Here is a 124,013-nt window from a genome sequence, read left to right on the forward strand (position 1 = left end):
AGGCAAAGTCTTTCACCATCTTTTTTACTCTCCACTCAACTTCAACTTTCTTTCTTAGAGTATAAGAAAATATAAATTAAAATGACCAATAATGTGGACTGGACATACGCATTTTTGGAAAAAATCTAAAATGTAAGCGGTGGGTTGTTTTTTGGGGTTTTGTTTTATTGGCCGCACTGTGCGGCTTGTGGGATCTTAGTTTCCCGACCAGGGATCGAACCCGCGCCCCCTGCAGTGGAAGCACAGAGTCCTAACCACTGGACCTCCAGGGAAGTCCCCTAAAATGTAAGTGGTTTCTCAACAACAGATTTTAACAAAGCACTTAACCTCTCCAGGCCTCAGTTTCCTCCGCTGTAGATTGGAGAGCAGTTTGGGAGCTTGAACTTGGTCATCTCTAAGCTGGTTTCCACTCTAACATTTAACAAATTTAACAATAAAAGAGGTCAAGACCATTCTTGGTGGCATGCTGGGCTTAAAGCAAGTCACTTAGAGTAATTACCACGTCTGTCTTGCTTGCTGCTATATTCCAAGCACAAAGCACTGTGAGCTACACATAGTAGATAATCAGCTAGATAAAGAGTTCTACTCAATTTCCAGTAAACTCATTAAGCACCACACCTGTAAATGTATCAAAGACTCCCAAATGTATCTCTAACGGGGATTCTTTCTGATGTATCCATTTGGTGATTCAACACTTCTGTCTTCAGGCCTAACAGTCATCACAATACTAATGCCTCAAAAATACAACTCTTGGGCTTCCCTGGTGGCGCAGTGGTTGAGAATCCGCCTGCCGATGCAGGAGACACGGGTTCGTGCCCTGGTCCGGGAAGATCCCACATGCCGCGGAGCACCTAAGCCCGTGAGCCATGGCCGCTGGGCCTGCGCGTCCGGAGCCTGTGCTCCGCAACGGGAGAGGCCACAGCAGTGAGAGGCCCGCATACAGCAAAAAAAAAAAAAAAAAAAAAAAAAAAATACAACTCTTGATTCTCCACACCTCCCTAGATTTGCTCCCTGACCCCCTGCCCCATACCAGGCTTCCTCATTTCAGTAAATGGTACCATCTCCAACGAGATGCTTAGGCAAAAACCCAGGAGTCATTCTTAAGTGCTCTTCTTCCCCCTTAAGGGTTATCCAATTCATCAAAAAGCCTTATCAGTTCTACCTTCAAAACATACTCCTGGGCTTCCCTGGTGGCGCAGTGGTTGAGAATCCGCCTGCCGATGCAGGAGACACGGGTTCGTGCCCTGGTCCGGGAAGATCCCACATGCCGCGGAGCAACTGAGCCCGTGAGCCATGGCCGCTGGGCCTGCGCGTCCGGAGCCTGTGCTCCGCAACGGGAGAGGCCACAACAGTGAGAGGCCCGCATACCGCAAAAAAAAAAAAAAAAACATACTCCTAATCAGACCACTCTTACCCTCTCCCCAGCTTACCACTCTGGGCCAAGCCTCTATCTTGTCTTCCCAGGATTCCTACAGTGGCCTTCTAACTGATGTCCTTGAATCTACTCTACCCTGCCTTCAATCTTCCTTCCTATAGGAGGCTGGATGATTCTCTAAAAATTTAAGCCATGTCATACCACTCCCGTGTTCAAAATGCTCCAATGACTTCCTATCACACTTGGAATCCATCCAAAATGGCCTAGAAAGCTCAAGTGACCAGGGCCTGTCTTCTGTCTGATCTGACATCCACATCTCCCTGCCTCGCTGCCTCCAGTCCAGCCTTGCTGACCTCCATGTGCTCCTTAGACATACTCAGCATGCTCCACCTCAGGGTCTTTGCACCTGCTGATGTCTCCCCGGTTCACCTGAGATTGCAGCATGGCTCACTCTCTCACCTCGTTCAGGTCTCTGCTTGAACATCACCACCTCAGGGAGGCCTTATCCAACACCCTTTCTAAAGAAGCCCCTTCTGGGACTTCCCTGGAGGTCCAATGGTTCAGACTTTGCCTTCCACTGCAGGGGGCGCGGGTTCCATCCCAGGTTGGGGAGCTAAGATCCCACATGCCTTGCGGCCAAAAAACCAAAAAACATAAAACAGAAGCAATATTGTCACAAATTCAATAAAGACTTTAAAAATGGTCCAGGGCTTCCCTGGTGGCGCAGTGGTTGAGAGTCCGCCTGCCGATGCAGGGGATGCGGGTTCGTGCCCCGGTCCGGGAGGATCCCACATGCCGCGGAGCGGCTGGGCCCGTGAGCCATGGCCGCTGAGCCTGCACGTCCGGAGCCTGTGCTCCGCAACGGGAGAGGCCACAGCGGTGAGAGGCCCGCGTACCGCAAAAAAAAAAAAAAAAAAAAAAAAAGTCCACATCAAAAAAAAAAAAGAAGCCCCTTTTGCAACTCACAGTCCCCTTATTCTGCTTTACATTCATTCACAGTACTTAACGTCCTCTAAGTTACAGTATCTGTGCGTTTACTTCTTAATCGTCTCCCCAACTAAAAGGTAAGCTCTACGACGGCAAATATCTCCTCTTTGTTTATTGCTTTGTTCACTGCTGTATTTCTGGTGCTGGGTACCATTTCCAGCACATTACAGACATTCAATAAATATTGTTGACTAAATAAGTAAATCATTGGTATCACAGTTTACCATCTGAGAGCAAGCCCTGGGTTTGTGCCCCAACTCTCCACCCGACAACTGAACGGCTTGGGCCAGTTGTCTAACTTCTCTAGGTCTCAGTTTTCTCATGTGTAAAAATGAGCTAGTGATACCTATTGTGAAGGATGTTGTGGAGCTTAGAGATAAGGGATGAAAGTGCCTGGTATTAGGCACTCACTGCATAGACCTACAATTACTCATAAAAATAAACATCCTTCTTCATGCATTGCTTCGTTCAGGGACAAAGGTGATCATCAAACTTGCTCGCTTAGAACCACAACTTATTGATGGAACAATAAGTGATGGTACATTACAGGCTGAGGAAGGAAAGGGATCCACTGCAGTGCAGAAGACTCAGAGAGCTGGGCTTATCCACTAGCCAGAGTAGCCAGGCTTAGAGATACTACTTCCAAATTCAAGTCAAAGCACTGCTTTGTCCTGCGGACAGCAGCAGGGCTGGAGACAATGATTCAAAACGACCTCAGCCTTTGTCTCATCTGGTCCTGTGGTCTGGGCACAAGACCAGAGCAAGCAGTTTCCTTTGCTGCTGTCTGCTAAGGGGCCCATCGACACGGTGAAATACTGCGAGCCGCTGCAATGGAGAAGGCACTCTACGTGTGCTGACACGCAAAGGCCTTCAACATACGGTGCCGAGTGAAAATCTCAAGTTGCAGATGAGATGCGTGTGTACAAACACACACCAGCAACACTCTACCAGACTTGTATACAGGTTTCTATATACGTATGGAAGCACGTAGAAACCATTACCCTCATTTTCACAGAGAAGTGGGCAGGCGACTAAAACTGGAAGTAGGTGTCAGAGGAGACGTCAGCTTTATCTAAAATAAATTTCTACAAAGATACGATTACTTCTGTGATTACCAATTAATTTTTAAAACTTCCCAAACAAGCTGATGCTAAAATACCACATTTGAGGTCAAATGAAGCAATTTACTTTCCCCAGCTAGCAGTTCTCAAATGGGTCAGTCTTACCCCCCAGCGGGTGCTTGGAAGTACCTGGTGGCACTTTTTTGACATCCAGGGTATTGTCATTTAGTTCCCCAGGGACGAGGGATATTAAATGTCCTAGTGGGTGAGAAAGTCCCATACCACAAAGTAGGATCCCGGCCCAAATGCCAACAGCGGTCTTGGTGAGAGACACTACGGAAGCTTGCATTGGTTGTACTTATAAATTCATCTGTGACTCCTCATTAGGAATTTTCTGTCTTTGATTTGAGCTACCGCGATACCCAGCCCACGATCCATCTGGATATATAAAACAGTAAATTTTATACCTGACGGGCTAGGGAAGGAAGTTGAAAAGCATGCCAGTTGCTCTGGCTGGGAAGCCCAAATGGCTTGGGTTTTATGCCTCCACGTAGAGTATGTGAATATTTCTGAGAATAAGGGTTGTCTAAGGGACCAGCCAGTGCCGCTGTACCTAACTGGGGCCTGAAGACAAATGTCCCACCGGTCTGCAGTCAGGCCAGGGCTGACAGCCTTCCAGGGAAAGTTGGCAGGGGTCCTTTTCCAGTGGTTAAGTGTTCCCATACAGGATGGACTGCCCTCAGATGCCCAGCCCTTGGGAAGCAGCTCCCAGCTCACGGTAATGAACGCTAGAAAGATAACGATAGGCAAAAAAGAACCAATGTGTTATATTTTCCCCTTCAATTCCTACTCTCTGACACTGTTGTGGTACATGCATTCATAAATATTAACTGGGCATCTACTAGGTGTCAAGCATTGCGCTAGGCACAGGATATAGCAGAGAATGAGACAGCTATCCTTACGTTCTAGCAGAGAAGACATCATAACTAAACAGATATACGTAAATCAGATCATTTAAAACAGTGATGACTGTTAGGGTGAAATAACATGGGGTAATGTGATTGACAGAGACTAGGGGTGGTGTCGACATATGACAGAGGCCAGCAGAGACCCCTGTGGGGAGGCCGCCTGAGGAGGTGAGCTGGGCCCTGGGAAGGATAAGTGTGCTGGTTTTGGCAGCCGTGGAAGGCCTGTGTCTGCAGGAGCTGTTCTTCCAACCCAGCCGCCTAGGACAGCGGATGTGGACCACACCTTTACGTGCTCCATGGCAAGGAAAACTATGATGAGTAATATTCACACTTCTTATTTTGTTTCCTAGCTGTCTCCACCCAGGATTTCATCTGCATCTGAGAAGTTGATTTCATTTGTTTAGGAGGTGTAGAGGTAGAGTGTACTGGCAGACAACTAGCGTGGGAGTTTACAAGTTACTGTTAACTAAAAACACTTGTATGGCACTTACTTTGTGTCAGGCGCTGCTCCGAGTGCTTCACAAATGTTAAGCCATTTTGTCCTCACAACAAACCTATATACCAGGCCCTGGGGAAGAGTATTATCCTCAGTTCGTGCGTGAGGATGTGGGGCTGTTTCTCCCATCACCGCCCCTTCCGTGACGGTGCGGTGTGGTCCTGCATCAGCACTGGGCTGGGGGACATGGCGGCAGCGGCCATGGTATCAGAAATGCAGATTCTTGACCTGCCCAGGCTACTGAATCAGAATCTTTCCTCTCCAGTGATTCTTACGGATGGCCAAGTTGAAGACCACCGATCCAGCACATCTGTTCATTTTTAGGGAAATGACCTGAAGGGTGAGCCTTCCATTGTTAGCTAACTGTTCAAAATCAGCTACGTGTTTTGTGTTAAGGTACCTTTTCCCTTCCTTAGTTAACGTTCACTTCTCAGGTAGAGGAACCAAGCATGGGTGGAATCAACCAGTTAACCAAGGCACGTCTAAGCAGGACACGGTACTTGCAGATGGCTGGGGTTGCTGGTGCCTGGGTTGGGGAAGGTACAGGGGAGATGCTGCAAACTACAAGATACTGTTCCTGCCTCAGAGAGCACCTTGTGCCCGTGTGGAGGAAAAGAGAACAGGCTCCAAACGGGGAACAAACAGAGGTACTGTACTTTTACAGCGACATCCCATCCCAGGAACAAATAACTGAGGTCAGTGTAACCATAATATATCCTTGGAGGAAAGAAATGAGGCAGGGGGAGGGAGGGGGAAAGGGAGGGAAAGAAGGAAAGAAAGAGAGAGAGGGAGGGAGGGAGGGAGGGAGGAAGAAAGAAAGACAGGAGGGAGGGACGGGCAGGCAGGGGAGAGGAGGTTGGGGAAGAGAAGGGCAGGACCAGGTTATGATCTTAGGTGTTGAGCTATTCCCCCCACATTCCTATGAGGAGATGCCTCAGAGAGAACATGAGCTTGCCCATGGAGCTCTCTAGCTGAGAATGGATCTAACATTTAAAGATTTTTTTTTCATAACACATGGCTCTCTGAACGCACAGTAATCACATCCCCTGGTTGTCAGCCAAAAAACACAGTCTGCTCTGGTGCTAAAGGAAAAACCGGCTGTGTCGGGTTTGCTGAGAGACGTATGGGTCCCATACCTTATGGGTGATTAAAAGGATTTTCCAGAGACGTTTTGATGACATGTATTTTCATCTTATGTGCTGGCTTCAGACCCTGCCCTGTACGTAAGATACCGCACTGTGTAGGAAGGCCTCCTGTGTTCTGACTTCCTCTATTGCCAAAGCTGAGAAACCTGTTAACCAGACCCTGTCCCACACTGCAAAGTCCACCCTGGGGGAGAGGAAACGAGGCTGCAGCCTGCGGAGGAAGCAAGAGCCTCACAGTTGCTGATGGATTCTGACAGCGCAATTCCCCCCACCCCCCGTGACACCCCTGTGCTCGCACAATGTACATGTGGGCTCAGAACCCCTGCAAACTACAGCGCAGGGTCTGCTGGCCGCTTGCCCTGTTGGGCCTCCTGTGGCCAGCCTGACCCCCTGGCGACCCCTCGCCTCCACTCAGCGCCGGCTGGACCCAGTCAGCCCCAGGGTCTCCCTCTTACAACGTGACCTGCGGGGTAGTGGGTCAGAAGGCCGCAGGCTCTGGCGCCAGGAGGACCCAAGGACTCTGTGCTGGTGGCCACCTTGAGCACAAGGGGGTGCTGACAAGCAGAGGCCGGCAGAGAGAAGCTGGGGTTGAGGGAGGCTGAGCTGAGCAACCAAGCGGGTGGGTGGCTGTCCCAGCCTTCCTCCCCGGAGCCTCACGCCACCTGCCCCTCTCATTGGACCCGTCCTCTCCGTTCTGTCTCCTGCATCCACCCACGGCTTCACTGGCCCTGGCTTCACGCCGACCCCTGGGGGCCTCAGAGGCCTGCACGGAGGAGACAGGTGTCACCACGTGGACGATTCATGTCAGAGCTTCCATCACTTGCGACCTCTGGTGACCCAAAATGCAAACTTCTAGAATTTAGATGGTCTCAGAAAGTTCATTTGTCTCTTTCTTACAAGTCAGATTTTTTTCCCTGGTTCTGTGTAAATGCCCACTCTGTGCCAAACCCTTCCTTTTCTGATGGTTTCTCAGTGTTACAGGTGCACTGTTCAGCGGTGGGCATGAACTTTTTTCCTACTGTTTATCACATGAGCCATGGAAATAATAACAGCAGGATGAAACGGTTTTCAAAGTTTCCGCACAGATATTTTTTTTAAATGTTACTTGAAACTTCTATACAGAAGAGCTATAAACCTAGTTAGCTCTGGGTTCCTCCTCTCTGAGCCCCTCCCCTACTCTCAGCTGCAGGCTCCCCTAAAACCCAAGGGCCCTGGGAACAAACATTAGGTGCAGCGCGCAGGGCGGCAGCTTGTTTCATCCTTATCTCAGGCAAACATCAAGGAGCACCCGTTACATATTATAGACCTACTAGAGCCTGCCCCAAGCTCTGGAAATGCTCTGGAAACACAGCAAAGTGAAAGACCTGTCCCCAGCACAAAGGGGAGGCAGGGCAGATAAGATGCCAGCAGCCATCAACCCGGCCCAGTACAAGGGTGTCACGAGTACACTTAAGGCTACGGGCTCAGAGATGGGAGGAGAGACCAGGTGGGGCTTGGGTAGAGTTTCTGTGTATTTACATAAGAAGAGAAAGTAAAATCTGAGGGGTGGGAGTGATGCGTACATCCAGACAAGAGGCTCAGGCAAGGGTGGAAATGTCTGTGAGGTGTCCAGGGAATGGTTAGCTGATGAATTTGGTTGGAGAACAGGGCGTTTGGAATGGGAAAATGGGAAGGAGGCAGAATTCGAATGAAAGGCCAGGAAAATACAGCTCATTTCAGAGGCCATGAAGAGCTGTGAATGATTCAACGTAGGAGGAAAAAAACATTAGGAAAAAGAAAAACAAGATAAGAGCAAGAATCAGACGTCGAGCTGCTCAGATGTGCTGTTTGACACAGTCTGCAGGAAAAGAGAGTGGTCAGCAACGGAAAACGATGACACATTTCCCGCTGCTGACCCTCCCCCAAAAGGGTCACACGCCTTGAGATCAGTGAAGGCAAATGCATTATCTCCACTTACTCATCAGACATCAAGCAGCGCGGTGACTCATGTGAAGTCACCCAGCTGAGGACTCCAGGGGTCTTGACTCACAGGCCTTCCCAGAAGAATCCGCTCCAGTAAGAACACATGATCTCCAGACACTTGTGCAGCGGCCAGTGAGAACAGTTTCCCACAAGATCTGTGCTTCTCAGACCTTCCTCTTTCTGCCCAAATCCAGGAATGGGGAACACCCAAAGTCTCTCCCAGCTCGACCTCAGCTTATAGCCTCAGCTTACGACACACAGCCAAAGGAATTCAGAGAAGAACAGCCTTGGGTTGAAACCTCTCCAAGGTCATCACAGTGAAACACCCACACATGACATGCACACACAGGCATTCTTGGAGCAGACACGAGCAACAGTGATGAATGGGTCCTGGAAAGGTGCAGGCTGCACTCGGCCTGCCCTAAGGGAAGGGCCCTGATGCTACAAACTTCCCTGGGGATGACGGTTTAAGATGCTCCCTCACCAGACACAGTTTGATGGTAAAACGTTTGGTCTGGCCAGCTCTCTCTGCCTCTGTGTCCCCTACGTAATCAAGAATCCACAGATGTGGGGAAGATGGGAGGGAAATGAGGTATAGAGTTGAGTATCCTGCACAAGGTTCCCGGACAAGGTGGTACGTGGCCCCCCCACTCATCCCGGTCTTCCAGGCGCAGAGGCTGTGTGCTGTGTCCAACAGCTCCACAGGATGGATAAGAATGACATCATCAGAAAAGAGGACAAAGAGGAAGGAGGACGGCACCGTACATCCCCCATCAGGTGGAGGAAGGCTTTCCAGAAGGTTGTGCTAGACTTCCCAGCACCTCTGCTGAATTCCTAGGAGTCTGTTTCCTGAGGCTCTGGGGGCCGAGGGGAGGCCACCGTGGTGGCCTTACAGTCAGGACAGCATGTCAGCCTTAGTTTAGCCAGTGACTCAGCACTGATGGGAAGGCCAAAGCTCCCTGAGGTCACCGGCTGCAGTCAACACTGAGCCTCGCCCACCTCCCAACACACGTCCCCGCAAGGAGGGGACACAAACCACCCTCCTGGTGACTGCACGCCACACACACAGTATACATGCCTCTTCCACAATATGCATGACATCCCTTCACGGGTTTGCTAATCCAACTAGCTTCCTAAATTTACAAATATAATAGTGTGCACCTAATTAAAAAAAAAAAAAAAAGGTCTCGAACAGTACCACAGGCTATCCAAAAAAAAAGAAGCAAGAGAGGTTTAGGGATAATTTTCTAGTTGACACATCGGCACAAGGCAGCTTCACGACCCTTCTGCACTTCCATTTTTGTAGCCGAGGAAACAAACCCACTTTGCCTGTCCTTCCACTTATGCTCTCTTCCACCCCATCCCTAAGCTCCGGCCCCCAGACTATCATGGTTCCATGGCAACAAAGTCTTTGTTCTGTTCTAGAAGTAGAATTGTTTGTGCTTCATCTAGAGCTTGATTCTTAAAATTAAAACCAACCAGCATTTATGATATTCTGATTGTGTAGGAATTGTTCCCTCCAGAGGCAAGCGGACACCCTCAGAGGAGAACATGCAGACGCGCCACTAAACTGCTGCTGCTCCAAGGGAAATGAAATGAACTCATTGGGAGGACTGGGGAAAGGATGGAGTGAGGCATTCAAGTTGTTTTTCCGCGGCACGATGAAGGCATTCCTCTGACTCCTATCCTTGAGTTGGCATGAAGGATGGGAGGGACAAAATCACGGGCCTTCATTCGTGGACTATTCATCTGTGTTTTTTGAGCACCAATTATGTGCTGCGTACTATGCTAAGTATTTAAGATGCATATAAGAGCAGTTCTCGCCTTCAGAATCTCCCTAGGGAGAAGGAAAATCAGAGGCAGTGTGCAGAGTGAACACTCCAAGAAGACAGGCTCTTTTGTTTTGTTTTCTGTTCTGTTCACTGCTGTATTTTCAGTCTTTAGACTCGCCAATTACTGAATTAATGACTGAGCTCGATGCCTGAGTTATGCACAGTGCGGGTGGAGTTGCGGGGGGGGGGGATAGGGACTGGATTGGTAGGGGGGCACTTAGAACACTAAGGAGGAGCCCTTAAGGCGCCTGCCTCAGGCTTGAAGTCTCAGAGAACGTTGCCAAAGAGAATTTGGGTCGGATATTGAAGCCCAAGTAGGAGGAGGGCACGGAAAGAAATTGGGCAAGAGAATCCCGGTCATATGGTAGAAGCAGAAGGTGAGTTTGGGAACATGGCATGGGATGAGGGGGGAATGACAAGAGGAGGCTTGTCATTCACAAAGGGACTTGTGTGCCGGGCTGATGAACCTGGCCTTTCTTCCAGGGGTGACAGGTAATCCTGGAGGGCGTCTGCGGGGCAATGGCGCAGTCAGGTCTGTGTGTTAGACACGCCCCTGTGTGGGCAGGGTGAGGGGTAGATGGGCTGGAGGTGGAAGTCTGGCTAGGGGACGGAGGCTGTCTCTGGGATGAGACATGGTAAGAAGCCGAGCTAAGGCTCTGAGGTTGGAGAGAAGGGCTCAGCTCTGAGAAACATTTAGGAGGTAAAATCTGCACAATTCGGTAGCTGAGGGGCTTTGTGGGATAGCTCAGCACAGCGTGAGCTCCTGATTGGGGTGCCTGAGGGGTTGGTGGCGTCAGTCACAAAAAGAGGGATTAAAAGAGCACAGGCTCAGCAAGTTTTGAGGAGCCCTGAGCACCACTGCGTGTTGTGCATGTGGGGCCGTTTTAGACAGGTGGATCTATTTACAGGTGAGAGAATTATGGCAAGTAAGTGGTAGATGAAGCCGAGGACAGAAAGATGTAGGGCAGTAGGTACATGAAAGTGTATGAGAAATACCACCTGTAAGGATGGATAGACACAGAGAAGTCCATGGAGACTTGGGAGAGTTGACCGGGAAAGAGAGTGTCACTGTTTCATTGCAGGGGTGTGTGTGTGAATGAATGAATGAATGAATGTATATATTAAATGATTTATCCCTGCCTTTCTTCCTGGCTCCTCCCTCTTGAGGTAACTTCAAGCACTAGACTGTACAACGAGAATCTGTCCCTATGAATCTTGGGGTAACAGCCACCAGAGGCAGCACCTAATTCTTGATGTGGTTACAAAGTTTCTCTTGGGTTTTCAGGGAATATTGGAAGTCACAAAGAGTCTCAGTAGTTTTCCAACCTGTGGTTCTCTGGAAGTTAGTTAGCTTTTTTTTTTTTTTTTAATAAACTTTTAATTTTAGAATAGTTTTAGGTCTAGAGAAAAGTTGATACGATAGCAGAGAGAATTCCCATGTACCCAACACCCAAGTTTCCCCTACTGTTAACGCCTTACCTTAGTGTGGTACATTTGTCATAACAAATGAACCAATACTGATACATTATTATTAACAAAAGTCCATATTTCATTCAGAATTCCTTAGTTTGTAGGTAATCTCCTTTTTTTGGTTCTAGGGAAGCATTCAGGATACCATATGACATTTAGTTGTCATGTCTCCATAGGCTCCTCTGGACTGTGATAGTTTCTCACACTTTTTTTTTTTAATGACCTTGACAGTTTTGAGGACTACTAGTCAGATATTTATAGAATTTCCTTCAGTTTGGGTGTGTCTGATGTTTTTCTCATTATTAGACTGGGGTCATTTGTTTTGGAGAGGATGACCATAGAGGCAAAGTGCCATTTTCATCACCTCACTTCAAGGTGCATGCTATCGACATGAGTTATCACTGCTGATGCTGACCTTGGTCACCTGGCCTAGGTTGTGTCTGTCAGGTCTCTCCACTGTAAAGTCACTCCCTGCCCGCTTCCATACTGCGCTCTTTGGAAGGAAGTCATGCTGTGCAGCCCACACTTAAGGAGTGCAGAGTTATGTTCCCTGTCTTTGAAGGACGAGACAGTTAGCTCTTGAAATCTCATCCTGCATTTCATTTGAAGAAAATCTCTTCAGCTTCCTTTCCTCTCTTTCAGATACTCTTTTAGGAGCACATAGACCTGTCAATTATGGAGTCCAACTTTAAAGGGACCTTTTCCAGGACTTGATATTTCTACGTACGAGGCTAGAATAAGTGAAAATCCCCCACAAGAGGGAAGAATCAGAAAGGAAGTACTTGAAAAGAATAATGCTGTTTCATAACATTATATAGAAAATGTCCTACTTTGTTACAATAACAGCACTCACATCTATAAACAAAGAGTATCACAGTAAAGACACATAACATGGTCAGAGATTGCATCATACAAAGGAGGTAAGGTAAAGAATTTTACACCAAGACTGTAGGAAAGAAGATTATTATTTAAAGACATAGTGAAACTCCAACAAGAATAAGTGCCACGTGAGTCAGGAAACACAGTGCTTGTATCTTAGCATAATAAATTTTGATAATTTAATTGAAAAGTACTGTACTCTGGTAAGACAAGACCCCATCCCCCTGCTTTGGTTCTCTCCAGTGTCTGTGTTCTGCTGCCCCCTGGGGCCTTGCCACAGGGTAAGGAAAAACAAGAAGTGACAAGCCAACTGTTTTTCTCTCTCTCTCTGTTTTCCTCCTTATGGCCTGGACTTTGAAGTTCAGTGTCATATAAACATTAACTTGCTTCTTAAATAAAGTCACAAAAAGCAAACTGTAATCTGAGCATATGGTTTATCCAAACTCTTTCCGATGAGTTCTAAGGATTCTAATTTCTTCTCTACCAGTATGTCTCTATCTCATAGAGTTAGTTTTGAAATAGTCTTAAATGATTATTATTATTAATTATTATTATTATTATTTTGTTATTGAAGAGTTTCCCAAAGAATGCCTATCACAGATGACATTAGGTGGTACCATCCACTAAGTTTCTTTTTAAATATATTTGAGTTAAAAAATAATTTAATTTAAAGGAAAAAAGCCATGCTAAATGGCAGTACGAGTGGCAAAAAAAACAGGACAAAAATGATCACTGACTGAAGTTTGGGACCCACTGAACTCTTGCACTAATCAGTTTCACAGGTGAAATTTATTGACACAAGAGCCTGAATCATCTTATTATAACTTTGGGAACACCCCACAGCAGCTAAGATAGTAGATTTCTTTTTCCTTTTTTTTTTTTTGGCAGTCACCAGTCATCATCTACCTACATTACCAACAGTTTTCTTTGATAATACAGTTGTGCTGATCATAATAGTCTAAATCACTCTGGCAAATCCTTCAAAACAAAGTACATGCCTCATTAATACAGTCTTTGCAAGACTGGTATCAGAAAGGATGTTTCTCTGAATTTGTTTTGGAAATGTCTTTAGATTTTTCTCCTATGTTACATTTTCTTTTCCCCCAATTAAAATGATATAAAATTATAGTGACTTTTCCTAACATTTAGAACTTTAATATACGTCACTATCTGAATTGCTGAAGAAACAATCCCTTCTGAGATCTTTATTTTATAAAAACGATATAGCTTAATTATTCCCCTTCTACCTCCATCACGGTGGTGTGTGCTTTTGCCATGTATGTGTCATTTAGAGTTATTTTGCTGGACCTGAACTTTGTAGCCTGTATGATCTTAAATAAATGAAAGATTGATACTAAAAAAATGCTAATTTCCATAATCTTTTTCTTTCTCTGCACTGAGATGTTTTCCCTTGACACATTAGAAAATACTTTTGAGTGGTTAATCCCTCTCAATAGCAGGAAGTCTAGATATTTGTAAATTTATTTAATGCACATTAGTTTCTGATTAGTTGACCTTTTCTAAATTAGTTGACCTTTCTGATTAGTTTCTGATTAGTTGACCTTTTCTAAATACCATACTGACCAGTTACAGTCAACTCTCTCACCTCCATGATTGGCTTGCATTTATCCATAAATAAAGTCCTTGATTGTTTTAATTTGCTTTGGAGAATTGGGCATAAACAGAACAAATGGCTATTACATTACAGAGTTTTGAATTTATCTTAAAATATGAGCAGTGCTGTTTATGCTTAAGTTCCAAAGAGCACTTTTTTGTTGATGCTATTCTGGTTGTTTTCTATTTATTTTATCTTTATAAATACATCCTTCAATTTGTAAAGCGATTTAATTTGTTTTATTGATTCTAAAATCAATAAAATGCAAGGTGTGTCAGTGATAATGCAACTAATTAGCTTTGAAAACACAACTATGTTATCACCATATTATTTCTCAATAATAAATTAGCATTCTTTTCATTCATGGCAATCTCCAATCCTTTCCTTTTTCTCTCCTTCCCTCCTATCTTTCTCTCCTTCCCTCCTATCTTTCTCTCCTTCCTTCACCAAACACTTATTAAGTATCTGCCTGTCTGGCACTATGCTAGATGTTGAGAATCAATGATGGATGAACTCTCAGTCCCCCATAAAGCTTATTCTGTTGATTTAAAATTTTTTCCTTCTTGTTTATTCCAAAGGTCATCTGGACAAAACACACTAATGAAATGCATGGGAAAGAAAGCAAACATGGACAGCTTTCACTGAGCTGGAGGAAAAGTATGTCACCAACCTTTAGCTGTTGCAGAGAAATCTTTCTTCTTTGGGGGCTCGGGCTATATCAAGAATTCTTCTTTTCCCCAAGAACTGGCTCGGGGGCAGGCACTCTTCCTCCTCTAGCATAAATAACCTTGGCTGGGAATATCTGGATGGACACCAATTGGATGAGACCCAGAGCAGCAGAAGAAGCCTCCTGGAAACCTTAGGTGTCCACACTCGTTTGGTGTGGCCGCATGAGGCCTCTGGTACAGAGCTCCTGTAGAAAACCACAAATGCACAGGAAATTGGGGAAAATCAGATAAAGGCAAACCATTAAATGACACATGAACAGAAAGGAAACAGTTAAGAATTAACCCAAATTAATTTAAGGCTATAAGAGTGAGTGGTGCAACGGTTTAGTTAATAAGTAGCTGGTCTCCAAAGCTAGGGCATTTGAGCCAAATGACTAAGGGCTTTTAGAGCCATCAGGGGGCAGGTGGAAGGAGAAATAAACCCACCACAAAGAGAATCACAAATTGCTGTGGGAAGTAGGAGCAGGTACTGCATCTTAGACCCAGATAGATTCATACACACACTCGTCTACCCATACATACATCTATTGATCCATTCAGCAAATACTTGTTGAGTACCACTGTTCTAGATGATGGTGCTGAGGGTATAGCAGTGAGCACAAGCCTGAAATTCTGAAGCCTGCTGGAATTTGGGTAGGGATTATACAAAGAAAAAGGGCAATGCTGAAACTCGAGAATGGGAGCAAATATTTGCAAAAGCCGACAAAGGCTTAATTTCCAAAATGTAGAAACAGCTCATACAACTCGGCAACAAAAAAACGAACAAACCAATCAAAAAATGGGCAGAAGACCTAAACAGACATTTCTCCAAAGAAGACATACTGATGGCCAAGAGGCCCATGAAAAAATGCTCAGCATCACTACTTATTAGAGAAATGCAAATCAAAACTACAATGAGGTACCACTTCACAACAGTGAGAATGGCCATCATTAAAAAGTCTACAAATAACAAATGTTGGAGAGGGTGTGGGAAAAAGGGAACCCTCCTACACTGTTGGTGGGAATGTAAGTTAGTGCAGCCACTGTGGAAAACAGTATGAAAGTTCCTCAGAAAACTAAAAATAGAATTACCATATGATCTAGCAATCCCACTCCTGGGCATATATCCAGAGAAAAACATGGTTCAAAAGGATACATGCACCTCAGTGTTCACTGCAGCACTGTTTACAATAGCCAAGACATGGAAACAACCTAAATATCCATCAACAGATGAATGGATATAGAAGATGTGGTACATATATATAATGGAATACTACTCAGCCACAAAAAAGAACAAAATAATACCATTTGCAGCAAATGGATGCAACTAGAGATTACCATACTAAGTAAAGTAAGTCAGAAAGAAAAATACTATATGATATCACTTATATGTAGAATCTAAAATATGACACCTGTGAACCTATCTATAAACAGAAACAAAATCAGGAACATAGAGAATAGACTGGTGGTTGCCAAGGGGGAGGTGGGTGGGAGAAGGTAGCAGTGGGAGGTTGGGGTTAGCAGATGCAAACTGGTATATATAGAATGGATAAGCAACAAGGTCCTACTGTATAGCACAGGAGACTATATTGAATATCCTGTGATGAACATAATGGAAAAGAATATGAAAAAGAATGTGTATATATGTATAACTGAGTCACTGCTGTACATTAGTAATTAACACAACATTGTAATTCAACTTTACTTCAATGAAAAACAAAAACAAAACCAAACAAAACCTTGAATCTGCTGAGTTTGGCTAGTTTCTCTGGAATACCAGGGTTCAAAGAACCTTCTAGTGGAACAAGCTGTCACCTACTCCTTCATCCTTTCCCTAGTCTGTTGTCTCCCCCTTTTTTCATTCTCTCAGCCTTGCAAGGCCATATCACTATCCACATCTTTAGGCTCAGGATAATCTATACTCAGGCCTCCAGATGGGTAGCTTCTTGCTGTGTCCTTTGCTCTGTCTGTGCACATACCTGGTGTGTCTTTTGTGTGTCCAAATTCACTCTTCTTATATAATAAAACCAGTCAGATTGGATTAGGACCCACTCTAATGGGCTCATTTAACTTAATCACCTTTTTAAAGGCCCCATCTCCAAATATAGTCACATTATGAAGTTAACAGGTGTTAGGGTTTTAACATATGAAATTTGGGAGGATATGATTCAGCCCATAACCCCACACCTCCACCCCCTGAAGATTCTTGCTGTTTGGTTGCCCTGTGATTCACTGTGTGGAAAATAGCATGAACCACCGAGAAAGCCAGTGACCATAGGGCCCTCTACTTGTTAAAAAAATGCATGACTCAAACCAAGAGAGAAGAGAAAGAGATCTGCACATCCTTATGCATACCTACACTCTATTGCAGAGAGAGCCTTCATTCATGCCCTCCCAGGATCTGAAGCAACTTCCCAAGTTTTAAGAGTGACAGAGGAAGTTTCAAATAGAGGCAGCTGAGATGTCTATTTTGTACCTAGGATCACGTGGGAAAGAGTCACACCTTCGAGGGTCAGACAACGGAGTCTTCAAAGATAGCTGATTTAGAGGCAAACTACAATGTAATGACAGAGCTCAGACAAGAGGAAGTAAAAGAACTCTGCAAGGCACAGTTGGTAGAATTCTGAAAATTAGTGTTTCCTGTTTGCGTCAAACCTCCTTCTTCCACAGGAGCCTTGCTCAGTGTTAACAGGTCCTGTTTGCCAGTGGCTCTGGGTCAATTCACGGAAAGCCAGTTGTTTCCATTTTACCTTCCTAGTTAGTCCCTGTCAGTTCCAGCCGTTCCCCTGAAGAAACTAAAGATGCTTCAGTTGTTTCTAATCCGTCTCAGTCCTCCCACTGCCATAGGTTCTCACTTCCCTCAGTCCTTTCAAGCACCTTTTGGTTCCTCCAAACCCTCGACCCTTTCCCCCTCACCCATCAATCCCAGTCTGGCCAAATCACTCCCAGTCCCACAGATCCCTCCCCTTAAACTCCAGTCCTTTAGCCCCTCCTACTATGTCATTCCTTAGCCTCGCCCACTCTGTCCTAGCTCCCCCTACTACCTCAAAGGAAACACACGTGTTTTAATGGTGATTTCTTAAGGTTTTTTAAAAAAATTTTATTTTATACTGCAGTATCGTTGATTAACAATGTTGTGTTAGTTTCAGGTGTACAGCAAAGTGATTCAGTTATACATAAACATGTATCTATTCCTTTTCAAATTCTTTTCCCATTTAGGTTATTACTGAATATTGAGCAGAGTTCCCTGTGCTATGCAGTAGGTCCCTGTTGGCTATCTATTTTAAACACAGCAATGTGTACATGTCAATGCCAAACTCCCTAACTATCCCTCTCCCCCATCCTTTCCCCTAGTAACCATACATTCGTTCTCTAAGTCTGTGAGTCTCTTTCTGTTTCATAACTTCATTTGTATCATTTTGCTTTTTAGATTCCACATATAAGCGATATCATATGATATTTGTCCTTCTCTGTCTGACTTACTTCACTTAGTATGATAATCTCCAGGTCCATCCATGTTGCTGCAAATAGTATTATTTCATTCTTTGTAATGGCTGAGTAATATTCCATTGTATATATGTGCTACATCTTCTTTATCCATTCATCTGTCAGTGGACGTTTAGGCTGCTTCCATGTCTCTGCTATTGTAAACAGTGCTGCCATGAACACTGGGGTGCATGTATCCTTTTGAACCATGTTTTTCTCCAGATATATGCCCAGGAATGGGATTGCTGCATCATATGGTAGTTCTATTTGTAGTTTTTTAAGGAACCTCCATACTGTTCTCCACAGTGGCTGTACCAATTTACATTCCAACCAACAGTGCAAGAGGGTTCCCTTTTCTCCACACTCTCTCCAGCCTTTATTGTTTATAGATTTTTTTGATGATGGCCATTCTGACTGGTGTGAGGTGATATTCCACTGTAGTTTTGATTTGCATTTCTCTAATGATTAGCGATGTTGAGCAGCTTTTCATGTGCCTCTTGGCCATCGGTATGTCTTCTTTGGAGAAATGTCTATTTAGGTCTTCTGCCCATTTTTTGATTAGGTTGTTTGTTTGTTTGTTTTTTGATATTGAGCTGCATGAGCTGTTAGTAAATTTTGGAGACTAATCCCTTGTCGGTCACATCATTTGAAAATATTTTCTCCCATTCTGTGGGTTGTCTTTTCATTTTGTTTATGGTTTCCTTTGCTGTGCAAAAGATTTTGAGTTTAATCAGATCCCACTTGTTTATTTTTGTTTTTATTTCCATTACTCTAGGAGAGGGCTCAAAAAAGTTATTGCTACAATTTATATCAGTGTTCTGCCCATGTTTTCCTCTAAGAGTTTTATAGTATCCAGTCTTATATTAGGGTCTTTAATCAATTCTGAGTTTGTGTATGGTGTTAAAGAATGTTCTAATTTCATTTTTTTACATGCAGCTGTCCAGTTTTCCCAACACCATTTATTGAAGAGATTGTCTTTCCTTCACTGTATAGTCTTGCCTCCTTTGATGTATATTAATTGACCATAGCTGCGTGGGTTTATTTCTGGGCTTTCTATCCTGTTCCATTGATCTATATTTCTGTTTTTGTGCCAGTACCATACTGTTTTGATTACAGCCAAATTGCCTACCAAAAATTCTGTACCAATTTACACTCACATCAACATTGAACTCTGTGAAAATTCTTGATGTCAGAAACACCTTCACCAACCCTATTACTCTTTTTAAATGGTAATATGTTGTAAAAATAAGCATATTCCTGCTGTTTTACCTTGTATTTATCTTGTATTTTCTACTACTAATGTTGAAAACCTTGTCAAATGTATTTCAGTCAACTGTATTTCTGAATCTGTGAACTGCCCGTTTATATTCTTTGTCCATTTTTTAACTAGGTTGCCTTTTTCTTATTGATTTACATATGTGGGCTATGGCTTTTATCTTTTATATGTCTCATGAATATTTTCTCCTAGACATCTCTTCTCTTCTAACTGGGCTGTGACAGACTGAAGAGCCCTTAAAGTGCTGTTATGCAGATATAATGGAATACTGGCCTACTTCGATTTTGGCCAGTATTCCAAAACCTTAGAAATGTTCAACGGTTGTTTGTAAAATTCCATCCAGTATGAATTGCTGTAAATTGTATAAACAGGCAAAAGCAGCTAGTAAATATGGTGCATTGATCAGTAAATTGCGTTTCAGCAAATGGGTCTGCTTCCTCTAAGCATATCTATCTCAATACCTCAAAATGTGGCTGCATTTCTTTGTTTTATTTGTCTATTTCCCCTTCATATTCATTACCTTTCTTCATTTTCTCTTTTAGTCACACAGCAATACACTTTATTGTGGAAAGATTTAAAATATACATATATATGTAGACAATTGTAGCAGACATGTTTTGTACCTGGCCAATAGGCATTCCCCCTTCACCCATGATAGCCAAGCCCAGATTTCGTACAGGTATCCACTCAAACCTAATTGGAGTGTTTAATTCTCTAATTTACTACTTGATTCATGAATTTCTGAGAAAGTTACATTAAGAAGAGGGGTAGGAAAAACCCAGAAACCATGGTTTCATAGCTCTAGGTCCTTCAGGGTGACTGTGGGTTGCTGGAACCACATGGGTGACCACACCGGGAGAGGGTCCACTCACTCAACAACGGTGTAGTGAGCCTGCCTTTGTACCTGTTGTGGGTTCCATTTAGAAGGTGCTCATACACATTCTAAAAGGGGTCTAAAGTGGATTCAGTGCGTGGTAGTTTGCAGAACTGGTGAGCTGGCAAGCCCGGTTGATATCTACTCTTGTAAGGGCCTTAGGTGAGAGAACTTGGCAAAGATGTGACGCATGACACACCTTGGTATCCTGCTTGACCTTAGGGGAGAAGGGACTAAACCAGAGCAGGGAAGGCCTTTTTATAAGGGACTTTGTACAACTTGAACTGACAGCCTTGTGAATGTGGTGAGACTGCGTATGTGGCGAGAGGTCTGGGGACTCTCAGGTTACAAGTCAAATATCACAAATATGTTGTCGATACAGGCTCAGAGAGCCATGAAACACACACAAAATTCTTCAGAGCCCAACAGTGCACACTTGGGCCCAATATACCAGATGAATAAGCTGCAAAACAGACACAATGCTTACATAGAGGAAGAGGAATCTTCTCTTACATGTGTTCTTTTAATTTTTTTGTTATAAAATATTTCACATACAAAATAATATGTAAGAGATAAAGAAGGTGAATAAATATCACATATCAATCATCTAGCATAAGAACCAGAATATTACCAATCCCTTTGAAGACCCTAGGTATGTTTCCATTTAACACCCTGAACTGAAAACTGAACACAAAGCCTACACCTCACTTCATATGTCATCGGCCAGAACTGCACTGCATGCCCATACTTAAACATGTCATTTCAAGGGTGACAGGACCATCATGATTGCTTAGACAGTGGTTTTCAAACTTTTTGGTCTCAGAGCCCCTTTACACTCTAAAAATGATCGGGGATGCCAAAAGGCTTTGGTTTATAAGGATTTTTTAAAACTATTTTTTTTGATGTGGACCATTTTTAAAGTCTTTATTGAATTTGTTACAATACTGCTTCTTTTTTATGTTTTGTTTTTCGGCTGCAAGGCATGTGGGATCTTAGCTCCCTGACCAGGGATCAAAGCCACACCCTCTGCATTGGAAGGCAAGTCTTAACCACTGGACCACCAGGGAAGTCCCCTGTTTATATGGATTATATCTATCCATAATGACCATATTAGAAATTGAAACTGAGGAGATTTTTAAATATTTAATTCATTTAAAAATTACAATAATAAATCCAGTACTTGTTAATGCAAACACACACACACACTTTTTAAGAAAAAAACAAAAATTAATTACTGAGAAGGGCTGCACTGCTTTACATTTTTGCAAATCTGTCTGGCCTAATAGAAGACAGCTGAATTCTCATACTTGCTTCTGCATTCCAGTCTGTTCTAATATTGTTTTGGGTGAAGTATATGAAGAAAATTTGGTCTCACAGAGATAAGTAGTTGGAAATGAAGGGAGTATTTTAATAACCTTTTCAGATAATTTTGGATATTCTTATTTGATAACTATACCAAAACTCAACAAATGACAGCTTCTTAAAGCTTAGTAGCAATGTGGAATCTAACACTACATCAATGAACTTTTCCTACTCTGTTACATTAAAAACCAGTTGGGCTATCTTGCAATTGAAATAGATTTCTTTTACCTATGCATCATGGTTTTGTAACATCATGCATTGGACATTTGGAAAACATTGGTTCACTGAACGTAGTGCTATTAAAATATGTCCACATATTCTTTGGTCCTCCTCCTTTTAGGAGGTGGAGATTAATTTCCCTCTTCTTGAGTATGGGCTTTACACATGACTCACTCCTAATGAATAGAATGTGGTAGAAATTACGGAGTGTGACTTACAAGGGTAGATCATAAAAGACATCAATGCCTCTGTCTTGCTCCCTCTCTTCTGGGTCACTTGCTCTGGGGGAAGCTAGCTGCCATGTTGCGAGGATACTCAAAGCCCTATGGAAAGGTCCACATGGTGAAATACTGAGTCTCCTGCCAACAGCCATGTTGAGTGTGCCACCCTGGCAGCAGACAGTCTAGCTCCAGTCACACCTTCGAAAATGTGAAAAGGTGAAATAGGCAGCGGGGCCCAGACAGGCGTTGCTGAGGTCTGAGGGATGAGGCTGGGACTGGAGGGTCTGAAGAAGGAGGCTGACTTCCTCCAGAATCCGAGCAATTAAGGACATGTGCTGGGCGGATCCTATACAGCCATAAGGCTGAGGCCACAGGAAAGTTTTCCTCTTGGGGACCGGGACAGCAGGTCAGGAACCACACATTTCCACCCTCCCTGCTACTGTCCACACCCGTCCCCACTGCCCACAGCTTTGACTCCTGCAGCTACTGCTGGAAGAAGCAAAAGAGCTATGGGACCCACAGGGGGAGCCCTGTGGGTTATGCCCTTAAGGCCAAGGTCTTCACTTCTTCCCAGTGGAAGACAGGCAATGCAGGATTGGGAATAAGGGGTACCTGAGACCATCTAGCCATCGGCCTCTATCACCAGAGACGCCCAGAGGTGGGAAGAGAGCACGCAGCGGCGGGAGGGCGACAAAGCCGCAGCGGGCAGAGCGCAAGGCTGCAGCGGGCCTGATCGTGCGCGCCAGAGAGAACGGAACAATGCACTCAGGGATCTCGCCGGGTCCTTCTGAAGTCCCGGTTTCTCTGACTCACGAACGACCCCTGGAGGTAGACAATACTCAAAACCTCGCACCGTTCTACTCCCTCCGAAACCAACTCCACTGCCAGACTCACCTTAACTTCCGCTTTCAGGAAAAGAGCGCAGTTCCGGGGTGGGCCCCGCGAGGCTTTGTGGGAAATGGAGTGTTGGTCTGGAGGATTCTGGGGGTCGTAGTGCCCGCTGGTCCTTATGCGCACGCGCATTTCCGTCTGCACGTCGCAGCTTCCAATGCTCCGCGGCGCGGGACAGAGACGTGTGCGCTTGTGCGTGGGCTTCTGACCTACGGCGGCTTAGGCTTTGTCCTGTGGGTAGGGGTCCCGAGGTGGGACGTGACAGACGTCCTCTGTCAATTACAGTTGCCAGTTGTAACTGGGCAGTTACAGCAGTAAGTGATAATCTCCGTGATGGGAGGAGGGTTAGGAGCAGCGCCTAAGGGCCAAAGCTCGGGGTGTGGCATAGGACCAGGCCCAGGGGCGACGCATCTAAAGCCCGGGGCCTGAGAGCGCAGAGTTCCCAGTGAGCAGGGCTACGGCCATGCAGGGATCCTCGAGTCACACGGAGGAGATGGGCGTTATCCCCTGACAGTGTAAATCTGTTGTCTGTTTCGGGTGGGGCGCACTGCCGTCCTAACTTCATTTTTTAAGATCACTGTGGCTGCGGTTCAGAGGGGTGGCGAGGGGAGGGCATTGAAGACCGAATAGTAGTCCAGGGAGAGGTGATGGGAGCCGATGGTGACAGTGAACTGAGGGGATGACAGGGGGTTCAAGGAGGGGGGGGAGTAGAGGATTCCCAGATTTCTGGTGTGGGCTACCTCCCCCAGAGACTTGAGGGGGTCCACAAGTGAGCACACATGTGTAGATAGTCACAAAACTATTCAGATGTACACTGACCCAAAGGATATTGACGCACATAGCAACACGGCTCTGTTATGCCCACCCTCATGAGCACACTGGTGTGTAAAAATACACACAGCCACATAGCTCTTCGTAATCACACGCTGCCACATACTCCCTACCCCAGACAAAGGCCCTGGTAAATGTATCCTTTGTCTCGGCTCAAAGAGTCTCTGCCCAGAGCGGAGGGTGCCCAGCATCTTGGGCTAAGGGTAGCCTACAAACCAGAAGGACACACATTGATATCCTTGGGCCTCTCTCTGGAAAATGCACACACAGCTCAGCCTTTATTCTTCCACCCGGCTACATCCATGTCCACTGTAACCCTCGCAGTCTTCCTAGTTACCTTCTTGCCACCCTGGCCCGATGTGAGAGAGAAATGGGGCTTGAATTTAGGTAAGGGCTTTGCCTATCTGAATGTGTTTGCTGAGGATCTTCCCCGAGCAGTAGTTCTGAAGACATTTGCGTATCCTGGATTCTTTTGAGAATCCTGTGAAAGCTGTGAACCCTCTTCCGAGGTAGCACACATCTTTGTAGCCACACTATTTGGAAAACAGAATTGAAACCCATCTGTGGAGCCCTGGTTAAGAACCTCACTAGAGGTAGATCAGAAGGTCCGTTTCCTGGTTGCCCCCTCTGCTGTCTTCAGGTGGCTCTGGAGGGGAGAAGAGTAGGCCCCCAAGCCCGAAGAGGAATCAGGGTATGAGGAAGGGGCAGCCTCTCCTCCCATCCAAGTGTTAGCCCTAGTTAGAGCCAGGCTGTCAGTCTTGCCAGTCCTCTGCTGGTTAGTGGGTGAGTCAGCCAGGCAGGCAGTGCAAGCTTATCAGGGGTAGGGAATTCTCTGGCAGTCCAGTGGTTAGGACTCTGTGCTTCCACTGCAGGGGGCCCGGGTTTGATCCCTGGTCCGGGAACTAAGATCCCACAAGCTGTGTGGCCTAAAAAAAAAAAAAAAAAAAAAAGCTTATCAGGTGGTGTTGAGTTATTTAGGCTTAGTAGGTCAGTTAGACTGTAGGTCAATCAAATGATTTGTCATTTAGAAACTTAATCAGCCAACCAGCCACTCAGTTAGGATTAATTTTTCAGATGGACAGTAGTCCATCAGGATCCATCAGTGCAGGGAGCCAGTTATGAGACTGCTCAACAGCTGGTTCATCAGTTAGACAAAAGGGCAGTTGGGCTGAGACCATATAGAGTGTGTCTCTACTGACATCTTGAAGACAGCGGACACAGGTGGAGAGAAGAGTGGACTCCTAGGCCACCAGAGGGAGCTTCAGTTTGCTGGGAAAGAGGGAAAACTGCAGAACAGGGCCACACGGAGTTGCCACTAGAGGGCGGTGTGGCGCCCCTTCACGGGCACAGGGTGCCCCCTGACCATTTGTGGAAGACCCCGTCTCTGGCCAGCTTCTGAAGAAAGGCTCCTGAAAGGACTCCTCATGTGGGGAGTGCCTAGCCAAGACACACTTGGCTCCATGCTGGGAGGAAGCAGCCAGCTGCCCACCAGGAAAAGGACTTGCCGTTCCTGAGCACTAGGGAGGAGGGAGGATGGAGGAGGAGTGCCTCACTGGTGGGCCCAGAAGCAGGGAGGGGTGCAGCTTCCTACAGCGGAGCCCCCCAGGGCAGGATCTGTCTTCTGTCGAGGTGCACATCACTTCCTGGGCTGCTTCTCCTTCAGTTCCTCGAGGGGCCATGGAGGGGGCCTGACCAATGGCCTAAAGTCTCCAGACTCCCATTCCTTTGCTGAACGCTGCGCTCAGCTGCTGCTTCTGCAACGGACAGCCACTCTAATTAAAGCAGGAAGCTGGAGGTTAGACATAGATGATGACAGAAACGTGAGGAAAGGACGAGCCATGAGCTTCCTTTCCCTTGAGAAATAATGGAGATGTTTATATAAGGTGCCAAATACGACACTGTCACAAAGGCAGGACTCAGAAGATTCAAGTTCTTTCCTCTCCCAAAGAGAAGTGCACGAGCTCAGGGAGTTGTATCTCCCAGTTATGCCTAGAGCGTGATGCTGTGCCTCCAGGTGGGCTTCCTGGCTTTAAAAAATGCGCAGGGACAATATTCTGGTTCTAGCTGGTTTCGGTGAGTCTGCACAGTTAAAAAGGAAGCGTAAGTGGGGGCAGTAATGGAGGCTCCATCGTGGAGGTGACCCACGTGCACGGGGCTTTACCTGCGCTCTCTCGTGGGAGGTGCCATCCTGGTTTACAGGTGAGGCACCTGAGGCCTAGAGAGACTAGATACCTTGCCTGAGCCCTCATAGCTGGGAAGTGATACAGAACTGGGTTTGAACTCAGTCTGTGTGGTTCCAAAGTGCTTTCCTTTTCTGGGATCGGGGGAAGGGGACACAGGCGGGGAAGGGGAGGAGGGTGAAGGACTGGGGGTGGCTAGACCCTGAGGGAGAGTTGCTGGGGGTGGCTCTGGACAGGACTGTGCCTTTCAGAGACTCTGCAAACCTGACATCCCACATGGTGATACAAAGACCCTTTTTCTCTCTCCCAGGTGTGCAAAAAACCACACCACAACTACCATCTGTGAACAAGCCCTTCAGCCATGTAACACTGCAAGTAATAAAGCTGAAGTGGTAGGCGGGAGCCAGAGCATGAAGGGCCTGGTGAGTCACCTGAGGGAGCTTGGATGCTCTCTAGAAGGCAGTGGAGGGTTTTTAACAAGGAGTGGCATGATTTGATTTTGCACTGACGCAAAGGTACAATCCATATATGGCAGAAATACTGAGTATGTATTTAGTGCATATTAGAAAGCGCTCACACATACTTCACGTGGGGCTCCGGGAGGAATGTTTAACGTAATGGTACAGTGATCCTGAGCAAGGGCTCCGGGGTCAGGCTGGTTTGACTCCGTTTCTGTCACTTCCTGCCTGTGAGGCTTTGGCAAATGACCTCTTCTGTTTCTTTCCTCCTCTTACAAATGAGAGATGAGAACGACGATTGCCAAGCCACAGGGTTGCTGTGAGGATGAAACAAGGTTATGCTTATGAAACACAGCACAGCGCCTGGCATGTTAAAGTGCTCGGCGAACGCTGGCTTTTCCTCACCCCGTGCCTCGCCTGCTCCGGTTCCAATCCTGTCGGCCTCGTGTCTTTTCCCAGCCACTGGGTGACCACCAGGCCCTGCAGGCTTTGGTCTGCAGCATCTCCTCTTGCGTCCTGCCCGAGGGCTTCTCACATGCTCAGGTGGACCCACTCATGCATGTTCCACCCAGAAGCGAGGGAGACACAGCTGTGGACAGAGCTGAGGGATAAATGTACCCCCCCTTCCCCCAGGTGACCAGTGAGGAGGTGCATTTCACAAGGCTTCTGGGAGGCCCCTCGGCTGGACGGCCTCTCACCGTGGTCAGCTCAGTGTGCCTCCTCACGCTGGCTTTCCCCTCCCTTTCCCCCTCTCTGTCCTTCACCTCTGCTCCTGGGGACCACATTTCCTACTGAATACCTACACTTAAGGTTTTTTTTTCTCAGACTCTGCTTTTCAAAGGAACCCAGGCTAAGATAACCAGTATAAGATGATCCTAATTTCTTTGAAATGCTGCATTAGAAACTGCTAGAAACATGATCATCTGGAACAGCGATCATTCCCCGGGGTTGGGTGAACTCTTGCCTGCACCCCAAGTTCCCAGTTTTACTTATTCACTTGTGTGAGGGTAGAGGAAGGGGTGAGCTAAGGAAGCTGGGAGAGCTCTGTAGTCCAGCCCAGCCCTGAGTCTGCTACTCACTAGTGACTATGCCATCCTAGGCAGGCGTCTGCCTCTGAGCCTCTGTGCCTTTCCTGTAAAACAGAGATCATGGGGTCCTACTCATACTCTGAGACAGAGACTCTGTCAGTTGAGTGCTTGGCCCAGGGTCCAGCCCCTAATATGTGTTCAATAAACGGTGAGTTTTACTGTAACAGCCCTGTGTCTCCTGTCGCTTCCCGTGTGCTTACTTAGCTTCCGCAGTGACATAGTAAGCCTCTCATAGGCAGGGATAGAAGAACTTTGTGATCAACAGCTACGTTGTCTCTTTCAAACAAATGACTCCAGCTTTACTGCCCAGACTAGCAGAGGCCTTAGTCCTAGGGTTTGCTTGCCTTCCACTGCAGCTCAGTTCCCAGAAAGCAGACTCCGAGACAGATGTGGATGTAGGAAGGTTACTGGGGAGTGTTCTTGGGGTCGACACTGTGACGGAGGGGAAGGAAGCAGGATGGGGCAGAAGAAATGGGCTGCAGTGCAGTCACAAGGCCTCAACAGACCCCGTGGGGAGCATCAAAGCCGAGACGGCCCTTCAGGTTTCTCCCCACGTCTCTCAATCCCTGCCCCGCCCAGTCAGTGGATGTGGCTGCCTGGGAAAGAGGCACTGCCTGCCAGCCTGCACACTCCCAGCCACTGGGGAAAGAAGTCCTGAAGTGGGGAATCTGGGTTGGGTAGCATCCACCACACTTCAGTTCTAAGGGGTGGCTTTGGAGAATGTGACAGTCACTGCTGGTTCTCTAACCAGTATCCACTTTCCCCTTCTTCCTTATTAAGAAGGCCTGATTTGCTTGAGACAACAATGTGCCCAATAAAAATACTCCCTTTCCTAGACTGCTCTGCAGTGGCAGTGGCTTACAGGACCCCATTCTGGCCAGTAAGATGTAGATAGCAGCCTGGGTTCCTGATGACATGGTGGAACCACTGGAGAAACTGGAAGGCTTTATTTGCTTAATAACTGTAGACAGTTTTCTGTTGCATGTGACCAAACACTCCTGGATGGTTCAGAGATGCGTAATCATATTCTGCTTCAGAACGTGGGCCTTTGCGTTAATGGACGACAGCTTTGAGCCTCAGCTCTGCTGCATACTAGCTAGTTATGTGAAACTTCAGAGAAGTCACTCCATCACACTTCCCTTTTTCTATAAATTGGAAATCGACAGTACCACCTCATGCATGTCTCGTGCAACACTAGGGTAACCAACTTGTCCCTGTTTGCCTGGAACTTGCCCACTTTTAGCACTGAAAGTCCCGCATCCTGGGAAACTCCTCAGTCCCGGGCCAACCAGGACAGCTGGTCACCCTATTAAAACACTTCCCGAAATACCTACCTCCTTTACAAATGGAAGACTGGGTCCCGAAGGCTAACAATTATATTTGATGCTGCCCCCTAGTGGCTGAGTATAATATAACATCACTGCAAAAACGCGTTTGTAAAATTTTTCATGTAAGTAGTTTTTTCTTAACAAAAACTGTAACCAGTTTTTGGTCAGAGGCAGAGTTGGAATATTCTCCTAACCATTTAGATTTAAATTTATAGCTGTTGTAATCCCACTATATTTTAGTACTCACTGATACTCGCCAGCAAATACGGTATAGTGTAGGGTTATTGGGAGGACTAAAGGAGTGTAGGAAAGCCTCTGACACGGTGTGTCGCAGTCCGTGTGCTGTAAGTTTCACTGATGTCATGTAAACGTGGGTTAGACTCTGCACTTTGACTCCTCCTTTGAAAAGTGACTTCACCCTGATGAGACTGTCTCCTCGTTGAATTAGGAGTAATAGGACGTCCCTTGGAGCGTTAGATTGATAGAGATGTTTGTGCGGTGCCCCCCCCCCGAGGGAAGCAGGACCCCCAAAATACTGCCTTTACTACTGAGTTCCCCAGAAGCCAGGCCTCAGGCCACCCCTCTGTGAGGGGCTCTGCAGCCCTGGGAGGAGCTGTCCCGGGGATACCTCCTCCTCGTCAAGGCCACTCTCAGCTGGCAGTAGGGCTTCACAGGCCCGCAAGGCCTGACCGGACACTCTGATGAAGTCAGCTGGTTCCTCTTACGCCTGAGCTGGCCACTGGGCAGGCACTCTCCAGGGCGCGACCCAGCGCTCAGTTCAGGGGCCTCGAGCAATGGGAGCTAACTGGTGCCCGGGCCAGAGCTCTGAGCGAGCCCCGATCAACGCCACACCCGCAACGTAAACCCCAGCTGCCTTCCGCTTTCTTCGTATGTTGTGCTTAAACACGCTTAGACTGCTCTATGTGTCCAGAAGGCTTTCTAAAGATTCAGAGAAACGGAAGCATCCCTGCCTATCCCGCGTCAGCCTCTGTGAGTTCTAGAAAAAGGAATCACTCAAATCTTTCAAACATCTGATTCTGCTATAGCTACAAAGACCCTCAAATAGGCTTAACAGCAACATTGGATTAAGTTCTTCAATTCTATTTCTAAGTGAATTTAGAGAAAGAATATGTACTCCATTCACATTAATCAACACATACAGTTGCTGGTCTCTCTACTTTGTTCTGTGTACCTCAAAAGCCTTGTAGTCCTATTTTAGTACCTTGGCGTTACATTTTAATTTCATTCATTTTTAATGAAAATTTTAAAATGTCTCATCTATATCATGAAATCATGAATTATGCCTATAGCTATAAAAGAGCTGCCCAGAGCTGCCCGCCTTTCTTTCTTTCTCCTTCCTTCCTTTCTTTCCCTTTCTTTCTTTTCTTTCTTTCCTTTTTCTTTTTCTTTCTTTCTTTTCTTTCTTCCTTCCTTCTCTCTCCTCTCTTTCTCTCTCCCCACTCCTCTTTCTCCCTCTCTCCCTCTCGCTCTCTCCTCCCTCTCCACTCCCTCTCCCCCTCCCCATCCCCCCTCCCCACCTCCCGCCCTCTCTCCCTCTCTCCCTCCTCCCCCCTCCATCTCTCTCTCCCCCCTCCCCCTCTCTCCCCCCTCTCTCCCTCTCTCTGTACCCCCTCTCCCTTTCTCTCTCTCTCTCTCTCCCCCACCTCCACCCCCTCTCTCCCCCCCACACCCCATCTCTCTCTCTCCCTCTCCTTTTCTCTCTCTCTCTCTCTCCCACCCCACCACCCTCTCTCAATGTGGAACTCTCCAAGATATACTGTTATGGGAAGCAACTTAATGAGAAATATATCCAAGACATTTGTTAAAGGAGACCTCAGCTGGGTGCTCAGTGTTTTGTTTATGGAAATGAAATGTCTCAGAAGTTGACACTAAGGAGGAGACTTTAATGCCATGCATACCCAACGCCTTGGGAGGCAAAACCTCTATCTACACTTTTAATGTTGGCTCTTATGCAAAATATCCACCTTTACCAACAGATGTTGCGAATTGATTTTTAAAACATCTTCTGATTCACCTTTATTTTTAAGTCTTCAAGCTGTGTTTAGCAGTTCTGATTCAGAGAGATTGTGAGTGGGAACAACAACAACAACAAAAACCTGCTTATTTAGGCTTTAAATACTCGAGAGATAACACACAATTTTCAGCAATAAAAGAAGCTCTGGGGATAAATTTTCACCCAGTCCGAGGCCACCAGCTGTGACACATCCTCTCGGCCACGGAGCCCTGATGCTGCTGTCAGAGAAGGAAGCTGCAGCCCCTCTGCGGCCCAGTGCAGGACCGCCGTCCCTTCCCATCACCCCTGAGGGCCCGGCTTGGCCTGTGGCTGGCCACACTAGGCTGAGGCCTGGCCCTCCCTTACCCACATGTACTGTAGAGCAGTGGCCCCCAACCTTTTCGGCACCAGGGACTGGTTTCGTGGAAGACAGTTGTTTTTCCACGGACAGGGTGGGGGGGGGATGGGGGATGGTTCAGGCGGTAACGCGAGCGAGCGCTCCCCCCCCCCCCCCCCCCCCCCGCCGCTCACCTCCTGCTGTGCCGCCCCGTTCCTAACAGGCTGTGGTCTGTGGCCTGGGGGTTGGAGACCCCTGCCGTAGAGCTTTCTGATTTAAAATGTTTTTATTTGTTTTTTTAAAAGGTAAATGAAAAAAACATATGAACTCACGTGAAAGGAACTAGAGTGACTTACAGGTACAAACCGTGAGCTGCGTGAACGAGTAATCTTCAAAAATTTATTAATAGAAACGGATGTACTCAAATGCAACACTGGACGAAAAACAAAGAGAAAAGGCTGGAATATACCAGCGACACTGGGGGATCTCACTTTATATTTCTTCGCACAGAACTAGCACCATTTTAGTCAGAAGTCACAGGTTTAACTGTAATCGCTTCTAATATATAAAATACCTTACAAAGATTATTGAACAATCTAGTAACAAAGTTCTTCCCAAAACTTACTTAAAACTCAATTCGAATTTACCATTTGAAACACGAAAATGGTTTAAAAATCGATCCAATTCTACTGCTTTTCGAAGGCAATGAGCCATGATTAGTTTCATTGGAAGAAAGTGCCTGAATTCAGCTTCTGGCTCCCTTCTAACCCCCAAGCAGATAGAGTAAATTGAATATTTCATAGGAATCAGAGCACATCTAAAAGTGGCCTTAGAAAATATTTTCCTAGACTATAAAAATACTAAATGGAATACAAAAATTTCAGCATGTACAGCAAATAGACTACAGCAGACAAGTACTTAAGACAGACTCAGCACTATCTTATACCAGAGTCACCATGAACATCAAGTATTATTCTAATAAATTGTCTATGATTCATTTTGATTCAATGTTTATTTCCCCTCAAGTTTTGTTACGATGTCGGATACAGACCAGATCCTGTGTTTCTAGCAGAAGTTCCTGGAGGCACCACTGAGTAATTCCGGGCATTCAACTGGTTCTCTCGCAAAGTGCTGAAAGTGCAATCGTAGTAGTGCCTAGCTTTTAGAACAGGGGTCAGCAAACCACAGCCCTCGGGCCACACCTGGCCCACTGCCCGTCGTGTGCGGCCTCTGAACACAGCCATGCTTGTTCATTCACGTGCTGTCCGTGGCTGCTTTCAAGTTACAAGAGCAGCATCGAGTAGCCGTGACAGACGCTATATGTGGCCTTAAACGTCGACAATATTTACTAGTTGGCCCTTTACGGAAAAAGTTTGCCTACCCCTACTTTAGATAAATCACTTCAGGAAATTGTTCACTGAACAAGGACAAGGTAAGACTGTCCCAGATTAAGAAACTTTTGGCTGAGGTTGGCTGGTTCCATCATACAGTACCAAGGCGGATCAAAAGAACACATATGTGGATTGGCAGCTTTGGGTACTGAAGCATTATTCTGGCATCCTAAGCAAAGTCTGCCTATGATAAAGTACCTTCCTTTCTCTGTGAACTGGCCATCGTGTACCAAGTGACTCAAGTACCCAATTACAGCCACATATCCGCTGTTCAACCCTAAATCTACGTGGCCCCCAAGCATGATTTCCGGCCTTTAAAAATCACCTTGTACCCTTAGCAACCAAAAGAGCTGGAAGCGGACCTTTCCCATCCCTCCGTATGGGCATAGATTCTGTCAGCGCCGCACCACGTACCTTTTAGGGTCCTTCCCTGTGACACGCATCATAATAATTAGTGCTACCACTACCCAGGGCCACGAACATGTCCCTTTTGACAAAGCGGACGAAGTTTTCGAGGGGGCACATGGGCTTGGGAGACCGCTTGTGGTGATCCTGGCAGAACGAGGTGTGGAACGTGACATCGACACCGTCGTAGAGAATCCGGACGGAGTGCTCGCCGGGCTTCTCTCTGTCTTGCCAGAGCTCAAAGATCAACCTGGCCGCGAACCTCGGGAACCTGGCTTCTGTAAGGCCCAAGGCACTGAGAATCGGGGCCAGGGTGACGTCGTGCGCAGAGGAGAGAGCAAAGAGCTCTTCCTTCCGGCCCTCCGCCGCACGCCGCATGCGGCCCACGGTCTGGTTCAGGATGGGGTGGGCGCCCAGGAGCGCGTACCCCAGATACAGTTTCTTCTCCTGCCTCTCTCTCTCGTCCTCTATCTGATGCCTCTTGATCACCTTGAAGTGCTCCATGTTAACACAGCCGTTCCTGGTGCAGGGGAAGCTGACGTTGTGGCAGAGGAGGCAGAGCATGGCGTCTATGGGGTTGGCGGCCCGGAGCTGCTTGCTGGAGGTGTCCACGAGCCTGGCCATCTCCTCGTAGGTCCTCTCCAGCTGCGTGTTTTTCAAACGCAACAGGTACTGCCGACGCTGCTCCTTTTCCAGGTACTGGTTCCTCAGCGGGCAATAGCAGTTCCCCGAGCAGAACAGGGCGCTGGGCTGGTGCCGGAAATAAATCTTCTTCCAGTCAAAATCCGGGAGAAAGCCATACAGCAGAGCCAGCCCACTCTGCAGCGTCCGGCTTTTGCCAGTGGTCTCCAAGCGAAGCTGCTTTGTGGACCAGTCACTGGGCAGGAGTTTGTGTCTCTTCAGATAGATGTCCCTCAGCAGCTGGCCATTTTGCAGATGCTGCACAACCCCTGAAACACAAGAGTGCCACACGCTTGCCGCCTGACTACCAGCTTAGCAAAAGGAACAGCACGAGGAGTCGAGGCCCGTCCAGCTCTGGCATATGCTTTAGACGGCGGACGATGACACCCTCGAGCCTGGCCCCTAGCGCGTGGGAGCCCCGAGAACGGGCTTGGGGGTGCAAAGGGAGCCCCTCAGGCTCATCCACAAAGGGACGAGCAGGGTGGGGCCCTGTCCTCTGGACCCACGCCTTTCTGGGAAGCACAAGGACCATTTATCTGCCTTGATCCCTTCCTTTTGACTGGTCCCTCCCCTGGAGGAGGGTTGCGACTGGAGGGGCTCAGAGGGTAGGAACCATCGCACTGGTGGACGTCTAGGAGGTAACTGGCAGGGGCCTAAGGAGAGCTTTCTCCCTCCTGCCCTGGGACAAATCATGCCTCAGTGTGCCCGGGGAGTTCATGGAAATCTGTCAGGCAAGGAGAACAAGTCCCTTGCTGGCTGCCTGGTCCCCTCACTTTGGGGACGTTCCCTCCTTCACACCATCCTCCCTACTCTCCCAGCTGAAGGCTCTCTGCTCACCTTCTGGGTACATTCTGCCCAATCCTGCTAGGGCTTTACCTGCTCATCAGCAAGGACACTGTCTCTGTATGGATCTGGAATGATCTCCCAGATACTCAGAATATTTGGGGGGAAAAAAAGCAAACTGCAGAACAGTATGTTTATTATGCTGCTTTTAAATAAAAATGAGGGGAAAATAAGAACGCGTATTGGCAGCTGCCTGTGTTTCGCATAGAAAAATTTTGCAAGGATGCACAATGGTTACCTGGGGATGATGTGGGCACAGAAATGGGGGGGGGAGGTGGAACGTGGGTAGGAGCATGAATTTTAAGTTTACCCTTTAGTTGTTATAGTTTCAAACTACACACAGGAACTATACCACAGTATAGTATCTTGAAAAAAAAAAAAAAAAAAAAGGAAAAAACTGCAAAAGTCTTATCTTCAAGCAGGAGAAGGTAGTCCAAGATAAAAGCAAGCTCACCCTGCAGCCAACGGGATGGAATTTCAGTGCAAGATCTGCATTCTCTGAGAGCGTCAACCACAGGAAGGCCCTACAACCAGTAAGGCCACTTATTCGGATGCCCAAATGATTTGAAAAGCCCCACCACCAAGATGAGACAACTTCAGGCTGAAATGCGTGAGACAGAGGGAACGGTGTTGGCCCAGGAAAACAAAAAAAGGATGTCTAGGTCCTACTTTGAATGACGAGTACTGACAGCAGAATTCCCTGAGAGATCTGGGCTGGGGCAGGTCTTCGCATTTCCAAATGGCCCGCATAAGGGGACCAGCCATGAGTGACAAACATCCAGAATCTGAGTCTGCCCCCGTTCCCCTCTGGGCCTACCCTGTATTCTGAGGCTATACGTGGGCCAACCTTTCTCCTTTAATCCTCACAAAAACCCAGCAAAGAAGGCATATTAGTATGATCCCCCTTTGCCTTATTTTACAGATGAGGAAACCGAGGCCCAAGCCATTCACAGTTGAATCATGGACGAGCAGAACTCCAGCCCCTGTCCCGGCCCAACCTTGTACTCTCAGTCCCTGCTCACATCACCTCCTCCCTACATGTTCCTGCAGAAACACTACCCATTCGGGGCTTCTCCTTCTCTCCAAACGCAACCTGCATCTTCGTGACTCTGTTCACGCCCTTCCCTTTCTCTTCCCAGTGAAATCCTCATCCTGGCTCCAGTACCACCTTCTCTGTCTCCCTCCTCCCCCACCGCTCCCCAGAGGTCCAAGTAATCATTCCCTCCTGTTTGCACAGGCCGCTGGGCCGCTAAGGCATCAGCTGCACACGTGGAGCCTAGCATATGCTAGCCCTGTGCTGGGCGCTTTACACATGCTGCCTACTGCAGCTTGCCTCCAGCGCTGTCGGGAAGACGTTATGAGCCCCGTTTCACAGGTCTGTCTACGCCCAAACCCGTGTCTATTCTGTAAGAGCCTGCGACCCTCAGGGGTCTCCATGCGCTGCACCACTGCAGCTGCAGGTTCCTTTTGGACAGCATCTCAGTCACCCAGCCACCCCCGCTCCCCTCCGTGCGGCAGCTGCCAAAGCCCCTGGGACAGAGTGGGCACTGATGATCAGCCGCACCTTACACAGCCCCTGTGGGGTGCCCAAGTGTGCCACTTACAAATGGTGGTTCTAACAGCGACGTGTGACATTTCAAAGAGAAGGTAAAAGTGACCACTAAAAGAGAACGAGGGAATAGGAGCAAACAACCGCAAAAATGATTTCCAGGGTGATACTAATTTAGGAGACGACGATGATCATAGGTCACTGGAGAAGAAAGGTTAGAATGAATAGGGGCTCGATGCAATTACCCTGACTTCCTAGCCAGCTGACAGACACTGACCCCTCAAGGACCCCATGAGATTCCCTCAGGAACTTGAACATGTAAATGCATCTCTACATGTGGCTAGGACTGTCTCTGTTGACAGACACACAGCAAAACCACAGAGGGAGGGACAGACAGCTTCTTTATTGCTGGTACCAGTCTCTGGAGGTCCGGTCATAATCTTGCCCTTAAGAGTCTGTGAGTCACCCTGAATCTTTATAATAAATGTCCTTTTTCCACTTGAGTTGGTTTCTATTACTTGCAATGACGTTGTTGATGAACGTTTATTGATAGGGAAAGATGATCTCAATATATTGTTAAATGAAAAAGTAGGTTACAAAACAGTGTTTAGGAAATACCACCTGTGAGAATGAGAGTGTGTGTGTGTGTGTGTGTGTGTGTGTGTGTGCGTGCGCGCACCCACAAGTGCGTGCAGATATAAACACTGGAAGAAAGATTATTAATTTCTTTGGTGGGATTATGAGTGCTTTAGATTTTCTTCCTTTTGCTTAACTGCCTTTCCTGCTTTCTCTTCCATGAACATATATGGTTTTAGTAATAAGAAAAAAGGTTATTTTTAATATTTAGAAATCACCTGTTTGAGTCAGATACCTCGCTGGACACACAGCTGCTTGAGGTGCTGGTCCTACTCACCCCTGCGCCCACAGCATCTTTGCCAGGAGGCCCCGGTACACCCGTCCCCCAAATACAGGAGCAGGTGGGGGAGACTGAGGAGGGGAGGGGCAGCGCCACATACCTGTCTGCGTGAGCTCTCCCATCTCACACAGCTGGTGACTGGGGTACAGAGGCAGGGAGTGCAAGGGGCTTTCGAAAGAGGCTCCGGATCCTTTGGACATGTGACTCACGAAAGCCTCCAGTTTAGGGTGATACGGTTTCCTAAAGAGGCAACACAGAGAGAGTTCGTGGTTAGCGTGCTCCAAAACCGTCCGTGACGATTTCAGCCTCAGCAAGCAGGATCCCAAGTGAGCCAAGCCCCTTCTCACCCACAATAATAGTACATTCCAGTTTCACGATTACCGATTACCTGCCCGCTGCCACCTACCCATAAAATCCCCACTCCATGAGGCCAGCCCGAGCCCCCGCCCTCCACCGAAGCGCCCATCAATGTCAGCACCGTGGGAGTCAGTGCTGACCTCATCTACCCGGTTCCCCAGGCCACCCCACTCCCACCTCCCCCTCCAGGAGGCCACCAACCACCCCGACCTGAGGCAGCCAAGCCAAGGCTGCAGGTCCTCTTCGATTTCTCCCTCCCCTGCGCCCTGCACATGTGCCCTCCTGGGCTTCTCTGCCCCTCTCTCCTGTATCCCTGCATCCCTGAGCAGGGTCTGCCTCAGTCAGCTGTTGTCTGGATGGCATGGGCTCCTCCTTGGCCTGCCTGCAGTCTCATCTTGCCTCCTCCACAGCCAGTGAGGTCGACGTAGAAGGCAACCCCGACTGTCACTGCTCTTCCACGGTGCCACCTTCCCAAGAAGCCACGCACAGCCGTCAGTCTACTCTGGCCCTGCCTCACTTTGGGGCGCAGGGCTCCCTAATGCTGTGCTCTGGCCACGCACAGCATCTGCCTTCTGTGGGCCCTGCACACCTGTTCTTTCATGCTTCCAAGACTTTCCACGTGCTGCCTCTTCCTCATAGAAAATGCATCCTGACCTTCACTGGGGTAACCCTTAATCCTTAACTTATGTGACCTCCGGAAAATCTCCTGTGAAGAAAATTAACTGATTAAGATAACCCAGATCTCTACAGCTCACTATGCATTTTGCACATATGGTACCTCATTGCATGTGGGGTGGGGTTGAATACTGAAAAAAAAAAAAACCACACCAGGTCATTTATGAGATCTGACATTATATTTCTGCCGTGAAGTACACACGGTAAATCAAGATTTATTGTTCTAGTCACTAATACACAATTTTCCTGAATAATGAAATGACCCATGAATATATACACATTTTCTCTGAATAATGAGATGACCTATGAGTATACACACCTTTTCTTTAAATAATGAAATGGCCTATGAACGTTTCTACATTTCCAGCTGAACAGAGGTGGACAGATAGAGTAGTTCCCAACTAAACTAAATCAGCACGAAAAGAAGCAAAGATAAATTGTTTAATGGCAGACCCCCGCTGTCTGAAAGCCTAATTAACTTTGGCAACCCTTTTACAATGGCTGCCAAAATGGGTTTACCTTTCAAAGACAAAAAGCTAAAAAAAAAATCCATTCCAGAAATATGTTTTAAAATTAGAGAATGCTAATCCTGACATACAGTATATAGTCTAATAAATCACCCTGGATTGCTATAGGGCATTATGTCTTTCCATAAAAACAGAGAATGTGTTATTTTCCCTGAGGCTAAAACACATAAATATTTGCAAACTGTGAAATAAAATGTCCGGACTGATAATGAGGCTGCCAAAACAAATCCACATGAACAAAGGCTATTTGTCAACAGGAGTCAAATATTCTGCTCCAGGCCATTATTTCAGGCTGGTGATGTTTGAGAATCTAAGAAAAGCTTTGCTACCAGTTTTAGAAATGAAATTTCACTACTGAAAGTTTTCAGAGAATCTGACTCCTTAATGATGCTTTAATATCTAACTGTATTCATGGAAACTTGTTTTTGATATGGAAAGATGACGATTCGTGGAAGAAAAACTTCACCTACGGAAGAAAATAACAGAAGACTTTTAATCAGGAAGAGGACCAGGTAACCTGAGTCCCTGGGCCTGTCCTGGATCTGAATGACCAGATCCTGAGGCAGGAGATAGATGGGCTCCAGCCTGAGCGGCTAGAATCTGTCCCCTGTGGACAGATACTCCAAGATAAAGATAATGGCGGGAGCAAGGAGGAGCTGAGTCCTGCTTGGATAAAAGATAAAGAGACCACATATTTCTCATTCTTGAGGTCAAGGAGACCCCCAAGCTACTCATGCGCAGAAAGGATCCTCAGGGGAGGGGGTGCTAGACCATAATATGTTCTGTCAACTTCTCAGGGAACCTAGCGCCTGAGTCCATCTTGGCTAAAAGATGCACGTGCACTCAGGGTAGGGCCCTGAGCCAGACCAGATATGGACTCAATGCCAGACAAAGCAAGATGATTGGGAACCCAGAACTGCCTCCATATAAGTGACTTAACCCACCCCAAAAGCCCACGGCTCTCTCTCTCTCTCTGAGCGCACCCATGCTTTCTCTGCACGTCTCTTCTCTCCTAATAAACACTTTACTTGCCTCACTACTTTTTGTCTCTTTGCTGAATTCTTTCTTCAAAGCAGACAAGAGCCAGGGCAGCACTGTGGCCTGGGTTCGATCCCTGGTCAGGCAACTGAGATTCCCACTTCAAGCTGCCACAGCCAAAGCCACCCGAGATTAGTGCCTGCGTAACCGCGTCTACTGCTCCATCCCTGCAGCGGAGAGGGCACCCAGCACATGGTAAATACCTCAGAAGCACACGGAAATGATTTCAACTGGGAAGTGCCCCAACCTTCCATGCTTCAAGAAAAGTCCAAGCCTTCTTTTTTTTTTGCGGTACGCGGGCCTCTCCCTGTTGTGGCCTCTCCCGTTGCGGAGCACAGGCTCCGGACGCGCAGGCTCAGCGGCCATGGCTCACGGGCCCGGCCGCTCCACGGCATGTGGGATCTTCCCGGACCGGGGCACGAACCCGCGTCCCCTGCATGGGCAGGCGGACTCTCAACCACTGCGCCACCAGGGAAGCCCCCCAAGCCTTCTTAATCTGTAGCAACGAATATGGCAAGTTCCCATAGTGTTTATTAAAGTATCCAGATTTTGATGGAAATATTAAAAATAAAGGCTGTTGTGAGTGAGACTGTTACTTGTAACGGACTCTCTTTGACCAAATTTTAGTCTCCTCCGAACCCTCTTCCCAACCAAGCCTTGACCTCTGGACTTTCGTGGTCTTTGGATTTATATCTGTCTTTGCATTGCACATTTTCAGCAAAAATCCTGCTAAGTCTGCTTAGCCAGAATCTCCCACTTTTGATATCTGATCACCCTTGATACATGATCCTTGATACATGATCCAATTCCTCACCCCCGGTGGTATCTGATCAGCCTGGTCTGCCTTCAGCAAGAATCCTGTGGAGTGAGTTTAGCCTTAGAACCCCCTGAGCCCTGATGTCTCCTCAGAGTAATTCCCCATCCACTGACCCACACCCTGCTCCTTGGCTATAAAACCCCACTCGTCCGTGCTGTGTTTGGAACTGAGTCCAGTTCTACCCTTCTGCATTAACTCCTGAATAAGATCTGTTTTTACTACTTTATCTGTTCTCTGGCTCTGGTTTTTCTTGAACAACTATATACTAAAATCTATATGCTAAAATCTAGTCCCCTCTTCTTGGGAACTTGGTTAGAGCCCATTTCTGAAGTCTTAGTGGTCAGGTAGAGCCACGCGACTAAGTATTCTCCAGTGGAATGGAAGGAGGTATGCCAATCTGCGTTTAGGCTTTCAGATCACGGGCATGCCCCCTTCACACTCTCCTCCTTCCTTCTGGCCGTTATTCAGGCACTGCAGCAACCCAGGTTCAGTCACGTAGGCATGCCTAGGCCACGGTGGGAGCAATAAACTGGAAGGAACCTAGGGCGCTGAATGACCAGGTAAAGCCAAGTTATACAACCTGGAACACTCATCTCAGAGCTTCATGCAAGAGATAAACTTCTATTATCTAAGGCAACGCATTCTTGGTTCTCTTTTTTATTTTTTGGGCGCACCACGTGGCTTATGGTTCACGGACCAGGGATTGAATCCAGGCCCACGGCAGTGAAAACGCCGAGTCCTAACCACTGGACCACCAGGGAATTCCCCCTTGGTTCTCTTTATTATAACAGCATTGCAGCCTAGCCTTACCCTGACCAACACAGAAATGATTGTATCTGTGATGATGAATTTTTCTTCAGGAAAAACCCTGTATGTGTTACTGCATTCTCATTGGGAATCTATTTTCATATTGAAAATGGAAAGAACCAGCAGTGCTACCATCTTAAGCCTTCAAACCATTCACTTCTGAGGCCTTGTTTATATTTTTATATGCATTTTCACACCTATTTATGCCACAAAGCATACATGGAACCCCAAGGCTCATCTACACACCTGTAAGAAGTTATTGTGTGTTAGCTGAGTTCTGTACAGATCATTAAGACAAACAGAGAAGAGGTATAAGACCAGTGACACTGTTACCAGAAAACACAATTCAAAAAAGCTTATATGGCTAGAAACCATAATAAGTTCATAGCACGGATTTTTACAATTTATGCTAATTAAAGAATTTATTATTTTATATTATTAATGAAATGAAATTCTAAAAAGATAAACTTAGTATACTTTTCTCAGTCTTTAGCTTTCTGGACCTTTTTGCTCTGTTTGATGTGATTATCACCCACCCCCTCTTCCTGAAACTCTGCTTCCTCAGCTCTCATAACATCACTCTCCTGCCTCCTTCCTGTTGCAACTTCTGCATCTCCTCGTGGGACCCTCCTTTCTCTCTGTGCTGTAACTGGCTGGCGCTCTCACAGGGCTCTGGTTTTGGCCCTTACCTCATTCCACAGGCTCTGTATGTGATACCGTTCAAGTCCACAGCTTCGGCTGCCATCCACATGCTAAACGCTCAAGTCAACCTCTACCTCCCAGCCAGACAATGTTCTTGAGCCCCACGACTACTCACGAAGAGGCAGCTTCCACTACAGAGACCCTGAGAGCCGTGGAAGGTGTCCTTGTGGAGGGAAACACTGGGGTGTCCGGCTCCTGCTGATTCAGCTGCCTGCCCGCCGCCGGCCCAGACCGTGTCCTTCACCAGGCGGGAGTAATGGGCACAGCTCAGGACGCCCCGCCTTTGAGGAGGCCATAAAAATTAATAATTGGTGAAGCCCAACTGGCACCTGGGAAGGCAGCGGGCACAGCTGGGGACCCAGATCCCACAGTCCCAGGGGATTCAGAGGCCCAGAGTGGGTCCCCTTAGCCGGGAGCCCTGCTCACTCTTACACTGAATGTGTGTTTATAATGACGAGTCAACTTTTGTTGTTATAAAAGATGAAATTCATTAAATGCCATTAACTGATTAAACAGGCATACTCCACCCACTTGCTATAAAGGACTGAAAATAGCTCCTAAAAATACAGAATGCATTTGTATGAAATAGAACGAGACCAAAAGACCAAGGCCAGGGGAGATGAGGCAGAGGCAGCTGGGGCAGCTGGTCCCCAGGAACTGCACCTCTCAGGTGGCAGCTCCAGGAGTGGCCCCGTCAGGGCTGTGGCAGGACGAGGGACCCTGGGACCCGACCTGGCCCCGTGACCATGACCTCTCAGAGGGGAAAAGAGGCCGGGCCTGGGAGATTCCAGGCTGCTTTGGTAAACGAAACACCATTTCTCAAGCTCTCAGTGGGGACCAGGCTGAGCACTTTACTCCATCACCTTAGTAGACTTCACGAGGATGTTTTAGGGAGGCACGGTAAGTCCCCTACATACGCACCTTCAAAGCTTGCAAAGATGCGAACGTACGTTCGCATGTCCGATCACGTAAAGTTAGTTCACGTGTCTGGTGTCATCTGTGAAAGTCGGGTACCTCGGCTAACTGTCGGACTTTTACGAACAACGCACTCTCAGAACGGAACTTGTCTGTATGCAGGGGACTTACCGTATTACTATCCGCGTGCTCTCGGACAGAATACCGAGGGGCTCAGAGAGGCGAAGGGATATGCCCTACATCAAACCGGTGACACTGGTCTCAGAGGGTTCCATGGTCAAGACTCAAATCTCCTACCATAGATACATGACAGGCAATGATGACCTATGACTCTCACTGGGCTCCTGAATTCATTCTGCAACCAACCCAGTCCAACAACTATTACATGCCAGGCTCGGGCAGGGCACCACGATACGGAAGGAGTAAGACCCAGTGCCCTGAGGGGCCGGTGGTGCGGGCAGAGCGCAGACAGCGATGCTGGGAGGACAAGTCGCGGAGAGCGCCAGCACACCCACTGCAGGCCTGCACGCCGCCCGGCGGCCCTGCCCACCGGCCCCTTCCCTGCGGACAGCCAGGCGGCCCTCAGAGGCCTCGCGGCGCTCGGGGACCTCTCCAGCAACAGCTGACTGGCCTGGGGGCAGACCCATTCTCACGCCTGGGAACCTGGAGCCCAGCCAGGGAAAGGGGAGGGCAGAAGCCGCGAGCTGCCGGCTGAAGCGTGGTTCCTCCCACAAAGCCCCTGAGGCTGCTCTGGGTCCGGCCAGCTCAGCGGCCTAGTGGCCCGCCTGTCCCTGGGCTGTTCAGAGTCCTGTTCGACGGCAGGACTGTGCCAGTTATTAACACACTGACACTCTGCTGCGCCCGAAGGAGCAAAGCCACTCCCCCAAGCTGCCCTCCCTGTGTCCTCCCGCTACCCTGGATGCTCTAGCCCAGAAACTAAAGGGCTGATACCCAGCACACCAAGTGGCCTCCACCCTTGCCTAGTCCGGAGCCAGGTAAGGTCTGGTCGTTAAGTATTTTGTTCTGCGATTCTTCCCTACGTCCCCCTTTTGCAGGTTGAGTGAGGCAGTGGCGGTGCCTGACACAAGCAGAGAATCCCTGCTGACGCACTGGGGGAGGTCTCCTAGAAGGCGTACCATCTCAGGGGGCCTTGAAGGAGCTTTGGAAGGGGGCCAGCAAGCCAGACGGCAGGTGCAAAGGCCTAAAGGGTGAGGGGCTGGCAGGCAGTGGTTGGCAGGGGCCGAGGGTCCCAGCAGAAAGGCCAGCAGCACAGGGGACTAGAGACGAGGAAGAGAGCCAGGGACTGCCCGGTGCTCTGACACGGGCTGGACTCCATCCAGGGTGTTTCCCAGCCCATGGGACATAAGGACATGCATCCGTACTTGCTGAACACAGGAAAGGAGACATAAACCCCGTAGGCTGCGAGGTTCGGGGCCTCCAGCAGGAACTGAAAGCCTGGAGTCACATGGTATTTTATGATGTTTTTACATAAAATGGTTCACTTAACCTCCCCCTGGATATTAGACAATAAGAAGGCTGAGATGCGAAGGGTGAACCTGGAATCACGGGTCCACCCTGCAGTCCACTGCGGAGGGACAGCCCTGGCTGCAGGGAGGCAATCCACGGTTCCACCAGGCTGGCGCTGCCCGGCGCAGGCTGGCCCCCAAGGCATTCCATCAAAAGAACGTCATCCCCGCCGGGCACTTCCCCCGCCTCCTCTCCTCGTTCGGTAAATTCTGCTTGCGAGGTTACGTGTCCCTTGACACATTTGCTGAGGCCTGGCCCATCCCTTTATTGCTAACTGTGCCTCTCATTTTAGAGCCATGCCATGTCCACATGCACAGTTTCCACTCTCTTTTCAAGTATTTTTCATCGTAAGGGCTCTCAACCAAGGGCAGGCTGTCTCTACGGCTGTGAAGAAAGGAAAGGTTGAAGTAAACGTCTTCCGGTTGTGGCTTTGCAACTGGCGACGTGCATCCTCCTCCTCATGACCCCATCCCTGTCCGGTCAGCAGCGTCACCCCCATTTTAGAGACAGAAGGCTGAGGCTCAGAGAGCCTAAGGGACTTACCTGCTCCCCTCAATGGAACGGCCACGCCAGGGTCCGAGGACTCCTAACCCAGTGCTCACTGCACCCCGTCCCATTTGTTTCTCAAACTGAAGAATAGCAGGTGGGAGACTGCAGAGAGCAGGCTGGCCTGGGCTCAAATCTCAAGTTTATCCGCTGTGTGTCCTTACACAGGTGTTCTCACCTCTCTGGGCCTCTGTCCTCTCAACTGTGAAATGGGATTCACCTGCCGGACTGTTCTGAAGGTCAGACTCCTGGCAAACAGTACTCACGGGACAAGTGTAGGCCACTCCCCGATTCTGTAATTCTCCAGTCAGCCTTTTGATTTCAACAGAGGCAACAGACTCTTGAAAATGAATTTTAGGAAAACTGCAATTTACCTGTTAGCCACCAGAGTGCAGTCAATTTCTGGGCGCTTCGTTTTGGGAATGACATACAGTGGGTACCTGTCCCCGTGTCGAATGAACACATGCACTGAGACCAGCTTAAAATGATGCGGAGCGTGACCTGCGAGAGAGAAGCACACTGTCTGGTTATCACCCAGGAGACGTCCATCCCTTTGACCTCACGGAAGAGGGGAGGGGTGACCCTGGTGGAAGGGTGCTGTGCTGGGTGGGAGGCCTCTGACTAGCCTCACAGGGCAGAGGAACGTGAGAGGGCTGGTTACGCCCCAGCCCCCTGGAAGTCACGGGGAGGCTCTGGGGTGTGGCGGGGGCCACCTGACCTCCAGTGAAACGTGGGCCAGACTATTCATGTAATGGATAAAGAAGACGTGGCACGTATATACAATGGAATACTACTCAGCCATAAAAAGGAACGAAACTGAGCTATTTGTAGTGAGGTGGATGGACCTGGAGTCTGTCATACAGAGTGAAGTAAGTCAGAAGGAAAAACAAATACCTTATGCTAACACATATATATGGAATCTAAAAAAAAAAAAATGGTCATGAAGAACGTAGGGGCAGGACAGGAATAAAGATGCAGACGTAGAGAATGGACTTGAGGACATGGGGAGGGGGAAGGGTAAGCTGGGACGAAGTGAGAGAGCGGCATGGACATATATACGCTACCAAATGTAAAACAGATAGCTAGTGGGAAGCAGCCGCATAGCACAGGGAGATCAGCTCGGTGCTTTGTGACCACCTAGAGGGGTGGGATAGGGAGGCGGGGAGGGAGACACAAGAGGGAGGGGATATGGGGATATGTGTATACATATAGCGGATTCACTTTGTTATGCAGCAGAAACTAACACAACATTGTAAAGCAAAAAAAAAGACTATTCGTGTAGCCTCACGCACATCCACAGACTAGGGGAGGCCCACAGAAGTATCGGAGACAATGACTTCTGCTTTAAATCTCCCTCTCGTAAAACACAGCAGGGCACAAACCGATAAATATTCAACATCATTCTTGGACACACTTTCAAAAAAGCAAAACTCAACATAGAAATCATATTTTCCTACACTTTCACTTCAAGACACCAGCAGGGCATGCTGTGGAGGCCCTAAGCCCAGAGAGAGCCCGCCCGGGAAAGGAGTTGGCTGAGGATGACACCCTAGGGCCAGCCAAGGCCACCTTTCCATCCCACTGCTGTCTCACTGATAATCAGGATGATGGCAAACATTTGTGGAGGGCTACTCACCAGCCTCGTGCTGCTCAGAGGTCACTTAATCCTCCCAGCAGCGCTGTGAGTAGGGACTGCAAGTTATGCCCATTTTACAGACAAGGAAACTAAGACCCAGAAACTCATTCAAGGACACAGCCTAGTGGCAACTGCAAGATTTGGGCCCTAGCCGTCTAGCTCCTTAGACGCTGGTTGAAGGTGGTACCACGTTGGGCAGCGCAGCCAGGCCTACCTTCCATGCTGCGCTCGGCCACACGTGGAACGTTGCAGTACAAAAGGGCTTCGTACACGGGGTCCGTCACGGGGGGCTCCGTCACCGGGTCAGGCATGATCCTCTTTCGATTCTTGCCAGTCACTCCATTCTTAGCTGCCGACACTGGGATCAGGTGGACTGCAGAGAAAGCAAAGCAGGTCACGACACACATGGTCCTGGGAGGGGGGCGGGGGGTAGGGGGTAGGGTACACAGGCCAGCTAGACGGGCCCACAGGGCAGCTGGATTTTCACCGTAACTATCGACTCCCTCAGAATTAGGCTGGACTTCAGTGTAGCAAAAAGTCAGCTTCAACTGTTTCTTGGGCCCCCTCCAAGCCCTGCCTCTTTCTCTCAATGCCATTATCCTTTCCTTATCAATAATCATCTATGCAACACCAGGTGGGCCCCCCAGAGAGAGGGGGCCTCACCCATGGTGGTGAAGGAAGAACTTACACACTAACTTCATGCAACCCGATTACTTCGTTCTGAACACCCTCCGAATTCTGGTAAATACTAAGGAGGAAAACCATCACCTACTGAGTGCCTACAAAGTGCTAGACAGGTGTCTGATGTATCTCATTTAATATCATCTGCTTTGCACTTTGAGCCCAAGCACAGGCATCCGCTCATTAATCCTCAAGAGACCATTTTACAGGGCAGAGAGCCAGGGATCCAAGGGGAGGTGGAGGCAGCTGCCCCAGGTGTACATGGTGGATGGAAAGCCATCTCAAGCTCACTCCTCTGCCTCCGGACCGCCTTCTCCCGCACTGTCTGCTGGATATCACGGCTGGGCCCTGCAGTCTGCTCTGTCTGTCCATCTACCACTCTTTCTGTTGGTGAACCACTCCTTCCCCGCATGTGGTTCGGGTGAACTGTCCATCACATCGTCCTGCCTCCTTGAGAGAGGTACACTACAGACACGGGGAAAGGGGCTCCTTTTCCCCTGGACGCTGATCTCTAAGAATGGAAACCTGGGGCTACCCCAGCCATCTGTTGCTCATGGGCAGCCTCTGCAGTGGAAGAAAATGAGGTTAAGTAGAGATAAGCCAGACCAACGAATAAAGAGAGTTATCAGAAAGAGGAAGGAAGACCTGAGGACATCCACCCTTTGAGCCCCTGGGTCCAGATGTGGTCAAAGTGTCCATCAGTTCTGTAAGTCGAGAAAGTCGTCTTCTTATCTCAGCTAGTTTGAGTTGGGTTTCTGTTACTTTCAACGAAATGAGTCCTGGTTCATACACTTTATCAATTATCTATAAGCAGATGTGAGTCCATCTTCTGGGCCAGTGGTCCCCAGTCTTTCTAAGAGTTCCCAATTTGGAACTCCCTACAAAATAATAGTTGGATTTTTGGCATCGCCAACTGAGGAAATACACAGAAACAGGTGTGCCCAAGAATCATTTAACTTCTAAAAGGCTTATTAATCATCACATAATATATATGCATACATTCGAACAACAGTTAAAACAGGGCCCAGTCACCAGTCTAAATCCACTTAAATTCCCTAGCTACTCCCACAAATTCTTCTGTAAATATTTAAAACTTCCCTTTGGCAAACAGATGTTATAAACAAAAGTAAAAGATAAGCAGTCCACTGAGAGGAAAATATTTGCAATATATTTTACAAATTATCAATATCCAAAGTGCACAGCTCTCCTACAATTGAAAAATCAATAAAGGATATAAGCAGGCTAATTAAAGAAAAATAAATACCAGTGGCAATAAACACATGAAAAGATGTTCAACATTATACATACTTAAAGAAATACAAAATAAAACAATAGGATATGATTCACCCCCACCTCACCAGACTAAAAATTCACATTTTAACAATAATACCAGTACTGGCAAGGGTGTGAAACATACATTTCCATATACTGCAAGTGAGAGAGGAAACTGGAAGGACTTTTCGAAAGGAGTATTTGGCAGTTGCCACTAAAATGTTACATGTGCTTTTATCCGTGACCCCACCTTCTACCTCTTGGAATCTATTCGACAAAGATATCAATTCCCATCACCAAGACATATGGCCAAAGAGATTCACTGCAGCGTTGTTTATAACAACAACAAAAAAGGGGAAATGATTGAAGTATCTTTCATCAGCAGAACAGAACGTTGTTACATCCACAGTGGAATATTCTGCCACAGTTAAAAAGAATGGAAAAGAATCAAAGATAAATGAAGTGAATAAACCAAGTCACTGGATATTTATATAAGCCTTTTTGTGGAAAGAAAAAAATTAACCATAAACATATGAATATACAGGCACTCTTATTATGTAAATGAACAGAAAAATGTCTACAAGGACATCCATCACAATGCCTTTGGGGAATGGGTAGAATGGGGTGTGAAGTATTTTCACTTGTTTTTCTGTAACTGTCTATATTGGTTTACAAATCCACGCACGTACATATGTAGATATGGATTAACAATACGCATATGTTACGTATATTCTATAGGTATAGAAATATATGCATATTTCTATAATGTCTAGATATACTTTTTTTTCAATAAGCATATTTTCGTTCATTACTTATGATAAAACAACCACAGAGCTAGAGTTGGCCCTTCACCAACTCAAGTTAGCCCTTTGATTGGTCCTAGAGCCACTTTCTTCCTAACAGCTAGAAGGCCCCAGGACTGCTAGTTCATAGCTCCAGTGTCCAGAGGTCACTTACCATGGGAGGATTTGTGCCAGATCAAGAGAATGATGAAAAGTACACGTCCTAAGGCAGTAGGCCAATGACGCAGACCTTCCGGCTGTGCGGCACCCCTCAATCCTTTACTCTGCTCTGCTATAAAGTGGCACCAGGTTCTGGCCCCTTGGCCATGCCTGTGGGCACACTCCCTTTGAGTCTGGCCCAGGGAAAAGCGTAGCTAAGGAGACACGATAATATGAGTGACACAGGGACAGAGGGGCATGGGTCCCTGAACATCCCAGCGTCCCCACAGTTTGCTGGCTTATCTGAGAGCACACGAGGTTAGGCTTGTTGGCGCTGCCGCCTGGGAACTGCTATAAGCTGAATGTTTATGTCCCCCTAGATTCACCTGTTGAATCCTAACTGCCAAGGTGATGGTATTTGGAGGTGAGGCCTTTGGGAGTGATATGGTAAAGAGGGTGGAGACCTCACGAATGGGATTAGTGCCCTTCCAGCCAGTTTATGGTATTTTTATTTAGCAGCCCAACAGACTAAGATAGGAACCACCCACAACTCAAGGAAGCAATGGTTTGAAAGTCACAGGTAAAGAAACCTTCCATCCAGAAAGTTTTTATCTGCTGCTTCCTCTGGCATCTGGGCCTGTCAACCTCGCCCACTAGCTGTTGAGATTACCTTCCACTGTTTCGCACCTTCCTGAGTCACCAGGACACAGAGTCAGTCCATGTAGGGTCCTTTGAAGGGTCCTCCAGATACCAGACAATCAGGGGAAGTTCTGATCCATAGAGGCCACGGGGTGAGATGTCTCCCCAGCTCCATCTCGCTGCGCCCCCTCCCCTACCTTGGTAGGATGCTTTTCAGGATGTTTCCCTTCTCTTGCTTATGCCTCTAACCTCACCCCAACCTCTGTTTCCCAGATCTGGCCAACTCCATAACTCATCCCAGGGGTCACCTCCTCCAGGAAGCCCACCCCGAATCCCCAAGTAGTTTGGACATCCCCCTTCTATGAGCCCACCTGGTTCTTGCTGCCCTCCTAGCTCACACTACAGTACATGTAAGCAGAGGTGTCCACAGTTTATCAACTCGCCAACCCAAATGTCCAGAGGGCCAGAACTATGTCTCTTTCAAGTTTATATTCCCCCAGCAACCAGCACAGGGAAGGCCCTCCATAAATACTTGTTGAATTAAAGGTCTGCCCTGAGCCAGGCACTGTGCTCCATGCTTCTGGTGAAATACCTTCTTGAATCCTCATGTGGGAACACTAAGGGAAAGCAGTCACCTGACCAGCCCGGTGGGTAGGGATTGTCCAAGCAGGTTCCCTCGACAAGACACCCAAGCTGGGACTGAAAGGCAGAAATGAAGCTGGCAACACGGGGAAGAGGAGAGGAGGATGAGGGAGGACAAACACAGCAGACAAGAGGCAGCAGGCTGGATCTAGATACCTCTGAAGCCCGGTCCAGTTGGTCCCACCAGGGCTGACGTGCAGGGATCCGGGGAAAGGTCGGCTGCAAAGGAGCAGACCTGGCCTGGAGGCACCTCTGCCCTGGCTGCTGCCCGACTTGCCCATTAGGAGTCCTGGGCTTGCCTTGTTCATCTCAAAGGGGGCTGCAGGGCAGACTCGGGGGGGCCGGGGAGCGGATTCCACACCTGGGGCCTAGCGCTGCAGGGATACTGCTTCTCCTGGCAGGCCTCCCCAGCTCCTCCGATGCCCTCAGGACTATTAGGGACTCTGCTGATCTCACGCAGACGACAGCAGCTCAGAAGAAAAAAGGACTGTGGGAGCCTCAGAAGGGACAGCGGGCGGGCAAAGAGATGGAAGGATAACAAGTTTCATCGTGTTAGATGTAAAAACCCCATGAACCTAGATGAGTGCCCTGGGGCCACAGTATCACTGTGGCCAACATGAATTACAGAACAGGAGGCGCCTTTAATTGATAATTAACTCAGCACCAATGGGCACGCAGTTTCTTTGTGGTGTGATTTCCCAGCAGAAGAGAGCACTGCATAAGCCACCCCCTGGATACGAGTCTCTACCATTTATGTCTGCTTTACCTGCTCACCTCACCGACAGTCATTTTCATCCTGTCGTCACATCCATAAACCTTCTTGTATAAAAAGATGCCAAACGAGGTCTCAGTGTCAAATAATGGCAGACAACGTGACCTCTAAAGCAGTTCCTTGGGCCCCCTCACTCGTAAAGGCAACTAGCAAACTTCTCAGAACCACAGAGTAAAACAACCAGGTGCTGTTTCACGTCGGCCCTCCCCGTCTCACCCGCACCCTCCCCAACGTACAGAGGATGGGTCCATGTGCCTCATTAGCAGACATCCCTGTAGCTGTGACTAGAATTCGAGCCAACTGGCCCACACTGCTTTTTCCAGCCTTGGACTTCATCCTAGGAAGAGCAACCCCCAGCCAGGCAATGGACCTCAGGCAGAGGCGGGTCAAGGGATTGATTGGCCTGGGGTTCCACAGCCTGTAAGCCAGGCCTGCTGACCTGCCAGGCCAGGTGTTTATGCTTCTCCCATCCAGCCATCCAACATTTATGGAGCACCTGTTGGGAATTCTTCAGAGAATAAAAGACTAAGGTCTCTGCCCTTCTGCAGGAGCTTACAATCCAGTTGGGGAGGGTGTTAAGATATTAAATAAGAAGAAGGGGGCAGAAGGGCATACGGTCCTTAGAGGGAAATGCCCTCAGTCATGGTGCCCCTGCACACCCTGGTCGTTGGTTTGGGGCTACAGGTGCAAGAATACAGGAAGGACTCGGATATAAAGGAGATACTGGGAAGTACCACGAGAGTACTCAAGAAGAGCCTCGGGTGAAATACGGCCTATCAGCGAGTCTCTGCTCAGCAGCCAATGCTATGAACATGTCTGAAGAGAGATGTTTCATCCAATGATGACCTGCTTCTTTTAATTTTTATTTATTCTACTGATGGCCCCACGGAAGAGAGGAAAGGAGAGAAACAAAGAGTCCAGGGTCAGGGTCAGATCATGACTTAGCACAGGCCGCTAGGCAGAGAGCTCCTTCCTGTCTGGCCTCGGGCCTCAGGCCCCCTTAGTTACTTCCAGACGCCCAGAGATGCACACAGTCAGCAGGTCACGTTACAGCCAGGTGTGTGCAGGCAGCTCATTCCCTGGGGGTCACTCTGACTTTCACGAAGACAGGCCAGTGCCTCTCCTCCAGGGCACTAAGCCGGTGGCCCACGGCCTCCAGCTCTTCACTCCATATGGGGGCTCTGGCCCAGGACAGAGGACAAGAATCCACCTGCTTCCTGGCCTTCTCCCAGCAGCTCTAGCCTGAAGAACCCGCAGTATGCAGGCCTTTACAGGAAGGGCCCACGCCTGGGTCAGAGCACCGCCCCTCCTTCCCTTCTGTGGGTGGCTCCTCTCCTATGCCAATCCTGTGCTGTGGTGGGCGCGGCCATGCCCCTCCTCCAGGACCCTCCCCTTGCTATCCTGACGGCCCCAGGGATGGGACCTGGCAACTAGCCCACTGTGCCAATAAGGGCCCTTTCCAGGAGAGAGAAGAGCTTCTCCATGTGGAAGAGTCAGTTTTACAGGGAGTCAGGTGACCTCAGAACCCGCACCTCCTGCCCTCCCTGCCTTCGTTGTTTAGTAATCCTGCTGTAGTTCAGTTGTCAGCTCTTCCTCTGATTACACAGACACCCTGGCAGGTTGCAGACAGGTGTCAGGGATCCACAGGTATATCCCAGGGCAGGTGGGCAAGTATTGGCTGACCTCTGTCTCCGCGGCTCTGCGCTCAGCTGCCCCAGAGGTCTCACCACTGACTGCGCCGGCAAAGAACCTGGTGGGGCTGACGTGTGGCCCCAGCGCCTGCTTTTCACCTTCCTAGCTCCACAGCCTGCCTCACGCTTGTTGGGACCTCGGCCCCGGGCTGCTCACTTCCCTAGGGGACTAGAGTCACCTCTTCCTCGTAAGTTAAACACCCCTAGTCCTGTCACCTGATGTCTCCGATTTCTTCCTCCCAAGAGTCCAAAAGGTTCTTGAATTCTCTCCTTCACTGGCCTGCCAAAGAATAATGATTTGCTCTGACAGGTTAATTCCCACAATTCCCTTTGTGTTCCTCTATCCACTAAGGCGTCTTCAATGCCCTGTCTCCAGCCTGCACTGAATATAAAACTGTGCGTAATTCTCAAATAAAAACCAGAACTACACCACCAGAGCCCACGACAGGGTGGGCTTCATGCAGTTGAGGACTCAGTTCCTGTCCTAGGCTGTGGGCAAGCTCTTATCTCCTCCCTGCCTGACCCCCTGCTGACAACTGAGACCCAAGTCCACAGGACGGCCAGAGTGCAGGGGCAGGAAACCCACTGTGACCTGAGCCTGAGCCCAGCTGAGGACTCTTGGAGGAGCCAGGAGACCTCACACTTCTATGGGACCACTGGTAACTGGCCTTGACCTAACCGGGTCCCTTGGGTAGATGCTGCAAACACCAACGACTCCAAATCATGACAGAGACTAGAAATCGGAGAGACTTTCAAGACAGGTCCCCTAAAAGAGCTATGAAAAGAACCTCAGACATCCTTAACCATCTCAGGGGCCGGGATCCCCTCTACCTTACCTCTGAGAATCTGACAAGAGCTACTGATCGTCACCCTTGAAAAAGGACTGCATACACTTACTTTTAAATTTGATTTCTGGGGGTTCACAGCACCCCTGAAACCATGTGAGACAAGGCAGATGTCCGTGAACTCAGGCTAAGAACTCAGTGTACCTGGAAATAGGTTTCCAATTTCAACACCCTCGAGAAGAGATTTTTTTTTTAATTTTTACAAAATGAAAAGGGATCTTTACAATTCATATAAACACGTGTTCATCCTAAAACAGCCATCGATACCAAAGTATAAAAAGAAGTGAGTCACGCATAGTCTCCCCACCCAGAGAACCCACAGTGAATGCTGCAGTGTGTGTGTGGCTGGGTGTCCTGCCAGAGGTGAGACTGTGCTCCTGTCCCTGCTCCGCTGGGAATGGTGACGGGGTCACTATGACCCAAGAACACTGTTCTCCCTTCCCCAAGAGCAAAAAGTTTTCTGTGTCTCAAAGGTCTACACCCCACTGAGGCCACCAAACCAAGGGCTCAGAAAGGTGGGTCAAGGCTGGTCATCTGCTTCTGTGAAAAGGGTCAAAAGGAAGCGCGGTCAGGTGGGTGGGAGAGCCTTGGGGAGGCCGCCTCAGTGAGAGACCACACACGGTGCGGGGGAAGGGGGCCTCAGGTATCTGGACGCTGTGCAGGACTGGCCATCTCAGTCTCTGCTAGATACCTGAGACAGGGGAGAAGCAGAGCGGGGTTCCAGGTTCCCCAAGAGGCAAACCCCCTGGCCAGTGGGGTCCAGCCCCTCAGATGATACAGAAGAAAGAGGGAGGGAGACAGGGAGGGCAAGAGGTGATGCTGGAGCCCAAAACAGTTAATTCAGAGAGGGTCCCGCATTGTGGCGAACTCCCTGTCCCTCCCACTCCGGGCGGCCTGGCTCTGCTGGGCCCCAGTGAGGCATCGTGTGCTGGGGCCACACGGGTAGGAAGGATGGTGAGACTGTTCCAGAGCTCTCTCTGTGTGCATTCCTGACTTCACCTTCTTCCTTGGGGTTCAGATTCTGTCCCCCAAGACCTCACTGCTGATCAGTCTCAAAAACCTCCCCCTCCAACCCCCTTCCCCCTGGTGGGACGCTATCAAGATCCCAGGGCTCTGTCTCTGATTACCACTTGCCTCACTTCAAGTTTTTTTTTGTTTGTTTAACGTCATCAGCTTGGAGCCCCGTTGCCAAGACAACAGGAGTGGGGTCCAAGCTGATCAGGGCAAACTCTACCTGGGCAGACTCCCACTGCATCCCTGGCTCAGCTCCACTCAGGGGGCACTCCAATGTCAACATCCTGCAGCTTCCTTTCCTACTTTGTCTCTCTCCTCATACAGTCTTGGCGATTGGCACATGTTCTCCTGAATTCACTGACTCATTTTACTGACACTTCCTAGTTTTACTAACTAGCCTGGATAGTTTCCTCTCCTCTAAAATGGGAGAGTGCCCTTCTTATCAATATTGCTGACTACACAAACACACACACACACACACACACACACACACACACACACACACACAAAAGTACCACATGTCCTTTTAGTAGATATATTTGGACAACCTTCCAAGTCAATATAGACAGGTCTATGTAAACACGGTATAAGGGATGCAGCAGTGTTTCCTGTTGGACACTTTAGTTGTCTACCCCTTTTTCCTATTATAAGCAGTGATGCAATAAACGTCTTTGAGCATACATCTCTGTCCTCCATCTATTCTTAGGAGAAATTCTCTAAGATCAGAAACAAGGGAGGAGGGAAGGAAAGAAGGAAGAAAGGAAGGGAGGGAGAGAGGGAGGGTGAGGGAGAGAAGGGGAAGGTGGGGGGGAGAAAGAAAAAAAGAGAGAGAGAGAGAGACAGAGACAGAGACAGAAACAATGTCCCCACCCTGGAAGAAAACTAGAAGAACCCACGGACATAAACGTGCCCCAATTTTAGTTCGTGGAAGGGCCTGCGTGGTACATGATACTCTCACCTCCTCCAATAATAACTATGACATGAGCTTAAGACGTTATGATAAAAAAGCTGATTTGTCAGACTTAATTTTGTCATTTACCTACAGAATTTTTCCTACGCAAAGATATTTAACTCTATATGGTAGCTGGGCATGAAACATTCAAAGAAAAAGCAACATTAAAACTCTCAGAAATCAAAGAAAATACATCTTCAAGAAAAGGATCAAGATTAATTTTAAAAATACTAAATAAAGAATTTATTTAGAGCCTATGAACCCTTAGGTTAACAATGCAAGCCCTCATTTTAAATTTCTCGTTTTTTGGACTTCGACTCGCCAAAATAAAAACCCAGCAGGAACCTTACTGTGTTTTTTAAATACACAGTACATTAGAGCCTTGACATCCTAAGGGCTGCATCCCCAAACCTTTGCCACCAAAACGTATTAAGATCTTCATGAATCCCCAAATTGACACACATCACCCAGACACATGCTTTCCTCCATAAAATGTACACAGGACAGAGAAGAGAGAATGACAAAGCCCCGCGGCTTTGCAGGGCAGGACGCAGGACCAGCCCAAGGTGCCCACTCACAGCTATAGATTATGTGCGTTTGTGCCTCAGCAAAATCCCCGCCACCATAGGCCACGGCCCTTCGGGGGGGGCCACGAGGAGCTGGAGCTGCAAATGCCAAGAGCCGACCTCGAAGAGCAGCAGCTGAGGCCCCAGCTCTTCGCCTGCTCTGCTCCCACCCAGCTGCCTGGGCTTGTCCTGCCTCTCTGCATGCTCAGAGCCCTCTCCCCGGGCCTCCTCATCCAGAACCAACAGCTCCACATGGTCGACCTCCCAGAATGTGCGCCGGGTACCTCCTTCGGCCTTCGGCACACCTGAAGCCAGGTGGAGGGGCCGTCTGGGTGAGCGGCTGCGCGGACGCGTGAGCGAAGGCGGCATCCACTGAACCGCCTGAGCTGTAAACGGCGTGGCAGAGCCTCCCCTTCTCTTTCTTCACCCCAGTCCCGCTGCACCGCCCGATCGTTCAGCTGGAAGTCCACAGAATCACCTGACGCTCTCAGCTTTGCTCCTTCCTTTCCGGGTCAACACCGTCATCGGAGCCACTCCCAGCCTTTAACTGCAGGAGGAAGGTGGCTCCGAGTTGTCTCTCAGTATCAGCCTCCCACCGGCCTCTGAATGGGCAGCACCCGAATTTTGTGTACATTAGGACCCCCAGGGAGTTCTACTCCCACAGTTCTGGTTCTATGGGGAGGGGCACAAATGTGCTCTTTTTTGGTTTTTGGAACATGCATTTTAACAGACGTCCGGGGCTACTCTGATCAAGGCGCTCAGGAGACCACTCTTTGGAAAACACTGTACCAGACTGTGGCCTTCCCCAGACAAATCTAACGATATGCTGTCTTCCCTGCTTCAGTGGCTCCCCAGACTTTCAGGCTATAACATGGTGATGGAGGTGGCCTGGGCCTTTGTCTACCTTCACGGCTGCACACCGGTGACTGACCGGGTCCTGCTCCCTCCTGCCCTGCCTTTGCACACCCACCTCCATCTGCCAGGAATGCCCTTCCCGTCTTCCTCTCTGGACAAGTCCAACTCATCCCCCAAGGCTGAAGCTCGGATGTCACCTACTCTGGGAGTGAGTCTTGCCTGACCTCCTACGCTGGATCGGCTTCTTGTCCTTCACCGACCCATGTCACCCTGTCACGAGTCATCTCTCGTTCATTTTATTCAACAAACAGGCACAGAGTGATTATTATGTGCCAGGAACTGTTCTAGGCGTGTTATAAATATCCTTTACCAACCCAATAAAACAGGAACTCTCATTATCCCCATTTTTCAGATGAGGAAACTGAGGCACGGCGAGGGTCGGTAACGTGCCTGACCTCACATAGCTGGTAAGTGGCGGGACAGGGACTCGACCCAGGCAGTCTGGCTCTGGAGTCCACGTTCTTTCCCATGCCTCTTTCCTGTCCTAGCATACGGTACACTGCGTTCCGAGTATCTGCTTGGGATTCTCCTCCACCAGACAGAGAGCTCCTGTGGCTCCTAGGAGATGAAACGCCCAGCCCTGGCCCGGCACACGGTGGCATGTTTACTGAAGGACAAAGCTATGCAAACTCACGGCACTGGATCAACAAGGAAAGATAAAATTCCCCAAACCTCAGAGTCTGAAGATCTTTTAAATGGGATCAGGTCCAGGGACCTGCCTACTGTCCTGCTCTTCATAGAGCGATGCTCCAGGGACACAGCCCGCTCCACCTCCGCCTGACGATGACATTCAGGAAGCTTCACTTGATGCTTAACTAAAATGCGTCTCCCTGGCCACCAGGCCACACAGAGCTGGTCTAACTGCTCTTGCGGATACTGGGTAGAGATAGGGCTCTTCAGGTATCGAAGACAGCCTTCACTCTGGCTTTCACTTTGGCAGGTTAACCCTCCCCTCTTCTACCTGGAGATCTGCGTTTCCAGTCCATCATGGACACCGCCCTTAGAAACCTGCTCTGGTCAACCAGGGCCCTGCCCAAGATACAGGCGCCCAGTGTAGACTGACTCCTATCATGGCCAATGAACTCTGATCAAAAAGAAAGAAATGCATGCTATACTGTTTCAAAAGCTCTCTCCACAAGTCGCTGAAGCAGCCTTTGGGACACCAAGAGCCCTGGATTCTGGTGATGACATATCATGACAGGACTCTACTGTTTACATTGACTGTGCTTCCCCGAGCCAAGGGTTTTCCCACAAAATCTCCGTTCTCACACCAATGTTTCAAAGTAGCAACAACGAACTCCATTTTACAGAAGACGGAATAGAGGCTCCAGGAGGCCACACCTGCCGAGGGCACACAGCTGCTAAGTGGCAGAGTGGTATTCAAACCCAAGGCTGTGGTTCCAGGGTCTGCGAGCTGAGCCCCTGCCACGCTGCCCTTTCGGGAATGGTGGTTGGAACGCGGTGAAATGAGCACAGGATGAGCATGAAGGAAAGGACGGGTTGAAGCAGGAAAATGGACGATTACAAACGAGCAGAAAAAGCAGCAAAATAACGAATCATCCACAGGTTTTCAGAACCCAGTGGTCTCTTCCTGTCGCACTGAAGGAGTCCCTCAATTTGAGAAGTTATTTTTCCACTTGTACACATTTTAACTAGAATAACTAATGATATATATACCTTACTTGTTGCCTTCTTCGATTTGAGTATCGGGCATTTCAGAATCTCTCTATTTCCAAACTCAAAAACATCCAGGACGTGAAAACACAAAATGAATGATTTTCATTAATGTCTACTAGCATAAAGGGAGTCATTACTACCATTTAAAATAAACGTAGTTTGAGAAACTATGAACTGTATTTTAATCTTTTTTGTATCCTTTCCCCACCACCTCTACCCCAACAGTGTAGAAAAATATCCAACGCATAAGCACTTAATAAATATATGTGGGTTCACATACACACTTTCTGTACCGAGAAGAAGAAATGCTTTTTTAAACAACCTGATTTTTCTCATTGTAACCTGGGTCATAACTTTCTCATATTCAAAACATCAGAAAAAGAAAACTATCAACAAGACAAAATAAAATATACAATCATTTCAGAAAACAAATAAAACAATATTGTTCATTTAAAACATGAGAAAACCAAGTTCTATTTGATTGCCTCAAATATATCACCTAAAACAATTATATGTGCTAATCCAGTACTCAAAAATCAGTCAAAAGAAACGGTAAAGAAAAAAGTCCATATATTCTAGGGTAAGGATGAAAATATAAGTGTTACTTAAGCAGACACCTTTGTATTACGAATTAGTCCAGTTTCTTACACCATAATAATTAACAACCAATAAAGCGACTAAAAAATAAAGCAATGTAACTCAATTTTCACACGGAAATAGTTAAATTCCAAAGTTACAGTTTACCTAGAAGCAGAAGAGCAGTAAGAATGTTCATATCTTAATGTCTTCCCGAACTCCAACGTATTCAAGAATAAAGACCTCAGACCCCGGCAGGCCAATTTACCCTGCAAAATTTTCCCGAAAAACAGTACGGCTGAAAAGCGGCTCTCCTAAAACAGAAGGTACTTTCAGAAGAGTTATATAAGCGAAACACACAGGCCAATTCAGTGATGCAGAAACCACCTCATGCAAGAGAAACCCAGCAAACACAAGTAACCCACATTCATGTCTCAGAACCTGTCAGGGTCTCAGAATAATAATCAAGGATGATTGTAACATCCTACCTCTCCAGTGACAGGATGGAAAGTTTTTAATGAAAAGCTATAAACAATTAAATGAATGACAGTCCTAACACACTTTCTGGAAAAGATTCTTTTTTTTTTTTTTAAACAGTTTATTAACCATCTGGAGTATCTTTAAACTTTACACGAGTATCTTCTCTTGACCTCTTTCCCTATTCTGGAAGGACAAAGTGAATATTTTTAATTCTCTTTACTGTTAGAAGTGCCTGTCATATGCACGAGATGTGTGCATGGAATATGTCACAGATTGTAGGTGAAGCAGAGAAACTTGCTCAAAGCCTCTTCCCTTCAAACCACTTATTCCAAATGCCAAGTCTTTCCCACGTCCCCCAGCACACTCAGAACATCCTGCTCTCGCAGCCACCCGCCCTTCCTTCCATCAGGCATGCCACCTCCTCACAGAGATGTCCCAGGTGGTGATGGGGGCCAAGTCCTTGTCTCCCACCCATCGAGGTGAGGTGGGAAGTGGAGGGCAGGTAACTGGCAGCAAAAACACAATTGCCGGCATTGCCCAGATATTTTCTCGGCTTCAAGTACACAGCACCAAAAGGATAGGGAATTAGGGTCAGCCTGCTTTCCAGAGCAGGTGTAGATTCATTCATTCACTTAAACATTCCTGAGACACCTCCTGTGTGGTTGGCAATGATGGTTCCCGTGATCAAGAGGGAAACAGATGTGGGTCCTGCTCTCAAAGAGCAGACAGTCTTGTAGATGGAAAAGACACAAGAACTGAAAAGTATGATACCGCACAGCTAGTGTAAGGAGGGGAGAAGGTTCAGGGCAGCCCGGATGTACAGCCAAGAAGCCCAGACCCAGTTAGGGAGTCAGGGAACGTTCCTGAAAAAGAAAGGGCTGAGCAAACCATGTGGAGAAGATGAAAGGGAGGTGAGGAGGACAGTCCAGGCAGAGGGGCCGGCAGGATCTGGGGCACAGAGCACAGCCTGGATGTGGAGAGAATGCCAAGCCACTCGACAAGCCGATGGTGTAAAGTTCAAGGTGAGAGAGGGGCCCCAGGAAGGCAAGGGGCCTCCTGGAGACCCACCACTGACTGAAGGGTTACAACCAAGAAGGTACCAGACCAGATCCGTGGTTTGAAGACAACCACCCTCAGGGAGCAGTGGGGCACACAGATTTGGGGCCCGGCCTGAGCACAGGCTCCCAGTGAAGGGAAGAGTGCAGGCGATGAGGCCCGTGGACTGGCTCCTCAGCGGTGCTCGCCATGTGGCGTTTCCCGTGCACGGTCCCTGCTGCCCAGGGGCTGAGCTTGGTACTGGGACCTAATCCCCCTAACCCTCCCCAATAACGGACACCCAACCCCCAAAGAACCAACTGGTGGGCCGGGCACCTCTGCTGTGTGACCCGGCACGAGGACACGGGCTGACCACTCACTGTCTTCGCCTTGGGAGCCTGAACTAAAGACCCAGGAATAACCAGGCAGTTTAGGAATCTAGGGAGAAGCCAAAAACGAATCACGAGGCTTAGTGATTGCTCTTGTTCCTCACAGGCACAGAATCACAGCCACCCACCGCTAGGGCCAACAGTAAAAAGACTGGGTTGTTTGAAAGCTCACTGTTCATTGAAAGAACGAAGGCTTTGGGACCTATGTGCTTCCACCCCATGGGGCCTTCTATTTCAGAGAGAAGCACTCCCCCGGCCAGGACCCGCCAGCCCAGCCACACACTCACAGAACTGAAGGCTGAGGCTCACGAAGGCCAGCAGCGCAGCCAGGGCCAGCAGCAGCACGAAGCGATTGCGGAAAAGCATTATTATTTGTTTTATCTTCTCTTCATGGTTTCACCTCGAATCAGGAACACATCCTGTGAAGAGAGGAGAGGCAAGAAACATGTGTTCCAAGGTGGAAAACTAAGCTTGTCAACCGGCAATAATCTAATTAGCCCCATCCTCCGGCAGGGAAGCGTGAATCCCCTTCGGAGAACATTCCTGCTCTGTTGCTGATGTCCTCGCCCCCAAACTAGCCCAGCTGAGAAGGTGCCCTTCCAATTAACAAGTGGGAACGGTCTGTGAAGGCTTCGTTTATCTGACCTCAAGAAAGAAGGAGATTTTAGAGCATGACCTTTCCAAAGAAAAACGGACAGGATGTTTATTGAGCACTTACAGTGTGCTAGACACATGAAGTCTTTACAAGGACCAGCAAATGCTCACCCCATTCTGACCCCCGACTTCTAAATCTTCAACCATTTCTGATGAACACTTCGCTACGATGACGCTGCTTCTTTAACTTCGATCGTTACCCTGAATATCAATCACTGCCTCCTGCCCCACTTTAATGCCTTTAGGGACAGCTGGGCGGTGTCAGGATCTGTTCCTACGCCAAGTAGGAACATCTGCTAATTAGAGACCTCCCCCGATCCTGGACCACTGGGCCCATTTCAGCTGCATCCATGGGTCTTCCTGCAGCCCCACTCACCACTCTAATTTTCTCTGACCATGTTAGAACTGTGCAAAAGGACTTCAAAAAAAAAAACACTGAATGAGGCTCTAAATGTCCCTCCCGTGAAAAAAGTGAATGGTTGCTATGGGTTTTACCCCATCAGTCCTAGGTACCAAATTTATTTCCTGATTCTCATTGGGGTTTAAAATAGAACTTGAAAATCACAGCCTTTTCACAAAAGGTTCTTAACCACAGCAAGATTATAACAGTTATTTCAAACCTGATTTTAGTGGCAGAATCTTTTTCTCCTTCAAATGCAATGGAAAAGCAATCAGATAAAAGCACCTGTTAATGCGGTGAGGGCTGCACAACTCTATGAATATATCAAAAGCTATCAAATTATACCCTTCGGGTGAGTTGTTTGGTACGTGAATTATACTTCAACAAAGCTGTTTAAAAAAAAAATGCACTTGTGCGGGGAACGACGCAGGAGCCAGAGCCCTGCTGTCTCTTGCTTCCCAGCTGCCCTCCCCCAACTCACCCACCTCCACACCCAGGGCCCTACAAGGGAGTTTGAGAACCATTCCTTTAAAAGACCTGTCAGACTTTCTATCACAAGAGAACAGTGGCTAAAAGACTGACGAAAGTACACTTGCACCTCACAGTTGAGCCTGTACGTCCAGCATCCGGCAACTCTGTTAACAAATGGATCCCAACTTATACCTTCAAATGAGCACTGCTTCAGTCCCTTTAGTCACCACTCCTATCCAGGGGCCAGTACTTCATGTCCCGAGGTGATCTATCCTCCTGGGGACACTCACCTCCCTGCCCTGGGGGGGACTCACCAGCCTCACAAGCTCTCTGGCGTTTCTGGCTAAAACAACACACAACCCTGGTTGATCCCACCCAGGATTTAATATATTTAGGACCCCAAATAAATGTTTTCTGTTTCCAAAACTCAAACTCCCCATGGCCTCCCCCTGGGGGTGTTTGCAAGGACACCCACAGACCCTGAAAGCAGCTCACCAGAATCTACACTTGGTGAGAGGCCAAGGCCAGGACTTCTGCCCTGAACCTCCAGGGTGGCTGAGGTCACAATGAGAGACAGCATGTGGGCCCATCTGACTGTGGCCCTGTAGTTGTTCCCTCCTGAGGCAACAAAGAGGGTGAAGCCTTCATGTGGACAAACCCCAATCCCGGATATAAAGCATCAAGCCTGGGTGGCTCTGGGCCGTTGATCCAGGCTGGCGAGTTCCTTGCCTGGGGTGTCTGAGAGGTGTCATAGTCTATTCTCTCATATCCTCGACCTTGGGGGTGTCCTCGGCAATGCGCGTCTGATGGCTCAACAGCAACCGTCCTCCTCCCCGCCCAAAGGAAAACAACCTAAGCCAAATCCAAGTCACAGTCTCTCTACCCCTCACCCTGGACAGGTTCTGCTGTCTGGCCAAGCTCCCCAGGGATGAGCATGGAAGGCACCCACATTCAGCTACAAACACTGGCCAGTATTTCCAAAATATACCCCACCCGGGTGGAATGTCAGCGTTCCCTCGGAGCAACCTCCCCTGGGCAGCTTCCAACCTTTGCTCCACACCTCCAGGAACCAGGAACTTCTAACTGCTCAAAACCATCCATGCCCTTAGGATTCCCGCGACATGCCCTGAGGACAGGCTTGGTAATTTCTAACATGCAAGCAGAAAATCGAAACTCAAGGGCACAAGGTTATTAAGTGGTGATGACAAGATACGAAATGAGATCTGTGCCTCTAAAGCTCTTTCTTATGCCTTACAGTGTCATCCCCACGTCTACATACTGATTCTAGTTGCAACCCGTGTATCCACGCAGAACAAGTTGACTCTTGGCATGTGCCAGCTTCTTAGCTACCTGAGGACGGCTGGCTGCTTCTGGCTCACCAGCCTGTGGATTTCAGAACCCTCTCACTAACTCAGTCGTTCCCAACTGGATTTATTCTACTTTACAATGACCCTCTTATAAGGGGATCCTTTTAATTTGGGCAAGGTGAGTGGGGTGTGTGGATGGAGACTGGATCACAGAATGTGGAGAAGGTTCAGAGCAATGTCTCCTTTTGGGTGTCCCTGTTCCGCCAAAAGGTAATCATCCTGGGGCTTTCCTTCATGCCTTCCTGTCCCTTCTGTCACGCTACCACCTTCTTTTGAGGCTAATACCACCTTTGGAAGGGCTCCATTTCCTTTACACGAACATCTTCAAGTGTTCCTGCCCAGCAGATGGCCTTTGGGGCCTTTCAGAGTTCTATTAGGAGAGTTCTGCTTTTCTTGCTGCCTGAAGATGCTTCTCTGTGGGACCACATCAGCAGCATGTGCAGAGAAAGGGCACACGGCACTCTGGAGGCAGACAGAGCCAGGTTAGAACCTCGAGCTCGGCGACCATGGACCAAGTTACTTAATCTCTCTGAGACTCAGTTTCCTCATCTGTAAATTGGGACTAATTACCCGGGGATGTTGTGAGGCTAAGTACAATCCCCAGCGCATGGTAGATGCTCAAAACAAAATGGTGGTCAGGAACTTCCCTGGTGGTCCAGTGGTAGAGAATCCTCCTTGCAATGCAGGGGATGCGGGTTCGATTCCTGGTTGGGGAACTAGGATCCCACATGTCGCAGGGTAACTAATCCTGTGCGCCGCAACTACTGAGCTCACACACCTCAACGAGAGAGCCCACGTGCCGCCAACTACAGAGCCCACACCCTCTGGAGCCCGCGGCCATGACTAGAGAGAGAAAAACCCACACGCCACAGCTAGAGAGAAACCTGAGCAGACCGCGCCGTAACAAAAAGATCCCTCTTGCCTCAACAAAGATCCCGTGTGCCACAACTAAGACCCAACGCAGCCAAAACACATAAGGAAAATAAATAAATTAAATAAATAAATATTAAAAGAAAATGGTGGGCTTCCCTGGTGGCACAGTGGTTAAGAATCCACCTGCCAATGCAGGGACATGGGTTCGAGCCCTGGTCGGGGAAGATCCCACATGCCGCAGAGCAACTAAGCCCGTGCGCCACAACTACTGGGCCCGTGCCCCAGAGCCCGCGAGCCACAACTCCTGAAGCCCGGGTGCCTAGAGCTCCGCAACAAGAGAAGCCACTGCAATGAGAAGACTGCGCACCGCAACGAAGAGCAGCCCCCACTCACCGCAACTAGAGAAAGCCCACTCCCAGCAACAAAGACCCAACGCAGCCAAAAATAAATAAACTTTAAAAAAAAAAGAAAATGGTAATGAAAATGGCTTTGTTACCTACTCATCTTCTGTCAGTTCACTCTGCTGCTTCCTCCCTCCTCCTGGAAAAGAGGAAGAGTTTCTTAACCTGTTTGCTGGTTCCTCCAGCTATGCGAGTGCTAAAATGGTCACCTGTTCTCATCCCCACCCGGCCCTCCGTCGCTCCGGCTCAGAGGCCATCTTCAGCCTCTCACTGTGGGCCTGGGATGCAGCCTTGCTGCCCGGGGGGAAACCACCCACCACTGATTTCTGAGCCTGGTGGTGTCTCTTGCTTTAGCAGCTCGGGAACCAGACTTGCCTCTTTGTTGCCCTGCATTTGGGCGTGGGTGGTGAGAACTTTCTTCTGGTGCCGGGCTGGGCCTGACCTTTAAGCACTTCCTGCCTCCAGGCTCTTGGGAGATTCTCCACCACACTTACTGACAGATGAGGTCACTAGAGCTGCCTCTTCACGCAATGGTGAGTCACAGCCTGGTTCAGAGTGGAAACAACTGCTTTTGCTAAGTTAAATCTCAGGCTTATAGACAGGTTTGATCTGTTGCGTGACAGCCCCCAGTCTGGTCATGCCTTTCTGTATCCACAGCCTTGTGTAGATGCCTCCCAAACCGACTCTAAGCTTGGACAAGGTATATGCTTTGGCCAATGGGACGATAGCAAAGAAGCTGCAAACAGAGGCATGAAAAGTACTTATGCATTAGGGCTTGTCCTCCTTAGCTGCTTTTAGAACACCAAGACCACCGTGTGAAGACGCCCAGGCGAGCTGCTGGACGATGAGAGACCACGTGGGGCCAAGGCAAGCAGTCCCGGCTGAGGCTCTCTTCGAACCACCAGCCTGCCAATCACCACACGTGTGAGCAAGGCCATCCGAGACCATCCAGCCCAGCCTTACCACCCGTAGATGGAGATCGGGAGAGTCAGCCCAGACTAAAAGAACTGCACGGCCAGCCCCCAGATCACAGCAAATAGGTAAAGGTTGCTGTTTTAAGCCACCAAGTTTGGGGAGCTTGAGACCTGTAAAGCAAAAGCTAACTGATCCAATAAAGAGAAAATACCTTGGGTTTTTACCAGGAAATTCTAAGCCAGGGTCTAGATCCCTATATCCTCACCTTTTTTTTTTGCAGGCACCACATACAAAAGCTCCATCTCATCTACCTTCTTCAATATGCTGAGGGCTTTTGGGGAAAGGAGCTATATTTAGTTCCAGATTTAAAATACCGAGGATATGTTGGGTTAACCAGATGGCTGGGATCATATGACTGCTGCACTGCTTTTAGTTTTTGGGCTACTGATGTCTCCACGTTATCTGTGGCTTTTCATTTGATGACACAGGCCTCCATCTAGGGACAGCCACCGTTTCCCCTTGATATGTTCTGGGTTTCTGCGCCCCTACCTTCTGACTCTCCCTTGGCGGACTGCAAACGGCAAACAATGGTCAGAATCTCATTACTGCCACTGTGCTAGGACCAGCCTGGTGGCACAAAGCCTAGCGGCCGGAGGGAGGGGGAAGCGGGCAGCACGTGAACACAGAACCTGGGATAAACACACACATGCCTTCTCTTGGAGCTAATTTTCCTAGAATACTCGGAAAGGAAGGTCACGTTCTGTTCTTCTTTTTTTTTAATGGCTAAAGAATAACGATATAATTACATGGCTTTGAAGTTTGCATTTGCAGCTGGAGCTAGGACCCCAATGTGAGAACCGGGTGCATGGCTCCGCCCTGGGGTGTTTCTTCACTTCTTCGGTGGAAAAGATCCGGGCAGCCCTGATACAGTGGAAAACATGAGGCTTCAGAGACCGGCATATCTGTGTCAATTCCCTGTTCTGCCGCTATTTTCTTCTGTGTCCTCCTGACAGCTTCACTTTGCTGAGTTTCAGGATCCTGATCTTTAAATAAGATTAGGGAGAAGAGCATAAAAGAGCAGGAGTAGGGCTTCCCTGGTGGGCAGTGGTTGAGAATCCATCTGCCAACGCAGGAGACACGGGTTTGAGCCCCGGTCTGGGAAGATCCCACATGCCGCGGAGCAACTAAGCCCGTGCGCCACAACTACCGAGCCTGTGCCCCAGAGCCCGCGAGCCACAACTACTGAAGCCCGTGCGCCTAGAGCCTGTGCTCCGCAACAAGAGAAGCCACCGCAGTGAGAAGCCCGCGCATCGCAAGGAAGAGTAGCCCCTGCTCGCCGCGACTAGAGAAAGCCCACGCCCAGCAACGAAGACCTAAGGCAGCCAAAAATAAACAAACAAATAAATAAATAAATTTATTTTAAAAATAAAATAAAGAGCAGGAGTAAATATCATAATACGCAGAGCACCTGGCGCAGAGTAGGGATGTGCTGTGTGTGACCCCCCCAGCTCTGGAGGAGTCACACAGACCTCTGCCCACCAACTAAACACAGAGTCACCCTTTCCCAGAGCTGCCGTTTCTGCCCCATGCTGTGTGGCTCCCCTTCCAAACCCTGGCCGCGGGCCACTACCTTATTCACGAGCCCAGCCCCATCCGGCAGGGCAGGCGGCCACGTTTGCAGCCCGTTCCTCGCCCACCCCACCACTGCAGCCTTCCTTAGGGCTGACTCAGCTGTGGTGTCCCACCCTGCCACAGGTTTTCCAGCCTGGAACGTGTGTCTTGGCTTCTGTTGGGCCCCATCCTAAGAAGACAGGATTACCAGCCAACGAACGGGCTCTCTCCGTCTCTCTGACCCAAGCTGCAGCCCCATTCTCCAGAGACCCTATCTCCTTTTCCATCCCTAGCGAGGAAGCTCTCAGCCACTCAAGAAATCAAGCATTCCTTGGGTCCCCTTCTGGTCCTATTCCTGCATATTCCCTCCACAGGAGCTCCGAGCACGCACACCCCTGGGATCTACTGCAGCTCCTCCAGATAACCCACAGAACTTGTCCAAGTCAGGCCAAGAGACAGCCAGGACTGGGCCCAGAGCAGAAACCCCACAGCCTGCTCACAGCCCAGAAAGCAAAGTCCACAGGAAGAGTCGCTGCCACACCAGCAGGGTGAGATGCTGCGGGATTGCAACCTACTTCAGTACACCTCCCACCTCTCCTCATCGTCAGACGTCTCTCAAGTCCCATCACCTTCCATGGAAGATGCTCTTGACTCAATATGACATCATGACCAAATCCAATCCCTATAAATACTTCAGTGGAAACCACTGTTTCATGTTGCAGGCCGAACGTATTAACAGTTACCCATGATCAAATGTCCACTGGGCCCAGCCTTAGTCCCCACTGCTAAACCCACATGGTAAAAATATCTTAAATCCAGAAACAGAATTATTACTCTGAATCCCTGATGAAGCAGAGAGAAAGAAAGAAAACAAGCAAGCAAACAGAAAACTCAGTTAACTTAATTCAACTTTACAACAGATTTGAATAGTGAAAGAAAATATTTTAGAATGTAATTTTGAAAAAAAGCACTAGTAAATAGGCAGTTCCCATTATTGTATTATGGTAAATACCATTTCTGAATTAAGAGGAAAAAGGAATACATCAAAGGCATTTTTACAAGCTGTCATTCTACCACCAGAGATTTCCAAAGCCCGAGCCCTGGCCTGATTTTCACCTTGTAAAAAAAAGCTGGAAATGCCACGTCTGGCGACTCCGGTCTCAGACTCCCCTTCAAAGTGTACAGGATTTAGGGTTTTAAACGTGACCATGACCGTTTGTTTGAAAGAAAAATACGCATTCAATTATCTCATATGTGTAGTTAAAATACCATTACCAGGAATAGAAAGACGGCATTAAAGAAAATGCTTTAGATGTATTCTATACTTTGGTATATTTTTTTTCGGTCTTAATCATTTTGGCCTAAGTAAATACAGCATTATAATTAACAAGAAACCCTCAAGTCTATAATTGTGAACTAAATATGAACCAAGCAAAGGTAAAAGCTACATCTTCCTAGTCCTCCCTCTCCAAGGTCACCTCAAAGTGGAGTTTAATTGCAAGATCAAAGACGCTTGGCTAAGAATAAACCAACCTTAAAGTCTGGGGAGTGAGAGCCTGATAGATTCCAGAACCTCCTGGAAAGCACCAAGGGGGCAGTGAGCTCCCAGCAGTCATTCACATTCCAGCTATTCACATTCCAGCTAACCTGCAGGCTGGGCTCTAAAGGCCAAAACCGATTCATTCATCCAGTCAATCAGTGGATTCAAAACAACATATTTCCCCAAAGTCAATATCTGTCGAGCAACCATCCAAAGTGCTGAGGACACAGGACACAGGACACAGTTTCTGCCGTCTTGAAGCTCACAGTCGAAATGTACTTATGAGAGAAAGCATATGAGATCTAGGAATTGCTTTAAAATATTCTGGAAGGGGGAGCGGCGGGGGAAGGTCAAGGAGGAATTAGTGAAACACGACTGGCCAACTGCTGACAATTGCTGAAGCTGGGTGATGAACCCTAAGGGCACATCATATGATCCTCTGTGCTTTTGTGTATGTTTGAGGTTAAAAAAAAAAATTTTTTTTAAGTGTTAAAAAAAAAAAAAAAAAAAGGAAGCTCACAGTCTGGTCGGTGGAGCAATGAGTAAGTAGAACCTTTGGCCTGTGAAACCAGTACCATGATGGGGAAGCAGAGCGGGGGAGGGGAGGGGACCCACCTAGGCCCAGAGCGGGTGGTACTGTTTCCTGTGCAGAAAGCTGGGCCCGGGCTGAGCTCAATCTTCAAGAGCAGATTGGAGCTGACGGGTTCACAACTGCATTTTAGGAAAACATGTGCGTTTTAGGGACGAACCAAAGAAACAGCACTAAGTAAGACTGTCCTGACTCTAGGAGGGTTTGCATCTCTGTGTGTGAGAGGAGACAGAGCAGGGAGGCGGACTGGTCCAGGCACCACCCCACAGCTGCACCTGCAGTGAGTCTGCTGCACCCGGGGACAGCCAGCCGGCTGCCCAGAGGCCCCACCAGGGCTGGGCCAGGGAGCAGTCACCTCATCTGCGTCCGCTCCTCCACGGGGAGCTTGCCTGTGGCTACAAGGGCCTCACTCCCCCCACCTAGGCCAGCCTATCAGTGGACCCCAAGGAATCCCACCACCAAGGGACTGGACTGCTCACCCACTGATGCCCACGCCCTTCCTGGAGTCCCCTCAGGACCCAAAGCCACTGACCTCCAGGCTGGAGCAAGAGGAGGGGTCTGATCTCAGGATCACCAAGCAGTGCCAGCTTGAGGGACAGGCCTACTTCGTGGACTGACCCTCATTTTCTAGGGCTGGGACTCTCTATCTCTTCCCAGCACCAGCCTCCTCTGGGAATACAGGACAGGAGCGGGCCCTGAGGCCCTGAGGCCTCCCTGCCCCTCTCAGCAGGGGTGACGCTTTAAGGGGTGCTTGAGAGCCACGCGACGTGCCTCCCCTGGAACATTCTGCGCTGTGCCTCACGCCAGCGCTCCCAGACGCCTCTCTCACCCACATTACTCTCCTGCTGAAGGACAGCCTGTCTCCTACCTTGGGCTGGGGAGGGGTGACGTAACACGAGGCAGCATCATGCCCAGATGTGATGGGGGGGGGGGAGCAATCAACACTGCAGATCACGCCCGCAGCCGGCCCTGGATAAGGGCAGCCTCAGGCCCAGTGCTCTCTGGCCCTGCTCTCCGGGCTCACAATGACCTGGCCACACCCCACGAGTCCCACTGCAGGTCCCCAGTCCTCCTTCCCAAGACGTGGAGTTAAGTATGTGGGCTCCGGGGTCAGCTGGCCAGGTCTAGAGCCCTTCTCTAACACTTCCTGAGCCACAGCTGCCCCATCGATGAAATGAGAACAATCCACCCCACAGCGCGTGTAAGGCTCACGGGGTTAATCCTTGTAAGGGACACAGCCCAGTTCCGGGCTCCTAATAAGCTCTCAGTAAGTGTCAGCAGTGACTTCTCTTATGGCTTTAATACCCACCACCCACACGTGGGGTCCTCACCCTGCTGCCGCCTTGTCTCTGTGCCCACCCTAGAGATAAATGCCTGCCCTGCGGAGAACAGACCAAGTCAGTCTGAAGAGGTTTTAAACACCACCTGGTTCAAGTCCCCTGTTTGACCAGAAGACAGGCCAAGGGCAGGTCACGACCACCACAAGGCCCCAGGCTGCTCAGGGGGCCTGGCCCTCCGGGCACGCACCCCTGCTTCACAACCAGAGAGTGGCTGCCAGCACCCTGCCTTGGTCACGTTCTTCCTCTTCCCCGTGGAGGGCACATATGTGGCAGACACTTCTTACTGGAAGAATCCTCTAGGTTTTAGCTGGACCCGTGGCCACCCAGCTAGGGAGAGCTATTTCCCAGACTCCTTTGCAATTAGCTGTCTTCGTGTGACCAGCTTCTGGTCAGTGAGTGTGATTGGAGGTAATACGTGCCACGCTGGGTCAGAAGGAGGCTGCCTACGCTACCCGACTCTGCCCTTCCTCCTCGCCCGCCCCCCACCCTGGCATGGTGCTGAGCCAGCTTTCTCGATGCCCATGGAGACAACAACCTTGTAGATGACAGAGAAGAACCCTGGATGACCCCAGGGGTCATCCATCTCCTTAACTGCCTACCAGCTCAAACTGTTTGGGGAGAGAAAAATCAATCTCACGATCTTTTAAAGCCATTGTTATTTCTGTAACAACCTATGTGGGAAAAGAATGTGAAAGAGAATGGATACATGTATATGTATAACTGAACCAGGCTGCTGTACACCCAAGACACACACAACATTATAAATCAACTCTACTCCAATAGAAAATAAAAATTAAATTTAAAAAGAAAAAAAAAAAAAAGTCATTGTCATTTCTGTTAAGGCAGCCAGAGCAATCCCCTAACTAGAACTCATCACTAGCTCTAAGGAACGTGGGTCCTCTCCATGCGGGCTCCCCCTGTGGGCTGTGATGAATGAGGACACACACGCTCCTGATTAACTGCATTAGGCTCACCACTGACCAGGCTGAACATCACTCTTAGACGTGATGTACAGGAGACGTGGCTGGGGTAACCTTTGTTCTGCCTGAGTTATATTTTTTGTTTTATCTCAAACAATTCGTGTATCTATGAAGATGGCTTGGCTGCAGGCGACAGAAAACGCTGCTAACGCACAGGGACCCATCAACTTTCTCACATGAGTCACAGTGCTAGGAACTGCCGCGTCAGAGTTGCTTAATTCAGCAACTCAAAGGCATCATCAGGAAGTCGGGATCCTTCCATCTCTGGGCTCTCCGCCATCCTCTGTGTTTGTCGTGTCCCTAGGATGGCTCCACGCGAGGATCACAGATGGTGACCGCTTTCCAGGCGTCACCCTTGGCAACACGCAGAGGCAGAAGGGATGGCCCTGCGCATTTCTACTGGATGCCCGGATGCCCTTCCCAGAGACCCTCCAGCGGACTTCCCCAAACGTCTAACAGCCAGAACTGTGTCACATGCCCATGCCCCAAACTGACCGCCAGCACCAGGAGTGGACCGCCGAGACCGGGGGAAGCATATCCGGATTCACCACCACCCCCACACCCCACACCCCCACCCCCCCACACCCCACCCCAACCCCCGGCGGAGGCCCGTGCGGGGAGGGAGACGGTGAACCAAATCGGAGTTCTGTTAGGACTGAGGGAGGGAGCGGGTGCCTGTGGCAACACACACAATTACTCTAAAAAAATCCTTCTCAAACCCAGTCATCTGATGACAGTACCAGCCCTTCTCAGATCCAGCAATCAGAGCACATGTCGTTATGATTATATGTTTAACGAGCATCAGTTTGCTTGGGTACAACCAGCAGGGCAGCATCCCTCAGACTACTGACTACATGTTCTACTGACAAGACCTCTTTTCCATATTTCACATGTGCTGAAATATGCGGCATGAGGTATTGAACTACCGTTTCTTTCCAAAAAGGATTTTGAGGCAGATAATCTGCAGACTTAGTATTTTTAAATCCCTGAAATAGTAAAGGGTTTTTTTTTTTGCCCTGCATTTGTGAGCTACACATGCCCACCACTCTTCCCTTTGAGGTTTTTTTCCAGCTCGACAAAGGATAAACTTGTCAGGGATACTGATCGTTTCTCAGGACCAGTAGAGACTGAAATAAATAATTCAGCAAGCCAGGATTTTCACTTTTATGTACTCTTCAGTGATTTTTTTTTTTTTCCTGACATTTAGGGAGAAGTCTGGGTGCCAGCCAACTTGGCTGCTTTGCTCTTTCTTAAGTTTTAGAAGCATCACATCTGAAACTGGCATTCTTATTTTAGAATGTCAAGAGCAATGATAAGTACCTCAACAAAAAAGGGAGAACACGCAGTTGGCATGCCTTACTCACCACAAAGCCACTTAAAAAAATACAGCTGATTCTTTTTATTTTGCAAGCAAACTGTGTCAATTAAAAGTTTCTTAAAATGTCAAGGAAAGCACAAAAGGATTAAATAGGCAGGGCTGTAAAACTGGAACTATAAGTTATGTACAATTGAAGATTTCAGTGATGAAGTCAAAATTTTAAAGGAAAAAAAAAAAAAAAAAAAAAAAAGCTCACACTGTCCTGAGAATCTCAGCTGTCCAAAGTGAATCAGGCACGCCTGAAAGTACAGGTTGCCAAGGCCACTTATGCTTTCTGAAAGCTGCATTTTTTCTATGTTAACAATACTACGTGGAAATAGAATTTTGCTCTGGGTGGATACATGAATGGAGCGCTCATCCATGCAATAGATTAAGGCTTTTCTCCCAGGGAGGCCTTTTTCAGGCTGGGAGCACACTCAGCTACAGAGCTTTGACAAAACCTGTGTTCGGGCTTCCCTGCTGGCGCAGTGGTTAAGAATCCGCCTGTCAATGCAGGGGAGACGGGTTCGAGCCCTGGTCTGGGAAGAACCTACATGCCATGGAGCAGCTAAGCCCGTGAGCCACAACTACTGAGCCTGAGCTCTAGAGCCCGCAAGCCACAACTACTGAGGCCCACGTGACTACAGCCCGTGCTCCACAACATGAGAAGCCACTTCAATGAGAAGTCTGCACATCGCAACGAAGAGTAGCCCCCGCTCGCCGCAACTAGAGAAAAGCCCGCACATAGCAACGGACACCCAACGCAGCCAAAAATAAATAAATAAACTTAAAGACAAAACAAACAAACAAACAAAACCTGTGCTCACTGCTGGCCCATCCCGTGACTCGGTCATGACGAGGCATGGGGCCCCAGGTCCTCTGTGTGTCAACATCACTGCCAGTGCTGGTGGGCAGGAACTCCATGCCTCTAAAAAAACTTTCAGAGAACTGCTGGGTGAGTCAGTGGGAGGCTGGCAGTATCAGTGTCAATACAGAATGAGCCCTCCTGCCCAAGGAGGTGGTCAAATGGGCAGTTACCTGCTGGAGATGCTGTGGAAGGGCTGGAAGGGTGACCTGTAGGAGCATCCATGTGCTGAGATCCAAGGATTCTCTGATTCAGATGTTTTGAGAAACTCTCAAAACTGTTTTTTTTTGTTTTTTATTTTTTGGTTTCTTTGCATGTATAAAGAGACAGGTAGAGCAAAAACAGAGCTAAGAACACGGTCACATAGAATCACAGACATTTATCTTGGAAGGAATCCGAACTGCTATTTAGTCCCAGCTCCCTTCCCATAAAGTAGGGAATAACACTGTAATAAGCTCCATTTAGACTGATTCAGCTTAAAGTTGTAATGAAACACAAGCCTCAAGGTACTCATATATATAATGGTGAAAAGCTAAAAACTTTTCCTCTAAGATCAGAAACAAGACGAGGATGTCCATTCTTGCCACTTTTATTCAACACAGTACTATAAGTCCTAGCCAGAGCAATTAGGCAAGAAAAAGAATTAAAAGGCATCCAAATCTGAATGGAAGACGTAAAACTGTCTCTATTTGCAGATGATATTATATTATATACAAAAAACCCTAAAGACTCCACCAAAAAACTTGGAACTAATACACAATTTCAGTAAAGTTACAGGCTACAAAATCAATATGCAAAAATCAGTTGCCTTTCTATACACTAAAAATGAACTACCAGAAAAAGAAATTAGGAAAATAATCCCATTTACAACTGCATCAAAAGGAATAAAATACCAGGAATAAATTTAGCTAAGGAGGTGAAAGATCTGTACACTGAAAACTATAAGACATTGATGAAAGAAATGGAAGGGAAAATAAATGGAAAGATATTCCATGTTCATGGATTAGAAGAACTTAAAATATCCATCCTAACCAAAGCAATTTACACATTCTATCAAAATTCCAATGGCATTTTTCACAGAAATAGAAAAACAACCCTAAAATTTGTAAGGAACCACAAAAGACCCCAATTAGCCAAAGCAATCTTGAGAAAGAACAAAGCTGGAGGCATCACACTTCCTGATTTCAAGCTGTATTATAAAACTATAGTAATCAAAACAGTATACTACTGGCATAAAAAGCTACATAGATCAATAGAACAGAGAGCCCAGAAATAAACCCACACATATATGATTAATTAATTTACAACAAAGGAGCCAAGAATATACAATGGGTAAAGGATAGCCTCTTCGATAAATGGTATTGGAAAACTGTACAGCCACATGCAAAAGAATGAAACTGAATCCCTATCTCATACCATACACAAAACTTGACTCAAAATGGATCAGACTTGAACATTAAGACCTGAAACCATAAAACTCCCAGAAGAAAACATAGAAGGTAAACTCCTTTGGCTCCTATGGACACCATAAGCAAAGGTAACAAAAGCAAAAATAAACAAGTGGGACTATATCAAACTAAAAAGCTTCTGTACAGCAAAGGAAATCATCAACAAAATGAAAAGGCAACCATGTGATGAGATAAAATATTTGCAAATCACGTATCAAATAAGGGATTACTATCTAAACTATATATAAAGAACTCAGCTGCAAAAAAAAAAAAAATCTGATTTAAAAAAGGGAGAGGAACTGAATAGACATTTTTCCAAAGAAGACATACAGGTACCTGAAAAGATGTTCAATATCACCAATCATCAGGGAAATGCAAATCTAAACCATAATGAGATATCACCTCACACCTATTAGAATGGCTATTATCAAAAAGACAAGAGATGACAAGTGTTGGCGAGGGCGTGGAGAAAAGGGAACCCATATGCACTACCGGTGGGAACGTAAATTGGTGCAGCCACTATAGAAAATAGCATGGAGGATCTGCAAAAAATTAAAAATAGAACTACTATATGATCCAGTAATTCCACTTCTGGGTGTATGTTTGAAGGAAACAAAATCACTACCTCAAAGAGGTATCTGCATCCCATGTTCACTGCGGCATTACTTATAATAACCAAGATATATATCTATATCTACATCTATATACATACATTAGATTTTCTTTATCCATTCATCTGTTGATGGACACTTAGGTTCTTTATATATATACATACACATACACAATGGGATGTTATTGAGCCATGAAAAAGAAGGAAATTCTACCATTTGTGACAACATGCATGGATCTTGGGGGCATTAAGCTTAGTGAAATAAGTCAGACAGAAAAAGACAAATATGGTATGCTCTTACTTATATATGAAATCTTAAAAAAAACCAAAAAACTGAACTAACAGAAACAGAGAACAGACTGATGGTTGCCAGAGGTGGAGGGTGGGCATTAGGCAAAATGGGTGAAGGTGGTAAAAAGGTACAAACTTCCAGCTATAAGATAAATAAGTTCTTGGGATGTTATGTACAGCATGGTGACTATAGCTAACAATACTCTACTGTATATTTGAAAGTTTCTAAGAGAGTAGATCTTCAGAGTTTTCATCACAAGAAAAATAATTTCTGTAACTCTGTGAGGTGATGGATATTAACTAGACTTACTGTGGTGATTATTTAGCAATATACACACGTATCAAACCATTATGTTGGACACCTTAAACTAACACAATGTTGTATACCTGTAAAACTGGAGGAAAAAAGAAGACAGGATATAAATTGATGCTGAGTAAATATGAATGTACAGTGTTAAAAAATAATAAAATAACCAAAAGAAAAGAGAAAAAGGAAAACTTGAAAGTCACATGCTACAGAAGCAGAGCTTCCACAAGCTTTGGGCCCCACATCTGTGTGCAACAGAGCTCCCACCACTTTCACACACCACCATCCTTGATACCATTGTCCTGGAACCAAACTGGACCATTTTTGTAAGGGAAAAATAATCTATTGTGTTAAGCCACAGAAATTTAGGGGTTTATGTGTTATAGCAGATTAACACTAATCCTAACAGTTACTTGTCCATATATATATAGGCTTTTAAAAAATATATTTATTTATTTGGTCTTAGTTGCCAGGTCTTAGCTGTGACACGCGGGCTCCTTACTTGTGGCACGCGAACTCTTAGTTGCAGCACACATGTGGGACCTAGTTCCCTGACCAGGGATCGAACCCAGGCCCCCTGCATTGGGAGTGCAGAGTCTTATCCACTGTGCCACCAGGGAACTCCCATACACAGAGGCTTTTGATAAAGATTAAGCAAAATAGGGGCTTCCCTGGTGGCGCAGTGGTTGAGAATCCGCCTGCCGATGCAGGAGACACGGGTTCGTGCCCTGGTCCGGGAAGATCCCACATGCCGCGGAGCAACTGGGCCCGTGGGCCATGGCCGCTGAGCCTGCGCGTCCGGAGCCTGTGCTCCGCAGCGGGAGAGGCCACAACAGTGAGAGGCCCGCATACCGCAAAAAAAAAAAAAAAAAGATTAAGCAAAATAGTCACGAAACACCTGAGTCACAGTAACTCAGTAATGGTTAATTCCTTTCTGCTCATGGGTCTGCTACCCACCGGAAAATACACCAATAATTTTTTTTTTTTTTTTTTTTTTTTTTACTTTGGAGCAAGCATTTTCTAGGAATATTTAAATGTACAGATTAGGGCTAACCCTCTAAGCTTATTATCAGGCAACATTTTCTGGAGAGTTCTGACTGTTTACATCTTTAAGTCACTGTGATCTGGAATATGATGTTTGCCTTGAACCCTAACTTGGAGCTGAGAGAGGGAGAGACCTCGGAACAAAGACAGCCTCCTCACTCGGTGGATGGCAGGTCCTTTCTAGTTTTCCAAAGTGAGTCATACTTACTTGTACTTTACTAGGGGTTCTAAAAAAAACAGTCAGCGGTGCTTAATGAGAAACACGAAGGAAGAAGCTGTCGATGCAAGAGCTCTTGAGAATGCCAAGCACGGGGACAGTCACGACCCGTCTACTCACCAGTTTCCACAAACTCAGGCTGGATGAGCAAATACCTATTCTGTATTCTCACCATAAAATTGAGTTTCTAAGTATGTCTACTCAAAAGGGCAAAGAGCTATCCTGTCATCTTCCAAAATCTGTGGCGTTATTAGTTGGGCACTATTGTGTGTATAACAGGACATCACGGTGCTGGGAATGTTTGCTGTGGATCATGTTCAGTAACAGTGCTGTGAACTGTTGGTTATGGAAGACTGGCTTTGCCCACCAACCTTGAGCTAACTAACCGCAGACTGCCATATCACTAGTCTTGTTATGACTGATCGAATCAGGATGGAGATCTGTTTCTTTTCCTCAAGTTAGGAACATACCTGACATCTTCCTTCGTAAGAAAAATAAATAAACCATTCTAACAGATTCATTTAAGACCATGTTCAACCAAAATCTTACTGTCCCCAGACGGACGGTCTTCTATCGTTTTCCCAGCAGGTGGTCATTAGAACTCTGGCGCTTTAGTGGTTTCCCATAATGCTCTTGGGATGATGACCAAACCCTGCCCGTGGCCCGCGGGCCCAGCCTCACCTCAAGCTCATACACGAGAGCCCTCCAGCCAGCCATCCCGGCCGTCTCTCAGCCCCACAGAAGAGCCTTGCTCCTTGGAGACTTGGGACCTATGTCCACACCTGTCCTCTGACAACCCATTAGGAGCTGGGGTAGCTTGGTAGATGCCTGGGGTGCTAGTCCACAAGGGGCACAACCCCTCACAGGAAAGAACCTGAGGTGGAGAAAACTGCACCTTTCTGAAGCTGCTCGGGCAGAGGAGGGAGGTGGAGCCCCCAGGGGCCATTAGGCTGCCTTCTTTTGGGAAGACTCTGGTGAGTGAGCCATGGCAGGTAGGTAAGTTTGAAGCCAAGGCTGAAATGCTCGGGAGAGCAGAGCATGAGAGCGTGGTGGTTTTAATGCATGTCCACACATTCTCTGTCACATCTCCCTCCTGGAGGAGGTTCTAGGTCTTGGGAACAGGAGTTGGACTGCCTTGAGGAGTACAAAGGCATACAAATGATGCTGTGTGAGCTCCAACACCAGGTCAGAAAAGTCTATGCAGATTCTACCTAGCTCAGTCTCTCCTGGGTCACTTGCTTCAGAGCTCTGAGGCCACGACGCAGGACAGACCACATGAGAGGGCACCGAGGGGTGGGGAGGCCTAACAGCAGACGTGTGAGTGAGGGAACGTGTTCAGATGATTCCAGACCAGCCATTGCCTGAGTGACTGTGTGAGAGATCTGAGTGAGAATCACTGGCTGGGCCTGGTTCACCTCCAAACCACGAGAATGAGAGTCAAAGGATGGTTGGGTTTTTTTTGTTTTGTTTTGTTTTTTCGGCACGGAGGCCTCTCACTGCTGTGGCCTCTCCCGTCGCGGAGCACAGGCTCCGGACGCGCAGGCTCAGCGGCCACGGCTCACGGGCCCAGCCGCTCCACGGCACGTGGGATCCCCCCGGACCGGGGCACGAACCCGCGTCCCCTGCGTCGACAGGCGGACTCTCAACCACTGAGCCAGCAGGGAAGCCCAGGATGGTTGTTTTAAGCATCCAGTTTGAGGACGATTTGTTTCGCAGCAACAGCATGCGGCATGAGGCTAGGAACTTGAGTCTTGCTCCCTGCTCTGTATCTCCAGTGCCAGGAACGACGCCTGGCCCAGAGCAGGTCCTCAGTCAGTATCTGTCGGATTAAGGAACGAATGAATGAGCAGAGAATAGGCTCACACCAGCCACCGGCAATCTATCCTCCCTGCCTTCCTCCGGCCGGCCGGCACGCTACCTCTCCTGTCCCTCCCTCCTTCCTACCTGGATGACTCCCAATCAGCCCTTGGATCACTTTCTCAGGGCAGCTGCCCTTGAACTCCCCTATCTAGATCCGCATCCTGTCTGATACTGTCAAGTCACCCTGTGCTTCTCCGTCATGACACTTACATAACCAAGCACACTGAAATTCCTGCCTGGCCCGCTGTCACCTGTGACTGACCGTACGCCACCCGACAGCAGGGACGGGGTCTGTCTGTTCACAAGCGTGTCTCCAGCACTGGACAAAGCCTGGCACAGAGCCGGCTGACGGCACGTCAGAACATTTCTTGAGAAGAACGATATTCAGCTCAGCTGTTTTTACTCACAAGAGTTGCGACACCAAGTGTGTGGGGCTTTTTTTCTCACACCAACCAATTTTCCAGTTCTCCGGACACCAGCTCTGGGTGTCCCACAATTCAATTCGCTTCTGACACCGACCGCCCAGAGTTAGCTTCCGACCCCACAGGTTGAAGGGCTCAGTCCCAAAGGCTGCCCCACTTCAGATGCCAGTCATAGGTCTTGCAGGCTGCCTGCTTCTGTCCTGCTTGGCTGCAAGGCCAGGGAGGGGTCCCTACAAACCCCTACTTCAGGTTTGATCATTTGTTAGGACAGCTCACAAATCTGGAAACAGAATAAGTAACTCTGTTACTTACCATAGATTTATTATTATGGAGGAAGCAACTCAGGAGCAGCCAAATAGAAGAAGTGCAAAGGGCAAGGTTTGGGGCAAGGGCACAGAACCTCCACGCTCTCTCCAGGCTTGCCACCCTGCCCGCACCTTTCTGTTTGTCAACCTGGAAGTTCTCTGAAGCCCGCTGTTTATAGAGTTTTCTATCGAGGCTTTATGTAGGCAAGAGTGATTAAATCACCGGCCCCTGATGACTGAATTCAACCTCCAGCTCTCTTCTCTCCCCTACCTGGAAGTCTGGGGGTGGGGCTGATCATTACAACCCTTTAGTCATTTCTTGGTCTTTTAGACACAGGTCCTCAGCCTGAAGCTATGTAGCCTCCCCACCACAACCTGTCATCTCATTAGCATAGAAAGACACTCTTGGCACTGGAGGTTCGAAGGGTTTTAGGAGCTGTGTCCCAGGAATCGGGGAACAAGACCAACTATTAAGTTTTTTATGATACCACAACAGCCAATCCCATTATTAGAAGTTGCGAATTCTTAGAATTCTCATTAATATTGAGCTAGCATTGGCCTCTAACTACTAGCCTATCTGCCACCAGGCTTTCCAAATCTACTCACACCCTGGTCATCCTCACCACACAGATCCCGGGAGACCCAAGAGTTTGAGTGTCTTCTCCAGGTCTACACAGCAGTCAGGGGAAGAGCTGGAATCTGGAACCAGCTCTCTGCCTCACCAGTTCAATGTTATTCCCATTACACTACACTGCCTCCTGGATATTTTCACGGATGTTAAACGCTCTGAAACAACAAACAAAGCTGGGCGCTTTTTATAATGGAACATATGAAACCGGTGAGGCTTCTTATCACTGAACACATGGTATTCGATACCTACATGAAACAAGAGCTCATGGTGATTCTTTAGGCACCTCCCTGTCAAATGCCTACAGGGTGAGCCCCTGAGCAAACATCGAATTCAGATTTCAGTTTGGCTCCAATTTACTGGACAGACCCTGTGTCAATTCTCTACAGAGGGTTTCTTTCTCTTCCTTGTCATTCCCAGGGTCTCTGGAGATCGAGGACAGAAATAAACTCCAGATGATCTGCAATAGTTCAGTTAAGACACCACCCCCGAACAACTGAGCTTTTGAGGACAATGCAATGACTGGGAAAAGAAAATATGAAAATTTTAATTTGACTTAATGTGAAAAAGAAGAAAAGCACACAGAACCATGTACTGCATGACGCTGATATATATGTATATGCTTGGAAAACTAGGATGGAAAGATATACAAACTTTAAAATGACATGACATTTCTCACCCTTCAGATAGGCAAAAAAATAAAAGATTGTTCATCTCCAGTGAATGCTAATCTCGACACGGATGAGTTCTTTCACATACTGCTGGTGAGAGGGTTAACTGGAATGGAATCTGGAGAGAACCAGTGGTCTTATTAAAACAATGAACACACATGTCCTTTGCCCTAAGAATTTGTATTCTGCGTATCTAGTTCCCAAAATGGCTCACTCGTGTGTACAAAGCAGCAATAGGAATAACTACAAAAATCTGAAAACTGAAATGTTCACGTGTACAGAAATGGCTGGAAAATTAGTTTGTCCATACAATGGAACATGATTCAGCCTTAAAAGGAAGAGGCAGATTTATGTGTGGAGGTGGACAAACCTCCAGGAGACACTGCCCAGAGCAAGATAGATGAGCCGGTGCTGGTAGCAGCATAACGGATACAGGAGCATCTCATGTAGGTACAATGTACATTTGCATATCTCAACAGACATATGGAAATTTTAAGACAACATGTAAACTTCTAGAAAAAGGTCTGGAAGGAGACAGCCCCCTAAATTAACAGGGGTGGACTTTTAACCTCTATTGTGTACTTTTCAATATCTACTTACATATTTAATGCTTTCTTTTTACAACACGTTGTGCACAAATTTTATAAGATTAGTAATGATAGCAGAAAATGTTATACTGCTAATGAAAAAAGCAAGCTCTAACACAATTATGTTTGAACTCAATTATGTTATAAAGAAGATATGTTACCAAACTGGACTCAGTGGTTTGAAACAGGGGTGGGAGTGAGACTTTTTATTGTTTCCCCTTCAGAACTTTGAACCTATTACTATTTTAAAAAAATAACACAAGTAACAATTAAAAAAACAAAACAAAACAAAAAAGCAACGGAAGGAGAATAATGTTACGAGTGCTTATAGCTGGGATTACAAGTAATCTTAATTTTCTTTAAAACAAACAAATCTTGGGATTTCCCTGGTGGTCCAGTGGTAAAGAATCCACCTTCCATTGCAGGGGATGCGGGTTTGATCCCTGGTCGGGGAACTAAGTTCCCACGCGCCGCGGGGCAACTAAGCCCGTGCGCCGCAACTACTGAGCTCGCACGCCCCAACAAGAGAGACCGCATGCCACAAACTACAGAGCCCACGCGCTCTGGAGCCTGTGTGCCACAACTAGAGAGAGAAAACCCACACGTCACAACTAGAGAGAAGCCAGCGCACCACAACGAAGAGCCCGCACCCCAGTGAAAGATCCCACATCCCGCAACTCAGACCTGATGCAGCCAAAATAAATAAAGTAACTAATTAAAACAAACAAATCTTAAGACAGAAGACTGGCTTACATTTCTTTAAGCAGGTGGTGGGATCTCAGAAGATTTCTTTCCTCCTTGGTAATTTTCTGCATTTTCCAAATTTTCGTAAGTAGACATGCCTTACTTTTAAAATCAGAAAAGAAAGCAAGCTGTAAAATTTTATTTCCCATGTGGTTAAGCAAGAAGTCACAAGGTGGGTCCAGGATAAATTATAAAGAGACCAGTGGTTTTGAAAGAGCACCCCCTTTGAAAACACAATGCAACATGGAACTCGATGTGTTAGAAAGACAAAGGCAGAGTATGCTAGTATGCTTCTGCTCAGCAGAAGCCCCATCACACTGCAGAATTCAGGGTTCTGGGAACACCATGAGGAAATGCACCGTACAGACAGACCGGGGCTGCAGGGGGATGGCCAGAGAGGGCTTCCGGGAAGCGGCAGAAACTGTGTTAAAACTAAAAGGGCAAGGAGGACATCGGCGGGCGTGGCTGATGTGAGCAGGCGTTTGGAGGAGGGTGAAGGCTGTGGGCGGCAGGGCAGCCAACTCCTCCCTGAACTGCCAACTGATGACAGGCTTTACGCAGCGACTCGTCAGGGAACCGTTGGAGAACGGCTGGGAGCAGACTAGGTTCCCGTAGGAGAAGGGAGCCACGGGAAGTTCCCCGAACGCGCTCATCTGCCGACCGGGTATTCATCCTGCCCTCGAGTCACAAGGCACTGGCAGAAAGAAGACAGACCGCCTTCTGGGCCACTCAACTCAAGCTTTTGTCACAGTTGTGCTGCACTTGGTCGGCGCTATCCTAGAAGTAATCCGTATTCCAAGGGCAACAGGGCTGGGAACCCCGGGCCGCAGCTCATGATACGTCCCCTGGGATTGAGATCCAGGCTGTGGCACCTCAGGCAAGTTGCCTTACCTCTCTGGGCTGCAGATTCCTCACCTGTCAATGGTGATTCAATTATTTATCCAACAAATAGCTACTGAGCATCTGCTGTATGCCAAGTATAGTCATAGAAACTGGGGATGAGTAGTGACCAAATCAGTCCAGATTCCTACCGCATGGAGCTTACATTCCAGGCAAATGTAAGATTCCCCATTCCTGGGTTTGTGGAAGGGATTAGATATTTCCTGGAAAGTACTCAGGGCATTAATGGTTCTTCATCTAATTCCAATGTGCGTGGGGTTTTCTTCCCCACAGCACCAAGCATTTCTCCAACACCAGCTGGCTGTTCCCCCCACCCCCCCAAGGTACGCCCTGAGGAGACTCAGGATGAGAAAGCACAAGATACTGGCCCTAGATAGCTGAGGTGCCTATCAAAGGAATGATTTCAATGAGCCCTGACTTTTGCATCTTCCCACACATAGAAAAGCGCTCAATTCTTTAACTTGAGATATCTGGTTTTCTTTAATTAACAGTAATCTTTTGGTGTTCTGACTGTGTGATCTTTGTAGCAAAACTTCTTATATATCCCGGCTCCTCCCTTACCTCTGCAGAAGCAGTCTCTCAGAGCACCTGAGATGCTGTGTCCTGGGCTTAAGTCCTCAGCTTTGTCTTCCAAATAAAACATAATTCTCAAATTTTAGGTGATGTATTTTCTTTCACTCGAGAAACTCAACTCTGACACCATCTACCTGGAAATAGCCTTGGATCTCACAAGTTATGGGCTTAACCCCACAAGACTGTCCCCTTACCACTTGAGATGCCAACCGCAAATCCAGGTTGTCACCTGTGCTTCTAACTGGCTATAGATTGAAGGTTCCAATGAACCCCCTCCCTTTGGGCCCAATTAATTTGCTAGAGTGGCTCACAGAACTCAGAGAAACAATTTACTTACTAGATTACCCGTGTATTACAAAAGGATATGACTCAGGAACAGCCAGATGGGAGAAATGCACATGGCAAGGTATGTGGGAAAGGTGTTACAGCTTTCCCACTCTCTCCCACTCTCCCTACATCTCCACGCGTTCACCAACCTGGAGGCTCTCCAATCTGTGTCCTTTGGGTTTTTATGGAGGCATCATTGAGGGAGGAGATAGATGGGTCCCAGCTGAGCAGCTGGCATTTGTCTCCAGAGGACAGATGCTTCAAGATAAAGATAATTCTCTGCAGGAGCTGATCCCTGCTTGGGTGAAAAAGGAAGCCACATATTTCTCACTGCTGGGGTCAAGGAGACCTCCCAAACTACAAGTGCACAGAAAGGTTGCCCAGGGGTCAGGGAAGGGAGGAGGTGCCAGCCCATAACGTGTCCTGCCAGCCTCCCAGAAACTCTCACGCTGGAATCCATCTTGGCTAAAAGATGTGCACACACATCGGCCAGGGCCCTAAATCAGATCAGATACGGACAACTAGCAAGACGATTGGCCTGGGGAAACCTGGAAAAATGCCCCATATAAGCAATTTAAGTCACCCGAAAGGGGCAACTCTCCCTCTGAGTCCACCCGTGTGTCCTTTTCACACCTACTCTGCTTCTAATAAACACTTGACCTGCTTTACAATCTCCATCTCTTTCCAAATGTTTTTTTCAAAGAAGACTAGAACCAAGATTATCATTACATAGGCATAACTGATTAAATCATTGACCAATGGCAACTGATTCAACTTCCAGCCCCCCCACCCCTGCCCAGAGGTCAGGGGTGGGACTGAAAGTTCCAATCCTCTAATCACAAGGTTGGTTCTCCCCGCAACCAGCCCCCATCCTTAGGTTCCCTGGGGGCTTTCCAAAAGTCACCTCATTAACATAATAAAAGACACCTTTCCGGTCTCCTCTAGGAAATATCAAGAGTTGTAGGAGCTCTGTGCCAGAAACAGTGACAAAGAACGAATATGTATTTCTTATTATAAATCACAACATCCCAGGTTGTAACGATCCTCCTTCTCCTCATTTTATTATTATGCACGTTCCCTACAGCACTTGGCTCCAAAAAGGTACCCAATAAACACCACAGGGTTGGCCTACAGATTGAGATCCCTCTATCTGGAAACAAAGTGCCCCTCATTCAGCCCTGAGCTCAGACTAGCATGAAGCTTCCTCTCTCTGCACTCCGCACCCAGCCCCCAGCACTGTCAAATCCACCTTAATAAACACGGCTGGGGAGGGAGAATGCAAGAAACCACCCTTGCACCCATCCGTCACAGAAAGGGCAGCTGACAGGCTCTTCCAAACACTGGCTCGGCCCTCATTTCCTTGGGGAGAGGAGCAAAACTTTTCAGGCTGGTGAGAGCTGGGCCCTTGTCAGGTACAACCACAGTCCTCACCTGGACACGAACCCCGGACGGACTGCCCTGTGGAGATGGCTCAGCCCCTCCGATCAGGCCGGCCCAGGGCAAGGCCAGTCCTCACTTGGTGGATTTCAGCATTAAATGTTCATTTCAGTGAGCTCATCGGTGGGAAATCGGCACAACCAGTACATATTCATTCTGACCCAAGTGGCCAGAAGTTTTGGTATGAGTTGAAAGGAGAAAAAAAAAAAAAATTGTAAGCAAACTTTAGGACGTTATCCTTGGGGCTCCAAGAATGAGCTCCACCAAAAATCTAGCTGGCGCATATCTTGATATGTAGTGACAGTTTCCAGCTTTCCTCACCAACTACACGCTGATGTTCTGGTGCCAGCGTCTATTTTTATATAGCCTGTGTAATGCAAAGGACCAGAAGGGAGTTGGAGACAGACGGACAGGGCACAAGAGGCGAGGGCACAAGCAACGGGCCCACATCCTATGCGGCCTCCAACAGCAAACCCTTCCGAGCAGAGTCGAGGACAGCAGCCAAGGCCACCCTCCTCTGCAGCCTCATCCCCCATTACAGCCCAGACCTTGAGCTCCCTTGGGGCTGGGACTTTATCTGCCTTGTCCACTGCTCTAACCACAGGGCCTGGAGCACAGGGGTGTGTAATGAGAGAATGACGCACGTCCCAGTGCGTCAACTGCAGTGCACTGCACTCCTCACCGCTCCCCCCAACCCCAAGAGCCCCTTCTGCTAACTCAGTGTCTGTGCCACTTCACTCTCTCGGCCCAGATGCCTTCTTGACCTTGTTAACTCTCGCTCATCCTTAAACTCAGCTCAAATCCCACCTTTCCCCAGAAGCCTCCTCTGAACCCAAGGCTGGGTGAGGTCCCCCCACACTGGGCAACCACGGCCTTCCCACAATACTCAACGCCACAGGCTTGTGTCAGCTTCCTTGCCTACCTCCCCCCAGGGCTCGGTGGATGTGGAGCTGAGAAAGCAGCAGGTATTCGCTAGATGTGTGTGGGGAGGAGGAAGGGACGGAGGGAAGAAAGAAGGACACCAAGAAGGATGCTGTGGATGGAGAAGCACCTGTCACTGAAACCTACAGCAAACTGAACAAGAACAAAGCACTGAAACCCAACAGATCAATGAACCACTGACCAACAAGGTAACCGAGAAAAGATAGCAGGAAGTGGTAGGAAAATACTGCTCAGTGGGTTTAAGTGTGAAGCTGAGGTCTCTCTGCGGTGGCCTCTCCTCCTCTCTGGAGGGGGGGGCTGGGTGGGGGATGGGGAGGAGGAGAAACGTTGGGGGGCTGGGTGAGTGGGGGCACTAGGGGGGCTCATGAGCAAGCAGTTCTCACGGGCTCGAGTTCTCAGAGGCTCCTCCGGTCTTGAGGAGGCTGAAGGCCATTTCTTCTGGGGAACCTCCAACTGCTGAAGGGAATCCACTAGGACTCACTTCCCTCAAAGCTGTTAAGAACATGGCCTGAGTCAAGAAAGAGGGATAATAAGGACTTTCCATTGTCCTGTTAGTCTGGTTCCCAAAGATGGGAACAGAGGCCAGGATTTAAGACAGATGATCTGGGAACAGAGACTATTTTTGGCTGGAGCTTTCTTAGCACAGCATTTCTTTCCAAGACAGACACCTCCAGTTGCCCCTCAATATTCATTCCTTCCTTGCCAACAGAATCTTGATTTGGTGGGGGGCAGGGGAGGGGAAGTGTGGCAGAGATGGCCAGCTCACCATGAAACCCATCTCCTCTTCCTCCTAGGCACAGGGCTGGACCACATTTCCCAGCCTCCCTTGCAGGAGGTGTGGTCATCTGACTGAGCCCTCGCCAATGGAATGTCCGTGGAAGTAATTCCCCATCTTCAAGTCTGGCCCACAGAATCTTCCCATCCTCCATCCTCCATGTTCCTTTCTCTTCCACTGACTGATGCAAATGAGCATGGCAGCCTTAAGAGCCTGGGTCCCTAAATGGCCCTTTGGAAAAGAGTCCCTACCTCCCTAATCAGGAACAGCCATTTGGACTTAGTGTGAGCAAAAAGTAAATATCCATCATATTAGAGTCATTAAATGTACTGCTGACCCTTGAACAACATGGGTCCACTTATAGGCAAATCTTTTTCAATAGAAAATACAGTACTACATGATCTGAGGCTGGCTGAACTCACAGATGCAGAACCGCATGGATATGGAGGACCAACTATAAAGTTACATGCAGATTTTTTACTTGGGGGTTGGGGGAGGTCAGTGCCCCAAACCCATGTGTTGTTGAAGGGTCAACTGTATTCGGTTTGTTTGTTTCAGCGGTGAGCCTCCCTAACTCTTCTAAGCAGCTATGTGCCCTGCTAAATACTCACATGGCCATTTTAACTGGGAGTGACCGTGTGACACAGTTCTGGCCATGGCATGTCAGAGGAGGTCTGCTGGATGTGTTGGGGAAGATGTCTGCTTTCCTAACAAAAGGTACCAATGTGGCTGGTGTCTCCTTCCTGCAGCAGCCATTTTGCCATCATGAAGAAAAAGGCCAAGCACAGTGTCAGTCCAGACAGACATCAGCTGTTGAAACCAATGCCAGCAACCACATACCTTCAAACATCCTGTTACATGAGAAAAATAAACCTTTATCTACTTAAGCCACTAAGGTAGGGTTTTCTGTTACTTTGCAGCCAAAGACAATCCTAACTGCTTTGCAACCATTCATTCATTCATCCACCCAACCTTTACTGAGGCCTATTGCATGCCAGTTCTTGGGCTAAGGATTCAGGGGTGAGCTGGGTGTAGCCCCTGCCCTCCAGAAGCTCCCAGTCAAGCTGGGGAGAAGGCCTCTGAGCAGACAATCTGCATGCAATGGGAACAGATGCTGCAGTGACACACAATGTCCTGGGGGTGGGTGCACACTGAGGCAAGGAGTTCCCCACTCCCCCTCTGGCACTGGGCACACACAGCAAACACCCCTCAAGCTACAAAAGTGAGCAGCAAGAACGTGCTATGCTCGGCGAGCCAGCCAACTGCAACTACTTACTGCACGTTGAGTCCCTAAACACCATCAATAATGCAACTGTTTCAAGATAATCAGCAGTCATTAGAGCAAGTTGCATAAGAGGAGAACAATAAAAACTCATACACCGCTAACTTGGAAATGCTGGAAATTATGTGAACCGAGGATGAGGCAGGCTGGCTTAGATCCTCCTGCCTGTTGATATTAGGATCTCCTAAAATATACTCTCTTTCTCAAAGACAGAGTAATTTTTCACCTTGAAGACAGAGCCAAAAGAATCAAATGTCTAAGCCATGACCTTCAACCATAAATGTCCAAGCTCCGATTCTCAGGTCTGTGTTTCCATTAAGAACTGTGATGGAGACAAACTGGTGACAGAAGTCAACCCCATCTGGGAAATCAAGAGGCAACCAAACCAGAGAAGTCAGAGCAGCTAGGGAACAAATTGGAAACTAGAGAAAAGGTTTTCCTCCTTTTAACTCAATGCTGCCTATACACAAATTTTTTTTTTTTTTTAATGAATGGCATTACTTGCCGTTTCTTTACTTTCCAAGAATGGGGAAAGTGTTTTAAGAAAAAAAGACAAAGCCTCGTTGACTTCAGATTCCAGAAGTTTAAAAATGAATAAAATAAGCAGGCTCTCCAACAAGAGAACTGATTATCAGGTTTCCAGTCTGACTGCTGACTTATGAGTACAAAGAAGTCCAGTGTAGAGCAGCGGGTGTGCTCATCACGTAAGGCAGAGAAGCGCTCAAGTTCCGAGGCAGCAATTGCAGGTTCCTCTAGTCCTCAGCCCACCGCTGGGGGCCACCGCAGGATGGCAAGGGCTTGGCTGGGCAGGCTGCCACGCTGCAGTTTCTTTGTAGGACACACGGAGCAAGGAAGGGTGAGGTCTGAGGTGGAAGGACCTCCCTTTCCAGGACCTGTTATTAAATCCAAGCCTATCAACAGTTTCCCAGAGGCCTTCAGATGAAGAAGATTCCAGCTATGGCAGACACAGGACACATGACAGTGTTAAAGAGAAAACCACAGGCCCCAAATGGCATCACTTGCGTTAAAACCCAAGACACCAAACCTAGTTTTATTACCTAACCTAATTGCAGCTTCAGCCTTCCCCAGAAATGTAATCTTAATTGGCCAGTCTGGAATTTTCTGGCCAGCACCAATGAAATAATCTGTCACGTGGGTCCCCTCTAACCCCCCCGCATCCTTCCAAAGGAAGTAGAGGTAAACGACATGATAGACCCTTGCCCCTCACCCAGAAGAAGGTGACCTGGCCTGAAGCAACCCTTGACTTTCTTTTACTAATAGCCTCCTTGCCCCTCCCTCCTTCTATTTATAAAAACCTTCTATTTTGTGCAGCCCCTCAGAGGGGGCTTCCGTTTACTAGATGGGACGCTGCCCAATTCACGACTCGTTGAATAAAGCCAATTAGAGCGTCGCATTTACTCGGTTGGATTTTGTGTTTGAGCAGTAGTCTGGCCTCTGCCTCAGGTCCCCTACCCGACCTTCCGGAGCAGCTGTGCCATTCCTCACTCAGAGAACTGGGTCTCCGATAGAATCGTGGGCTTCCGGGGCTGCTAGCGAGCCAGCCCAGAGCAGTGGTCAGGGCATCTGGTGCTGTCGACCAGGACCAAGAATAGTGCTGGCAAACCAGGTGAGTAAACACTGGGTTTACAGTCTCTTATCAGGCTTCCCACTAACAGCCTGAGGCCAAGAGTGATAGTTAAGACGTGAACAACCAGCATGTGTCAGACACAGACCAGTCAGAAGAGTGCCTGTCTTCAACAGCTGGCAAGGCCACGTCACCACTGTGTACCAGCTGCAGATCATCTGCCAGCCCCCTGCCACCACCCCCAGTCATGGTGAACCCTCTATAGGCTACACCCTAGCCTCTCGTGGCCATAAAAGGTTGCCTGGAGCCAGGTGAGTGCCTGGGAAATGCCTGTGCGATTATTCCTGTCCTTCACTGTGAACTTAAGTATGATATCCTCCGTTCCATGAGGACAGAGGCTATGTGTATCTTACCCGTCATCCTATACCCACCATCTCTCAGTACAGTCGGTTGGTACCAAAAATGTTTTCTGGATGAATATGTTAAGGAATGAATGAATAGTAAACACAAACAAAAAACAGCTAACATTTAAGCATGTGCTATGTGCTCTAAGTCCTTGTCATACACTATCTCATTTCAGCTTCACAACAATACCATGAAGTAGGTATTATTATCATCACCTCCATTTCACAAAAGAGAAGAAACTAAGGCATAGAGAGGCTAAGTAACTTGTCCAAGGGTACAAGTTTAATAATGATAAATCCAGGATTTAAAGCCAATCTGGCTTCAGAGCCTACATGCTGAACCACTGCACTGTGCTAAGTACACAATCACAGGAACTTTTGTATTAGGAAGTCATCAAAAGAGAACCTCTACACAACATTGTAAATCAACTATACTTCGATTAAAAAAAATTAAATTAAAATAAAAAGAGAGACCCTCTGACATCCACAAACCCTGAAAAATCCTTCCAGTTTCTGATGGCGCTAAGCATACACTGTTTGTGTTTGTTTGACTTACAGAACATTGTAAAGATGTTCTGTAATTTTCAAATAACTATGTAACCACATTGAGTTATCAAGCAACTGTAGCAGGAAATCTGCGTACATAGTATTTCTCCACTCAAGAGATCTGAATTCTAGCAGAACTCTATTATAAATACTCTGTGGTCCAATGTCCCCATCTCTAAGAAGATCCCAGACTTGCTAGAAGGATTGAACAAGATCATGGACATAGTTGCCTATTTAAATGGTAAGCTACTACATAAGCATAATATATGATCATAATAATTAATATATTTCAATAAAATGACAGACCAGAATTTCTATTACCTATCAATCTATACTCGTCAAAATTCTGTACTTGCATATACTTCTACCGTAGTTCCTATTTATATCTCTCCACATTTCAGTAACAATGTTTAAAGCTTAATTTATTTCTGTAAGACTGTGTCCCTCTGTTATCACTTCTGAGTTTCCAGACATTTCTCTCTCTACCTTAATGCAACTGCTCCTTTCATTTTAGAAGCATAAAGAGTTAACAAGGCAGTAAATTCTAACTTCAAATTCTCCTATATTAGCAGCCGACACAATCAGCAAACAGCTTCATTTGAGCTTTATAATTAAAAAGCTCAAAATGATACTGCTCTATCTCTGAAGGCCTGAAGTTTGGTGTTAGATCCAAGAATGAGGTGGGTCTAGGAAAGTAAGCTGTGGTTTCTGTTAGCTGGAAAGACACATGTCTCCATGTAATTGAGGGGTAGTTCAAATAGTATTCAAACTATTTGTAAATTGGGTGTAAATGATGATTCTGACCACGAACAGGAATGGAGAGGAGAGGAGGGGGGAGGCGGTGTCACAACCTGGTGCAATAATTTTCATCTTAGTCTGTTCTTTAAAGCTCCGGTTTCTATGCTGTTGACTGTGGCTCTCTCTAAGGAAGTCGATTATACACAGAGACAAAGAGAGAGTGGTAAGCAGATGACAAAAGGATGCCACATGAACACATATGTTGGGGAAGTGACTACACAAATACACACAGAATTTGCAAGTTCCTAAGTTGCTACCACTAGATATTTGAGTTGCCCAACCTCTCCCTCCACCCTAGTACCAGCACAGAGGTGGCTTGATCAATGTGTGTGGTGCAGGAGGATGGGGCTGAGGGAAGAGGAGGGAGGGAGCGAGGGACCGGAACGCAGGGATGAATCCCAGATACTCCTTGCGGAGTAGAGGATATGGGTGAAGGCTGCCTCCTGGCTGCAGGAACCACATAACTAGGCTCCTCCAAGTCCTTTCTCAATGCGGTTTTTTTTTTTTTTTCTTAATAAATTTTATTTATTTATTTATTTTTATTTTTGGCTGTGTCGGGTCTTCGCTGCTGCGCACGGGGTTTCTCTAGTTGCGGCAAGCAGGGGCTACTCTTCATTGCAGTGCGTGGGCTTCTCATTGAGGTGGCTTCTCCTGTGGAGCACGGGCTCTAGAGCACATGGGCTTCAGTAGTTGTGGCACGAGGGCTCAGTACTTGTGGCTTGCAAGCTCTAGAGCACAGGCTCAGTAGTTGTGGCACACGGGCTTAGTTGCTCCGCGGCATGTGGGATCTTCCCGGACCAGGGCTCGAACCCGCGTCCCCTGCATTGGCAGGAGGATTCTTAACCACTGCGCCACCAGGGAAGCGCTCAATGCCTTTTTAATCATTAACATCCTCCATGCTCCTGCAATATCTCCTCTCTCCATTACTGATAGCCCTGTTTCTTTTCCAAAGCCAGTGGCCTCCCTAACCAAGGCCCAAGAAGATTCAGAGCAGCCTCCTAGTTCTAGGGATGAAGGCTACTTACTATCCTGGAGTCTGCGGCTCAGTTAGGCCATCCTGGCCCTCCTGCCTTTTGGACTCAGAGCAGACCTACAGGTCATTCCCGGTTCATGGGTGCCTCCTCATGGCTACCTTGCAGGATCTCCAGGTTGAGGGGCCTTAGCAGGCCCTACTCCACCTGCAAGGCTGCCCAGAAGGCTCAAGAAGAGTCTGCGGGAGGATGCTTCTGCCAACAGGCCCACCATCCTACCAGAAGGCAGCTGTTGCCTCTTCTCCACCCCCTACGTGCAGGGGCACAGACCCTCCCAGCCGCATCTCTTTTGGTCACCCGCCTGAACGCTCCCCTCAGCATCTCAGGTGTGAGCTGCCTCCCCCAGGCCAAACCCCAGACCAATGGCGTCGCTCAAGCCACCTTTTCCAAAGGGGCACAACCCTCATCCGAAACTTCAAATGGCTCAGTGCTCTCCCACCTCACTATGTGCAGCCCTCACCTGGCTTTCAAGGAAGCAGAACAGGGGGCCCAGCACACCTTATTCCAGGTAACTGTGGGGCCGTTTTTCCTATCACAGTGACTTTGCTCCGAATGGCAACCCCTCCACCTGAATGTGGGCCCATGTCCTCATCCACCAACCCAGAGCCTCGTCCTAAGGCTGAAGTCCACCTCTGTCAGTTTACAGGACCTTGGCTATTCTGCTACCCTTTTTCCTACCCCCTCCATATAGCAAGTTCTCTCTCTCTCTTCCTCTCTCCCTCCCCCCCATTCTCTCTCACTCACAAACTGCAGGCATTAATTAAATGTCTTCTAGAAAACAGATTTTCACCAGCTGCAGTTATGCTGGGTAGGAGCCAGACCTGGAGACACAGACAGTCCAGGTGAGGAAGATAAGCCCATGACAGCTGTGAACTTGTGGGCAGTGTGGGTTCCCACATCAAAGTGACATTCTGAATTCCAGCCCCTTCCATACTCCTGAAAAAAGGGGACACAGGTTGCTCCCAACCCCTTTAGCCTCTGGCCGTTCTCTCCAGAGCTGGCCTTTGACAGAGGCCGAAGAGCTAGACTTTGATCTACTTGCCAGTGGGTCACGGCCACCTCCCACAGACAGAACACCTTACCCAAACACCAGCCTCCCTTCCCCCCAATAGCACAGCAAATCAGATTGCCCGAAAAGTGCAAGAAGAGGTGCTCCCAGCTCTCCCTGGTGTGGGCAGCATCCACTGGAGTGGAGATGCTGTGGTGTGAAGCAGTCAGCAGGGCTCCACAAGTGGCTCCCCACACCATGCGTGGGGATGAGGGATGCTGAAGGGGGATGCGGCCACAGCTCAGGGCCCTAGAGGTTAAGCTATGGAGGACTCACCCCTCAGCAGAAAGCCTTAGCCCCCCACAGGGCCCATCACCCTCTCACCCCCACTGTGGCATGAGGACAACTGCTTTTCTTCATGGAAATTCTGGAGTGCCCCCTGAGGTTAGAGACCCAGTTGTCAAAGCCTGACCCATAAATTGAGCTCTCTGTCCCAAATACACACAGAAATGAATGTCTCTGTTGAGATAAGACATTTCTTTAAAATCTAATAAATCGAAGGATAATGTTTTGGAAACAGTGCAGCACAATGGAAAACCATGGGTAATGGACTCTGCCTGGATTAAGGACAGACACCCACTTCTTTACTAGACAAACACTGAGTACCTGTCACTTAGAGGGCGCCAGACTGGGTGCTGGGGCCACAAAGATGGTTCCACCCCACCTCTGAAGGTGATCCTGGGCAGTGGGGCATCTGACATTCAACAACTCATCACACAGCAACCCGGCAAGGGTTGAGGGGATACCAACAGGAGTGTGTAGGCACTCAGAGGGAGCCTACCCAGCCCCAGTGTGACCTTGGGCTAATTATTTACTAATTCACTACTCAACAGTGAACGAATATTGAGCTAATTACTCTTTGAGCCAGAAAGATATCGCAGATAACTGCAGATATCGCAGTTCCGCAAATGTTCAAAATGCAGTGCTCCAAAGGTCAGGTGGCCCATCTAGGCGCTGGTGCCCAGAAGTAGCCTCCCAAGCATCATCAGTGAGGGTGGGCTGGCCAGGAGCTAATCTGTAGAGAAGACATAACTCCTACAAGCCCTTTCTCTAAAATAGGCAATTAACTTAATCCAAGACTTACTGAAAGCCAGGAGAAGGGATGGGGCAGGTTCATGCACTGGCTTTCTGGCTGTCACCCTGCATCTCCACCTCTCTCCAGGGAACACGAGGCTTTTCAAACCACCTGCTTTAGATCCTCTTCGCACAGATGTCTAGACGGGCACCAACACCTCCGAGGAGTTGTTGCCAAGCTCCGTCCGCAGTCACGTCACGTCTGTGAGGCTGGCTGGGCACTGCCTGCTCCACACTCGGGTTCACCCCGCGGGCCTTCTGCAAACAGCAACAAATGTCCCCAAGTTGTGGAGCCTTCTTGAGGCTCCCTTGGCCGTCCACCCCACACTTGCCCATTCGCACGCGATCTGAATCCAAAACTCTCCTGATTTTACTTTTCGAATGCTTACAAAGCATCCTTGTGTTCCCACGAAGGCACTGGCCACCCTGGCGGGGATGTCCTCCCTCCCTACGAAACGCCCCGCCGAAGCGGGAAAATATGGCTCCACATCCTCCGGCACTGCTAATCCTTTAACCACCCACACTTGCACCTTGAAAGACCGCTGCAGCTGCCAAGAAGGCCACCAGCTCGAAGCACAACCAATTTCGTGTGTGTAACAAAGCCGGCTTCTTTAAAAGACTGCGACCTAAGCAATTTCACGAGCAAAAACAACGCCGGGGGGTGTAAACCACGCAGTCCTAACCTGACCATCCCGGAATGTTAACCTGCGCACGCAGCGGCCCCCTCCGCTGACTCCCGGGGACGCCGGGCGCAGGTAGCTTCCGGCAGGAGCCGGCCCCACCCACGAGGAAGACGGCAGAGAACTTGCCGTCACCGCAGCCTCCTTACCTGGAGACCAGCTGGCTCGCCACAGCCGGGGAAGGGGGATCCTGCGAGCTCCAGTTCCGGCAGGAATCAGGCGGCAGGAGTGCGGGGGCCGGGCAGGAGCGGGCTGAAGGGGCGGGACCGCGGATGGAGGCAGGCGAGGTGCGGGGCTGGAGGTGGAGAAGCAGGGCACAGCGCGGGTGAAGGGAGGCACCCACCGGAGGCTGCGGGGCAAAGGCCTGGGGAAAGGGCGGTGGAATCGTAGGCCGGGTGAGGGGGCGCTGGGGCTAGGAGAGGGGGCGGTGGACGAGAAGGCGGGGACTGGGATCCGGGCGCCTGGTCGTTGGGGGGTGGCTTGGGGAGTGGAAGCGAGTCGGGGGCTGGGGTTTGGGGAAGGGGCGGAGATGGAGGAGGGAGCTCAGTAACTGGGTTCAGACCCGGAGCTCGCAAGCAGGCCCCCGACCCCCCACCCCTCAACCACCGGAGTCACAGCCCGGTCGTCCCGGCCTTGGCGCGTCCAGAGGACCCCTTCGGTCTCCGAGACCGGCACCCCGGGACACCCACCCGCCTCGAGCCTCCCCGGGAGGCTCCACTCAGCCTCAAAGGCAACCACCCCGACCGCGGCCCGCGCCGCGCTCACCGCCCATGGTCCCGGCCCGGCCCCGGCTCCGCCACTGCGCGACCGGCTCGGCGCTCGCCGCCCGCTCCGCCCGGCGCAGGGGGAGGCGAGGGCGGCGCGCGCGACTTCGGGGCAGCGCGACGGCCCGCAGCGCCCCCTAGTGGCCTCGCCGCCCTCGAGCTCCGCCCCGGAGGCGGCGATACGGTGCGGCCCAGGCGGCCGGAAGGGAACAGAAGGGGCTGCGGAGAGGACACTGATTGGAGGAGGTCAAACACAGGCCCCAGAGACAGGCCAGTCTTCAGAGATCCCAGCGTGCGAAAGTCACGGTCACGGGCAGCCTGAGTGCGCGGGGACCGCGGCCACCTGAGCGCAGGGCCTCTGCGCGCGTAACAACGCAGGACTCGAGATCAGGGATGCGAGTACACACACACGGCCCGGAGCCCTAGTGTGGGTGCCTGTGGACCGTGTGCCTGACCCGGCGCCACCCGGAGGCCGGTGCTGAGCTGGACGCGCGTGTTTGGGGTCCACCATTGCCGGTGACTGATCCAAACTGTCACGATTCTTGCCACCTTGCCCCCTCCCCCCACCCCCACCCCCCAGGCTACTCCACGTTTCCCTTTCGGCTCCCACCACATCCGGCCCTGTGTGTCAACTCTAGACCTTCACGCTGCTGTCTCTGGGTGGCCTGCAGGCGCCCTGGCGAGGTCGCGGCCAGGGCAGCGTCTCTCCCCACCCCTTCCCGTCCCGTCCCGTGGTTCTCAGCGTTCTCGGAGCTACTGGAGAGCCACAGAGCACTTACTTGACTGATTTCTGTAACTCCCTGTTAAGACACCCGAGAGACGTGCAGTTGAACTTGATATGATACCGTATTGGGGGTCATTTCTTTCAAATGTTGGGTCCCAGCTGGTGGTGATTCCTACATGATTTCTCTGCGCGATATGATCTGACCAACTGCGACTGTCAGAGAGGACTTTGGTGTCAGTTCAAGATCTGCAGTGACCCCTACGTGCCTTAGAGCTACCGGGCTTGTGGAAAATAGGCTCCTAAGTATATTTACTGTTGACCTCTCGGGCGCACTTTCTGGAGGAGTTTCTCACTTGGCCTCTGCTTTCACTCCTGTATTGATGGCTCCCAAATCCACACTCGACACGGAGATACTTTACCCATATTTCTACCTACTCTCTGGTTTTCTGCTTAGAACTTTCCATCTCAGTTCAGCACTCCCAGCACCAAATTCTATCTCTTGCCAGCTCCCAATTGCATCTGCTCTGTGGTCTCACCATTTACGCAGCCCCCTGGTTTGCCTTCCTCAGCTGAAGGTTCAATGTCCAGGGAGGCTTTGCTTCTAAATCCCGATAACCTGCTTTTCTCACCCCATTTCTGGGATGCCACACTGTGCTCAGCTCCTTCCTGCCCTGACCACTGACACAACCCCTCCCAATCATGAACTGCACCTCCCAGCACAAAATCCTTACACTGTCCTCCTTAGCATCACCCCAGACTCTCCCACCTGGCTCTCAGTCCACCGCACCCCACCCAACACCTCTCCTCCTTCCCTCCACTTTCCCACTGACTGTCCTCTCACTAATTCCAGGCTCTACCCCTTCCCTGGTGCTGCCTCCCTCTTTCCTACACAAGTTAGGACACTTCCTGCTCTAAATGACAGGCAACGCAATTCACACTCGCTTAAACAAAAAGGAATTGATTGACTTACGTAAATTAAAAGCTCAGGGCACGTCTGCTTCAGGCCCTGGAAACCAAAGCCTTCAAGGACTCTCCATCTCCCAGCTTTGCTTCCTTCCATGTGAGCTATACTCTCAGGCTCCTTGCGAGACCCCAGCAGATCCAGGCTCACAACCTCGCAGCAACAAGGCCAGCAGAAAAACGGCCTCTCTTTGCCCAGCATTCCCGCAAGCCTGTGTCCCGACTCTGCTTGGCGCGACTGGGTCACCTGTCCATTCTGTTCTCCCAGCCACTGTGACCCCTCCCTCTCTGCTACCTTCTCATCCCCCACAGGGAACCAGTGCCTGCTCCTGGATCCCTTCTCTGTCACAGTGGGACTGAAGGTGACACGGGACACCATTGCTAACCATTTCCCCACAAAATATACCACAATACGCTTCACCTAACTGCAGCCCTCCTGTGTTGGCACAGGGTGTTTTGTTCCAAACAAGAAGTGGGGCACAGGCCCTCTCTATTTACAACTCCCTCCTCAGCCTATCTGGGATTTCTATCTTTGTATCATATCCCCTCTGTAAGTCAAGACTTGGTGCGGAGATGGCCTCAGGCCCCTCGGGGAACCAGACATCATATTCTCCCTAGACTCACCCTCTCAGTCTCTTTCCTCACTTTCCCTATTCTCTGATGGCTTAATCCCCGCTTCCATTCTGAAGGAGGTATCCTCTCCCTCCTCCCTGTGGATTTTGGGTTCAGAGCGGTACCCACCCTTCCCTACCCCTGGGGCAGTAACACTTCTTGGCTGAAACTTAAACGAGGAACGGGCTACAGGAAAGAAAAAGATTTCCACAGGGAAAATATATATTGGGCAGCATCTCAAAACCATTCCCCCCATTAAACCTCTTTCTTCTGTTGTTGTTGAGGTAAGATGGGGCCTGAAGCAGCTGGTGGCCTTCTGGCCAGCACCAGGGGATGCCATGCCACAGCCAACACAGAGGAAAACAGAGTCGAGAGACAGGCAGCTTTCTGTTGCTCCTAAAACCAGGACTTGGATTTTTCAAGTACATGTCCAGTAAATCCCCGCTTTTCCCCAAGCAAACTGGGATTGGTTTTACTATCACTTGCAACCAAGAGTCCTGAGTAGCACAAACCCATAGCACAGCTCCTGGCACATTGGTCCCTGCAAAAGGGTAACTATCAGCATCATCGTTCATCGGATACAGGAGCAAGCTATGCCCATCGATGACCATAAAACAGAGTAGAAAGAAAAAAGCGCAGTGCCATTTGTTCAAAACCTTAGTCTCCCCTTCTATTCCCACCCTTTGTCCTTCCCACACACACATTTTGGCCCCCCAGGGAAACTCAAAATTTGTTGAAAGTCGAACCCTCCCATCTTATAAAAATAGTCCCAGACTCAGCCAAGTCATGAATATTCTGCCAGGCAGCACTTGCTGTCGTTTTATGCAAGCGGTCCCTGCCTGAGCTGCTGGGAGCAGCTGCCATCTTCAATTCAGTTTCAATCCGTTGAGCAAAAAAAAAGCTGAGCAAATATTTGTACAGCCTCCTTTGTCCTGCACTGTAGACTTAGAGAAACAATGGGTTACTGCTCCCACCCTGAAAGGGTTGACTGGGGGAAGACAATTAGTCTCTGACCAGCCTCTGAGGTAACTTAACAATACCAGGGAGGCACCTAAGGGCCCAGGTGAAGTGGTTTATTAGCACCAGGTTCTAAGTTCCAAAGGTCTGTGCTGCCCACAACCCTGCCTTCCGACTGAGTTATACATCTGTACAAAACATTTCTTTTGTGACCACCACAATATCTAGATGACAAATATTATTCTTAAGTTCCATGTACCATGGGTTTTGTTTCTCTGATTATAAAATTTCCCATTCATTGTGAAAACTTGGGAAAAGACTAAGTACACATAAAGATGCAAATTTTAATTATATGCAATAAATTGGTGTCAAATAATACAGTAAACATCAAACTAAGATTTAAAGTGAGAAGACTAATCCATACATGTTTCCATTTCACCACTGGCCACCCCAGGGCCTCAGGGCGATAAATATCCTGCAAAAGGTTAGGGGTCATTTCTTAGGTTCTTTCAAAAATCCTGCACTCTCCCTACCACACGTATACTTTTCAAAACTGCAATCCTGGCCTCCCAGCTCCAGGGTGGTCTGTGCTCTATTTATGTGTGCGTGATTCATTGTACTTGCTACCAGCTGCAACCTCTTCTCCCCACGCCAGCAGGCTTATTAGACGAGCCCCTGCCCCTCCTAAGAGCAGTCAGGGAGCGCAAACTCATTTTACCATCTATCTGGGTGAAATCTAATTAGTACGGCAAATCTGGAAGAACAGAACACAAAATAACCACGTTAAATAAAAATAAGAGATGGCGGGCTTCCCTGGTGGCCCAGTGGTTGAGAGTCTGCCTGCCGATGCAGGGGACACGGGTTCGTGCCCCGGTCCGGGAAGATCCCACATGCTGCGGAGTGGCTGGGCCCGTGAGCCATGGCCGCTGGGCCTGCGCGTCCGGAGCCTGTGCTCTGCAACGGGAGAGGCCACAACAGTGAGAGGCCTGCGTATCGCAAAAAAAAAAAAAAAAAAAAGATATGGCTTCAAACCTGACCTTGAGCCAAAAAAATCACAAAGAACTGAAGTAATCTGCTGATTCATAGATCTAAATATTCATTTTTGTCCTCTCACCTCTGAGCCCAACCAAAAGATGTTTCTAAGAATAAAAGAAACAAACAAGCACTAGATGAACTCACACAAATCTTGTTTAGAAATCATAAAAGGACAACAAGGATTTCGGCTGTCTATTTCATCTACAACAGTGCCCAAAGTGCCAAAAGCAGACGTATAAAACTTGGATGCATGGATGAATGGGCCAGGAGCCCATCCCTCTCATTTTACAATTAGAAGCCAAGCAGAAAGGAGACAGGAGGAGAGTGGGAATCTGGTGGAGCTTTCTGCGATCTCATGGCTGCTTGGGAGACATAAAATGGGAGGTCAGTGTCCATGAGAGAAGTGGGGCCCAGCTGACACCCCAGACTTCCTGTTAGGACCCAAAACAGAAAAGATGGAAGCTAGGAAACAGCCTTAGAATGCTGAAAGGAAGTCATTGCCAATGTAGAATTCTATGTTAAGAGAAAATGAGAGACAGAGGGTAATCAATTTGCCTCAAATCAATCACAGTAATGGAAAAGAATGTACATTCTGCTATTATTGGGTGGAGTGTCATACAGATGCAAATTAACTCAGTAGTGTTTTTCAACTCTTCCAGATCCTCACTAATTTTTTCTTCTATCAATTATTGAGTGAGAGACTTCCCTGGTGGTACAGTGGTTAAGAATCCACCTGCCAATGCAGGGAACACGGGTTCGAGCTCTAGTCCGGGAAGATCCCACATGCTGCGGAGCAACTAAGCCCGTGCGCCACAACTACTGAGCCTGAGCTCTAGAGCCCGCGAGCCACAACTACTGAAGCCCGTGCACCTAGAGCCCGTGCTCCACAACAAGAGAAGCCACCGCAATGAGAAGCCTGTGCACCACAACGAAGAGTAGCCCCGGCTCTCTGCAACTAGAGGAAGCCCGTGTGCAGCAACGAAGACCCAATGCAACCAAAAATAAAATTCATTAATTAATTTTTAAAAATTATTGAGTGAGTAGTTGACATCTACTATAATTACTATAACTAATTTATTTCTCCTTTCAGACCTATTAAGTTTTGCTTCATGTGTTTTTAAGCTTTTATTAGGTGCAGAAATGTTTTGGATTTTTATGTACACTTGATGAATTGCCCCTTTATCTCTTTATCCCTTTTAATATTCTTTGATGTGAAATCTACTTCATCTGATGTTAACATAGCCACTCTAATTTTGTTTCGGTTAGTATGGTACATCCTTTTCCTTCCCTATTCCCTTTAATCTATTTGTGTCTTTATATTTAAAGTAGTTTTTTTGGTAAGCATTAAAAAGTTGTACATTGCTTTTTTATTCAATCTGACAATCTCTGCCTTTTATTTGAGGTTGTTTAAACTATTTTTATTTAATGAGATTAATAATTTGGTTGGGTTTAATGATATCACTTTACTATTTGTTTTCTGTTTGTCCCATTCTATATTTTTTTGCTTCTTTTTTGTTGAGTATTTTTTATTATTTCTTTTTACCTTCTCTGCTTATTTGTTATATCTCTTTGGTTTTTTATTTCCAATGGTTGTATTAGGGTTATAGTATACATTTTTAGCTTATCACAGTCATGCTAGCTTTGTTTTACCACTTGATGTACAGTATCAGAAACCTATTAAAATATACTTCGATTTCCCCCTCCTGCTCTTTGCAATATTGTTTTCATACATTTTGCATCTACATTTGTTACAAACTCCATAATACATTGTTATCATTCTTGCTTTAAAACATCAACAATCTTTTAAGGTGATTTTTAAAGTAAGAAAGAGTCATTTTATACTTACATACATATTCACCATTTCCAGCGCTCTCCATTTCTTTGTGTAGACCCACATTTCCATCTAATATCATTTTCGTTTTGCCTAAAGGACTCTCTTTAACATTTCTTGTACTATATGTCTTAGGGTGATAAATTCTTCCAGATTTTCTATGTTTGAAAAATATCTTGACTTCACCTTTGTTTCTGAAAGATATTTTCTCTGGGTATAGAATCCTAGGTTGACAGTCTGTTTCTTTCAGTCCTTTAAAGATGTTGCACCACTGTCTTCTGATTTGTATTGTTTCCAACAAGAATCTACTGTCATTCTTCTCTTTGTTCCTCTTTAAGTGATGTGTCTCTTTTCCTCCTGCTTGCTTTTATAATTTTCACTCTATCACTGGTTTTAAGCAATTAGATGATGATTTGCTTTGATGTAGTTTTCCTTTCATTTCTCCTGCTTGGGGCTTAGTGAAAAACCTCTCGATCTGACTTTGATGAGGGCTCAAAAGAGTCCTTCCACTCTTTAGTTTCCCAAGAAACTAAAGCACTATTAGATCTAGCTGCTCCCTCAATACCCAGAGCACCCAGTATATTCTCATACATCTTACAGGGAGCAAGGAGCTACACAGCCCTCACCCTCCCTCCTCTGCCCCTTCTCTCTACCCATCCTACCTGCCTCCAACACCCTTTCCCACTCCCTTGGATCCTCCCTGGGTTGCAAAATGGTCCAAAGCAGAGAAGTTGAGTTGAACCATATCTGGGGTGGAGTGGAAAGCAGGCCTGGGACAACTGGGGTGCTCCCTGCTGTTCTGGAGAACCAAAGGGGGTATGGACCCAAGTCCCTGTGGAAGAGTGAGAGGCCAGCATAAGGGCAGTGTGGAGGGGTGGGCAAAGAATGGAGAGGTTGTAAGAAGCCTCCACTCCCCATTCATTCATTTATTGAGTGCCTAGGACGTGCCCAGTACCGTGCTGGGGGCCTCGAAGACAACAGGGAATCATCACTGCCACAACAGCTTCCAAGGCTTGTCTGGGGAGACATCTGGCCAAACAAGCAACAGATCGCAATGTGATCGCTGTGGGTTCAGCAGGAAAAAATGTAATCCCATTTTATGTAAGGGATAAAAGTAATGGCTAGAGAGGTTAAAGGACATACCTGGGTGACCCAGCGATCTGGTGGATGAGTTTGTATAAAATCAAGGCCCAGGGTAGGTTTCTCCAAGCCTCGCCTCACTGCAGCCCTCCCCCACAGATCAAGATGCCCCTCACAGGGCAGAACTGTCCAGCATGCATGTCATGACGTCATGATGCTTCACCAGGGTCCTTTGTGCAGGTCCCAGGGCCTTCAGCAGGGTCTGTACAACCCAGAGGTGGGCCCCATGCAGCTCCTGATGCCTCACGTGGCTGTGCCTTGTCACTGCAGAAGGGCCTGTAAGCTTCTCAGATGGTGATGGCGCTGAATCCCCCAGAGTTCCTCGCACATGCCTGGCGATCAATAAACGTCTGCTGGGCTTCCCTGGTGGCGCAGTGGTTGAGAGTCCGCCTGCCGATTCAGGGAACGCGGGTTCGTGCCCCGGTCCGGGAGGATCCCACGTGCCGCGGAGCGGCTGGGCCCGTGAGCCATGGCCGCTGAGCCTGCGCGTCCGGAGCCTGTGCTCTGCAACGGGAGGGGCCGCGGCGGTGAGAGGCCCGCGTACCGCAAAAATAAAAATTTTTTTTTAAAAATGAAGCATTCAGGCTTTCCGGGTGGCGCAGTGGTTGAGAGTCCGCCTGCCGATGCAGGGGATACGGGTTCGTGCCCCGGTCCGGGAGGATCCCACATGCCGTGGAGCGGCTGGGCCCGTGAGCCATGGCCGCTGCGCCTGCGCGTCCGGAGCCTGTGCTCCACAACGGGAGGGGCCGCAACAGTGAGAGGCCCGCGTACCGCAAAAAATAAATATACAAACAAATAAATAAACGTCTGCTGATCAAGTTCCTGTTAATGAATGGCAACGACTTCATCAGTAAATATTGATGGATTTGAGGCTGCTGCTCACTCCGGACAACAAGCCAGAGCTTTTGCCAAAGGAGGGAGAAAAGAATTTCCAATAAGCTGGATGTGTTCCAATCTCTTACATGGACAAATCTGTAATTGATTCAAAGGGGTGTAGGGGGGGGGGCGGTTGTCATGGTGACTCTGAAAAAATTTTTTTCTTTAACGGCATCCCAGACATCAAGACTCTGAAGCAATGGCCCTTTTAAAATTGAATCATATTAATAAGATCTACCCAACTGAACAATGTTTCTTTCTTTCTTTCTTTCTTTTTATTAGATGCATTACTAACTTGGCTAGCAGCAAAACCTCATAAAAGCAAAGTGCCCATTCAAGAAGAACACCACTTCGAGCACAGAATAATTAAGATACAACTCATTAATTCCAGAGATGCTGGCGTGTAAAGAACAAGCTCTGTGAATGGTGATCTTAGGGTTGTAGATTCTTGAAGGGCCTGGGTTGTGTGTGGGTCACTTCACTTGAGTGAATCCTCAAAACCTGGGGCAGCTCACACAGCCCAGCAGACCAGGCTGACCGCAAAGTATCAGAAGGAAGTTGGGGGAAAAAAACAAGTAAATTTCACAGAAGTTCTACATTGTGCAAGAGAGGAATTGCAAGAATTTTTGAATCTTACAGGTCTCCTGCCCAGTGTCATCTTTTAACATTGGATTTAGTAATATTTGGCATTTATTGGGCAAGTAATGTGGCAGATAGACCCTAAAATGTCCCCCAGTGATCCCCACCTCCTGATATTCACATGCTGTGTCACCCCCTCACCTTGAGTGAGGGCAGGACCTGTGCCTTGCTTCTAAACAATAGAATAGGGCAAAGGGGATGAGATGACACTTTTGTGGTTATGTTACATAATACATAATTTCTGTCTTGTTAGCTGACTCTCTCCCTCACTGGCTTTGATGAAGCAAGATGCCATATAGTGAACTACACTATGGAGAGACCCCCTCTGGCAAGCAACTGAGGGCAGACTCTGGCCAACATCCAGAAAGGAACTGAGGCCCTCATTCCAACAACCCGGAAGGAACTGAATCCAGCCAACAGCCACGTGAGCTTGGAAGTAGATTCTTTCCCAATCATACCTTCAAATTAGACTCCATCCCTGGCCAACCCCTTGATTGCAGCCTCATGAGATATCCTGGAGCAGAAGACTCAGCTAAGCCATGCCTAGATTCTTGACCCACACAAACACAGTGATAATAAATACGTGTTGTTTTAAGCCACTAGCTCTGCGACCAGTTGTTGCACAGCAGTAGATAACTAATACAAGCCCCTACCGATGTTCTTAGTGACATGGACACACTGGTAGACAAGACAGAGAGTTTGCTTTCTTCATGGACATTCCCTTCTAGTTGTAAATTAATAATTAAATTAATAAATAATTAATAAGAAAATTAATAAATTATTGCCATGAAGAAAAGGAAATTAAGGCAAGAGAACAGAGGAAGAAGTGGATGGTAGTTAGATAGGGTTAATGAGTCATGTTGTCGGAGCGGAGGGAACATTTGAGCAGAGAACTGAAGAAGTGGGCGTATCAGAAGGAGGAGGGTTCCAGGCAGAGGAAAGAGCAAGTCCAAAGGTCTGGGTGGGATCAGGATTGGCAGGTTGAATCCCGGTTAGTACAGGGAGTAAGAGCTGAGCTCAGAGAGTTAGTGGGGTCAGGTCACAGACGGCCCTGCAGGCCGTGGGGAGGGCTGTGCTTATATCGGCCACGTGAGAGGACCCTCTCTGAGCCTTCTGAGCAGGTAAGTGACATCCTCTGACCTGAGGGTAAGAGTGTCTCTGGAAGGACCATCCTGGTCGAATACCCACAGCATGAACTGCACAGAAGCTACACAGGGCATGGAAAGTGGCAAAGAGCCTCTCATCTATTTTTCTTCAGGGATTCTCCCAGAAGCCCTGTGGAGGAGATGGGGCAGGTACAGGAATTCCTTCCCAACTTTGCATCCCTCTAGTTCAAAAGGCTGATCTATATGGTTGGACTCTTGAGTCCTTTTCCCACACTCAGGAGCCCCATTAGAATGGAGACAGGACCAATGGTGAGTCACTCCAGACATGACTCGGGGGCCCTGATCATAATGTCAAGAAGGTTGTGACTGTTTGCATAGCAGACGAAACAGATGAAAAACAGTGCCTTTCAGATGGACAGTATTTGCAGCAAGGCAAGCAGATGTATAGAAAACTTTTTTTTTTTTTTAATTTACGGGTATCTTTTTGAAATTACCCAGAAAGAAGATTCTGAAAATGTTTCCTGTGAATGGACTATATAGGACACATTATTGCTAACCTAAAATGTTTCAAATGCCATTAAGATGTGGTTTGGGTGTGTTTTTTTTTGAGTGGTACTCTATTGTGTTCTTTTAGAGGCTATATAAACATATTAGACTTTAAAAAATTTTTATTTTTGGATCTGTTGGGTCTTCGTTGCTGTGCATGGGCTTTCTCTAGTTGCGGTGAGCGGGGGCTACTCTGTTGCAGTGTGCAGGCTTCTCTTTGTGGTGGCTTCTCTTGTTGCAGGGCATGGGCTCTAGGCACATGAGCTTCAGTAGTTGCAGCACGCAGGCTCAGTAGTTGTGACTCATGGACTCTAGAGTGCAGGCTCAGTAGTTGCGGCACACGGGCTTAGTTGCTCCGCAGCATGTGGGATCTTCCCGGACCAGGACTCGAACCCGTGTCCCCTGCATCGGCAGGCGGATTCTTAACCACTGTGCCACCAGGGAAGTCCCTAGATGTTTTTTATACTCACATTTATTATTAATCCCTCAGCCTTATTTTTTGTAAGGTTTGAGTTCCACACATACAATATTTTTGTTAAGTAAACATAAAACTCAGGTTTGAAAGGGAAATCTGTATTATCCCTGAACTTAGAGTTTCAATAAAGGGCCTCTATGTTTCCTCAGTGGGTCATGCTAGCTTGAGCAACGGGAGAGGGAGAAGGCAGCAAACCTAACCGTATTGGAAAACAGGTGACTGAAACCTCACCCTGCCCTCCATCCATCCCCTCATCCATCCATGAATCCCCCAGTCCATCCATCCACTCAGCCATCCATTCATTTATTTATTCACCCACCCATCCATCCAACAAATATTTAATGCGCACCAAACAGAACCAGACGTTGTAATAGAAAACTGGAGATGAGGCAGACACCGCCCCTGTCTTCATATAGTCTAATCTTTGTTCTCCACACAAATTTGGGTACCTTTCCTCAAGCACCAAGTCCTCCACTGCTCTTGAGCTCCATTTTCGCAATCACACATCTCAGCCTTGCTGGGGGATGTCCAGATAAACTTTGCTCTCCAGTCTTGGGGACCAGAATCCAAGAGATTCCCTCAAATCACTCTCTGGGACGGTTGTGGTCAGAGTGGATTAGCAGAGGTTTCAGAATCTGGTCCAAAGTCCTTCTGGTGCCTAATTCACAAAGAAGCTTTTCTAGGTACCAATACTAATAGCACAAAGCCTCTGAAACAAATACAGTAAGTCCCCTACATACAGACCTTCAAGTTGTGAACTTTTAAAGATGCGAACGTGTATTCACATGTCCAATCATGTCAGTTAGTTCTATTTGAGGAGGCACTGTTAGTTTTTGAGGCACAGGACCTGAACGTAAAATGGTACACAAAGTTTGTAGCACCCGTTCAGAATGCAATCCAGTGCTACCGTGTCATCTATGACAAGAAAAAAAAGAGATACTACCCGGACATCACTGGATCATTTTTTCAAGAGGGTAGATAGAATTGAATCCAGCAAGGAACCGGAACCTGTGCCATCAACGTCAGGCGTGAAATTGCAGCTTGCCCTCCGTCTCCTGTTGCTGATGATCCTTCAGCTCTATCATCTCCCACCTCCTCCCCCTCCTCCAGTCAGTATCTCTTCTTACCTGTTCACTCGATACCAGCCCCTGTGTGCCAGCTGTTGTACTGTATTACTGTACTTTTCAAGGTACTGTACTGTAAGATTAAAAATATTTTCTTTATTTTTTTGTTTGTTTTTATGTATTATTCGTGTGAAAAATATTATAAACCTATTACAGTACAGTGCTGTATAGCCGATTGTGTTAGCTGGGTACCTAGGCTAACTTAGTTGCACTTACGAACACCATTGGACTTATGAACGTGTTCTTGGAATGGAACTCATTCGTATGTCGGGGACTCACTCTATTCAAATGTGTTGAATAATTACTACATGCTGGCAGCATTGATGAGTATATTCTTATTTTCAAAAACTACAAGGTTCTTCTAGGTCCTGCTCCTCTCTACTGCTTCTGCCCTAATTTTGATGTGTTCCCCAAGGTTAACTTCTTAGCCTTCCCCTTTATGTACCCTGAGTGATCTCGTCCACTTCTTTTACCAAATCTGAATCCTGGTCCAACTAGATTTCCTAAGCTCTTGACTTGCATGTCTGTTTTCCTGCTGGACCCACATGTCCCAAGAGGACACAAACTCATTCTGTCCTCAACCAAACTCTTATGGCAAGTACAAAAGCAAGGTCCCAGATCCCTAAGATCTGATGAATGAAATCCATAGGGGATGTCTCCTGTACTGACCAGAGTCAGAGAGACTAGAGCTATTCAGGGACATGAACCCAGCAAAGAGAGGGTGAGTTGCGAAGAAAACCAGGGGCTCAGGGAGAAAACTATGTTATTGTCCAAGGAGGTGAGACTCTGGATAGAGGGGTTCTGGGCAGTCCTGCCATAGAAAGAGACCTTGGCTCTGGGGTGGGAGATTATTTTAGGCCTCTCTGGTTCAGGATCCATGCTTCCTAAGCAACTGAATGATTAAAATGTTACCTCCTAAGCCCACTGACACCTTCAGAACCTTCATGACTCCAGATCAGGAGCCCACTCTGTGAATACACCCCCTTTCAGGGGAGAGGGTACATCAGTCTCCTGTGAGTATGGTTAGTGTGAGCCAGATGCTGAAAGATATCATTCTGAGTGGGCTAAGAACCCTAGCCCAGCCTGACCCTGGACTCCCCAGGTTCTGGTGGCCCAGGGAGGCACCGTCTGTTTTGTACGGCATTAATGACATCCAGTTGATCCAAGTTTGCATCAAGACCACCTTCTTGCTGTGATTTCCAGGACTATCGGTTCTGCCATTTCCCTTATCTATTCAGTAACACCTGAGCGTTCACCCGTAGGCGCCGTCACTCCAGTGGCTAAGGTTTCCATGCTGTGTAAATACAGTTTGCACATGAGTATAAATTTGTTCAATTTGGAGATTATTTGCTAAAGATAAACACCTACTCCATGATCCAGAAATTCCATTTCTAGGTCTATACTCAAGAGAAATGAGTGCATACATCCAGCAAAAGACATCTATAAGAATGTCCATCATAACTTTTTCTATTATAGCAAGAAACCCAAATATCCATCAATAGAAGAATGGATAAAACACTGTGGATATCCATACAATAAAATATTACAGGGCTTCCCTGGTGGCGCAGTGGTTGAGAGTCCGCCTGCCGATGCAGGGCACACGGGTTCGTGCCCCGGTCCGGGAAGATCCCACGTGCCGCGGAGCGGCTGGGCCCGTGAGCCATGGCCGCTGAGCCTGCGCGTCCGGAGCCTGTGCTCCGCAACGGGAGAGGCCACAACAGTGAGAGGCCCGCGTACCGGAAAAAAAAAAAATTACACAGCAGTAAAGAAGAATAAAGTAGTGATACATGCAGCAATATAGATGAATCTTATAGACATACAATGAATGAAAAATGTCAGACACAAAAGGCTCCATACTCTATCATTCCAACCATATGAAATTCAAGAGCAGGCAAAATTAACAGTAATAGAGGTCAGAGCAGAGGTGACCTCAGGGTGGCAGATACTGACTGAGAAAGGGCACAGAAAAACCTTCTGGGGGCTGGGCATATACTTTATCATGATCTGGGTGGTGGCGACATGAATGTATCCACATGTGAAAATTCATTGGCTGTACATTGAAAAGTAATGCACTCTTGGCAATTTACTTCAAGTCATCCTTTTTCAACGTCACGAAAGAAAACAGAAATAGGGAAAAATGTTAAAGAATGCAGTTACTCTTGAGCAGGGTATTCCTCGAAGCCAGGAAGAACAAGTGTATTTAATCTCTCATTCAGGCTCTAATCAAGCTACATTTTTCTTAAGAGGCAAATAGTAAATGTTTTCAGCTTTCTGGGCTATACCAGCTCTGTCACAATGACTCACCCTTGCCCTTGTCCCAGGAAAACAGTCACAGACAGACAATAAATAAATGAGCTGGTGTGGTTGTGTGCCAATAAAACTTTATTTACAGAAACAGGCAGTGGGTCAGATTTGTCTGCAGACTGTAGTTTGCTGACCCTTGATCCAATCCATTGGTGGTGACTTCCTGGGAAAACTAGGTTGAGACCCCTTCAGGATTCACCAGAGAAGAGTGCAACGATCCATTAGTCATGCCTGTCAAAAGAATGAATATACATATATGTACAACTGAATCACTTTGCTGTATGCCTGAAACTAACAAACATTGTAAATCAACTATACTCTTCCTTAATTTTGTATCTTCTTTATCCATTCGCCTGTTGATGGACACTTAGGTGGCTTCCATGTCCTGGCTATTGTAAATAGTGTTGCAATGAACATTGTGGTACATGTCTCTTTTTGAATTATGGTTTTCTCAGGTTATATACCCAGTAGTGGGATTGCTGTGTCATATGGTAGTTCTATTTTTAGTTTTTTAAGGAGCCTCCATACTGTTCTCCATAGTGGCTGTATCAATTTACATTCCCACCAACAGTGCAAGAGGGTTCCCTTTTCTCCACACCCTCTGCAGCATTAATTGTTTGTAGATTTTTTGATGGTGGCCATTCTGACTGGTATTAGCTGATACCTTATTGTAGTTTTGATTTGCATTTCTCTGATGATTAGTGATGTTGAGCATCCTTTCATTAGTTTGTTGGCAATCTGTATATCTTCTTTGGAGAAATGTCTATTTAGGTCTTCTGCTTATTTTTGGATTGGGTTGCTTTTTTTTTGATATTGAGCTGCATGAGCTGCTTGTATATTTTGGAGATTAATCCTTTACCAGTTGCTTTGTTTACAAATATTTTCTCTCATTCTGAGGGCTGTTTCTTCATCTGTTTATGGTTTCCTTTGCTGTGCAAAAGCTTTGAAGTTTCATTAGGTCCTATTTGTTTCTTTTTGTTTTTATTTCCATTTCTCTAGGAGGTGGGTCAAAAAGGATCTTGCTGTGATGTATGTCATAGAGTGTTCTGCCTATGTTTTCCTCTAAGAGTTTTATAGTGTCTGGCCTTATATTTAGGTCTTTAATCCATTTTGAGTTTATTTTTGTGTATGGTGTTAGGGAGTATTCTAGTTTCATCCTTTTACATGTAGTTGTTGAGTTTCCCCAGCACCACTTACCGAAGAGGCTGTCTTTTCTCCATTGTATATTTTTGCCTCCTTTACCAAAGATAAGGTGACCATATGTGTGTGGGTTTATCTCTGGGCTTTCTATCCTGTTCCACTGATCTATATTTCTGTTTTTGTACCAGTACCATACTCTCTTGATTACTGTAGCTTTGGAGTATAGTCTGAAGTCAAGGAGCCTGATTCCCCCAGCTCTGTTTTTCTTTCTCAAGATTGTTTTGGCTATTTAGGGTCTTTTGTGTTTCCATACAGATTGTGAAATTTTTTGTTCTAGTTCTGTGAAAAATGCCATTGGTAGTTTGATAGGGATTGCATTAAATCTGTAGATTGCTTTGGGTAGTAGAGTCATTTTCACAATGTTGATTCTTCCAATCCAAGAACATGGTATATCTCTCCATCTGTTTGTATTGTTTTTAATTTCTTTCATCAGTGTCTTATAGTTTTCTGCATACAGTCTTTTGTCTACTTAGGTAGGTTTATTCCTAGGTATTTTATTCTTTTTGTTGCAGTGGTAAATGTGAGTGTTTCCTTTATTTCTCTCTCAGCTTTTTCATCATTAGTGTATAGGAGTGCAAGAGATTTCTGTGCATTAATTTTGTACCCTGCTACTTTACCAAATTCATTGATTAGCTCTAGTAGTTTTCCGGTAGCATCTTTAGGATTCTCTATGTATAGTATCATGTCATCTGCAAACAGTGACAGTTTTACTTCTTCTTTTCCTATTTGGATTCCCTGTATTTCTTTTTCTTCTCTGATCGCTTGGCTAAAACTTCCAAAACTATGTTGAATAATAGCAGTGAGAGTGGGCAGCCTTGTCTTGTTCCTGATCTTAGAGGAAATGCTTTCAGTTTTTCACCATTGAGAATGATGTTGGCGTGGGTTTGTTATATACGGCCTTTATTATGTTGAGGTAAGTTCCTTCTATACCTACCTTCTGGAGAATTTTTATCATAAATGGGTGTTGAATTTTGTCAAAAGCTTTTTCTGCATCTATTGAGATGATCATATGGTTTTTATCCTTCAATTTGTTACTATGGTGTATCACATTGATTGATTAGCATATATTGAAGAATCCTAACATTCCTGGGATAAATGCCACTTGATCATGATGTATGATTCCTTTAATGGGCTGTTGGATTCTGTTAGCTAGTATTTTGTCGAGGATTTTTGCATCTATGTTCATCAGTGATATTGGTCTGTAGTTTTCTTTTTTTGTGACATCTTTGTCTGGTTTTGGTATCAGGGTGATGGTGGCCTCATAGAATGAGTTTAGGAGTGTTCCTCTCTCTGCTGTATTTTGGAAGAGTTTGAGAAGGATAGGTGTTAGCTCTTCTCTAAATGTTTGATAGAATTCACCTGTGAAGCCATCTGGTCCTGAGCTTTTTTTTCTTGGAAGATTTTTAATCAGTTTCAATTTCAGTGCTTGTGATTGGTCTGTTTTTATTTTCTATTTCTTCCTGGTTCAGTCTCGGAAGGTTGTGCTTTTCTAAGAATTTGTCCATTTCTTCCAGGTTGTCCATTTTATTGGCATATAGTTGCCTGTAGTAATCTCTCATGACCCTTTGTATTTCTGCAGTGTCACTTCTCCAATTTCATTTCTAATTCTGTTGATTTGAGTTTTCTCCCTTTTTTCTTGATGAGTCTGGCTAATGGTTTATCAATTTTGTTTATCTTCTCAAAGAACCAGCTTTTATGTTTATTGATCTTTGCTATTGTTTCCTTTATTTCTTCTTCACTGATTTCTGATCTGATCTTTATGATTTCTTTCCTTCTGCTAACTTTGGTGTTTTTTTGTTGTTCTTCTTTCTCTAATTGCTTTAGGTGTAAAGGTTGTTTATTTGAGATTCTTCTTGTTTCTTGAGGTAGGATTGTATTGCTATAAACTTCCCTCTTAGAACTACTTTTGCTGCATCCCATAGGTTTTGGGTCATCGTGTTTTCATTGTCATTTGTTTCTAGGTATTTTTTTATTTCCTCTTTGATTTCTTCAGTAATCGCTTTGTTATTTAGTAGTTTATTGTTTAGCCTTCATGCATTTGTATTTTTTACAGGTTTTTTTCCCCAGTAATTGATGTCTAGTCTCCTAGTGTTGTCATCAGAAAAGATACTTGATACAATTTCAATTTTCTTAAATTTACCAAGGCTTGATTTGTGACCCAAGATATGATCTACCCTGGAGAATGTTCCATGAGAGCTTGAGAAGAAATTGTATTCTGTTGTTTTTGGTTGGAATGTCATATAAATATCAATGAAGTTCATCTTGTTTAATGTGTCATTTAAAGCTTGTGTTTCCTTATTTATTTTCATTCTGGATGATCTGTCCATTGGTGAAAGTGGGGTGTTAAATTCCCCTACTATGATTGTGTTACTGTCAATTTCCCCTTTTATGGCTGTTAGCATTTGCCTTATGTATCGAGGTGTTCCTATGTTGGGTGCATCAATATTTACAATTGTTATATCTTCTTCTTGGATTGATCCGTTGATCATTATGTAGTATCCTTCTTTGTCTCTTGAAATAGTCTATTTTAAAGTCTATTTTATCTGATATGAGAATTGCTATTCCAACTTTCTTTTGATTTCCATTTGCATGGAATATCTTTTTCCATCCCCTCACTTTCAGTCTGTATGTGTCCCTAAGTCTGAAGTGGGTCTCTTGTAGACAGCATATATTCGGGTCTTATTTTTGTATCCATTCAGCCAGTCTATGTCTTTTGGTTGGAGCATTTAATCCATTTACATTTAAGGTAATTATCGATATGTATGTTCCTATTACCATCTTCTTAATTGTTTGGGGTTTGTTATTGCAGGTCTTATCCTTCACTTGTGTTTCCTGCATAGAGAAATTACTTTAGCATTTGTTGTAAAGCTGGTTTGGTGGTGCTGAATTCTCTTAATTTTTGCTGGTCTGTAAAGCTTTTAATTTCTCCATAGAATCTGAATGAGATCCTTGCTGCTGGGTAGAGTAATTTTGGTTGTAGGTTTTCCCGTTTCATCACTTTAAATATGTCCTGCCACTCCCTTCTGGCTTGCAGAGTTTCTGCTGAAAGATCAGCTGTTAACCTTCTGGGGATTTCCTTGTATGTTATTTGTTGTTTTTCTCTTGCTGCTTTTAATATTTTTTCTTTGTATTTAATTTTTGATAGTTTGATTAATATGTGTCTTGGAGTGTTTCTCCTTGGATTTATCCTGTATGGGACTCTCTGTGCTTCCTGGACTTGATTGACTATTTCCTTTCCCATGTTAGGGAAGTTTTCAACTATAATCTCTTCAAATATTTTCTCAGACCCTTTCTTTTTCTCTTCTTCTTCTGGGACCCCTGTAATTTGAATGTTGGCATGTTTAATATTGTCCCAGAGGTCCCTGAGACTGTCCTCAATTCTTTTCATTCTTTTTTCTTTATTCTGCTCTGCAGTAGTTATTTCCACTATTTTATCTTCCAGGTCACTTATCCATTCTCCTGCCTCAGTTATTCTCCTATTGATTCCTTCTAGAGAATTTTAAATTTCATTTATTGTGTTGTTCCTCATTGATTGTTTGCTCTTTAGTTCTTCTAGTTCCTTATTAAATGTTTCTTGTATTTTCTCCATTCTATTTCCAAGATTTTGGATCAAAATATTTACTATCATTACTCTGAAGTCTTTTTCAGGTAAACTGCCTATTTCCTCTTCATTTGTTTGGTCTGGTGGGTTTTTTCCTTGCTCCTTCATCTGTTGTGTATTTCTCTGTCTTCTCATTTTGCTTATCTTACTGTGTTTGGGCTCTCCTTTTTGCAGGCTGCAGGTTCGTAGTTCCCGTTGTTTTTGGTGTCTGTCCCCAGTGGGTAAGGTTGGTTCAGTGGGTTGTGTAGGCTTCCTGGTGGAGGGGACTAGTGCCTGTGCTCTGGTGGATGAGGCTGGATCTTGTCTTTCTTGTGGGCAGGACACGTCCGGTGGTTGGTTTTAGGGTGTCTGTGACCTTATTATGATTTTAGGCAGCCTCTCTGCTAATGGGTGGGGTCGTGTTCCTGTCTTGTCAGTTGTTTGGCATGGGGCATCCAGCACTGGAGCTTGCCAGCCGTTGGGTGGAGCCGGGTCTTAGCGTCGAGACGGAGATCTCTGGGAGAGCTCTCGCTGATTGATATCACGTGGAGCTGGGAGGTCTCTGGGGGTCCAATGTCCTGAACTCAGCTCTCCCACCTCAGAGGCTCAGGCCTGTCACCAGGCGGGAGCACCAAGAGCCTGTCAGCCATACGGCTCAACAAGGCCAATTCGAGTCCTTCTCAGGGATGGATAAGGCTGCTGAAGAAGAGATGCTTTTCTCTCTTACTGTGAGATCATATTATTTGAGCACCGGCTTATTCTACAACTTCCAGGAGCCACTGACACCACCTGGAGATAGTCAGAGAATTGCACTTGCAGAGAAATTTTCATTAGCAAAAAATAAATGCTAGGAAAAACTGACATGACATCTTCAAAGAGCTGAAGGAATTCTATACTAGTTCAACCATCCTCCAAGAGTAAGTGTGAGGGTTCTCCATCTGGCAGTGTGGCCGACTCCAGTTTTTACTTTATTTATTTATTTTTTTGTGGTGCGCGGGCCTCTCACTGTTGTGGCCTCTCCCCTTGCGGAGCACAGGCTCCGGACACGCAGGCTCAGCGGCCATGGCTCACGGGCCCAGCCGCTCCGCGGCATGTGGGATCCTCCCGGACCGGGGCACGAACCCGTGTCCCCTGCATCGGCAGGCGGACGCTCAACCACTGCGCCACCAGGGAAGCCCCCCAGTTTTGATTTTAGAAACCACTCTTTTCCCTGGGACACCAGTCTCCCATGTCCCGCTCCCCCAACATGCCTGTCCCCTCCCCCAATGGAAGAGATGCTCATCTCCCTAGAATCAAACCGCCTGAGTCTGCTGTTCTCACCCCTCCTGCCTGCTCCCTCCCCCCTCATCTCTTTTTCTCCTCTTTCTCTGCGTTTGTTTTTGTTTTTGTTTTTGTGGTACGCGGGCCTCTCACTGTTGTGGCCTCTCCCGTTGCGGGGCACAGGCTCCGGAAGCGCAGGCCCAGCGGCCATGGCTCACGGGCCCAGCCGCTCCGCGGCATGTGGGATCTTCCCGTACCGGAGCACGAACCCGTATCCCCTGCATTGGCAGGCGGACTCTCAACCACTGCGCCACCAGGGAAGCCCTCTCTGCGTTTGAACTACTATCTCCATTGGCTTCTTTCCATCTGGATTTAAAGACTCTCAATTCTCTTTCAGTCTTTGGGGGAGAAAGGAAAAAAAAAAAAAAAGAAAGAAAAAGCCCAAACCCTCTTTAAATCTCATCTTCCATCTCCAGCTGCTGCCCTACTTTTCGCCCCTAGTTCTCAGCCAAGATCTGGAAAAGTCGTCATTGCTCACGGTCCAGGCATCCCCAGTCGCAGGTCTCCCATCAGGGCGCCGCTCTCTCCACTGCGCAGAAACCTGCTCCGTTTACACGACGGGCGACTTCTCTGCTGCGAAACCCAGCGGCGCCCCCGCAGCCCCGCTCCTCTCTCTCCGCTGCGTTCCATGCTGGGAACATGCCCTGCGCTCCAGATCCGGGTCCTCGGGCTCTGGGACGTAACCCTCGCCCCGCTGGCTTCCCTCCTGCGTCTCAGCTCCGGTAGCGCCCCCTCGTGGTCCTCTCCCGCACGCCCCGAAAGGGTAGTTCTGCCTCGCTCCGTCTTCAGGCATCTTCTCACTCTGAGTGCTCTCTCTGAGCAGGGCTGGTGTCATAACCATCATTTGTCGCACACCACGCCTCTCCCTGGAAAGTTCTGGCATCTTGGGGATGATGATTATAGCAGGACTGCGGGTTGCATCTCTTCTCCCCTTTTTACCTAGTAACGGATCCCCGATATTTACCCGGGTACGTGGTGGTCCGCCATAAAGACGGCATTTCCCAGCCTCCGGTCCAGTTGATGTGAACGTGTTATGCGGGATTTCTAAGGTGACTACTTCAAAAAAGCTCACTTCACTCGGGGTCACCTCCCGCCTACCTTTCCCACTTCCCCCTTTTCACAGACTGGAAGGAGGTGTCATGCCTGACTCCACTGCCATCTTGGATGATGAGGCGATTTTAAGGATGGCAGCCCCAAGTGGTAGATTAAAAAGATGGGAGCAGTCTGGATAACTTGGTAGAGCCTCAACACCTGCCCTGCATGCCCACCGGGACTTCTTTTATGGGAGAGGAAAACAAACACACAGAACAGAACATTTGTGCAGTGTGCTTAAGTCCCTGTTGAATCTGTTGAGATTGGGAGCCAGCAGGCATCCTGATACATCTCTCCTCCTCTCGCCCAGTAAGCTCATGACCTTCTCCCATCCCAAACTGTGTCCTACCACCCCTCCCTCCCAGCTCCCTTCCTGGCTCACCCTTTGTCCAGACTAGAAACCGTGGTGTCACGTTCAATTCCCTCCTATCTCCTTAGACCCACCCAGTGATCAAATCCTGTCATACCTGCCTTGCCACTGCATCTCAGGACGCACACTGCTTCTAGGCCCTGTTTCAGGCCACCATAAACCACTGCTCCATGACCACCCACAGCTCGCGGGGTCCTGGGATGCTGGGGAACTGCTGAACGCAGGCAGTGATCCTGGGAGCAGGCAGTGATCCTGGGAGCTAAGCCTGAGATGCAAGGGGAGACAGGGAGGTGAGAGTGCCTGCGAGCTATGAGGGTAGAATATATTAAAAATTACAAAAATTTGTATAGGCAAACCATTTCCTTAAGTTGATGGCCAAATGTTCAAATGTTATTTTTCATATCGTTTAGAATCTTGTCACAGTCCACTTAACGAAGTTTGGTTAGATTTCAGTGAAAATTATCTTCCAGAGTAGTTTCCCCCTCCCCGGGAAGCGGGGTGGTAACATTACTATGATTAGCATATATGGTGCAGAATTTCATGCAAATGAGATGTGCCAGCAAGTGTGATAATTTAAATGTATTCAAACAAACAAAAAAAAAGGACGAATGCACGAACTTGCATGGGTGAAAGTGCATGCCTGGCCCACCTGAGACAAAAGGGAGGAAGAGCCCCTGAAGGGACCTGAGGCCCCAGGGACAAGCCTCGTCTGCCCCACCATTTCTTCCAGCACCAGCCAGCTGGGATGGTGTCACAGGCAAAGGAAGAGCCAGGCGAAATCTCGACACTGGCATTTTAGCTCTGCTGCAGCAGGCCCTTCCTGGGGACTTCCCTCTTTCGCCCCAAAGTCACTTCCAGCCACTTCTTCTTTGGGAAACTTATTGTCAACTTACAGGCTGTGTGTGTGGAGTAGGTAGAGGCCATCAAGGCCCTCCGGCATTCCCAGGTTTAATCTTCCCTCTACTAAGTACCTGCTGTGAGCCTGGCACCATGCTGACAACCTCCACCAGCCTTTGGGAGAGTTTTTCATGCCTGTTTTGTAGGTGGGACACTGGGACTCAGAGTGGTGAAGTGACTTGCACAGGGCAGCCAGGGCAGCACAGCTCGAAAGGAATGGGCCTGAGCTTGGCCCCTGGGTCTGACTCCAAACCACTCCTCTTTTCCTGCTCACCAATTATCCTAAGCCTGGATAAGGATCTCCATCACCTGCAGAGCTATTAAGAATTCAGATTGTGAAGCCAAACCCTAGAGAATCTGCTTCAGCTGTTTTAGCCTGGAGCTGGGGAATTTGTGTTTTCACAAGGGCACCAGGTCTCCCAGGTGACCCTGACACTCAGCAGGCCCAGGATTGGCCCTGCATCAGGTCCCGCTGGCTCTAGGTGATAGAAGCTGCCGCTTCCCCAGTGCAGCAGGGAGGGAAAGCCACTTGGTTGGCCTTGACCCCTGCTGCCCTGCACAGGGGTCCGGCCAAGTATGAAAGAAGTGTACTCAGCAGTAGGCCCAGCAGAGCCTGCTGAAAAGTGCAGGTGCCAGGAGACCGCTGTGTCCCTTTCTTATTCCTCCCCAGTACCGGGCTCAGGGATTGTTGCTTTGAATTCTTTGTGCATTTGACCAAATCTTGTCTTTCTTCTTTCTATCCCCCCTACACAGAGATGCCAAGTTAAGCTGCTGGGCACAGCACTGCCTGTGTCAGCTCGTTTGAACATTTTCACGGGCTCCTCCCCATCCAGAGGATCCAGGTGAAGCTCCTGGCCCCCAGGTGGTCTGATCTGACCTCCTGCTCCTGCCTTCTCTCTGGCTGGTCTCCTTCAGGAAGATGCTGGACCTTTTGTTCTGCTTTCCCCTTCTCCCTCTCCCTGGCCTGGAACACCCCCTAGAGCCCTTCTTCACTCCCCAGATCCCCCTCCAGCTTGAATATCCCCTCCTCCAGGGAGCCCTTCATGACTGCCCTGGCCCGTATTCCTTCCTGGAAGACTTGCTGTCATTTATGCCTTGGATTCTGCTGTGTCCTGTGATCTCTACAGGTTTGTGTCCTAATAACACAAACAGAGGTCACTTATCAAGGTCATTGGCTGGGTCTTGAATGTCTTCTTGACTCTGCACCTGCACTCCCCAGCTGTGCCCCAAGCCTTGGATTTTCCTAACAATCTCCTTCTCCCTCCTTCCCCTGACCTTCCCTGTGGCCCTTTACTCTGTCATAAACTCAATAATCCAGTTTGTGATAACTCAATCATGTATTTAATTTTTTCATTTTATTAGAAGAGCTCAATTTTACAGCACATCTGCCCTTTTCTAGGTGTTTGGCCTCAGTTATTTATTCATCACAAAAACTCTCTGAGGTAGGTGTAGTACCCATTTTATTGATGCGGAAACTAACGTTCGGGAAAGCTAAGCGATGTGCCCAAGGTCTCACAGCGAGTGAGAGGTGGAGCCCGGGGAGCGAGGTCCAGGCAAGGCCTGTTCAATCGTTTCCGTAACAGCACAACCTCCTTTACCGCTCTGCAGTGTTAACAAGAGCCGCTAGGTGGCGTCGGGAGGCAGTCTCGAGCTTGGCTGGCCTGCGTGGCACGTTGGTGGCATGCCGAACGTGTGGTGCCCACATTTACCACTAGGGGTCAGGAGGGGGAAAGAAATGGCACATAGGGCCACACAAGGGGCGGCTTAGCCCCTAGACTATAGAACCCCCTTATCAAACGACTAGTGAACCCCATTACCTTAGGACTGGGGAAGGCCGCAGAAGCTCATTGATTATTTTAGTTATTACAAACATTACAAGTTTAAAAATGTGTTAACTGAAATCTTCCTTACATATTATTGAAGCACTATAGCCTAAGCAGAACTGTAATCTTTTTTGTTGACTTAAAGGCATCAGCATTCCTACCCGAGGACAGATGGAGGCAGGGTTGGCTGCCAGAAACATGCACAGGTGGGAGGGCGGCTCCCAGGAAGGGAGGCCTGTCCTTCTCATTCCCCTGCTCCCCCTCTGCCCCAATCTGAAGAGCTGAGAATACCAGTCTTCAGGGCACCCTCCTGCCCCTCCTACCACTTTGCTTTCTGCCCACCCCAGACCCCGCCTGGCCCCCCAGATTCCTCCCACCTTGCACAGGGCCCTTGATTCCATAATAATGCACCACTCCTCTCCATCAACCCCCCGACTCTCAAGGTCCTGCTCCTGACTGACCCGGATCCTTGCTACTCAAAGCGTGGTTCTTGGACTAGCATCACCCAGAAGCTTATTGGAAATGCAGAGTCTCGGGGCTCCACTTCAGACCTACTGCTTCGGAAGGTGCATTTTAAGAAAACTCCCAAGGAATTCACATGTGCTTTAAAGTCTGAGAGGCAGTGAGTAGATTACACCATCTGACAAATCAATTTATCCAATACTACTAGTTGACATTAAAAAAAAAAAAATCCATCCTATGATCCAGGCTGTGTGCTAAGACTTTGCATGTCTTGTCTTATTTAACTTTCACACAACTTTACAAAGTATGGACTCTGCTGAATCCATTTTCCAGATGAAGAAGCTAAAGTTTGGAGAGATCAAGCCATTTGCTTACGGTCACACAGCAAAGAGCAGAAGAGCCAGGCAATCTGGCTCCAAAAAACTCTGAGGTCTCAAGACAGAGGTCAGCAACTCTGTTATCCATCCTGGGAGGCTTTGTGTTTATTTTAAAAAAGAAGAGCAGGGGAGGGTGTCCAGGAGCGGGGAGGAGTTAGGGACAAAGTGGAAGGGGACTTGGGTCCAAGAACCACTTTTGAAGAGGGTGACTTTGGGCCAGTCACTTAGCCTCCTCTTTGGAGTGAGAATGATAATGACAGTTTCTGCTCCAAGGCGGCTGGCTGGAGGGTGGGGGGGTGAGAGGGCGGTATTTGATTATTCAGTGAGAAGGTATGCAAATCCCTTTATAAACAATCTTCCAGGCCAGTGCCAGATGCCTGGGATGTAGAGATGGGCGATGACACCCTGCCCTCTGAGAG

General features: G+C 47.8%; 1 protein-coding gene across 14 annotated transcripts; it reads right to left on the bottom strand.

The window, feature by feature from the left end:
- Positions 1-31,447: 31,447 nt before the first annotated feature.
- On the bottom strand, positions 31,448-98,292 carry PXYLP1 (2-phosphoxylose phosphatase 1). Of its 14 annotated transcripts, XM_067033637.1 has the most exons (12): positions 98,146-98,231; positions 97,530-97,675; positions 96,711-96,958; positions 85,928-86,076; positions 85,440-85,505; positions 83,988-84,080; positions 64,662-64,835; positions 61,769-61,900; positions 46,609-46,767; positions 45,133-45,259; positions 36,948-37,087; positions 31,448-33,808 (listed from the first exon to the last, which is right to left on the bottom strand). In XM_067033637.1, the coding sequence occupies exons 8-12, from the start codon at positions 61,845-61,847 to the stop codon at positions 32,871-32,873; spliced, it is 1,443 nt and encodes a 480-aa protein (XP_066889738.1). In that variant the 5' UTR covers positions 61,848-61,900; positions 64,662-64,835; positions 83,988-84,080; positions 85,440-85,505; positions 85,928-86,076; positions 96,711-96,958; positions 97,530-97,675; positions 98,146-98,231; the 3' UTR covers positions 31,448-32,870. The 14 variants fall into 14 exon arrangements, with proteins under 14 accessions (XP_066889738.1, XP_066889739.1, XP_066889740.1 ...); XM_067033638.1 differs by lacking the exon at positions 85,928-86,076; XM_067033639.1 differs by lacking the exon at positions 64,662-64,835.
- Between the last annotated feature and the right edge of the window lie 25,721 nt (positions 98,293-124,013).

Source organism: Kogia breviceps, chromosome 5, assembly GCF_026419965.1.
Source record: "Kogia breviceps isolate mKogBre1 chromosome 5, mKogBre1 haplotype 1, whole genome shotgun sequence".
In the NCBI taxonomy this organism is placed as follows: Eukaryota; Metazoa; Chordata; class Mammalia; order Artiodactyla; family Physeteridae; genus Kogia; species Kogia breviceps.

What these genes read in the sequence shown, in the direction of transcription:
- PXYLP1 (XM_059063823.2), bottom strand. Translation starts at nt 61,847, where the DNA reads ATGCTTTTCCGCAATCGCTTCGTGCTGCTGCTGGCCCTGGCTGCGCTG. An exon ending in GAGCCTCAGCCTTCAGTTCT is followed by an intron (nt 46,768 to 61,768) that starts GTGAGTGTGTGG and finishes CTTTCTCTGCAG; the next exon opens with TCCACCTGATCCCAGTGTCG. An exon ending in GGCCGAGCGCAGCATGGAAG is followed by an intron (nt 45,260 to 46,608) that starts GTAGGCCTGGCT and finishes TCTCTCTCGCAG; the next exon opens with GTCACGCTCCGCATCATTTT.